This window comes from Aristolochia californica, unplaced genomic scaffold, assembly GCF_029961685.1.
Source record: "Aristolochia californica isolate CCGP_79_NKW_82.1479 unplaced genomic scaffold, dmAriCali1.0.hap1 SCAF_1, whole genome shotgun sequence".
Classification (NCBI taxonomy): domain Eukaryota; kingdom Viridiplantae; phylum Streptophyta; class Magnoliopsida; order Piperales; family Aristolochiaceae; genus Aristolochia; species Aristolochia californica.
Window position 1 is genome coordinate 41022689 of NW_027181770.1, and position 144179 is coordinate 41166867.

At 34.2% G+C, this 144179-nt stretch overlaps 1 protein-coding gene, 23 non-coding genes and 6 pseudogenes across 24 annotated transcripts; 1 reads left to right on the plus strand and 29 right to left on the minus strand.

The window, feature by feature from the left end:
• Positions 1 to 12634: 12634 nt before the first annotated feature.
• LOC137947780 (uncharacterized) lies at positions 12635 to 27557 on the minus strand (annotated as a pseudogene).
• Positions 25463 to 25569, plus strand: LOC137965332 (small nucleolar RNA R71). The gene has a single exon (XR_011116057.1). It is a non-coding gene; the product is annotated as a small nucleolar RNA R71 (small nucleolar RNA).
• An 8419-nt stretch (positions 27558 to 35976) lies between the features above and the next one.
• LOC137964956 (5S ribosomal RNA) lies at positions 35977 to 36095 on the minus strand. The gene has a single exon (XR_011115972.1). It is a non-coding gene; the product is annotated as a 5S ribosomal RNA (ribosomal RNA).
• Positions 36096 to 36505: 410 nt separating this feature from the next.
• Positions 36506 to 36624, minus strand: LOC137965005 (5S ribosomal RNA; annotated as a pseudogene).
• A 440-nt stretch (positions 36625 to 37064) lies between these two features.
• On the minus strand, positions 37065 to 37183 carry LOC137965010 (5S ribosomal RNA; annotated as a pseudogene).
• Positions 37184 to 37596: 413 nt separating this feature from the next.
• On the minus strand, positions 37597 to 37715 carry LOC137965015 (5S ribosomal RNA; annotated as a pseudogene).
• A 439-nt stretch (positions 37716 to 38154) lies between these two features.
• LOC137965033 (5S ribosomal RNA) lies at positions 38155 to 38273 on the minus strand (annotated as a pseudogene).
• Positions 38274 to 38362: 89 nt separating this feature from the next.
• On the minus strand, positions 38363 to 38481 carry LOC137964967 (5S ribosomal RNA). The gene has a single exon (XR_011115983.1). It is a non-coding gene; the product is annotated as a 5S ribosomal RNA (ribosomal RNA).
• Positions 38482 to 38896: 415 nt separating this feature from the next.
• On the minus strand, positions 38897 to 39015 carry LOC137965021 (5S ribosomal RNA; annotated as a pseudogene).
• Positions 39016 to 39446: 431 nt separating this feature from the next.
• Positions 39447 to 39565, minus strand: LOC137964945 (5S ribosomal RNA). The gene has a single exon (XR_011115961.1). It is a non-coding gene; the product is annotated as a 5S ribosomal RNA (ribosomal RNA).
• A 430-nt stretch (positions 39566 to 39995) lies between these two features.
• Positions 39996 to 40114, minus strand: LOC137964721 (5S ribosomal RNA). Its single transcript, XR_011115788.1, has one exon. It is a non-coding gene; the product is annotated as a 5S ribosomal RNA (ribosomal RNA).
• A 434-nt stretch (positions 40115 to 40548) lies between these two features.
• Positions 40549 to 40667, minus strand: LOC137964982 (5S ribosomal RNA). The gene has a single exon (XR_011115991.1). It is a non-coding gene; the product is annotated as a 5S ribosomal RNA (ribosomal RNA).
• A 423-nt stretch (positions 40668 to 41090) lies between these two features.
• LOC137964842 (5S ribosomal RNA) lies at positions 41091 to 41209 on the minus strand. Its single transcript, XR_011115874.1, has one exon. It is a non-coding gene; the product is annotated as a 5S ribosomal RNA (ribosomal RNA).
• A 421-nt stretch (positions 41210 to 41630) lies between these two features.
• LOC137964923 (5S ribosomal RNA) lies at positions 41631 to 41750 on the minus strand. The gene has a single exon (XR_011115939.1). It is a non-coding gene; the product is annotated as a 5S ribosomal RNA (ribosomal RNA).
• A 439-nt stretch (positions 41751 to 42189) lies between these two features.
• Positions 42190 to 42308, minus strand: LOC137965688 (5S ribosomal RNA). The gene has a single exon (XR_011116149.1). It is a non-coding gene; the product is annotated as a 5S ribosomal RNA (ribosomal RNA).
• A 446-nt stretch (positions 42309 to 42754) lies between these two features.
• On the minus strand, positions 42755 to 42873 carry LOC137964851 (5S ribosomal RNA). Its single transcript, XR_011115876.1, has one exon. It is a non-coding gene; the product is annotated as a 5S ribosomal RNA (ribosomal RNA).
• Positions 42874 to 43314: 441 nt separating this feature from the next.
• On the minus strand, positions 43315 to 43433 carry LOC137964911 (5S ribosomal RNA). Its single transcript, XR_011115932.1, has one exon. It is a non-coding gene; the product is annotated as a 5S ribosomal RNA (ribosomal RNA).
• A 434-nt stretch (positions 43434 to 43867) lies between these two features.
• LOC137965598 (5S ribosomal RNA) lies at positions 43868 to 43986 on the minus strand. Its single transcript, XR_011116114.1, has one exon. It is a non-coding gene; the product is annotated as a 5S ribosomal RNA (ribosomal RNA).
• A 411-nt stretch (positions 43987 to 44397) lies between these two features.
• Positions 44398 to 44516, minus strand: LOC137965580 (5S ribosomal RNA). Its single transcript, XR_011116106.1, has one exon. It is a non-coding gene; the product is annotated as a 5S ribosomal RNA (ribosomal RNA).
• A 439-nt stretch (positions 44517 to 44955) lies between these two features.
• Positions 44956 to 45074, minus strand: LOC137965682 (5S ribosomal RNA). Its single transcript, XR_011116148.1, has one exon. It is a non-coding gene; the product is annotated as a 5S ribosomal RNA (ribosomal RNA).
• Positions 45075 to 45512: 438 nt separating this feature from the next.
• LOC137965574 (5S ribosomal RNA) lies at positions 45513 to 45631 on the minus strand. Its single transcript, XR_011116101.1, has one exon. It is a non-coding gene; the product is annotated as a 5S ribosomal RNA (ribosomal RNA).
• Positions 45632 to 46068: 437 nt separating this feature from the next.
• On the minus strand, positions 46069 to 46187 carry LOC137965039 (5S ribosomal RNA). The gene has a single exon (XR_011115994.1). It is a non-coding gene; the product is annotated as a 5S ribosomal RNA (ribosomal RNA).
• A 411-nt stretch (positions 46188 to 46598) lies between these two features.
• LOC137965604 (5S ribosomal RNA) lies at positions 46599 to 46717 on the minus strand. Its single transcript, XR_011116115.1, has one exon. It is a non-coding gene; the product is annotated as a 5S ribosomal RNA (ribosomal RNA).
• A 439-nt stretch (positions 46718 to 47156) lies between these two features.
• On the minus strand, positions 47157 to 47275 carry LOC137964837 (5S ribosomal RNA). Its single transcript, XR_011115873.1, has one exon. It is a non-coding gene; the product is annotated as a 5S ribosomal RNA (ribosomal RNA).
• A 436-nt stretch (positions 47276 to 47711) lies between these two features.
• LOC137964993 (5S ribosomal RNA) lies at positions 47712 to 47830 on the minus strand. Its single transcript, XR_011115992.1, has one exon. It is a non-coding gene; the product is annotated as a 5S ribosomal RNA (ribosomal RNA).
• Positions 47831 to 48267: 437 nt separating this feature from the next.
• Positions 48268 to 48386, minus strand: LOC137965561 (5S ribosomal RNA). Its single transcript, XR_011116098.1, has one exon. It is a non-coding gene; the product is annotated as a 5S ribosomal RNA (ribosomal RNA).
• A 406-nt stretch (positions 48387 to 48792) lies between these two features.
• Positions 48793 to 48911, minus strand: LOC137965270 (5S ribosomal RNA). Its single transcript, XR_011116043.1, has one exon. It is a non-coding gene; the product is annotated as a 5S ribosomal RNA (ribosomal RNA).
• Positions 48912 to 49347: 436 nt separating this feature from the next.
• LOC137964710 (5S ribosomal RNA) lies at positions 49348 to 49466 on the minus strand. Its single transcript, XR_011115777.1, has one exon. It is a non-coding gene; the product is annotated as a 5S ribosomal RNA (ribosomal RNA).
• A 437-nt stretch (positions 49467 to 49903) lies between these two features.
• Positions 49904 to 50022, minus strand: LOC137965457 (5S ribosomal RNA). Its single transcript, XR_011116076.1, has one exon. It is a non-coding gene; the product is annotated as a 5S ribosomal RNA (ribosomal RNA).
• Positions 50023 to 60337: 10315 nt separating this feature from the next.
• On the minus strand, positions 60338 to 62157 carry LOC137947787 (uncharacterized mitochondrial protein AtMg00810-like). Its single transcript, XM_068793558.1, has 5 exons — positions 62130 to 62157; positions 61637 to 61722; positions 61229 to 61442; positions 60718 to 60942; positions 60338 to 60639 (listed from the first exon to the last, which is right to left on the minus strand). The coding sequence occupies exons 1-5, from the start codon at positions 62155 to 62157 to the stop codon at positions 60338 to 60340; spliced, it is 855 nt and encodes a 284-aa protein (XP_068649659.1).
• Between the last annotated feature and the right edge of the window lie 82022 nt (positions 62158 to 144179).

Sequence of the window (144179 nt, forward strand, 5' to 3'; positions counted from 1 at the left end):
TGGCCAAAAGGATCACCTGTCCTTTTGATGCTTCGTAGCAGACCCGATCCCTAACCTCTTTCATGTAGTCCATTTTAAAGAGGGAGATACTTCCTTGGAGACTTCAGATAAAATATAACTCAAGCTTGTGGGAGATTAATTTCAGACAACATGCGAACGAAGAAATTTGTATCTCAAAAACTTGCCAAAGGCCAAAAACAATTTAGAAGACCGAACCAAGTAAGAGAGAGAAAGTTAACAGTAACCATCCATAATTCGCTATTTACTTCTGTTGGAGCATATGGTTTATATATACTTAGGTTGGGGGTATTTTTGTACAGGGATATTTGTGTATTTTATACTCAAATATGTCTAAGGTTTAGTATAAAATATATATGTGACTTGAAAAATATAGTGAAATTTTTTTCGGTCGTCGCTCCGGTGGATGTAAGCATACTACCGAACCACCGTTAAATCCCTTTGTTCTTCGTTCTTGTTTCAATCTTTGTTGATTATGCCATTATAGTTCATAATTACAGCCCAGGTTTAACAACAATTGGTATCAAAGCTTCAGGAAGAAGAAGGGAGACAATGCAGGGAGATTACCAGTCCTTTTCCCGCATCAGGCGGAGCATCTCTGTCCGGAGTTTCTTTTCTGCACAAGGGCATCTGGAGTAGCTCGAAAGGCATCTTTGTTTCTAGAAATAGAGGAGGTTGCCTGGAGCTCCGGTCTTGTCGTCAGAAAATGACCGGCCTGAAAATGACGGACTTGGTTATTAACCTCATCGTCCGAGACCCTTTCTCTGCCAACAACGCGTCGCCGATGACGATGAAATGGCTACTTTGAGAACTTGTCAAAGAAGAAAGCCCGAGATTTCATCCGAAGAGAAGATTTGTTTTAAAACAGCGCTGCTCAATGGTTACAGCATTGTGGGGACGACAACTGTGAAAAAAAAATTATCAGAAGATTAAAATCTCGCGAGGGGTGCCCATTGGTATCTGATGCCTTACGGGACTTTCTGACGCCTAGGCTGTGACACGTCTGGCGCATCCCTCTAGGTCAGGCGCACTCTGTGCACACCTGACCAGGCCTTCTTCTACCATGGTTTCTCTGTGCACACGTCATGCTCAAAATCCAGATTTTTTACATGAAAATCCCAAGTTAGGCTACGATGACTGGGGTTTCTTCTGCAAATTTTGACATGACAAAGTTTGATGAAACTAGGAATTTCGGATTATGGCAAAGGAGGCTGAAGGACATGTTAGTGCAGCAGGGCATGTTGATGACGCTATACGAAAAACCACCGGTGGGAATGGATGACATGGATTGGAAAGAAATGGAAGCCAAGGTTGTGGGGACTATTAGGCTTTGTCTGGCTGATGACGTAATGTATCACGTCATGGATGAGGAATCACCAGCGGAAGTTTGGTTGAAACTGGAAAGTCGACATATGTCAAGTCATTGACGAACAAGCTCTATCTTAAGCAGAAACTATATGGTCTTAAGATATCAGAGGGCTCGGATCTGAGACAACATATCAACGTTTTCAATCAGCTCATTAGTGATTTGAGACAGGTTGATGTGAAGTTTGAAGATGAAGACAAGGCATTAATGTTGCTGAATTCCCTACTGAATTCTCCTACGTACAAAAAATTGGTTACGACTCTGATGTGGTGAAAAGAAAATCTTGAATTGGAGGATATCACAAGTGCTCTATTAGGCTTCCATCAGAGGAAGAAAACCAATGATGAGACTTAACAAGGTGAAGGACTTGTGGTGAAGGGTAACCAGGAACGTGAAAGAAACAAGTCTCAGAGTGGATCGAGTAACAACAAATCTTGGTCTAAATCATGGAAGAGGAAGGACATCACATGTTTTAAGTGCGGAAAAAATGGAGTACATAAAATGGGATTGTCTAGAGAAAAAGAAAGAGAATGCATAGAACAAAGAGGGTCCATCAAAGTCTGCGAATATAGTGGAAGAAGATGACTCGGGTAGTGGTGATGGGGATATGATTTATGTTTCATCCATTTCAGATCATCTTAGAGATTCTTGGATTTTGGATTCAGCATGCTCTTATCACATGACACCCAATAAAGATTAGTTTCATACCTACAGGTTAGTAAACTCTTGTTCTGTCTTGATGGGTAATGATGGTTCATGCAAAGTTATTGGAAAATGGAGTATAAAAATTAAAATGTTTGATTGTGTGGTTAGAACGTTATATGATGTTAGACATATACAGGATTTAAGAAAAAACTCTTATTTCATTTGGCACTTTAGATTGTAATGGGTATAGTTACAAGTCTACAAGTTTAATAATGAAAGTGAGTAAAGATCTCTTCACAGTGATTAAGGGGCAGAAATTATCTGGAAATATTTATACACTGCAAGGTACCACAGTTGTAGGTGGAGTTGCAGCTATAGGGCCTGACTTAGACTGTACAGTGTTGTGGCATATGCAGTTGGGTCATATGGGTGTGCGTGGGATGATAGAGCTTCATAAGAGAAATCTATTGAAGGGTGTAAAAACATGCAAGCTTGATTTTTGCATGTTTTGTACTCTTGGAAAATAGAAAAAGGTGCAGCTCAAGGCAACCACACACAAGACAAGAGGATTCCTGACTATGTTCATTTAAATGTTTGGGGGCCAGTAAGAATAGCATCTTGAGGAGGACACATGTATTTTGTGACCTTTATTGATGACTACTCATGAAAGGTTTCGGTGTACATCATACAAAAAAAGTCAGAAACGTTTGCCAAGTTCAACTTGTGGAAAGCTGAAGTAGAAAACCAGACAAGGAGGAAGATTAAATGCCTCAGGTCAAACAATGGTACTGAGTACACAGATTCAAAGTTCAAGGAGTTGTGTGAGCAACATGGGATTAAGAGACACTTCACAGTATGCAAGACACCACAACAGAACGGTGTGACAGAAATGATGAACAAAACTATAGCTGAAAGAGCTCGATGTCTCAAGTTGAATGCAGGGCTTGCAAAGAACTTCTGGGCAGAAGCAGTGAATATGGCATGTTTCTTGATTAACAGATCACCTAGAGCAACACTAGATGGGAAAGTAACTGAGGAGGTGTGGACAGGTAATGAGGTAGACTACTCTGGTTTGAGAGTGATTGGATGTCCAGCCTATGTACATGTTTCTAGTCAGGAGAAGTCGAAGCTTGATGCAAAGTCTAGATAGTGTATCTTTTTGGGGTATCAGATAGGGGTAGGAGGCTTCAAGATCTGGGATCTGAAGGCAAACAATATGGCCATCAGTAGAGATGTGGTTTTTGATGAAAAAGCCATGTTGCAGCGTAGTCAGAAAGAAGAGATACATGTGCCAGAAAATTGCAGTACTACTACCAGGTATGGTTTTGAACATTTGGTTCTTATGCGCTTATAACTACTAGCGGGAATCCTACTACTTTTCAGGAGGCAATACAAAGCCAAGAGAAAAGTAAATGGATGGGTTCTAAGGTGGAGGAAAATGGAATCTCTGCATAAAAACCAAACATGGGAGTTGGTGGAGCTTCCCGGGGGGAAGCGAGCAATAAGGTGCAAATGGGTGTATAAGAAGAAAGAAGCAATATCATACAAAGAGGGAGAAAATTCAAGGCTCATTTAGTAGCAAAGGGTTACTCACAAAGGAAAGAGGTTAACTGTGATGAGGTCTTCTCCCCTATGGTCAAACACACCTCCATCATGGCAATGTTGGCATTAGTAGCACATTCACACATGCAATTGGAGCAGATGGATGTAAAGAAAATTTTCCTTCATGGTGACTTGGAGGAACATATTTATATGGTGTAGCCAGAAGGGTTTAGTCACGCTGGACATGAACATTTGGTCTATAATTTGAAGAAATCACTTTATGGGCTAAAGCAGTCTCTGAGACAGTGGTACAAGCGATTTGACTCTTACATGATCCAGATTGGCTACAAGAGGTGTGAGTATAATTGTTGTATTTATGTGAAAAGTCTTGATGATGATTCATTTATGTTTCTGTTACTGTATGTGGATGACATGTTGATTGTTGCAAAGAGTATGAGTAAGGTCAATAAGTTAAAAAATTTGTTGAATAGAGAATTTGACATGAAGGATTTGGGTGTGGCCAAGAAGATTATTGGGATGGAGATTCGTAGGGATAGGGCTTCCAGGAGATTATGGTTATCTCAGCATAGCTATGTTGAGAAGGTGTTAGACAGGTTCAGCTGGATATTACAAAACCAGTAAGTACTCCTTTGGCGAATCATTTCAGATTGTCTACCACTTAGTGCCCGAAGACAGATGATGAAGTTCATGTCATGTCAAAGGTCCCATATGCTAGTGCAGTGGGGTGTTTGATGTATGGTATGGTTTGTACAAGACCAGATTTGGCACAAGTTGTCAGCATGGTTAGCAAGTTTCTTTCAAATCCAGGTCGACAACATTGGGATGCAGCCAAGTGGATTTTCAAATACTTGAGGGGTACTATAGACTATGGCATCATGTTTAGTGAACAATAGAGTGACCCTTTAGTTGTAGATATGTGGATGCAGATTATACAGAGGACTTGGATGACAGGAGGTCCACCACAGGTTATGTATTTACTCTTGTGGGAGGACCTATTGTTTGGAAGTCCATGGTACAGTCTATAGTTGCACTATCTACTATCGAGTCAGAATGTATGGCAGTAGCTGAGTTGAGGCTACCAAGGAGGCTTTGTGGCTTATAGAGGGTTGGTCAAGGAACTGAGTGTCTAGCAAGGTGGAGTTCAGTTGCATTGTGACAGTTAGAGTGTCATTTATTTGGCAAAGAACCAAGTGTATCATGCGAGGACCAAGCACATAGATGTGAGGTTTCACAGGATCAAAGAATTGGTTTCATCAGGTGAACTACTACTTGAAAAAGTTCACACTTCTGAGAATACAGCAGACGTGTTGACAAAACTTGTTACTTCAAATAAGTTCTAGCATTGTTTGGACTTGATTAATGTCTCCAGTTGCTAGTTGGGAGACTGTCCCAACCTATTCTTCCAAGTGGAGTCCTAAGTTATGATTTCTTTTTCTTAAGGGGTGGATATTCGCCAAGGTGGAGATTGTTGGAGCATATGGCGTATATATACTTAGGTTGGGGGTATTTTTATATTTTATACACAAATACAGCTAAGGTTTAGTATAAAATATATATGTAACCCTAATTGAAAAATATACTGAAAGTTTTTTCTGGCCATCGGTCCTGTGGATGTAGGCATACTACCGAACCACTGTTAAATCCCTTTGTTCTTCATTCTTGTTTTTATCTTTATTAATTATGCCGTTATAGTTCATAATTACAGCCTCAATTTAAAAAAAACTTCAAACATAATCACCAATACAGCACAAAGGTGCTTCATTTTGAAATTACAGCATATTACCAGACCCTATTTTTTATCCGGGATGTGCTCCAGAAGTAGGCGGCCCTAGTGGAGGTGTTTAAGTAGGGGTGGCATCGAGCTGTGTCGAGCCCGAACCTGCCTATGTTCGAGTCAAGCTTGATTTAAATATTTCGAACTCGAACTCGAGCCTAAAATTGTTATCAAGCTCGAGCCCAATAATTTTAACCGAGTTTGAGCCAAGCTCAAGCTTCAACATTCATTTAAAACTTTTCAAAAAATACATGTCTTGAGTTCGAACACCAACATACATTTAAAAATTTTCAAAAAATACATGCCAAATAAATTTTATATAAAATTATGCATACATTTTACATAAAATTGGACATACATTTTACATAAAATTAGGCATGACCTCTACAAAAATTGGGCATGACCTCTACTTAAAATTGGGCATAAGGGTGGCATCGAATCCAGCTGAGTCAGAACCTCCCTATGTTCTAGCCGAGCTTGATTTAAATATTTCGAACTCGAGCTCAAGCCGATCCTAACCTCAAGCCTAAAATTATAATCGAGCCCGAGCCAAAAAGTTTTAACCGAGTTCGAGCTTGAGCTCTAGCCGAGTTCGAGCTTAACCTACATTTAATACTCTAGATAAAATATATATCAAATAAATTATATATAAAATTATGTATACATTTTAAAAAAAGAATGATAGGGAGGTTCAAGATTGAATCTCGATAATGGATTATAACGCACCAATATTAATCTTTTTTACCCCAAATTTTTTTTAGCTTATTTTTGAATTTTTGAATTTGACCATAAATTTACTATGACCTCTGGTGTGTTGTCGCAGGCAACCAAAAATAAAACATATACTCCTAAAAATATATGTAGTAGTGCGAGTAAGGATCATTCCCACAAAGAGTGATTAGTCTACTTTTATGCTCCATGAACAAGGATGGGGGGCTTTTGAGTATAACTAAAACACTTTTAAAAAAACAACTTAGAAACAATTCAAATTAAAAGAATCGAAACCAATCAAGAGAACAAACCTTGGTCTAAGTCAACATCCACCATCGGAATTCCACAATTGATCATCGATGCAAGCATATATCAATTCACACTTGAATATTAACCATTGGAACTATCTTCCTATCTCTCCTTTCGTAGTTAATTAGAAAACAAGTTATCCAATTAACCCTAACTACTAAACACCCCAAGACAAGCGCTAAAGGTTTAATCTAGCAGCAGCCTTAAGAATTAGAAAGATCGATGAAGCTAAACAACACAAGCACAAGCGGCTGCATTTCATTTAGTCCAACATTCTTCTCAAGATCTAATAATTTTTGACACAGCAAATCATCAAATCTCAATTGCTTCACAGGTTAGAGAGATCAAACAATTACGGATTTGACATCTAACCTAGCAGTAGATTGCAACGAGTAATAAACTAGTAGGCCTCCTAGGAATTAAACGAGACAATCATGAACGAAAATTTCAGAAGAACATCAGATACTCAAAACATAAAGTGAATGATGAAAATAAATCATATCTCATAGTTGTATTGATACCGAGGCTTCAGTTTCCTTTGACCAATTCTGAAAGTTTTGCCATGCAAAGCCATGGAGAAATCTGAAGAAAAAAAACTAGAGAAAAGAAAGGAAAAGTTGGAACAAAGAAATTAAGGTGCAATTTTCTTGACAAAACGAGTCAAGATCTTTGGATGTGTATTTTTTGGAATTATCCGTCCGAAGGACTTTAATTTTCTACCCAAACTGAGTGAGTACCATTGCATGAAAAGATTCAAATATCAATGGTATTTTAGAACGCTCTTTAAACAAAAATAACCAAGTGGTACGAGTGAAGTCATCAATGAATGTAATAAAATATTTCACATGAGAAATGTTGGAGACACTCAAGGGTCCCCATACACCAGTATGAATTAATGAAAAATAAGAGACACTTTTAATTTCTAGATGAGGTGAGTATGTCGACCTCTGATGTTTACTCATTTGACAAACTTCACAATGAAGGTCCAATTACACCTTAGGAAAAAAATGATGAAGACATATGGTGGACGGATGTCCCAACCGGTTGTGCCATAACTTGGTTTCAGTGTCACAGGTGGATGCAATATTTATTTGTGGCACATTCAGGTAGTAGATCCCCCCTTTTTATGGCCTTCACCAATCATCCACTTCATTGAAAGATCCTAAAACACACATGAAGTGGGTGAGAAAGTGAAAGAGCAATTAAATTTTTTAGTGAGTTGATTAACCGATAAAAGATTCAAAGGGAAAGTAGGAACAAAAAGGATATCAGTGATCGGAAGTGATGGTATAATAAAAGTGGATCCTTTCCCTTGAACTTTAGTTTGTGAACCATCAGTAATGGTGACAAATTTATGTGAAAGACATGGAGAAACTGAGTGTAGAAGATGTTTGTTACCTGTAAGATGCTAGGAGGCTCCTACGTCAATTATTCAGGATGAAGAGGAGGCAGAAAACATACCTGAAGCGGTGGTGGCAGCTGTTGGTGAAGAAGTACTTGGGGAGTACCCCATCATGGTCCTCATTTTTTGCAATAGTTCATAGTCTTCATCAGTAAAAGTATGCTTTGGAGTTGCGTGGTAGACTGCTCTACCGTTGTATCTCTCACAAAGACTTGGTTAGCCTTATTCTCATTAGCTTTATAACATCTTTTGAGAGAGTGGCCGAATCTACCACATAAAGAGCAATCTTTAAGGTGAAAGCATGTGCCTCTAGTGAGGTCATATCCCATACAATGGGCCCATTCCTTCCCATTTGTTTGGTCAAAACCAGTCGTTCCACCTCTTCCTCTCCCTCCTGTATAAAACATGTCTCGGTCTTTGCCTCTGTCAGATTGTATTCCCTTATGTCCAGAGTACATAGCAGATGATATTTTAGTAGTAGAAGGAGAAGTGTCTGGAATACAGAGAAGTGTTGCACATACATCATCAAAAGTGGGGACCACCGAAGAGCTAAGAAGGTGAGTCTTAGCAACTTCAAGATGCGGGTTAAAGTTAGCAAGGCATATGGCAGTTATCAAGACCTCTTTCTGTTTATCTTGGACATAAATATCTATAGAGGTTGGTTGGGCAAGTTTCCATTCTTGAAGAAAGCCTAAAAAATGGGCCAAATATTCATGTATATTGTCTCCTTGTTTGGTGGTAAGCATCCGTTGTAAAATATCATATGGCCTTTGTAAGTTGTCGGAGCTTGAATACAACTTGGCGCATGTCTCCAAAATTTGTTTAGCCATCTCTAAATAAATGACATGATTGGAGACATGTTGTTCCATATTGTTGATATGCCAACTAATAACCAATGTATCCTCCTTTAGCCATTTGGTATAGAATATATCATCTTCATCAATATGTGGTCCACGGTTAGTGAGATGACCAACAATATCTTTTGTGATAAGAAATCAATGAACCGATGTGGACCAGTTCATAAAATTTGGTAAGGGTACAATGGTGATTCAGATTATGTCACTCTTGTGACTCATATTATCTTCGGCCATAGAAATAAAATCAAGTAAAATAGTTCTCCAATCAAGTAATCAAAATATGACCAAGTGGAAGGCTTTAACCAACTCAGTTAATGAAGATGCTTAGCATAAATGCTAAGTAATTAATTTTAATGGATAATGACTCATAAAAGGATCAACATCGTCCTTATTTATCCAAGAATCTTGTTACCACAGATTTATAAAAAAATCCAATATGCACTAGTCTTGGTCAAAGTATTGTGCAAAATGACAAAAACTACCTTGATAATCTCTTCTAATCAAAGATAATCAAAGATGCATATATTCTCATAATTTCATAAGATGAAAACATTCAAAAGGACATCTCTAAACCACCTTTTAAGACTAAAAAAAAGTAGCATAAAATTAATAATATTATAAATAAATACTTAGCTCTTGAGCTTCAATCTTACTTCATAAGGAGCCTTCTATGATCAGCTTTTAATCAAATCTTCATAGAGAATAATGGGGATCCTAAATTGGTAGCTCTGATACCATATTGAATTTAGGATCCCATGACTAATACCTCGAGCAAGCGGAGAGAGAAAGAAAAAAAGGAAAATAACAGAGAGTAGAGAGAGAACACTTCACATGAGAGATAAGCAAAAAATATAAGAAATTTTCTTGATGAATTCTGAGTTACAATCACCTCTATTTATAGTTGAGTAAGTGATAGAGTCCATGTACAAGTAATTTTGGGACTCCTAAGTACATTCCAACTAGAACTCTCCAAGATAAGCCTATCATGATAAGTCTATTTAAGAGACTAATTTAACTCAACTACAAACACCTTTTTTAAGGACTTGAATCAAGCTAGAGAGCTAGCTCTTGGTCTTATCTTGTGGGTCCACATGATCTTTCAGCTCATGTAGATAGAGATACTAGCTCGTGGTATCTTTATGGGTCCCACTTGATCTTCAACTCTTTGTGGGTCCCACATGTTCCTCATCTCTTAGCTAGAGCCACTTTTTTTGAGGACTCTTATTGAAATCTTTCGAGCTCATGGTGGGTCCCACCAGCTTGTGGGGTGTTAAATTGGGTCCAAGGCACTATCAAGTTTTTGTCGGTTTGCACAATACTTTGACCGAGACCAGTTCATATTGGATTTTTTTTATAAATCTTTGGGAACAAGATCACTGGATAAAAAAAATGATGTTGAGCCTTTTATGAGTCATTATCCATTAAAATTAATTACATCATTTATTCTAAGCATCTCCATTAACCGAGTTGGTTAAAGCCTTCCACTTGGTCATATTTTGATTACTTGATTGGAGAACTATTTTACTTGATTTGCCTAGTATGGCTGAAGATAATATGAGTTACAAGAGTGACATACTCAGAATCACCACTGTACCCTTATGGGACCACAAATTTTATGAACTGGTCCACATTGATTTGTCGGTTATTAGTTGACTTATCAATAGTATAAAAGAACATGTCTCCAATAATGTCATTCATTTAGAGACGGCTAAACAAATTTGGGAGACATGCTCCAAGTTGTATTCAAGTTGCGACAACTTAAAAAATCCATATGATATTTTACAATGGATGCTTACCACCAAACAAGGAGACAATATACATGAATATTTGGTCTGCTTTCATGGCTTTCTTCAAGAATGGAAACTTGCCCAGCCAACCTCTACAGATATCTCTATCCAAGATAAATATAAAGAGGCATCGATAAATGCCATATGCCTTACTAACATTAAACCGCATCTTGAAGTTGCTAAGACTCACCTTCTTAGCTCGTCCGCAGTTCCCACTTTTGATGATGTATGTACTACACTTCTCAGTATTCCAGACGCTTCTCCCTCTACTAGTGAAATGCCATCCGCTATGTACTTTGAACATAGGGGAACACCATCTGACCAAGGCCAAGGCAGAGGCATATTTTATAGAGGAGGAAGAGGAAGAGGTGGAAGGACTGGTTTTGACCGAACAGATGGGAAGGAATGCACCCATTGTAAGTGATATGGCCACACTAGAGACACATACTTTCACCTGAAAGAATGCTCTATACGTGGTAGATTGGGCGACTCTCGTGAAAGATGTTATAAAGCTAATGAAAATAAGGCGAACCAAGCCTTAGTGAGTGATACAAAGGAAGAGTAATCCACCAAAAAAACTCCAAAGTATACTTTTACTGATGAAGACTATGAACTATTCCAGAAAATTAAGACCATGATGGGGTCCTCCTCAAGTACTTCTTCACCAACCACTGCCACCACCGCTTTAGGTATGTTTTCTTCCTCCTCTTCCTCCTCGATAATTGACTCAGGAGCCTCCAAGCATCTTACAGGTAACAAACATCTTCTATACTCAGTTTCTCCATGTATTTCACATAAATTTGTTACCATTGATGATGGTTCTCAAACTTAAGTGCAAGGGAAAGGATCCACTTCTGTTACACCATCATTTCTACTCACTGATATCCGTTTTGTTCCTACTTTCCCTTTGAATCTTTTATCGATTAGTCAACTCACCAAACATTTTAATTCCTCTATGACTTTCTCACCCACTTCATGTGTGTTTCAGGATCTTACAACGAAGTGAGTGATTGGTGGAGAACGTGAACAAGGGGGCCTCTACTACCTAGATGTGCCACAAATAAATATTGCATCCACCTGTGACACTGAAACTAGGTTATGGCACAACCAGTTGGGACATCCGTTTGTCCAATCTATTCATTATTTTGTCCTAAAGTGTTGGTGTTCTGTCATAGGCAACCAAAAATAAAACCTATACTCCTAAAAATATATGTAGTAGTGCAATTAAGAATCGATCCCACGAAAAGTGATTAATCTACTTTTATGCTCTATGAACAAGGATGGGGGGGAGGGGGGTTGGGGTTGAGTATAACGAAAACACTTTTAAAAAAATAACTTAGAAACAATTCAAATTAAAAGAGTCGAAATCAATCAAAAGAACAAACCTTGGTCTAAGTCAATATCCACCATCGGGATTTAGGGTTTAGGGTAATATTCACCGTTGGAACTATCTTCCTATCTCTCCTTTCGTAGTTAATTAGAAAACAAGCCAGCCAATTAACACTAACTACTAAACAACCCAAGACAAGCGCTAAAGGTTTAATTTAGCAGCAACCTTAAGATTTAGAGAGACCGATCAAGCTAAACAACACAAGCATAAGCGACTGCATTTAATTTAGTCCAGCATTCTTCTCAAGATCTAATAATTTTTTACGCAACAAATCATCAAATCTTGATTGCTTCACAGGTTAGAGAGATCAAACAATTATGGATTTGACATCTAACCTAGCAGTAGATTGCAACGAGTAATAAACTAGTAGGCCTCCTAGGGATTAAACGATACAATCATGAACGAAAATTTCAGAAGAACATCAGATACTCAAAACATAAATTGAACGATGAAAATAAATCAGATCTCACAGTTGTATTGATACCGAGGCTTTAGTTTCCTTTGACCAACTGTGAAAGTTTAGCCACGCAAGGCCATGAAGAAATCTAAATAAAAAAAATAGAGAAAAGAGAGAGGAAAAATTGGAGAAGAGAAAATGAGGACAGGGGTGCCGAATTCCTTTTCTCCTTTTATTCCCCTTCTTTCTCTCGGTTTAGGGTTTTTCTTTTCGTGCATCCAGTCTAGATCATAGTGCACGTCTCGCAACTTAAAGCCAGGTTTCGACCCGGATGTAGCCCGTATTGCTAAAAAAAAAAAAAATTAAAGTTGTAGAATGGTTTCTTGTAATTCCATACCATCTGTAACCATCTCCATCAGAGCTCGGATGAGAGAGTTATGCCCATATTACACATCAATGTCGAAACTGTCCAGAATCGCCCAATTAACTTCGTTTTGCACTTAACGCTTTCATTTGCATCCTAAATAAAAAAACAAAAAATTATAAAATCCTAAGAATTAAGGGATAATAATATGAAATTTTTCATTCTCATCAAATTCCCCCACACTTAGCTTTTGCTCGTCCTCAGGCAAAACTCAAATTCACTTTCCCAAAAATACCAAGGTTGTAACGCCATCAACAAAAAATAACCAAGCTCTTAAAAACTCATCACATATCATGAAAAAAAATTCTTAAACAACTTACAATTACTTAGTAAGCATTTTCATTCAAAGATGGAGTAAACTAAATAAGTAGACCCTCACAGAAATAAACACTCGACTCTCATGTGCTTGAAGGGTATGTGTTTCTCTCAAATTCATTCCAATGACAATGATCTACCATAGGTTTGCATATCTTCTCATTCTCCACCACTCAGATCACATGCATAAAAAAAATCATAAGGACTTTCAAGAGTTGTAACGGGGTTTAGGATCAAGGTGGGAAATATTTGGGAATGTTGCTCAAAAGCCATTGAAACTAGTGGAGCAAAATTGAATCAACTCAAGCTCGAATATATTAGACATGTAAAACCAATCACTCCACTCAGCATCTTCTTCAATTTATATCTATCTCGTATAAATAGACCCCTTTCTTGGAATTTTAGGAAGAATTATGAACACGAACAGTTTGTAACTTTAAAAGCCATTCCCTCCATCACTTCTTCTCTTCTTCTCTTTTTTCTTCACCTTTTTTTTTTTACTAACAATGGAACTCATTAATTTGGTATGAAAACATGTTCCATTTCACCAATCATAGCCATAACACAAATCCAGACACCCCCACACTTATTTCTTGCACACCCATACGAACCATAATGATGAACAATGATGCTCCACTAGCTCTACGGCTTGGGTAAAGGTTTTTTTTTTCATGTTTAAAGCTTGTAACATGGGTTCACCCAAAAAAAAAAAAAACCAAAAAATTTCAAAGGGTTCAACAAAAGGAAAAAAATTTAATTACAAGGTAGGCTGTTTGGCTTATGTAGCTTATAACAAAGAGGGCCTTAATCATGTTTATGAATGCATGTGTCAATGTGACCTCAAAGAGAATCATGGCAAGTTCTAGTGAAACAAATCCATGGAAGATTATCTATCATGAAAAAAAAATTTTGAGACTGATATATGGATGTGTCAATCTAAATGCTCAAAATCTCACTGGCTTTTGTCTACCAAATTTAGTCACTACCATCCTCAAAGAAAATAACTAGACTAATTCATTCTCAGTTGGAAGATTACTTATTCAATCATGTTATGAATCTTTCAAGAGCCTAATTTAATCTTGATCATGACATACACAACCAAAAAATCATTAAAAACCACAAAAAAAAAACAAAGAATTTTTTTTAAACAGAATTGAAACACAACCTAAATCTCCTCCCCCACATTTAGAAGTTACATTGTCCCCAATGTAAGGCAAAATGTAAAGAGAAGGAACAAATAACCAAAATATAAATGCAAAAATAAAGAGAAAAAGGAACGAACTCCCCTTGGGTTGCCTCCCAAACAACACCTTTGTTTATTGTCATTGGCTTGACTCAATGCTTCCATAATTATGGGTCATCCCACACATAGTATTTGGCATCACTCTTGACGTTATCTCTTTGAGCCCTAGACAAACCAAGAGGTAACATATTAGTAACCAAATAATTTACAATATTCACATACCAAGGTAATGTCACACTCACGGAGAGCAATTTCTCATCAAAGAATGTTTCCTGCAAATGAGGTTCATCCTGCACATGCTTTTCTTCTTGCGGTGCACTAAGTTTACTAAAGATGATCACTGGTAACGTTCCTCCATCTTCAAGGAACACGTACTTGAGGTGACTGTGAATAGGCTTCAAATCTGGAGTGGGAGCCTGCAAAACAGAGGGTAAAGGCCTCTCATTAGAAACTGGTAAGGCAATATAAAGAACGTTATCTAACTGTTGTAACTATGGAATATCATTCAATGCGGCAACAATTTCCTACAAATCAGAACTCAAGGCTAACTCCTCATTCTCTTTTTCAAGATGCTTACTAATGGCAACTTCCAATTCATCTTTTCTATCAAGTTCAAAAACTTCTTGTGCGAAAGAATCAATCACATCAATAGAATAAACAGGATTATCATCACCAGGATATTTCAAGGCATCATAAATGTTAAACTTAAAAATTTCACCATCAAATTCCATGGTAAGTGTGCCACTATGAACATCTATCTTAGTCTTGGATGCCTTTAAGAATGGTCTTCCTAACAAAATAGGAGCAATTTGATCATCATTTTCCATATCAAGCACAAAGAAATCAGTAGGGAAAATCAAATCATTAATTTGCACACGAACATCCTCAACTACACCCTTAGGATAGGCATTAGATCTACCAGCCAATTGAATCACAGCACCAGTTTTATTCAAAGGTCCGAATTTCAAAAAAGCATATATAGAATATGGCATGACATTAATCGAAGATCCTAAATCAATCATGGCCTTCTCAAATTTGGTGTTACCAAACGTACAATGTTAAGTATCTAACCAATACTACCCAAAAGACCGGTCTGTTAGGATCGGAAGGCATAGGTACTTAACCCCAAGACCATAACAGTACACCCCACCTTCGCAAGCCGACGTCCATGGCGGCTTAACACTTAGCGATGGGAGCCAGGTCAGGATCCCATAATCCCTTACAACCATCGTGTTCGGGGTCCGCAATCACCCACACCGTGGAACTCCCCTCGGGGAGTCAAACTTGCGATGTGGGAGCCCGCTCTGATGCCATGTTGTTAAGTTCCCTTGCCATGGATCAGACAGGACCACCGTTAGTGATTCTTCTTCTCTATATGATTGTCGCAATCTGTTGGAGGAATTTTGGATTGAAACACAGACTCACTACGCTGCACTCCACACTGATCTTAAGAAGATTAAAAATATTATTCTTCAAATCAGTCTTCGATTTGAACCATATATTGCTCGGACTTCTACTATTCCGGGTAGTGCCACAGAAACGAAATTGGAGAAATCCGTGATGCAAGAAATCAGAGAGCCCTCTGTCTCTTCAGTGGCGGCGACATTCAAAATTGGGGCCTCAACATGTTCAAAATCGGAAGGATCATCCCCACAACCTTCATCGAAAAAAATGGAAGGGGGTTTGCTGTCAAACCCTTTCTCACTGGATGCCATCCGTCCTCCCAAACAGAAGACGCCTGAAATCTGAGAGCTCACTATCTTGGAAAAGCTTTTCAAACATTCGAAATCATACGGCGGGGCAACCTCAAATCCGAAGACCTACTCTGCTCTAGCAACAACAAACCACCTGTTTGTCATTAAGAAACCAGGTTCCACATTTTGGCCACTCCTTCATTATGTTTGTCGTCGGCAACAACTTAGGCTCAACGGGCTCGAAGTTGGCACGAGGTATGAACAATCCAGCCAAGCACCATTGACGGCTTATATGAACCAACAAGCCCAAAAACCCAAAGATTTCGATTTCGAAGTAGATATTGTGGCCCTGGCGGAAGAAGAGAGATTTCTCACAACGGATTTTGAATTCCAAAGGGTTCAACAAGATGAGGCCCTTGCTAGTGGTGTTGTAAACAGACTTTCATTCGTGGTTGCTAGGAAAAACATTAGGTATGCAATGGTCGTTCCATCCTTTCTTACAGTGGAGCGTGCATCCCTCTCTCTTTATGAACCTATTTCTCCATGCTTCAATGTTATGGTCTCGGACCATGGACCTTGTAATCCAATGGAAAGGAGACTCTACGTCCAGCATAGGTTCAGCACCAGTGTGTTGTAATCGTCCAGGTCTGCCTATGATGGGGAAATCTGGGTGAAATGTGTGACGGAAAGGAGAAAAGGGAAGAGCTTGGAAGAGATGGAAGGAAGGAAGGGTAACCCGGCTCTGAGGGAGACCGTAACCTACTGCTTGTGAAGGGAGACAGCAACCTGGTTCGTCAAGAGGGGAACCTCCCTGTTTGTATTCTATTGCTGGGTTAAAATGATTGATAGCTTTTCATTTCCATTTGCCCCTTCTTAAGCTGTTCGAAGAGTAGCCAAAATAATCACATATATTGCCATTATATGGCTTACATAAGCTGCCTTTATATGGCTTACATGCTTAAAGCTGAAACATACAAATTGAGCTAAGTTGCTGCATCAATCAGGATTACAAAAATAGTCATCATGGCTTACACGCTCAGCATGCTGAATCTGCTGAGCTGCTGAAATAGTTGCTGAGAATGCTGAATTAATTCCAATACAAAACACTTCCATAAACACTTCAATTGTGACGCATTTGGATGACTCGTTCGGCTATCGAGTCTATAACATCCCTCCCCCCTTTGAAAGAGAGTTTGTCCTCAAGCTCAAATGAAGGGTACACATGCTGAAACACCTATAAGTCTTCCCACGTGGCCTCAGTGGGATCAGTATGTGACCATTGAACCAAAATCTGGGTGCTGTCCTGGAGGTATCTAGACTGCAGAATTTTGACCAAAGTGAGAGAGACCTTACCGTCTTCAACCGGTGGCAGAGCAGGGATGGACTGAGGTTCTGGTCCCTTGAGAGGCTTGAGCAGTGAAACATGGAAAACATCAAGGATTTGAGACTCCGGTGGCACCTGGAGCTGATATGCAACTTGTCCCACTCGCTGCAGAATTTTGTATGGCCCAAAGTACTTGGGGAATAGCTTGCGGCGTGTCCCAGCAATGGAGTGCTGGCGATATGGCTTGAGGTGGAGCCAAATAAAATTGTCAGGGTGATACTGCACATCCCGGTGGTGCTGATCATACTAAAGCTTCATACGGGCTTGAGCTTGCCGAAGCCGAACAAGGGCATGGTGTGGTTCACGACTTCGGTCTAACCATCTCTTTGCGGGTGGGTGGTATGCCGACGAATATTTGAGTTTAGTGCCGCAGAGCCTGAAGAGTTCTTTCCATAAGTCACTGGTAAAGATCACTCACTATTGACTCAGGAATACCAAGCAAACGAACAATGTTGTCAAAAAAAATTTGGGCGACTGTGACTGCTGTATACGGATGGGCCATGGGCATGAAATGGGCATATTTGGACAGCCGATCAACCACAAAAAAAGGATGGATTTACCCGCTGCTCTCAGTAACCCTTCAATAAAATCCATGGAGAGGTCGGACCATACCTGAGTAGGAAGGTCGAGGGGTTGGAGCACCCCAGCCGGAGACAAATGGTCGGCCTTGTTGCACTGGCAGATCAGGTAGGCAGCAACATATTCAGCAACATGAGACCTGAACCCAGCCCAATAGAAATCGTCGCGTATCCGTTGTCCCATTTTCTGGAGCCCTTCATGTGTGTTGTCATAGTAGGCTGATAAAATTTGCAGCACCAATGGAGATGAAGGCAGGAGGTAAATGCACCGCTTGTACAGGATGACGCGGTCCAGGATAAACCAGTGTGGCGTCATCTGACCTGCTGAAATTTTTTGGGACAACTTCTATAATGCAATTGTGGACTGGTGCTCATGACGTATGGCCTCTAGCAGCAGTGGTGTGGGGTGACTGATGGCGGCAAGTTGCAGTGCGGCGTCTGACCGACGGGAGAGAGCATCCGTTGCTCGGTTCAAGGGCCCTAGTTTGTGTTCCACTGCAAAATCGAAGCCCATGAGCTTGCAAATCCAGTGCTGTTGAGGTGGTGTGGAGATGCGTTGGTCCAGCAAGAACTTGAGGCTGGAGTGATTAGTGTGGATGCGAAAGAAACGGCCCCACAAATAAGGCCTCCAGTGTTGCACGGTCTTTGCTAATCCAATTAATTCTCGCTCGCTGGAAATTGATGATGGTGGAGGGCGAGTTGCCTGCTGAAATATGCAATGGGGTGCTGGGATTGATGAAGGACTGGCCCAATTCCACTTCCAGAGGCATCACATTCCAGCACAAAGTCGTCTTCAAAATTTGGTAGTTGTAGCACTGGTGCTGAAGCGAGAGCCTGTTTGAGCACGTTGAAGGAGTTCTCTGTAGCCTCCGTCCACTGGAAGGAGTTGCGGCGCAGCAGGTTGGACAAGGATGCTGCGAGGTGGTCGTAATTCTGGATGAACTTTCTGTAATACACCGCTAAGCCTAAAAAACCTCGTCAGGCAGCAACATTGCGGGGTGGTGGCCACTGCATGATCGCCTCAATTTTGGTGGGATCCATAGTGACACCGGAGGCTGTAATCACATGCCCCAAATAGGCCACCTGTGGCTGACGAAAAGAGCACTTGGAGTGCTTCAAGTATAAGTGGTGTCCGGAGAAGGTAGAAGACCCTACACCGGTCTTGGAGGTGTTGCACCCAACTCTTGCTGAAAATCAGGATATCGTCAAAGAAAACAAGGACAATTTTTTTGAGAAAGGGGCGAAATACCTCATTCATCAATGTGTGGAAGGTGGATAGCGCATTGGAGAGGCCAAAGGGCATGACAATAAACTTGAAATGGCCATGGTGAGTGCGGAAAGTTGTTTTCTCGATGTTCGGGTGATGCATGCGGACCTTATGATAGCCGGACAGCAAGTCGAGCTTGGTGAAAATTTTTGCCCCGTGGAGTTCATCTAGGAGTTCATCGACCACCAGAATGGGAAACTTGTCCTTAATGGTCTTGGCATTTAATTCCCGGTAATCAACACAAAATCTCCATGTGTGGTCCTTTTTCTTCACCAGCAAGACAGGGAATGAGAATGGAGAGGTGCTCGGCCTTAAGGCGCTGGTCAAGCATGACAGCACATTGCTTTTCAATCTCATCTTTTTGGAGGTGGGAGTATCGATAGGGCCGCACCACCACAACTTCGAAGCCAGCCTTCAAACAGATTTTTTTATCACAGTGGCGCATGGGAGGTAGGCTGTTGGGTGGGTGAAATAGATTAGCAAATGCTTCCATCAGTGAGTCCAACGTGTGGACAGTGGGCTGCTGCTGCTGGATGGTATGCAGTTGTGCTGCACCTTTGGTAGGAGGGCCTTGTAGTGTGACTCTGAGGTGCTGTCATTCAAAGCTCATGGTAAGGGCAGAGAAATCCCAAAAGTTTTGCCCTAATGTTTGGAGCCACCTCACGCCGACGAGATTAAAACCAACGAGTGGTATGATATAAAAATCTGCTGAAAAGTGATGTCCAGCAATGGTGAACCAGACAGACTTGCTGACCCCATAGCTCGGTACCTTGTCCCCATTGGCAACAAACACTGAAGCGGTTGGCTGGGATTGCACCGAAAGTTGTAAATACTTGGCGGCGGTAAGGCTGATGAAATTGTGGGTGCTATCGGAGTCCACTAGAGCCACCAGTGGCTAGGCGTCAACCAGCACACAGAGCTGCATTATGGTGGTAGTCTAAAGGCCTGTAATGGCATGGATGGAGACCTCTGGTTCGTCAGTAGCAACCTCTTCCACTGGCGGTGCTTCCTCTTCTTCTTCTTCTTCCAGTTCCACCCAAAAATGTTTCTTGCAGCGGTGTCCACGGGTATACTATTCATCACAATTGAAGCATAAACCTTGTTCTTTCCAGGCTTCAATTTCTGGTCCGGCGGTACCTCATTTAATCCCGCTGTGAAGAAGCTAACTTGCTGATCTACTTGGACCACATGGCTAGCTCGGGCTAACTTCTCCTGAAAAAATTTCTAGTACTCAGCGACACTGCCGGTCTGTTTTAAGAGGATGAGATCACTCAATGGGTTAGCGTGGGTAGAAGGCCCAAACCGGATAGTACATTGTTCTGTAAATTCGTGCCAACCGATGCCCGGGTGCTCTCTTTCTAGTTGGTGGCCCCAGAGTTGCGCTTCATCGAACATGTGGAAGGCGGCCAACCCCACTCTGTCCACTGTAGCAATACATTGATGGAGAAAAAATTTCTCGCATCTATAGATCCAAATTAAAGGGTCCTCTAACCCGCTAAAGATTGGAAATTCCATTTTGGTGTACCTTGGAATGGTGGTAGGCTCTGGACGTCCTCCATTGGGACTAAAGTTTTCTGTGCGTCCCCCATTTTGGCTGGGTGTCCTTCGAATCAGTGTTCAGAGTTCTTAAACCTACTGAGACAGTTGTTGATTCGCCTGAGCTACTGAACGAGATACTATGTTGTCCAGCATGCTTGCCAGTCGACCCTCTATCTCATGTAGTTCTTCTCTGAACCTTTCGAACCTCTCTTCCTGGCTTGACATCTCTCCCATCGTTCCCCGCTCTGATACCAATGTGTTATGGTCTCGGACCATGGACCTTGTAATCCGACAGAAAGGAGACTCTACGTCCAGCACAGGTTCAACACCAGTGTGCTGTAATCGTCCAAGTCTGCCTATGATGGAAAAATCTGGGTGAAATATGTGATGGAAAGGAGAAAAGGGAAGAGCTTGGAAGGGCTGCAAGGAAGTAAGGGTAACCCGGCTCTGAGGGAGACCGTAACCTACTGCTCATTAAGGGAGACAGCAACCTGTTTCGTCTAGAGGGGAACCTCCTGTTCGTGTTCTGTTTTTGGGTTAAAATGTTTGATAGCTTTTCATTTCCATTTTCCCCTTCTTAAGTTGTTCGAAGAGGAGCCAAAATAATTACATACATTGCCATTATATGGCTTACATAAGCTGCCTTTATATGGCTTACATGCCTAAAGCTGACACATACAAATTGAGCTAAGTTGCTGCATCAATCAGGATTACAAAAATAGCCATCATGGCTTACACGCTCAGCATGCTGAATCTGCTAAGCTGCTGAAATAGTTGCTGAGAAGGCTGAATTAATTCCAATACAAAACATTTCCATAAACACTTCAACTCCGACGCCTTTGGATGACTCGTTCGGCTATCAAGTCTATAACATTCAATGGGGATCCTAATGCTGGGTAGTTGTTCGAATTAATGACTCAACATGATGTAGTGGGTTGGTCGGCAAAGCCAAAGCGGTTAATTAATCTTTCTGGAATCATGGCCATCTTCCAATTTGGGCAGCAGACGGCCTTAGCTATGTTTTCCGTCAACAATTTATTTTCACAGGGGCAGAGGACATATTCTATTCTGGTGAATGACTACAGCAACAGGGTGGCTGTGTTGGGTCATTTTTCCAGGAGTAACAATCCATTTCAACAAGTTGTGTTAATTCTTTTGGATGATATGGATGTTGGTTGGATAGATTATGAGGTGAATTTACTTAATTGGTCATGCTAAACACAATACACAGACGACAGCAAAGTTCCTCCCACAAAAGTCCACCAAAGACTCTGAACTACATCTAGCTGCTTCACCCAACCCATCACCTCAAGATGCTGATGAGAATTTCAGGACAATGAAAGAAATGGGCTCATTCCCAATGTCGTGGCAGTGCTAGAGGGTCGATGCCATGATGGTTTGATTCAAGGAACTATGAATCTATTTGGGTTAATGCATCACCAGGGTACAATCCCTGAAATTGTAATCTATATGGTTGTGGTGGGGACGGTTGCTGCACACCACTAAAATTGAAGATGAAAAAGGGGTTTTCAGGAAAATGAAGAAATTTGTTGTATCTTCCAATGCTTTCAGCAATACAGTTTTTGTTCACGGATGGTGTCAAGGGAAGCAGCCGGGAGAGGTGATTGGGTTTTGCCTTGAGAAGTTAGAGGCTGGGCAGTCACCATTTGTTGCTACTTATATTGGATTGGTTGAAAAGATATCAGAAGAAGCTCCGTGTGTCATCCAGAGTATGAGCGAGAAAGGGCAGCGGGCAGGGGCTCAAGTTCATAGATTGGTCGGATTATCAGTCTAGACTTTAGTTGTTACTGCTGTGACATTGCAGCAATGGGTTCACCAGTTTCAAATTTCTACTGCTGTAGTATTCTTGGGGTGGGCAGGAGAGCCACTTCCAATTTTCCAAATTGCTACTGTGGAGGCAATGCAGCATTCAACTCAACAGAAAAATATAACACCGGTTCAAAATGATGAAGGTGAACAGTACCTACAAAATGTAGAACATGTCAATGTATCACAGGTTGGTTCTATAGCTCATGAGAATCAAGGAGCTACAGAGATTATTGCTGTTCAAATCTATGCAAACAAGTTGACCACCAGAACACCGATCCATCCCTCTTTAGGCCAGCAGCAAAGCAGTGTTTATTGGAAGAATAGAAGTTCTACCTTTTGTTCCAACTCCATCCAATCAATACATAGCGGTAGTGTACAGCGCTATGTTGACACGGCAGAAACCAGAGCTGCCAAAAGTACCACTGCTGCGACCAATGCTGATAATTCTAGGAGTACTCGTAGAAGTAACGTCTTCTGCCCAATTATCTGTTGTGGTGCGCACAACAGATACTCCTCTGCAGTAGGTAGCTCATTCTAGCCGGATAGGGACAGCAACACAAATAATTTTTGTGATGGCTGCATGTCCCATTAGTAGAGCTCTTGAGCCCAAGAGGGTGCTGATATTTCACATTGCTGCTGATATACCTGAAAAATATAATGCAGTTGAGCACCACCTGGGCAATTCTGACTTTGACCAAATCCTCGGTGGTAGAGGGGTTGTCCTTGCTAAAGATTCTCTTCATCCCATTGATTTTGAGACGTTGTTGGCAGATAAAGCATCTATCACTGATGAAGGTTCTCTTCCAGTCAGTGAGCAACAGCTTGTGCTGCCTGGAATGTTGAGAAAGCACAACTGGTTGGATTCCTGGAAAGCTGGGTTTTCGGCTGATGATGGTATTGACGAACAAGTATGCAGTGAGCTTCCTCATGTAGTTCAGTTACCTCATTGCTCATCTGAATTACAGAACACATGTGGCCTGGATAGTTCTACGGGGGAAGCAATCTTCCCAATTGAGGTTGTTGCTGCCTTGCTGGCAGAGCATGGGCCGTGCAACCTTGCCAATGGGGGGGCTGCCATGAAGGGTTGTGTCACACCAGTCCATGCTTGAGGAAGGACATCCATGTTGCTTGAGGCGACGTAGAGACGTTCGGCATGCATCCCTCCAAAAAAAAAAAAAAATCAGAGAAATCGAGCTCTTTCAGTCGTATGCTGCCATCTCCAACTTTTGTGTTGCAGGCTCATCGTATACCTAGTGTGTGGGAGATTTTCATCCAGTGGACGGAGACTGACACTGCTGAAACCTCATGGGAACCGTTACAACCTTCCGTGCTGTCTATCACAACTTTTAGCTTGAGGACAAACACTTTCTCCAGGAGGGGGTGGGGGTGATGTTATGAACCCCATAGCAGGTCGAGTGACTAATAGACACCATGGGTAAATCATGTAATTTTTGGGTTTAAGCACTTGGATGGTTTAGGTGAAATTTTCCTTCTTTTCATGGGCCTTGTTATTGGCCTTTGCTGTGTACTCGAACCCTACTCCTCTCTTATAAGGGGAACGAAGGGTGGAATGAGAATTAAGCAATTGATCAGTAGTGTAAACTAGAGATCGGATTCTCTCTCCAACGAGGTCCAAGGTGCAAGCTTCCTTTTAAAAGCTTGATCTATTTCCATCATTGGTGATTCGAAAAATTCCAGACTTCACCAGAGAGAGGATTACAAATGGAATCAAGAGGAGATCGTCGGGTGACTCGATCCATGGCGAGGGAACTTAACATACAAGGGATAGTAAACATACCTAGATCTTTGCACTTCGTAGGGAGTTTTCTTTGAATAATTGCAAAAACATTCTCCCCTACTCTCACCTTCTCATATCCTTTAAGTTTCTGTTTTCTCTTAATTGCACATAGTTCTTTCAGGAATTTAGCATAACGAGGAACTTGTTTAATAGCATCTAAAACTGAAATATTTACCTCACATCTACGGAAAGTCTCATATAAATCCTTATTTTTCTTATATTTTCTAGAATCTGCCAAAGCCTGAGGAAAAGGAGGAACTGGCTTATAATCAGAAAGTGGTGGAAACTTACGCTTAGGTATGTCATCATCATTGGGAACGTTCCTGTCTGCGATGACATTTTTCTCCTTTTCTTGCTCCGATGATGTAGGGGTTGCCTTTACCGGAATCTCAACCTCTTTACCACTTCTCAAAAAGATTGTATTTGCATTTTCTCTTGGATTTACTATCGTTTGAGAGGGTAATTTACCAAAACTTTGTGCCTCTAGCCGACTAATTGCAGTCGCCATCTAACCCATCTGATTGTCCAAAATTTGAATATTGGCCCTTGTCTCCTGTTGAAATAGCAAATTATTAGTTGCAAGATATTTAACAATATCTTCTAAAGACATACCTGAATTGGAAATTTGGCCCGGTTGTTGTCTAGGGGAATATGGCTGCCTATATTGCTGGTAACTTGGGTGATTTTGAGTCACATGCTGATTAACTTGTGGATTCCCATAGCTAAGGTTGGGATAATCCCTCCATCCCATGTTATAAGTGTTCGAATAGGGATCATACTTCCTTTGTGGTTGTCCAAGAAAACCACCTGCCGCATTCACTTGCTCAGTGGGCTCCTCTTGAAGAGTTGAACACATATCAGTTGGATGCCCTACTACTGAACAAATCCCACAAGCCTTCATTGTTTGCATATTACCTACAACCATTTGACGAATAAGAGAAGTTAGACTCGCAATTTGTTGTTCAAGGGAGGAAATATTTACCTCATTAACATTCTTAGATGGAAGGTCAAGCCCAGTGCCAAATTGTTGAGAATTGGCCGCCATATTTGCAATCAAGTTTCTTGCGGCCTCAGGAGTTTTATCCACCAAAACTCCTCCACTAGCAGCATCAATCATTCTCCTATTAGTGGGTAGAAGGCCCTCATAGAAATACTAGATAAGAAGTTGCTAATCTGATGATGGGGGCAGCTTGTACATAATTTCTTGAAACATTCCCAATATTCGTCTAGGGACTCTCCATTATGCTGCCTTACACCACAAATTTCTTTCCAAATGTTGGCCGCCCTTGAAGCTGAGAAATATTTCTCCAAAAAGCATCTGTTCATCTCGCCCCATGTGGTAATACTCCCGGAGGGTAGATAATAGAGCCAATCCTTAGCCGAATCCTTCAAAGAAAACGGAAAGGCTCGTAATTTAACTTGCTCTTCAGTCACCCCCCGTGTGTTTCATACTCATGTATACCACATGAAACATCTTTAGATGCTTGTGAGGATATTCACCTCCAAGACCATGAAAAGTGGGCAAAAGATGTATTAGTCCAGATTTTAATTCAAATGTAGTATAGCATCTAAAGTGGGGAACGTTATGCATAAGGATTGTTGATTCAAATCAGGGGCTGCAAGCTCTTTCAAAGTTCGATTTCCAGCCATGACTTCTTCCTCCTCTAAATCAGGTTCTTTATCAAATGGGAAATCAAGAGCTAGATCGTTCTCTTCCGAATTCCTCTGAGCTTCTCTCCTTAACCTGCGCAAAGTTCTCTCTATTTCTGGACCGCACTGTAAATCACCTTGATTAGAAGATCGAGATACAGTCATAAACAATCAAGGGAACTCTAATAAAACATGAAAAAAAAATCAGGAATTTTTTTTTCAAGAATGAAATAAGGATCATAAGAAACACAAAAAAAATCAACTAGAATCACTCCTCGGCAACGGCGCCAAAATTTGGTGTGATGTCGCAGGCAACCAAAAATAAAACCTGCACTCCTAAAAATATATGTAGTAGTGCGAGTAAGGATCGATCCCACGAAGACTGATTAGTCTACTTTTATGCTCCATGAACAAGGATGGGGGGGTTTGAGTATAACGAAAACACTTTTAAAAAAAAACAACTTAGAAACAATTCAAATTAAAAGAATCAAAATCAATCAAAAGAACAAACCTTGGTCTAAGTCAACATCCACCATCGGGATTTCACAACTGATCATTGATGGCATATATCAATTCATACTTGAATATTCACCTTTGGAACTATTAATTAGAAAACGAGCCATCCAATTAACCCTAACTACTAAACAACCCAAGACAAGCGCTAAAGGTTTAATCTAACATTAGCCTTAAGATTTAGAGAGATTGATGAAGCTAAATAACACAAGCACAAGCATCTGCATTTAATTTAGTCTAGCATTCATCTCAAGATCTAATAATTTCTGATGCAACAAATCATCAAATCTTGATTTCTTCACAAGTTAGAGAGATCAAACAATTATGGATTTGACATCTAACCTAGCAGTAGATTGCATTGAGTAATAAACTAGCAGGCCTCCTAGGGATTAAACGAGACAATCATGAACGAAAATTTCAGAATCTAACCTAGCAGTAGATTGCATTGAGTAATAAACTAGCAGGCCTCCTAGGGATTAAACGAGACAATCATGAACGAAAATTTCAGAAGAACGATGAAAATAAATTAGTTCTCACAGTTGTATTGATACCGAGGCTTCAGTTTCCTTTGACTAAGTCTGAAAGTTTAGCCATGCAGGGCCATGAAGAAATCTAAAGAAAAAAAACTAGAGAAAAGAGAGGAAAAGCTGGAGAAGAGAAAATGAGGTCAGGGTCACCGAACTCATTTTTTGCTTTTATTCCCCTTCTTTCTCTCGGTTTAAGGTTTTTCTTTTCGTGCATCAGGTCAGGGTCACAGTGCACGTGCAGCGACTTCAAGCCTGGTTTTGACCCGGATTCAGCCCGTATTGCTCAAAACTCAAAACATTAAAGTTGTAGAAATTTTTTCGTGAAATTCCATAGCATCTGTAATCATCTCCATCAGAGCTCGAATGAGAGAGCTATGCCCAGATTATGCAGCAATGTTGAAATTGTCCAGAATCGCCCAATTAACTTCATTTTGCCCTTAACGCTTTCATTTGCATCCTAAATCCAAATATAAGAATAATGAGTATATTTAGGCACCAAATAATTATAAAATCCTAAGAATTAAGGAATAATAATATGACATTTTGCATTCTCATCAAGTGCGGTCGGACCTTCATTGTGAAGCATATAAAATGAGTAAACATCAGAGGTCTACATACTCACCTCATGTAAAAATTAAAAGTGTCTCACCTTTTTCGTTAATTCATAATGTTGTATGGGGACCCTCGAGTGTCTCCAACATTTCTCATATGAAATATTATATTACATTCATTGATGACTTCACTCGTACCACTTGGTTATTTTTGTTTAAAGAGCATTCTGAAATACCATTGGTATTTAAATCTTTTCATGCAAAGGTACTCACTCATTTTTGGCATAAAATTAAAGTCCTTCGGTCGGATAATGCCAAAGAATACACATCCAAAGATCTTTACTCGTTTTGTCAAGAAAATGGCATTATTCATCAGACATCATGTGTATCTGAACGGAAGAACTGTCATATTCTTGAGGTAGCTCGCGGTTTACTATATGCCATGAAAATTCTATATTTTTATTTGAGTTTTTTTATGTCTAAAATTAATAAATATAAGTAAATAAAATTTATTCACACACCACAAATGAACGCCAAGTTTTTGTTTTCCTTGTTTGCGAAATTCCATTAGTACAACTTCTAAGAGCTTCGAATTTTATAAGAAAGAGATTTCTAATTATTCCTAACATGTTGTGAATATGGATGTGCATGCATAAAACATGATTAAGATGCAAATGACTTTAGGATCCAAAACTTTAAGAAGTACAACAAATGCTCATTAAATTCTGAAGTAAATGTGCAGTGGGATATTTATTCGAGCCAATCAAACATTTTTTTTGCCCATTTACAAAAAGTTGACCTAGGAATCATAGATCATTGTAAAGTGCTTGATCGATCGATCATGCGTAATGGACTATGTTTTTGTCAGAAATGACTTATGGATTAGGAGTCAAACACTCAATTAAAAATCCCCCGCTCTCACACTTTTTCGATGATTGAAAAATCTAAAATATAAAAATTAAAAAGAGTTTACAATCCCTAAAAATTATAAAGACTTCTTGGAATCATCTCTCTCTACATTTGTGCACTTCTACTTTATATGTAATTTTGTTTTTAAATCCAAACTCGAGTTTTCACTTTCCCTTTTTCTCGTAAACAAAAAGATAAGGCAAATAGATCACAACAAAATAAAATTTTAAGAATTTATCTTTTCATAAAATTAAAACCAATAATAAATGTAAGTAAACAAAATTTATTTATGCCCCACAAAAGAACTCCATAGTTTTCTTAACAATGTTTGGGAAATTCCACTAGTACAACCCCGATCGCTTGGAATTTTATAAGAAAAAGATTTCTAATTGATCATAATATATTTTAAGTATGGAAGTGCATGCTAGAAAAATGTTAAATATTCAATTGACCTAAGGATTGAAAACTTTTAAAGAGAACAATAAATGTTCATTAAATTTTCGAGTGAACGTCAGGTAGGATATTTCTCGAGAGAAACAAGCAATTTTTTTGCCCATTTACAAAAAAACTAACCTAAAAATCATAGGTCATTGTAAAGTGATTGATCGATCAATCATGCGTAACGGGCTATATTTTTATAAGAAATGACCTATGGATTGGGAGTCAACGCTCAGTTAAAAATCCCCCTGCCTCCCCCTTTTTCGATGATTACAAAACCCAATATATAAAAAACTTAAAGACTTTACAATTCCAGAAAATTACTAGGACTTTTTGGAATAAACTCTCTTTACATTTGTGTATTTCCATTTTAGATGTTCAATTTTGTTTCTAAATCCAAAATTGAGTTTTCACTCACCATTTTTTCTCATAAACAATAAGATAAGCAAAATAGATCACAACAAAATGAAAATTTTAGAGTTTTTGTTTGCTAAGAATTAATAAATATAAGTAAAGATAATTTATTCACAACAACACATTAACGCCAAAGTTTTGTTTTCTATGTTTGGGAAATTCTACAAGTACAACTCCTAATAGCTAGAAATTTTATAAGAAAGAGATGTCTAATTATTCCTAAAATGTTTTAAATATGGATGCGCATGCATGAAACATGATGAAGATGCAAATGACCTTAGGATCCAAAACTTTCAAGGAGTACAACAAACGCTCATTAAATTCTGAAGTGAACATGCGATGGGATATTTACATGAGCCAAACATGCCAATTTTTCCCCATTTACAAAAAGCTAACCTAGGAATCATAAATCATTGTAAAGTGGTTGATTGATCAATCATGCGTAATGGGCTATGTTTTTGTAAAAAATGACGTATTGGTTAGGAGTCAAACACTCAGTTAAAAATCCACCACTACCCCACTTTTCCAATGATTTCTACACCCAATATTAAAAAACTAAAAAGATTTTACAATCCCTAAAAATTATAAAATTCCTAGAATCAACTCTCTCTACATTTGTGCACTTCCATTTTTTAAGTCAATTTTTTTTTTATATCCAAACTCGATTTTTCACTTTCCCTTTTCCTCGTAAACAAAAAGATAAGGCAAATAGATCTCAACAAAATGAAAGTTTTATAATTTATCTTTGCATAAAATTAACAACAATAATAAATATAAGTAAATAAAATTTATTCACTCCCCACAAAAGAACCCAAAAGTTTTGTTATCCATGTTTGGGAAATTCTACTAGTACAACCTCCGATAGCTTGGAATTTTATAAGAAATAGATTTCTTATTGATCCTAACACTTTTTAAATATGGATGTGCATGCTCGAAAAATGCTAAAGATGAAAATTACCAAAGGATCCAAAACTTTTAAAGAGAACAACAAATGCTCATTAAATTCTCGAGTGAATGTGCGGTGGGATATTTACCTAAGAGAAAAATCCATTTTTTGCCCATTTTCAAAAAAGCTGAACTCACAATCATTGATCATTGTGAAGTGATTTATCGATCAATCATGCGTAACGGGCTATATTTTTTTAAGAAATGACCTACAGATTGGGAGTCAACTCTCAGTTAAAAATCCCCCGCCTCCCCATTTTCTGAATATTTCAAAACCTAATATATAAAAAAATTAAAGAGTTTACAATCCCTGACAATTACAGTGACTTTTTGGAATAAACTCTCTCTCTTCATTTGTGCATTTCTATTTTAGATGTTCAATTTTGTTTCTAAATCCAAACATGAGTTTCCACTCACCCTTTTTTCTCGTAAACGAAAAGATAAGGCAAACAGATCACAACAAAATGAAAATTTTGGAGTTTCTATATGCCTAGAATTAATAAATGTAAGTAAAAAAAATTATTCACACACCACAAATGAACGCCAAAGTTTTGTTTTCCATGTTAGGGAAATTCCACTAGTACAACTCCTAATAGCTTGGAAGTTTATAAGAAAGAGATTTCTAATTATTCCTAACATGTTTTAAATATGGATGCACATGCATGAAACATGATGAAGATGCAAATGACCTTAGGATCCAAAACTTTCAAGGAGTACAACAAATGCTCATTAAATTCTGAAGTGAAGGTGGGTTATTTACTCAAGCCAAACAAACATATTTTTGCCCATTTACAAAAAGTTGACCTAGGAATCATAGATCATTGTAAAGTGGTTGATCGATCAATCATGTGTAATGGGCTATGTTTTTTTCAGAAATGACTTAAGGATTAGGAGACAAACACTCAGTTAAAAATCCCCTGCTCCTCCACTTTTCCGATGATTGAAAAACCTAATATATAAAAACTAAAAAGAGTTCACAATCAATAAAAATTACAGAGACTTCTTGGAATCATCTCTCTCTACATTTATGCACTTCCATTTTAGATGTCCATTTTTTTTAAATACAAACATGAGTTTTGACTTTCCGTTTTTATCGAAAAGAAAAAGAAAAGGCAAATAAATCACTACAAAATAAAATTTTTATAATATATCTTTGCATAAAATTAAAAACAATAATAAATGTAAGTAAAAAAAATTTATTCACGCTCCACAAATGAACAACAATGTTTTCTTAACCATGTTTAGTTAATTCCACTAGTACAACCCCCGATATCTTGGAATTTTCTAAGAAAGATATTTCTAATTGATCCTAACACGTTTTAAATATGAAAGTGCATGCTCGAAAAATATTAAAGATGCAAATGACCTAAGGATCCTAAAATTTTAAAGATAACAACAAATGCTCAATAAATTTTCGAGTGAACGTGCAGTGAGATATTTACTCGAGAGAAAAAAAACCATATTTTTGCTCATTTAAAAAAAGCTAACCTACAAATCGTAGATCATTGTAAAGTTATTGATCGATCCAACATGCGTAACGGGCTATATTTTTGTAAGAAATGACTTACGGATTGGGAGTCAACACTCAGTTAAAAATCCCCCGCCTCCCCCTTTTTTGATGATTGCAAAACCTAATATATAAAAAACTTAAAGAGTTTCCAATCCCTAACAATTACAGAGACTTTTTGGTATAATCTCTCTCTGCATTTGTGCATTTCCATTTTAGATGTTCAATTTTTTTTCTAAATCCAAACTTGAGTTTTCACTCACCCTTTTTTCTCGTAAACGAAAAGATAAAGAAAATAAATTACAATAAAATGAAAATTTTGAAGTTTCTGTATGCCTAGAATTAATATATATAAGTAAAGAAAATTTATTCACACACCACAAATGAACACCAAAGTTTTTTTTCCATGTTTGGGAAATTCCACTAGTACAACTCTTAATAGCTTGGAATTTTATAAGAAAGAAATTTCTAATTATTCCTAACATGTTTTAAATAAGGATGCACATGCAAGAAACTTGATGAAGATGCAAATGACCTTAGGATCCCTTCAAGGAGTACTACAAATGCTCATTAAATTCTGAAGTGAACGTGCGGTGGGATATTTACCCGAGCCAAACAAACCAATTTTTGTCTATTTACAAAAAGATAACCTAGGAATCATAGATCATAGTAAAGTGGTAGAACGATCAATCATGCGTAACGGGCTACTTTTTTTTAAGAAATGACTTATGGATTAGGAGTCAAACACTCAGTTAAAAATCCCACGCTCACCACTTTTTCAATGATTGAAAAACCTAATATATAAAAACTAAAAAGAGTTTACAATCCCCAAAAATTAAGAAGACTTCTTGGAATCATCTCTCTCTATATTTGTGCACTTCCATTTTAGATGTCAATTTTTGTTTTTAAATCCAAACACGATTTTTCACTTTCCCTTTTTCTCGTGAACAAAAAGATAAGGCAAATAGATCACAACAAATTAAAAATTTAAGAATTTATCTTTGCATAAAATTAAAAACAATAATAAATGTAAGTAAAGAAAATGAATTCACACCCTCAAATGAACACGAAAGTTTTCTTAACCATGTTTGGGAAATTCCACCAGTACAACCCCCGATAGCTTGGAATTTTTTAAGAAAGAGATTTCTAATTGATCCTAACACATTTTAAATATGGAAGTGCATGCTCAAAAAAAGTTCAAGATGCAAATGACCTAAGGATCCAAAAATTTTAAAGAAAACAACAAATGCTCTTTAAATTCTCGAGTGAATGTGTAGTGGGATATTTACCTGAAAAAAAAAACCCATTTTTTGCCCATTTACAAAAAAACTAACCTAAAAATCATAGATCCTTGTAAAGTGATTCATCGATCCATCTTGCGTAACGGGCTATATTTTTGTAAGAAATAACCTACGAATTGGGAGTAAACACTCAGCTAAAAATCCCCCTCCTCCCCCTTTTCCAATGATTGCAAAACCCAATATATAAAAAACTTAAAGAGTTTACAATCCCTGAAAATTACTGAGACTTTTTTGTATAAACTCTCTCTGCATTTATGCATTTCCATTTTAGATGTTCAATTTTGTTTCTAAATCCAAACTTGAGTTTTCACTCACCTTTTTTTCTTATAAACAAAAAGATAGGGCAAATAGATCACAACAAAATAAAAATTTTGGAGTGTTTGTATGCCTAGAATTAATAAATGTAAGTAAAGAAAATTTATTCACACACCACAAATGAACACACAAGTTTTGTTTTCCATGTTAGGGAAATTCCACTGGTACTACTCCTAATAGCTTGGAATTTTATAAGAAAGAGATTTCTAAATATTCCAAACATGTTTTAAATATGGGTGCGCATGAGTGAAACATGATGCAGATGCAAATGACCTTAGGGTCAAAAACTTTCAAGAAGTTCAACAAATGCTCTTTAAATTCTAAAGTGAATGTGCAAAAGGATATTTACCCGAGCCAAACAAGCCAATTTTTGCCTATTTACAAAAAATGGACCTAGGAATCATAGATCATTGTAAAGAGGTTGATCAATCAATCATGCGTAACAGTCTATGTTTTTGTAATAAATGACTTATGGGTTAGGAGTCAAACTTTGAGTTAAAAATCCACCGTTTCCCCACTTTTCTGATGAATGAAAAACCTAATATATAAAAACTAAAAAGAGTTTACAATTCCTAAAACTTACAGAGACTTCTTGGAATCATCTCTCTCTACATTTGTGTATTTCCATTATAGATGTCAATTTTTGTTTCTAAATCCAAACTTGAGTTTTCACTTTCCCTTTTTTTCATATATAAAAAAAAAAGATAAGGCAAATAGATGACAACAAAATGAAAATTTTAGAATTTATCTTTGTATAAAATTAAAAACAATAATAAATGTTAGTAAAGAAAATTTATTCACTCCCCACAAATGAACACCAAAATTTTGTTATCCATGTTTGGGAAATTTCACTAGTACAACTCCCAATAGCTTGGAATTTATAAGAAAGAGATTTTAAATTGATCCTAACATGTTTAAATTTGGATGTGCTTGCTCGAAAAATGTTAAGGATCCAAAAATTTTAAAGAGAACAATAAATGCCCAATAAATTCTCGAGTTAATGTGCATTGGGATATTTACTCGAGAGAAACAAGCCATTTTTTTGCTCATTTACAAAAGAGCTGACCTAACAATCATAGATCATTGAAAAGTGATTCATCGATCGATCATGCATAACGGGTTATTTTTTTGTAAGAAATGACCTACGGATTGGGAGTCAACACTTAGTTAAAAATCCCCCGCCTCCCCTTTTTCTGAAGATTGCATAGCCTAATATATAAAAAACTAAAAGAGTTTACATTCCCTGAATATTACAAAGACTTTTTGGAATAAACTCTCTCTACATTTGTGCATTTCCATTTTAGATGTTAAATTTTTTTTCTAAATCCAAACTTAAAGTTTTACTCACCCTTTTTTCTCATAAAATAAATGATAAGTCACAACAAAATGAAAATTTTAGAGTTTCTGCATTCCAAGAATTAATAAATGTAAGTAAAAAAAATTTATTCACACACCACAAATGAACGTAAAAGTTTTGTTTTCCATGTTTGGGAAATTTCAGTAGTACAACTCCTAATAGCTTGGAATTTTATAAGAAAGAGATTTCTAATTATACCTAACATGTTTTAAATATGGGTGTGCATGCATGAAACATGATGAAGATGCAAATGACCTTAGGATCCAAAACTTTCAAGGAGTACAAAAAATGCTCATTAACTTCATAAGTGAACGTGCGGTGGGATATTTACCCAAGCAAAACAAGTCAATTTTTGCCTATTAATAAAACACTGAACTTGGAAATCATAGATCATTGTAAAGTGGTTGATCAATCAATCATTCGTAACTAGCTATGTTTTTTGAAAGAAATGACTTATGGATTAGGAGTCAAACACTCACTTAAAAATCCCCCGCCCTCCCACTATTTTGATGATTCAAAAACCAAATATATAAAAAATATAAAGATTTTACAATCCCTAAAAATTACAGTGACTTCTTGGAATCATCTCTCTCCAAATTTGTGCACGTCCATTTTAGATGTCAATTTTTTTTTTTAAATCCAAACTCGAGTTTTCATTTTCCTTTTTTCTCGTAAACTAAAGGATAAGGCAAATAGAACATAACAAAATGTAAATTTTACAATTTATCTTTAGATAAAAATAAAATAATAATAAATGTAAGGACGATCGCAACCATTTGTGTTACATTCGCCCAAGCGCTCTTAACTTCGGAGTTCTTATGGGATCTGGTGCATTAGTGCTGGTATGATCGCACCCGTTTGTGTTACCCTCTCCGTCCTACCAATCCCTTCCCCGGCTTCACTCTCCACCCGTGTTCTTTCAGTCTTTTCATATTCCCTACATCGAATAAAATAAAAAAAATCAAAACCATACTCAAAAATCCAAAAATAAAAATTTGAACATGAGCGCTATGTTCTTCGATTAGATTAAACAATAAAAAAAATGAACCGAACTACATTAATAACGGAAAAAAAAACATAATCTTACTTTTTCTTTCTTCCTTCCTTCCTTTCCCCTCCTCTCATTTACCCGAACGTTTCGAACTGATAAAAAGGAAAAATAAAATAAACTGTATATGCAAATTTGTTTCGCTACCCCTAACTGCAGCATTGCGAGGGAGAAATTAGGTGGTCGCAGAGGAACACGGGGCAAAAGAAAGGGGTGCTACACGAGGACATCCCAGAAGGTCACCCATCCTAGTACTACTCTCGCCCAAGCGCGCTTAACTTCAGAGTTCTGATGAGATCCGGTGCATTAGTGCAGATATAATCGCTCCCATTTGTGTTAACCTCTCCGTGTTACCAATCCCATCCCCGGCTTCACTCTCCCCCCGTGTTCTGTCGGTCTTTCCACATTCCCTACATCAAATAAAAAAAAAAAATCAAAACGTTATGCAAAAAATCAAGATATAATAATTTGAAGAGCGCTATATCGTTCGATTAGTTTAAACAATAAAAAAATGAACTGAACTGCATTAATAATGGAAAACAAAACCAAATCTTACTTTATTTTCTTCCTTCCTTCCTTTCTCCTCCCTCCCTCCCCTCCTCTCTTCTACCCAAATGTTTCAAACCGATAAAAAAGAAAAAAAAACCAAACTGTATATGCAAATTTGTTTGGCCGCCCCTAACTGCAGCATTGCGAGGGAGAAATTAGCTGGTCATAAAGGAACACGGGGCAAAAGAAAGGGGTTCAACACAAGGACTTCCCAGGAGTTCACCCATCCTAGTACTACTCTCGCCCAAGCGCGCTTCAATTCGGAGTTCTGATGGGATCCGGTGCACTAGTGCTAGTATGATCTCACCCGTTTGAGTTACCCTCTCCGTCCTACCAATCCCTTCCCCGGCATCACTCTTCCCCCATGTTCTGTCAGTCTTTCCACATTCCCTACATCAAACAAAATTTTCCACATTTCCTACATCAAATAAAATAAAAAAATAAAAATGTTACACAAAAATCCAGATATACAAATTTGAAAAGGAGCGCTACGTCGTTCGATTAGATTAAACAATAAAAAAATGAACCGAACTGCATTAATAAATGAAAACAAAACCAAATCTTAATTTATTTTTCTTCCATCCTTCCTTTCCCCTCCCCCCTCCCCTCCTCTCTTCTACCCGAACATTTTGAACCGGTAAAAAAGAAAAAAAAAAGAAATTGTATATGCAAATTTATTTTGCCACCCCAAACCACAGCATTGTGAGGGAGAAATTAGCTGGTCGGAGAGGAACCCGGGGAAAATGAAAGGGGTGCAACACGAAGACTTCCCAATAGGTCACCCATCCTAGTACTACTCTTGCCCAAATGTGTTTAACTTCAAAGTTCTGATGGGATACGGTGCATTAGTGCTGGTATGATCACACCCGTTTGTGTTACCCTCTTCGTCCTAGCAATCCTTTCCCCGATGTCACACTCCCCCTGTCTTCTGTCGGTCTTTCCACATTCCCTACATCAAATAAAATAAAAAAATAAAAATGTTACGCAAAAAATCAAGATATAAAAATTTGAAAAGGAGCGCTATGTCGTTCGATTAGATTAAACAATTAAAAAATGACCTGAACTGCATTAATAACGGAAAACAAAACCAAATCTTACTTTGTTTTCTTCCTTCCTTCCTTTCTCCTCCCTCCCTCCCCTCCTCTCTTCTACCCAAATGTTTCAAACCAATAAAAAAGAAAAAAAAACCAAACTGTATATGCAAATTTGTTTGGCCGCCCCTAACCGCAACATTGCGAGGGAGAAATTAGCTGGTCATAAAGGAACACGGGGCAAAAGAAAGGGGTTCAACACAAGGACTTCCCAGGAGTTCACCCATCCTAGTACTACTCTCGCCCAAGCGTGCTTCAATTCGGAGTTCTGATGGGATCCGGTGCACTAGTGCTGGTATGATCTCACCCGTTTGAGTTACCCTCTCCGTCCTACCAATCCCTTCCCCGACATCACTCTTCCCCCATGTTCTGCAGTCTTTCCACATTCCCTACATCAAACAAAATTTTCCAAATTTCCTACATCAAATAAAATAAACAAATCAAAATGTTACACAAAAATCCAGATATACAAATTTGAAAAGGAGCGCTATGTCGTTCGATTAGATTAAACAATAAAAAAAATGAACCAAACTGCATTAATAAATGAAAACAAAACCAAATCATAATTTATTTTTCTTCCATCCTTCCTTTCCCCTCCCCTCTCCCCTCCTCTCTTCTACCCGAACATTTTGAACCGATAAAAAAAAAAAAAAAACAAATTGTATATGCAAATTTATTTTGCCACCCCAAACCGCAGCTTTGCGAGGAAGAAATTAGCTGGTCGGAGAGGAACCCGGGGAAAATGAAAGGGGTGCAACATGAAGACATCCCAATAGGTCACCCATCCTAGTACTACTCTTGCCCAAACGTGCTTAACTTCAGAGTTCTGATGGGATACGGTGCATTAGTGCTGGTATGATCACACCCGTTTGTGTTACCCTCTCCGTCCTAGCAATCCTTTCCCCGATGTCACACTCCCCCTGTCTTCTATCGGTCTTTCCACGGGGCAAAAGAAAGATGTGCAAGACGAGGACTTCCCAGAAGGTCACCCATCCTTGTACTACTCTCGCCCAAGCTCACGTAACTTCGAAGTTCTGATGGGATCCGGTGCCTTAGTGCTGGTATGATCGCACCCGTTTGTGTTACCCTCTCCGTCCTACCAATCCCTTCCACGGCTTTACTCTCCCCCCGTGTTCTGTCGGGCTTTCCACTTTCCTTACATAAAATAAAATAAAAAAATCAAAACATTACGATAAAATCCAGATATAAAAATTCGAAAAGGTGCGCTATGTCGTTCGATTAGATTAAACAATAAAAAAAATGAACCGAACTGCTTTAATAACGGAAAACAAAAATAAATCTTACTTTTTTTTCCTTACTTTCCCCACCCCTCCTCTCTTCTACCCGAACGTTTCCAACCGATAAAAAAGAAGAAGAAGAAAACTAAAAAAAAAAAAAAAAGTGTATATGCAAATTTGTTTTGCCGCCCCTAACCGCAGCACTGCGAGGGAAAAATTAGCTGGTCGCAAAGGAACACAAGGGAAAAGAAATGGGTGCAACACGAGGACTTCCCAGGAGGTCACCAATGCTAGGACTACTCTCGACCACGCGCACTTAACTTCAGAGTTCTGATGGGATCCTGTGCATTAGTGCCGGTGTGATCGCACCCGTTTGTGTTACCCTCTCCGTCCGATCAATCCCTTCCCCGACTTCTCTCTCCCCCCGTGTTCTGTTGGTCTTTCTACTTTCCCTACATCAAATAAAACAAAAAAACTCAAAGCTTACGCAAAAATTCAGATATAAAAATTTGAAAAGGAGCGCTATGTCGTTCGATTAGATTAAACAATAAAAAAAATGAACCGAACTGCTTTAATAACGGAAAACAAAACCAAATCTTACTTTTTTTTTCTTCCTTTCCCCTCCCCTCCTCTCTCCTACCCGAACGTTTCCAACCGATAAAAAGAAGAAGAAGAAGAAGAAGAAAAAATAAAAAACAAAAAAAACAAACAAACTGTATATGCTAATTTGTTTTGCCGCCCCGAACCACTGCATTGCGAGGGAGAAATTAGCTGGTCGCAGAGGAACACAAGGCAAAAGAAAGGGGTGCAACACATGGACTTCCAAGGAGGTCACCCATACTAGTACTACACTCACCCAAGCGCACTTAACTTCAGAGTTCTGATGGGATCCGGTGTATTAGTGCTGGTAAGATCGCACTCGTTTATGTTAACCTCTCCGTCCTACCAATCCCTTCCCCGGCTTCTCTCTCCTACCGTGTTCTGTCGGTCTCTCCACTTTCCCTACATCAAATAAAATAAAAAAAATCAAAACCTTACACAAAAATCCAGATATAAAAATTTGAAAAGGAGTGCTATGTCGTTCGATTAGATTAAACAATAAAAAAATGCACCGAACTGCTTTAATAACGGAAAACAAAACCAAATCTTACTTTTTTTTTCTTCCTTTCCCCTCCCATCCTCTCTCCTACCCGAACATTTCCAACCGATAAAAAAGAAGAAGAAGAAGAAGAAGAAGAAATAAAAAACAAAAAAAAAAACAAACTGTATATGCAAATTTGTTTCGCCGCCCTAACCGTAGCGTTGCGAGGGAGAAATTAGCTGGTCGCAGAGGAACACAGGGCAAAAGAAAGGGGTGCAACACGAAGACTTCCCAGGAGGTCACCCATCCTAGTACTACTCTCGCCCAAGCGCGCTTAACTACGGAGTTCTGATGGGATCCGGCGCATTAGTGCTGGTATGATCACACCCGTTTAGGTTACCATCTCAGTCCTACCAAGCCCTTCCCCGGCTTATCTCTCCCCCCGTGTTCTGTCGGACTTTCCACTTTCCCTACATCAAATAAAATAAAAATAAAAAATCAAAACCTAACACAAAACTCCAGATATAAAAATTTGAAAAGGAGCGCTATGTCGTTCGATTAGATTAAACAATAAAAAAAATGAACCGAACTGCTTCAATAACGGAAAACAAAACCAAATCTTACTTTTTTTTTTTCTTCCTTGCCCCTCCCCTCCTCTCTTCTACCCGAACATCTCCAACCGATAAAAAAAGAAGAAGTAGAAGAAGAAAAAAATAACAAAAAAAACAAACAAACTGTATATGGTAATTTGTTTTGCCGCCCCTAACCGCAGCGTTGCGAGGGAGAAATTAGCTGGTCGTAGAGGAACATGGGGCAAAAGAAAGGGGTCCAACATGAGGACTTCCCAGGAGGTCACCCATCCTAGTACTACTCTCGCCCAAGCGCGTTTAACTTCGGAGTTCTGATGGGATCCGAAGCATTAGTGCTGGTATGAAGGCACCCGTATGTGTTACTCTCTCCATCGTACCAATCCCTTCCCCGGCTTCTCTCTCCCCCCGTGTTCTGTCGGTCTTTCCAATTTCCCTACATAAAATAAAATAAAAATAAAGAATCAAAACCTTACGCAAAAATCCAGATATAAAAATTTGGAAAGGAGCGCTATGTCGTTCGATTAGATTAAACCATAAAAAAAAATGAACCGAACTGCTTCAATAACGGAAAACAAAACCAAATCTTACTTTTTTTTTCCTCTCTGTTCTTCCTTTCCCCTCCCCTCCTCTCTTCTACCCGAACGTCTCCAAACGATAAAAGAAGAAGAAGAAGAGAAAAAAAAAACTGTATATGCTAATTTGTTTTTGCCGCCCCTAACCGCAGTGTTGCGAGGGAGAAATTTGCTGGTCGCAAAAGAAGACGGGGCAAAAGAAAGTGGTGCAACACGAGGACTTCCCAAGAGGTCACCCATCCTAGCACTACTCTCGCCCAAGCGCGCTTAACTTCGGAGTTCTGATGGGATCCGGTGCATTAGTGCTGGTATGATCGCAACCATTTGTGTTACTCTCTCCGTCCTACCAATCCCTTCCCCGGCTTCTCTCTCCCCCATGTTCTGTCGGTCTTTCCACTTTCCCTACATCAAATAAAATAAAAATAAATAATCAAAAAATTACGCAAAAATCCAGATATAAAAATTTGGAAAGGAGTGCTATGTCGTTCGATTAGATTAAACAATAAAAAAAAATGAACCGAACTGCTTCAATAACAGAAAACAAAACCAAATCTTACTTTTTTTTTCCTCTCTGTTCTTCCTTTCCCCTCCCCTCCTCTCTTCTACCCGAACGTCTCCAAACGATAAAAGAAGAAGAAGAAGAGAAAAAAAAAACTGTATATGCTAATTTGTTTTGCCACCCCTAACCGCAGCGTTGCGAGGGAGAAATTAGCTGGTCGCAGAGGAACACGGGGCAAAAGAAAGGGGTGCAACTCAGAGGACTTCCTAGGAGGTCACCCATCCTAGTACTACTCTCGCTCCAGCGCGCTTAACTTCGGAGTTCAGATGGGATCCGGTGCATTAGTGCTAGTATGATCGCACCCGTTTGTGTTACTCTCACCGTCCTACCAATCCCTTCCCCGGCTTCTCTCTCCCCCAGTGTTCTATCGGTCTTTCCACTTTCCCTACATCAAATAAAATAAAAATAAATAATCAAAAAATTACGCAAAAATCCAGATATAAAAATTTGGAAAGGAGCGCTATGTCGTTCGATTAGATTAAACAATAAAAAAAATGAACCGAACTGCTTCAATAACAGAAAACAAAACCAAATCATACTTTTTTTTTCCTCTCTGTTCTTCCTTTCCCCTCCCCTCCTCTCTTCTACCCGAACGTCTCCAACCGATAAAAGAAGAAGAAGAAGAAGAAGACGAAGAAAAAACAAACAAACAAACTGTATATGCTAATTTGTTTTGCCGCCCCTAACCGTAGCGTTGCGAGGGAGAAATTAACAGGTCGCAGAGGAAAACGGGGCAAAAGAAAGGGGTGCAACCCGAGGACTTCCCAGGAGGTCACCCATCCTAGTACTACTCTCGCCCAAGCGCGCTTAACTTCGGAGTTCTGATGGGATCCGGTGCATTAGATCCGGTATGATCGCACCCGTTTGTGTTACTCTCTCTGTCCTACCAATCCCTTCCCCGGCTTCTCTCTCCCCCCGTGTTCTGTCGGTCGGTCTTTCCACTTTCCCTACATCAAATAAAATAAAAATAAATAATCAAAACCTTACGCAAAAATCCAGATATAAAAATTTGGAAAGGAGCGCTAAGTCGTTCGATTAGATTAAACAATAAAAAAAAAATGAACCGAACTGCTTCTATAACGGTAAACAAAACCAAATCTTACTTTTTTTTTTCTCTCTGTTCTTCCTTTCCCCTCCCCTCCTCTCTTCTACCCGAACGTCTCCAACCGATAAAAGAAGAAGAAGAAGAACAAGAAGAAGAAGAAAAAAAACAAACAAACTGTATATGCTAATTTGTTTTGCCTCTCCTAACCGCTGCGTTGCGAGGGAGAAATTAGCTGGTCGCAGAGGAACACGGGGCAAAAGAATGGGGTGCAAGACGAGGATTTCCGAGGAGGTCACCCACCCTAGCACTACTCTCGCCCAAGCGCGCTTAACTTCGGAGTTCTGATGGGATCCGGTGCATTAGTGCTGGTATGATCGCACCCGTTTGTGTTACTCTCTCCGTCCTACCAATCCCTTCCTCGGCTTCTCTCTCCCTCCGTGTTCTATCGGTCTTTCCTCTTTCCCTACATCAAATAAATAAAAATAAATAATCAAAACCTTACGCAAAAATCCAGATATAAAAATGTGGAACGGAGCGCTTTGTCGTTCGATTAGATTAAACAATAAAAAAAAAAATGAACCGAACTGCTTCAATAACGGAAAACAAAACCAAATCTTACTTCTTTTTTTCTCTCTGTTCTTCCTTTCCCCTCCCCTCCTCTCTTCTACCCGAACATCTCCAACCGATAAAAGAAGAAGAAGAAGAAGAAGCAGAAGAAAAAAAAAACAAACAAACTGTATATGCTAATTTGTTTTGCCGCCCCTAACCGTAGCGTTGCGAGGGAGAAATTAGCAGGTCGCAGAGGAACACGGGGCAAAAGAAAGGGGTGCAACACGAGGACTTCCCAGGAGGTCACCCATCCTAGTACTACTCTCGCCCAAGCGCGCTTAACTTCGGAGTTCTGATGGGATCCGGTGCATTAGTGCTGGTATGATCGCACCCGTTTGTGTCACTCTCTCCGTCCTACCAATCCCTTCCCCGACTTCTCTCTCCCCCCGTGTTCTTTCGGTCTTTCCACTTTCCCTACATCAAATAAAATAAAAATAAATAATCAAAACCTTACGCAAAAATCCAGATATAAAAATTTGGAAAGGAGCGCTATGTCGTCCGATTAGATTAAACAATAAAAAAAAAAACGAACCGAACTGCTTCAATGACGGAAAACAAAACCAAATCTTACTCTTTTTTTTTTCTCTCTGTTCTTCCTTTCCCCTGCCCTCCTCTCTTCTACCCGAACGTCTCCAACCGATAAAAGAAGAAGAAAAAAAAAAAACAAAAGCAAACAAACTGTATATGCTAATTTGTTTTGCCGCCCCTGACCGCAGCGTTGCGAGGGAGAAATTAGCTGGTCGCAGAGGAACACGGGGCAAAAGAAAGGGGTGCAACACGAGGACTTCCCAGGAGGTCACCCATCCTAGTACTAATCTCGCCCAAGCGCGCTTAACTTCGGAGTTTTGATGGGATCCGGTGCATTAGTGCTGGTATGATCGCACCCCTTTGTGTCACTCTCTCCGTCCTACCAATCCCTTCCCCGACTTCTCTCTCCCCCCGTGTTCTTTCGGTCTTTCCACTTTCCCTACATCAAATAAAATAAAAATAAATAATCAAAACCTTACGCAAAAATCCAGAAATAAAAATTTGGAAAGGAGCGCTATGTCGTCCGATTAGATTAAGCAATAAAAAAAAAAAACGAGCCGAACTGCTTCAATGACGGAAAACAAAACCAAATCTTACTCTCTCTTTTTTTTCTCTCTGTTCTTCCTTTCCCCTCCCCTCGTCTCTTCTACCCGAACGTCTCCAACCGATAAAAGAAGAAGAAGAAGAAAAAAAAAAAAAAAGCAAACAAACTGTATATGCTAATTTGTTTTGCCGCCCCTGACCGTAGAGGAACACGGGACAAAAAAAAGGGGTGCAACACGAGGACTTCCCAGGAGGTCACCCATCCTAGTACTATTCTCGCCCAAGCGCGCTTAACTTCGGAATTCTGATGGGATCCGGTGCATTAGTGCTGGTATGATCGCACCCCTTTGTGTCACTCTCTCCGTCCTACCAATCCCTTCCCCGACTTCTCTCTCCCCCCGTGTTCTTTCGGTCTTTCCACTTTCCCTACATCAAATAAAATAAAAATAAATAATCAAAACCTTACGCAAAAATCCAGATATAAAAATTTGGAAAGGAGCGCTATGTCGTCCGATTAGATTAAACAATAAAAAAAAAAAACGAACCGAACTGCTTCAATGACGGAAAACAAAACCAAATCTTACTCTTTTTCTTTTTTCTCTCTGTTCTTCCTTTCCCCTCCCCTCCTCTCTTCTACCCGAACGTCTCCAACCGATAAAAGAAGAAGAAGAAGAAAAAAAAAAAAAGCCAACAAACTGTATATGCTAATTTGTTTTGCCGCCCCTGACCGCAGCGTTGCGAGGGAGAAATTAGCTGGTCGCAGAGGAACACGGGGCAAAAAAAAGGGGTGCAACACGAGGACTTCCGAGGAGGTCACCCATCCTAGTACTACTCTCGCCCAAGCGCGCTTAACTTCGGAGTTCTGATAGGATCCGGTGCATTAGTGCTGGTATGATCGCACCCGTTTGTGTCACTCTCTCCGTCCTACCAATCCCTTCCCCGACTTCTCTCTCCTCCCGTGTTCTTTCGGTCTTTCCACTTTCCCTACATCAAATAAAATAAAAATAAATAATCAAAACCTTACGCAAAAATCCAGATATAAAAATTTGGAAAGGAGCGCTATGTCGTCCGATTAGCTTAAACAATAAAAAAAAAAAACGAACCGAACTGCTTCAATGACGGAAAACAAAACCAAATCTTACTGTTTTTTTTTTTTCTCTCTGTTCTTCCTTTCCCCTCCCCTCCTCTCTTCTACCCGCACGTCTCCAACCGATAAAAGAAGAAGAAGAAGAAAAAAAAAAAGGCAAACAAACTGTATATGCTAATTTGTTTTGCCGCCCCTGACCGCAGCGTTGCGAGGGAGAAATTAGCTGGTCGCAGAGGAACACGGGGCAAAAGATAGGGGTGCAACACGAGGACTTCCGAGGAGGTCACCCATCCTAGTACTACTCTCGCCCAAGCGCACTTAACTTCGGAGTTCTGATGGGATCCGGTGCATTAGTGCTGGTATGATCGCACCCGTTTGTGTCACTCTCTCCGTCCTACCAATCCCTTCCCCGACTTCTCTCTCCCCCCGTGTTCTTTCGGTCTTTCCACTTTCCCTACATCAAATAAAATAAAAATAAATAATCAAAACCTTACGTAAAAATCCAGATATAAAAATTTGGAAAGGAGCGCTATGTCGTCCGATTAGATTAAACAATAAAAAAAAAAAGAACCGAACTGCTTCAATGACGGAAAACAAAACCAAATCTTACTCTTTTTTTTTTTTTCTCTCTGTTCTTCCTTTCCCCTCCCCTCCTCTCTTCTACCTGAACGTCTCCAACCGATAAAAGAAGAAGAAGAAGAAAAAAAAAAAAACAAACAAACTGTATATGCTAATTTGTTTTGCCGCCCCTGATCGCAGCGTTGCGAGGGAGAAATTAGCTGGTCGCAGAGGAACACGGGGCAAAAGAAAGGGGTGCAACACGAGGACTTCCCAGGAGGTCACCCATCCTAGTACTACTCTCGCCCAGGCGCGCTTAACTTCGGAGTTCTGATGGGATCCGGTGCATTAGTGCTGGTATGATCGCACCCGTTTGTGTCACTCTCTCCGTCCTACCAATCCCTTCCCCGACTTCTCTCTCCCCCAGTGTTCTTTCGGTCTTTCCACTTTCCCTACATCAAATAAAATAAAAATAAATAATCAAAACCTTACGCAAAAATCCAGATATAAAAATTTTGAAAGGAGCGCTATGTCGTCCGATTAGATTAAACAATAAAAAAAAAAAAAACGAACCGAACTGCTTCAATGACGGAAAACAAAACCAAATCTTACTCTTTTTTTTTTTTTCTCTCTGTTCTTCCTTTCCCCTCCCCTCCTCTCTTCTACCCGAACGTCTCCAACCGATAAAAGAAGAAGAAGAAGAAAAAAAAAAAAGCAAACAAACTGTATATGCTAATTTGTTTTGCCGCCCCTGACCGCAGAGGAACACGGGGCAAAACAAAGGGGTGCAACACGAGGACTTCCCAGGAGGTCACCCATCCTAGTACTACTCTCGCCCAAGCGCGCTTAACTTCGTAGTTCTGATGGGATCCGGTGCATTAGTGCTGGTATGATCGCACCCGTTTGTGTCACTCTCTCCGTCCTACCTATCCCTTCCCCGACTTCTCTCTCCCCCCGTGTTCTTTCGGTCTTTCCACTTTCCCTACATCAAATAAAATAAAAATAAATAATCAAAACCTTACACAAAAATCCAGATATAAAAATTTGGAAAGGAGCGCTATGTCGTCCGATTAGATTAAACAATAAAAAAAAAATACGAACCGAACTGCTTCAATGACGGAAAACAAAACCAAATCTTACTCTTTTTCTTTTTTCTCTCTGTTCTTCCTTTCCCCTCCCCTCCTCTCTTCTACCCGAACGTCTCCAACCGATAAAAGAAGAAGAAGAAGAAGAAAAAAAAAAGCAAACAAACTGTATATGCTAATTTGTTTTGCCGCCCCTGACCGCAGCGTTGCGAGGGAGAAATTAGCTGGTCGCATAGGAACACGGGGCAAAAAAAAGGAGTGCAACACGAGGATTTCCCAGGAGGTCACCCATCCTAGTTCTACTCTCGCCCAAGCGCGCTTAACTTCGGAGTTCTGATGGGATCCAGTGCATTAGTGCTGGTATGATCGCACCCGTTTGTGTCACTCTTTCCGTCCTACCAATCCCTTCCCCGACTTCTCTCTCCCCCCGTGTTCTTTCGGTCTTTCCACTTTCCTACATCAAATAAAATAAAAATAAATAATCAAAACCTTACGCAAAAATCCAGATATAAAAATTTGGAAAGGAGCGCTATGTCGTCCGATTAGATTAAACAATAAAAAAAAAATACGAACCGAACTGCTTGAATGACGGAAAACAAAACCAAATCTTACTCTCTTTTTTTTTTCTCTCAGTTCTTCCTTTCCCCTCCCGTCCTCTCTTCTACCCGAACGTCTCCAACCGATAAAAGAAGAAGAAGAAAAAAAAAAAAAAGCAAACAAACTGTATATGCTAATTTGTTTTGCCGCCCCTGACCGCAGCGTTGCGAGGGAGAAATTAGCTGGTCGCAGAGGAACACGGGGCAAAAGAAAGGGGTGCAACACGAGGACTTCCCAGGAGGTCACCCATCCTAGTACTACTCTCGCCCAAGCGCCCTTAACTTCGGAGTTCTGATGGGATCCGGTGCATTAGTGCTGGTATGATCGCACCCGTTTGTGTCACTCTCTCCGTCCTACCCATCCCTTCCCCGGCTTCTCTCTCCCCCCGTGTTCTGTCGGCCTTTCCACTTTCCCTACATCAAATAAAATAAAAATAAATAATCAAAACCTTACGCAAAAATCCAGATATAAAAATTTGGAAAGGAGCGCGATGTCGTCCGATTAGATTAAACAATAAAAAAAAAAAACGAACCGAACTGCTTCAATGACGGAAAACAAAACCAAATCTTACTCTCTTTTTTTTTTCTCTCAGTTCTTCCTTTCCCCTCCCCTCCTCTCTTCTACCCGAACGTCTTCAACCGATAAAAGAAGAAGAAGAAAAAAAAAAAAAAGCAAACAAACTGTATATGCTAATTTGTTTTGCCGCCCCTGACCGCAGCGTTGCGAGGGAGAAATTAGCTGGTCGCAGAGGAACACGGGGCAAAAGAAAGGGGTGCAACACGAGGACTTCCCAGGAGGTCACCCATCCTAGTACTACTCTCGCCCAAGTATGCTTAACTTCGGAGTTCTGATGGGATCCGGTGCATTAGTGCTGGTATGATCGCACCCGTTTGTGTCACTCTCTCCGTCCTACCAATCCCTTCCCCGACTTCTCTCTCCCCCCGTGTTCTTTCGGTCTTTCCACTTTCCCTACATCAAATAAAATAAAAATAAATAATCAAAACCTTACGCAAAAATCCAGATATAAAAATTTGGAAAGGAGCGCTATGTCGTCCGATTAGATTAAATAATAAAAAAAAAACGAACCGAACTGCTTCAATGACGGAAAACAAAACCAAATCTTACTCTTTTTTTTTTTTCTCTCTGTTCTTCCTTTCCCCTCCCCTCCTCTCTTCTACCCGAACGTCTCCAACCGATAAAAGAAGAAGAAGAAGAAAAAAAAAAAAGCAAACAAACTGTATATGCTAATTTGTTTTGCCGCCCCTGACCGCAGCGGAACACGGGGCCAAAAAAAGGGGTGCAACACGAGGACTTCCTAGGAGGTCACCCATCCTAGTACTACTCTCGCCCAAGCGCGCTTAACTTCGGAGTTCTGATGGGATCCGGTGCATTAGTGCTGGTATGATCGCACCCGTTTGTGTCACTCTCTCCGTCCTACCAATCCCTTCTCCGACTTCTCTCTCCCCCCGTGTTCTGTCGGTCTTTCCACTTTCCCTACATCAAATAAAATAAAAATAAATAATCAAAACCTTACGCAAAAATCCAGATATAAAAATTTGGAAAGGAGCGCTATGTCGTCCGATTAGATTAAACAATAAAAAAAAAAACGAACCGAACTGCTTCAATGACGGAAAACAAAACCAAATCTTACTCTTTTTTTTTTTTTCTCTCTGTTCTTCCTTTCCCCTCCCCTCCTCTCTTCTACCCGAACGTCTCCAACCGATAAAAGAAGAAGAAGAAAAAAAAAAAAAGCAAACAAACTGTATATGCTAATTTGTTTTGCCGCCCCTGACCGCAGCGTTGCGAGGGAGAAATTAGCTGGTCGCAGAGGAACACGGGGCAAAAGAAAGGGGTGCAACACGAGGACTTACTAGGAGGTCACCCATCCTAGTACTACTCTCGCCCAAGCGCGCTTAACTTCGGAGTTCTGATGGGATCCGGTGCATTAGTGCTGGTATGATCGCACCCGTTTGTGTCACTCTCTCCGTCCTACCAATCCCTTCCCCGACTTCTCTCTCCCCCAGTGTTCTTTCGGTCTTTCCACTTTCCCTACATCAAATAAAATAAAAATAAATAATCAAAACCTTACGCAAAAATCCAGATATAAAAATTTGGAAAGGAGCGCTATGTCGTCCGATTAGATTAAACAATAAAAAAAAAAACGAACCGAACTGCTTCAATGATGGAAAACAAAACCAAATCTTACTTTTTTTTTTTTTTCTCTCTGTTCTTCCTTTCCCCTCCCCTCCTCTCTTCTACCCGAACGTCTCCAACCGATAAAAGAAGAAGAAGAAGAAAAAAAAAAAAGCAAACAAACTGTATATGCTAATTTGTTTTGCCGCCCCTGACCGCAGCGTTGCGAGGGAGAAATTAGCTGGTCGCAGAGGAACACCGGGCAAAAAAAAGGGGTGCAACACGAGGACTTCCCAGGAGGTCACCCATCCTAGTACTACTCTCGCCCAAACGCGCTTAACTTCGGAGTTCTGATGGGATCCGGTGCATTAGTGCTGGTATGATCGCACCCGTTTGTGTCACTCTCTCCGTCCTACCAATCCCTTCCCCGGCTTCTCTCTCCCCCCGTGTTCTGTCGGCCTTTCCACTTTCCCTACATCAAATAAAATAAAAATAAATAATCAAAACCTTACACAAAAATCCAGATATAAAAATTTGGAATGGAGCGCTATGTCGTCCGATTAGATTAAACAATAAAAAAAAAAACGAACCGAACTGCTTCAACGCACGCACGCTCTGACCACAAATATTTTAGGTTTATATTTTTGCTTCAAAATTATTTTTAGAAATCTCCTTACACTAATGGTCCATGAAGATGTATTTTCACTAGAATATTTTCCCAACCTTACCTGAAAAAATGCATAAACATGACCTTATAGTTGCAAAAAGACATTTGTTTCAAAAACAATTCTTACTGCAAAATTTTTCGGGTTTGATTTTTCAGCTTCAAAACTATCTTCAAGAAACTAGAAACACTAATGGTCTATGGAGACCTATTTTTATTAAAAATACTTTCCCTACCATATATAAAAAATACATAAACGAGACCCTAGAGTGGTATAAAATTATTTGTTTCAGCTAAAATTGCTGTCCCATAAAATTTTCTTGGTTTAAATTTTCACCGTCAAAACTGTTTTTAGGAAAGATGATACACTAATGGTCCCTGGAGATGTATTTTTACTCAAAATATTTTCCCAACCTTTGCTAAAAAATGCATAAAAATGGCTTTATAGTTGGATAAAATCATTTCTTTCAGCAAAAATTGTCATTCAACCTGGCAGCTAGAGGAGATCGTCGGGTGACTTGATCCATGGCTAGGGAACCCAACATGTCCACACCCTTTGACACCTTTTTGTTTTCACCTTGAATAGTGTCCACTATTTCATCTTTTAAGTTCTCTTGGTGACCATTGCATATGATCCATGTCATAGTGTTCATCATACTTTCTTCTTTTAGACAGGTCTCTGTATTGTTCTCAATCTTTTCAAGTGAGTTGTGCTTCAAGAGATGATCCTCTAACGTATCTTCAATTTGACCGCTATGACAATGCGTCCCAAAAGCAAATGGAATGCTTCTTTCTATTTCCAAATTATGTTCATAGATCTTATCAATAGTATTCACTTTGGCTTTTACATGATTCTCATGATCTATAGATGCATCCTACGATTCCACTTTATTCTCTACATTTCCAAATCCTTTGACATAGACTTTGTTGTAGAGGTTTTCGGTGATTCTTCATTTACTTCTGATTCTGGTCTTGTTTCGAAATCATGAACCTTTAACCAATCATAATTTTTTCCTGTCACAGAATATGCCTTTTCACCACCAAACTCATGAATGTATTCATTAATTTGGCATTGGCATTGATTTGTTTCACCTGTCAGTTTATCTTCAATAATTTGAAATATAGATTCCATTGCCGAGATATCACCACAAACATTGCTAGATTCTTGTTTTTCCATGTTCTGATCAACTTCTTCAAAATCCTTACTATCAATTTTCTTCTTCTGCTATTGTGCATCTTTCTTCACTGCAACATCATCAGCAAATTTAAAATTCGTCACCGTGTCAGTCTTCATGTGTCCTCCTGAAATCTTTTTGAGAGTAATTTCCCTTTCAACAATTCTTGGTTCTGCACTATTGTTAAGGGACACTTCTTCCTCCTCCAGGTCCAAGGGTGGTTCATTTTTGTGAACCAAGGGTATTTCTCCTTCTACATTTGGCCTCACAGAAACAAATTGCTTTCCATTGACATATACACTACCTTCATGGACAGAAGCTTGACAATAGTTTCCAGTAGTGGGAAACATATTGCTTAGAGCAAATATATCTTCTCTCATGGTATCAATTGCTTGCACTCCCAAGTGACTGGCAACTTCACGTCCCCCATGGACAAAACCCTTCACATCAGTCTCCTCATTATGCAAATTATTCAGGGACTTCAAATGAAAAGGATGAGCATCAAAAGCAAACTCCATGCTCTTGTAGATGTTTGTCATGTTTCCAATAAAAGGGGCAGTCCTTACCTCTTGTGATGTATAAGGTAACTTGCAAGTTGGACCTTTCAACAAGAATTCCATGAAGGCAAATGAAGAACTTCACATAACCTGATTACACGGAGGCAAATGAGGGCGGCTCAATAAATCTAAGCCCGTTGGACATTTTAGTTCTAATCCCATTTTCTGCTTGTGAAGGAAACACGGATTCAAAAATCCTTTCTTACCAACCACACTCGGCATTACCTTCTGCAACAGTGATTTCATCTCCTGGACACGTAGAGTACGCATCTCCTTTACACGTAATTCATACTTCAGTTGACTAACATTCCAGAACAGAGTACACACTTCCATAATTCTTTCACGCAGGGCGATTTCATCAACACCACCATCAGGAGCCTCATCCTGTTGTGGCAATTTCAGACTGAAACCCACTGGTGCAAACTTCTCATCTTTCGCCTAGGCAACTATTTCCACTTCGAAATTGAAATCTCTGGATTTTTTTGCTTTCCTATTCGTATAAACCTCTAACGGAAGAAATGGTTAGAAAACTTTTATGATTTATAGTGAAGTAGAACCTGAACTTTTTCAGATAGTGAACAACAACAAGTTGTGGCCGAAATTTATCAGGGGGCTCCTCTGCTCAAAAATTTCTAGTCTCTATTTCTGGAAGAAAGTTAGGTTTCCATGAAAAGAGGAGCTTGATGGGCATATGGACTACCTGGCACTCGTCGATGACCTGTGAACCAAAATCGGTCTGTCCCAAAGAACTCTTTGCACAAAAACCTTCCGACTTTGAATTTCCAAGCTCCACGACTTCGTATTTTTAGGCTCTGGACTTCGGCTATGGATTTACCTACTCGAAGATTTGAGGTCAAATGGCGAACAACAAAATTGTTCATCTAACGAAACGGCACCCTTCACCTCTGCAGCCTTAACGCGATGCTTCTCAATTATGGTCAATCTCTCAACCATGTCGCTGATACAATGACGTATATTAACACGTTCCTCACATATTGCTGAGATTAATTCTGTGTACATTGCTGAAAATTGATCTTGGAGTAGAGCTTGAATTTTGTCTATGATCGAAGAATCGCTCATTATGTTATGCTTTGATACCAAGTTGTTATGGTCCCTGATCTAACACAGTGATTCGTAGGGGAGAAGAAGAGAAGAGAAAAAATCAAGCTGAAGGGAAGTTTGAGACCCTAGGTTTGTTGAGGAGAACACACTCCCCTGAACTCATTTAGGAGAACTCAAAACCCTTAGTTTAATCTAAATTCAGACTTCCTTTTTTCTCATTCCTTTCACCCTAAGGACTGGCGCCAACACGAGTTCAAGATAAATGATTACAATAAAGCCCCTACGGCATATTAACTCTTCACTTGAAATATAAATGAAGTAAAAGCAAATTGAAAGACAAGCGACTAACTGAATAATTAAATAACTCAGCCACAACATCACTGAATTAATCAGCCTGCTATTGAGTTTACAACACCATTCCTAAAAAAATGCATGAACATGACATTATAGTTGTATAAAGTTATTTGTTGTCCAACAACAAAATTTTCCTGGTTTGAATTTTCACCTTCAAAACTATTTGGATGAAACATGAAACACTAGTGGTCTAGGGAGACATATTTTACTTGAAATATTTTCCCAACCATTCCTAAAAAATGCATAAACATGGCCTTCTAGTTGTATAAAGTCATTTGTTTTAGAAAAAATTGTCGTTACACAAAATTTTCTTTGTTTGAATCTTTTGCTTGAAAACTATTTTTAGGAAATAGGAAACACTAATGGTCCCTGGAGACTTAATTTTACAACAAATACTTTCCCAACCATTCATAAAAAAATGCTTAAACAATACCTTATAGTGGTATAAAGTCATTTGTTTCAAAAAAAATTGTCGAACCACAAACTTTTCTTGGTTTATATTTTTTGCTACAAAAATATTTTTAGAAAAGATGAGACACTAACGGTCCTTGGAGACGTATTTTCACTATAAATATTTTCCAAATCTTACCTAAAAAAATTCATAAACATGGCCTTATAGTTGTATAAAATCATTTGTTGTCGAACCACAAAATGGCCTTATACAAGTTGTATAAGGACTCTACCTCTTCCTCTACCATAAATAGAGGAGTTGTATTTCGAAATTAATCAATTAACACATTCAATCCCGAGTTGGTTCTCTCTCTCCCTCTCCTTACTTGACGCAGCTCACCCTTTTCTTTTTTCTTTTTTCTCTTCTCTACCGAGAGCTTTCCTCCCCTTTTCTCGTTTTTATTTCTTCTTTCTCTTGTTCTTGATCAAGGAAAAGGGATCCTAAATTCAACACCATTGCATACAAAAAGGCTCTATACATCTTTTGTAGCAAGCTTGGAGTTCTTGTTGTTCTCTCACCCCCAACTTGAGGGTGAGTTTTGGAAGATAGGCCCAAGCGCACATGGCCAAGGAATGCCGACATATCTAAGAGTATTATAAGATGGGCCACATGACCAAGAAAGGCCCACAAGATGGGCCCAAACATGTAAGAAGTAGGACCCACCATGATTACCACAAGCTGACATCCTTATCTCATAAGTTGGCAGATCAAGAAGGACTCACAAAGGCATCTTTATCTTATGGTCATGTCGTATAAGAGTTCTAGTTTGTGTTATGTTTGTCTTTTATCTATATTGTGTTATTTAATTATGCTAGGACTTATTTTTAAGTGTTAGAGTTTGGGTGTAATTGGGACAAAGGTAGTTTTATTGTAATTGGAGTTTACTACCTTCCTCTATTATAAATAGAGGTTCATGTACTCTGATTATAATAATTAAATGAATTCAATGAAATATTTTTCTTTTCCATAAATTCAATCTTTGGCAGCTAACTCTTCCTGGCAGGTATATCAACTTGATGTGAAAAATGCCTTTCTGAATGGGGACATCAAAGAAGAAATTTATATGCAACAATCACCTGTATATGTAGTTGAGGGGGAGTCAGTATGTCGACTAAAAAAATCTTTGTCTGGTTTAAAAGTGTCCCCTCGTGCATGGTTTGAGAAATTTAGTCAAGCCCTCGTATGGGCAGGATTTTATTGATGCTCTGGAGATCACTCAGTTTTTATTAAAAACACACCTAGAGGCAAGGTAATTCTGGTAGTATTTGTTGATCATATAATTTTAACTAGGAGTGATTCCGAGGGCATCCAGGAAACAAAAGAAAAAATATGTGCTGAATTCAAGATGAAGGATCCTGGACTAAAATATTTTCTGGGTATTGAAGTATTACAATCCAGACATTGGATTGTGCTATCCCAAAGGAAGTATGCCCTAGATCTACTGCAGGAGACAAGAATGCTGGGATACAAACCAACAGACACTCCTATGGATTCAAATACAAAATTATGTGCATGTACTAAAGAAGATGTACATATAAAAAAATATCAAAGACTAGTGGGAAGACTTATTTACCAGTGTGTAACAAGGCCGAATATATCATATGTAGTAAATGTGGTGAGTCAATACATGCACAAACCACAACTTAGTCATTGGCTAACACTTGAACGGATATTACGATATCTGAAAGGAGCTCCACGAAGAGGTTTTCTCAATAAAAATCATGGTCACTTCAATATCGAAGGATTCTCAATACCATGCACAAATGTAGTGAGAGATAATTCATAAGGGCCGGATCGCTGGATGACAGGAAATCTACTTCAGGATTTTGTACGATGGTTAGAGGGAATTTGGTTACATGGAGAAGCAAGAAGCAAAATATAGTAGCACGGTCTAGTACAGAAGCAGAATAAAGAGCCATGGCACACACTGTTAGTGAAATCCTATGGATGGGATCTCTTCTCACTGAATTGTGATTCTACAATGAAGCTCTTATGGATCTATATTGTTATAATCAAGAAGCAAAACACATTACATCGAATCCAGTCTTCCATGAAAGAACAAAGCATATTGAAGTGGACTGCCATTTTAAATGATATAAGTTCTAAGCATATCTCTAAGGCATATATCATCACAAAGTCAAGTTGCAGATCTTCTCATATAGCTGATCACTCACAAGATTATGTCTACCATCTATAGCAACCTTGGCATGTACAATGTTTTATCACCCCCAGCTTGAAGGGAATGTTACAATGTGGTACCCACCAAGGTTCATGAGCTGGTGGGACCCACCATGAGGACGTGGGATGCCAAAAAGAGTCCTCACTCCAGCTAGTACGAGTTAAGAGATAAGAGGCACAAGTTGGAATAAGTTAGAACACTTGAAGATCAAGTGGGACCCATGAAAATACCACGATCTGGTAATCTTATCAATATGAGCTGGAAGATGATGTGGGACCCAAAAAGATAAGACCACGAGCCAACCTCCTCTTTTATGTCCTCGTGATTTAAGAAGAGTTAGAGTTCAAGTTATATTAAACCTCTAGTAGATTGTGTTATCCTTTCATGATAGACTTATCTTAGAGAGTTAAAGTTGGAATGTAATAAGGAGACTTAAAGGTTAATTATATAAGGACTCTATCACTCTACTATAAATAGAGGTACAATAATTTGGAATTAGTCAAGTTCTACAATTCTTTCTTGATTAAATCTTTCTCTCTTTGCTTGGCACACACCTTTCTTCTCTTCTTCTCTTCTCTCTACCCGTGAACTCTCTTCCCCTTTTTCTTCTTCTTCTTTATTTCTTCTCTTTATTGGAATATTGGAAAAGGGATCCTAAATTCAACAAAAACTTTCACAACCATTCCTAAAAAAATGCATAAACATTACCTCTTAGTTGTATAAAGTCATTTGTTTCAACAAATATTGTCGTACCACAAAATTTTCCTGGTACGAATATTCTACTTCAAATTTTTTTCCAAGAAAAATTAAACACTATTGGTTCCTAGAAACGTATTTTTACCTGAAATACTCCCAACCATTACTCCAAAAAGGCATCAACATTTCCTCATAGTTGTACAAAGTCATTTGTTTGAACAAAAATTGTCCAACAACAAAATTTTCTTGGTTGGAATTTTCATCTTCTAAACAATTTTCATGAGATATGAAACACTAATGGTCCTTGGAGACGTATTTATACTTAAAACACTTTCCCAAAAATTCCTAAGAAAATGCATAAACATGGCCTTATAGTTGTATAAAGTCATATGTTTCAACAAAAAATGTCGTAACACAAATTTTCCTTGTATGAATTTTCTGCTTCAAAACAATTTTCAGGAATTAGGAAACACTAATGGTCCCCGAAGAGCTATTTTTAATAGATAAAATTTCGAAACCATTCATAAAAAAATACAAATACCTGACCTTAGAGTGGTATAAAGTCATTGGTTTCAACAAAAATTGTTGAACCAAATATATTTTCTTGGTTTAAATTTTTAGCTTCAAAATCGTTTTCAAGAAAGACGAGACTCTAATGGTCCCTAGAGACGTATTTTTTCTAGAAATATATTCCCAAACGTACCTAAAAAAAAGCATAAACATAATCTTATAGTTGTATAAAGTCATTTGTTTCAGCAAAAATAGTTGTACAACAAAATACTCCCGGTTTGAATTTTTAGCTTCAAAACTATTTTCAAGAAACATGAAACACTAATGGTCCTTGGAGATTTATTTTTACTTTAAATACTTTTGTAACCATTCCAAAAAACAAAAATTCATAAACATGGCCTTAAAGTTGTTTAGCGTCATTTGTTTCAACAAAAAATGTTGTAAAACAAACTTTTCTTGCTACGAATTTTCAGGGTCAAAACTATTTTTAGGTAACAAGAAACACTAATGGTCCCTGAAGACCTATTTTTACTAGCAATTCTTTTCAAACCAATATAAAAAATGCATAAACATGACCTTATAGTGGGATAATGTCATTGATTTAAGCAAAAACTATCGAACTGCATAATTTTCGTGGTTTAAATTTTCAGCTTCGAAATAGTTTAGGGAAAGAAGAGAAAAAAAGGGTCCCTGGAGACATATTATTAGTGGAAAATATTTCCCAACATTACCTATAAAAATGCCTACACATGGCCTTATAGTTGAATAAAGTCATTAGTTTTAGAAAAAAATTGTCGAACCACAAAATTTTCCAGGTATAAATTTTCAACTTGAAAATTATTTTCAGGAAACATGACACACTAATGGTCTCAGTAGACATATTTTTACTTGAAACACTTTCCCAACCATTCCTAAAAAAATTGCATAAACATGGCCTTATAGTTATATGGAGTAATTTGTTTAAGGAAAAATAGTTGTCCCACAAAATTTTCCTTGGATGAATTTTTTGCTTCAAAACTATTTTTAGGAAAGACGAGATTCAAATTGTCCCTAGAGAAATTTTATGTGAAATATTTTCTCAACCTTTTTAAAAAAATGCATAAACATTGCTTTATTTAGGTAACATGAAACACTAATGGTCTCTAAAGACATATTTTAAATAAAAATAATATTTAAAACATTTAAAAAAAATGCATAAAAATGACCTTTAAGTTGTATATAGTCATTTATTTCAACAAAAATTATCGGATCACAAAATTTTCATGGGAAGAATTTTCTGCTTCATGACTGTTTTTAGGCAACATGAAACACTAATGGTCCCTGGTGATGAATTTTAACTAAAAAATACTTTCCAAAATAATAATTAAAAAATGAATAAACATGACCTTTTATTTGTATCAAGTCATTTGTTTAAGCAAATATTGTCGTACCACAAAATTTTACTGGCATGAATATTCAGCTTCAAAACTATTTTCAGGAAACATGAAACACTATTGGTCCCTAGAGACATAATTTTTCAAGAAATACTTTCAACCATTCCAAAAAAAAAGGCATAAACATGGCCTTATGTATAATGTCATTAGTTTCAACAAAAAGTTTCCTAGTTTTATTTTTCAACTTCAAAACTATTTTCAGGAAACATGAAACACTAGTGGTCTAGGGAGACGTATTTTTACTTGAAACACTTTCCTAACCATTCCTAAAAAAATGCATAAACATGGCCTTCTAGTTGTATAAAGTCATTGGTTTCAGAAAAAAATGTCGTAACACATAATTTTCCTTGTTTGAATTTTTTGCTTCAATACTATTTTTAGGAAAAAGGAAACACTAATGGTCCCTGGAGACCTATTTTTACTGCAAATATTTTCCCAACCATTCCTTAGAAATGCTCAAGCAAGACCATATAGTGTTATAAAATGATTTGTTTCAGCAAAAATTGTCGTACCACAAGTTTTTCTTGGTTTATATTTTTTGCTTCAAAACTGTTGTCCCAAAAGACGAGACATTAATAGTCTCAAGAGACGTATTTTCACTAGAAATAATATCCCTATCTTACCTAAAAAAAAGGATAAACATGGCCTTATGGTTGTATAATGTCCTTTGTTTCAAAAAAAGTTCTCGTACCATAAAATTTTCTTGGAATGAATTTTTTCCTTCAAAATTATTTTCAGGAAATAGGACACACTGGTCCCTGAAGACCTATTTTTATTAGAAATACTTTCCTAACCATTCCTAAAAGAAGTTTTGAGTTTAGGCAAGCAAGGGGAGAGAGAAGAGAAAAAGAGAAGAGGGAAAAAGAGCTCTCGGGTAGAGAGAAGAGAAGAAGAAAAAAGTAAAGAGAAGAGAAGACAAGAGAAGACAAGAGAGGAGCTGCACGTGAATGAGAAAAGAGGAGAGAACTCCTTGTTTTTTGATTAATTTTTCTTGAATACAAGCACCTCTATTTATAGTGGAGGAGTGATATAATTTATGTACACTTTCCAACTATAATTCAACTCAATTTAGAACTTACTCACTTTCTAACTTACCCAAATTCTAATTTACCCAAAAAATAACTTTCATAATTCCTTCTTCACGAGTTGGCTAGGCTGAGGATGCCAGCTCATGCTTTATTCTTGTGGGTCCCATTAGTTCTTCCAGCTCATGTAACAAAGATGCCAGCTCGTGGTGTCTTTGTGGGTCCCACTAAATCCTCAATTCTGCCAACTTATTCCATCTCGTCATCCAGCTCATGCCAGCTTGTGTGTTGACTCATTTGGCTTCTCACGTCCTCATGGTGGGTCCCACCAGCTCATGCAACCATGGTGGGTCCCACATTGTAACTCTCCCCCTCAAGCTGGGGTTGAGAAAACATCGTAAATGCCCAACTTGCTGCAGATGGTGGACAAAATTTTTTGAGTGACAGGTTTGGTGAGAATGTCTGCAACTTGGCTCTGTGTAAATATATACTTGAGAGATAATATGTCAGATTAGAAATTTTCTCGTATGAAGTGGTAGTCTACTTCAATATGCTTTGTCCTCTCATGAAGACTGGATTGGATGTGATATGTATGGCTTCCTAATTGTCGCAATATAGGTCCATAGGAGCTTTGTTGTCAAATCCCAGTTCAGTAAGAAGAGATCTGATACATAGAAGTTCACTAACTGTGTGTGATATGGCTCTATATTCTACTTTTGCACTGGACCGTGCAACTATATTCTGTTTCTTGCTTCTCCATGTAACCAAGTTCCCTCCAACCATTGCACAATATCCTGAAGTAGATTTTCTGTCATCTGGGGATCTAGCCCAGTCCGCATTTGAGAATCCTTCAATGTTGAAGAGACCATGATTTTTATAGAGTATCCCTCTTCCTGGTGCTCCTTTTAGATATCACAATATCCTTTCTAGTGCTTGCCAATGACTGAGTTGTGGGGTGTGCATATATTTACTTACCACACTGACTGCATATGAAATATCTAGCCTCATTATGTAGAGGTAAATAAGTTTTCCTACCAATCTTTGATATTTTTTGACATCTACCTCTTCTTCAGTACTAGCACATAATTTTTTATTTGCGTCCAAGGGATTTTCTGTTGGTCTGCATCCCATCATTCCGGTCTCCTCCAATAAGTCAAGGAAATACTTCCTTTGAGATAATATAATTCCATGCTTGTATTGTAGTACTTCAATGCCAATAAAATATTTGAGCAGTCCGAGATCCTTTGTATTGAATTCAACACATATCCTTTCTTTTGTTATCTGGATGCCCTCGGGATCACTACTGGTTATAATGATATCATCAACATATAAGGCCAAAATCACCTTGCCCTTCAGTGTGTCTTTAATAAATATGGAGTGATCTCTAGAGTATCTGTGAAATCCGATATGTATGAGTGCTTGGCTAAAATTTTCAAACCATGCACGAGGAATTTGTTTCAGACCATAAAGAGATTTTTTTAGTCAACATACAGACTCCCTTGTTTTGGTCCCTAGCCATGGATCTAGTAACTCGGTGAGGTAATTGTGAATCCAGCACTGTATTAGGGTTTTTGATCACATAATGAAGAAAAGACTCTGTTTTCTCTTGCTGGGATTGTGATGCTTGCAAAGGAGTTTCCTTTTCTTGATCCTCTACATAAATAAAATAGTTAACTTGTTGTTCTTGATCAGGAAGGGTGAAACCCTTTTTGAGGTTCACGGAAATGAAGGTAGGAACCCTCTAGGATGATTGCTGCTGCCCATGTAAGGAAGATTAGGACTTTCCCAATACTCCTTCACTCGGTTTAAGCGACCGCTCCTCCTTGAAGGTGCTGCTTGAGTATGGGATCAAACCCTATCTTCTCTTGCTTGGAATTAGGGAATTATCTTCCCTCTTACTACTGTATACGTGAAGAGGCTAAAGCCCTCCTTTGAACTCAAAAAAGAGTAATTAAACCCTCTTCCTTCCTTTGATCTCGAATACTCTTAATACAAACAGAATTTAAGATGAAAATAATGCAAGATCAAATCAAGAACATACCTTGGAGATCGTCAAGGAGACCTCCCAACCCTAGAGCTCGTCAAGGAGAACTCCCAATCCTATTTAACCTAATTCCAGACTTGCCTTTCTTCTATTTCCTTACCCTTTAAATAGGGTATTTGACATCATAAGTGTTTTAGGCTAACAATGCCAATTTTACCCCTACGTCCTTGCTCATTACATAATTAATGAAAAAATTAAACTGAAAGCAATATAAATAACGAAAGTTAAAATAGTGAACTCTATGAGTCATTGTCTCTTCCTCTGGGTGACTCGGTGTGCTATTGAGTCCATAACATCTGCCTCCCCTTGGAAAAGGAGCTTGTCCTCAAGCTCGTAAGCTGGGTAGACCTGTTTGAAGTTGTCTAGCTGCTCCCATGTAGCTGCTTCAGGTTCCATATCTTTCCATTGAACGAGAAGCGCGTAACACCGCGGAGGGTGTCAGGATGACGTGTCCATTATCCATTGGAGGAAGGAACGGAGGGGAAGTAGGCGGTGTGTTAGGTTCCCTAACGATGGATCGTGTCACCCGGAGATCTCCTCTAGCTTCCAGATTGGATGATGAGGTTGGGAATGATTTCAAATGCTTAGAACGACCTATGCTATGAGACATTGTGCTTTTGAAGGAGCTCCACCCTTAGGCCTCATGAGAGAGAGTACCTGATCTCATTTATGCTAGTTGAGATTAATGCTTACCTTCTTTTTGATTTCCGTCCTCCTTATAAGAAAAGGGGAAAGGAAAGGATGCTTACAAACATAGCCATAAATTGGCCCACAACTTAACGCAAAATTACATTAGACCCAGCCACTAACTTAACCTGAAATTGACATAAATTAACTCCTACTCCTAGCAGTGACTCTAGATGCTATGGAGTCCATAACATCACTCCCCTCCTGGAGAAATAGCTTGTCCTCAATCTCAAAGTTGGGGTAGAGTGCTTGAAATTCTACCAATGGTTCCCAAGAGGCTTCCACCAGATCCGTTTCTGCCCAATGGACTAAAATTTCCCAAAGATCATTGACTCTGCGAGCCTGGAAGATGTGAGTTGGAGTAAGGAAGTATCAGACCATCCTGCAGTGGTGGTAGAGGAGTGTGCAATATAGGCGAATTGCCCTTGAATGGCTTCAACAGAGAAACATGGAAGACATCATGAATGTGGGCGTCTGGGGTAACTGTAGACGGTAAGCCACACTGCCAATGTGCTCCAAGATCTGGAATGGCCCAAAGTACTTGGGGGAGAGTTTATTTCACTTGGACGTGATGAGGGACAATTGCCGATACTTGTGAAGGCGCAGCCACACATAGTCACCTGGGGCATAAGAGTGGTCACAATGGCCTTTGTCATAAGTATTCTTCATGCCTGAGCCTATAGTAAGTTGTCTTTGACCTGGGCTAGCATGCAGTCCCTTTCCCCCAAAGCCTGGTCTATAGCAGCCACTCGAGAAGAATCAGCAATATAAGAGACAAGTCAAGGGGGTTCCCGATCATAAACCACCTGGAATGGAGTCGTCTTGAGAGCTGTGTGGTAGGATGTATTGTAGCAAAATTCGGCCCACGTGAGCCAATGGACCCAAGTTTTTGGACTATCACCTACAAAGCAATGCAAGTACATCTGAAGAGTCCGGTTGACTACCTCTTTTTGCCCATCTGTCTAGGGGTGGTAATCTGAAGAGAAAGCCAATTTTGTGCCATGTAGCTTGAAAAACTCCTTCAAGAAGGTACTAGTGAATAGTGCATCTTTGTCACTGGTGATGGATTCCGGTAAGCCGTGAAGTCGGACAATATGGTCCATGAAAAGTTGAGCTATGTGAGAAGTTGTATATGGATGTGATAAGGGAATGAAATGACCATACTTCGAGAAACGATCCACCACTACCAATATTACAGATTTACCAGACGACTTCTCAATGAAGTCCATAGAGATATCTACCCAAACCTGAGTAGGGAGCTGTAGGGGTTGCAGCAAGCTTGCCAGGCTTAACGTTTCTATTTTGTTGCATTGGCAGACCTGGCATATCATAAGCCACAAATAATTTGGTACATACTTATATTGAGACTTACTTATTTGTAAGCATACTTGTATTGAGACACATGCAAAATTATTTTTTGTGATCACTGTGAAACTTTATCTAAGACCATACAAAGACTCAATGAAAAAAGATAGTTACTTCAAGAAAAGAACGACTTCCAAAAAGAATATATCTTGGAGACAGAAGAAGAAAATAGACAACTAAAGGCAAGGCTAACAAGTACTTTCTCTACTCAGATACCTACTAGTGCGGGTAATTTACTAGCTAGTCCAGCTCAAACAGTAGCTAGTAAAGACACATCAAATCCGTTGAAGGCTGGATATTTGCCAAAAACATCAAAAGAAAAGAAGAAAGACAAACAAGAGACAGATCCAAAAGATATTAAAAAGATGATGAAAGAATATTTCCAAGAATATCTGAAATAACAAGGTTATGAAAAACAAGACTTAGAAATATCCAGTAAATATGGATCTACTGGTACACAGACTCTTCAGTGTTATTCTCAAGAAGAAGACGAAGACTATGACTTTGACTCAGAAGCTATACACAATTTGACCATTCTGGATGGAAAATAGCACAACAAAAGTAATAAGAAGTTTATCTAGAAAAGAAAATCTAAGATAATGGATACTTAGACAATTATTAAAGATAATGGATACAGAGAAGACTATCTAGAAAAGATATCTGACAAGAATATCAGTCACTTAGAAGAAAATGGATACAGAGAAGACTATCTAGAAAAGACATCTGACAAGACTATCACTGACTCGGAATAAAGATCTTGTTTCAACACATGGTTTTCCAGCACACGGTTTTTAGTACATGGTTTTCAGCCCATGGTTTCATCATGCGGTTTGAGAAGATAAGCTTGCCAGCTCATGGTGGTTTGAAGATTCCCCTAGTTTCCAAGCACCTTGTTTTTTACTTTGTAGCACCTTGTTTTTTACTTTGTAAAAGTTTGTATTTTCTTTTTGGGTTTTGTTTAACCTTAGCCACACACTTGTAATGATTATGGGATAAGTCATTAACGATGGGGTCCAATGAGCACTCGGATTAAAATCTCTATCTATTTAGTGTCGGCAAAGGTTTGTCTATAAATACCCAGTTGTAAATTATAGAACACATGAATGAAAAAACCCGGTTTTGGCAAACCCGGTTCTGGCACACCTTTCTATCTAAACCCATGACTTCTTCCTTTTCCTCCAAATCTCCAGCATAATTCCTACATCAACAGTGTTTCCAAGTATGTTCTTATTTTAAAACGTAATTTTATTTACTTAGGGTTTTTCCTAAAGGGAACTCCTAAACTCTGTGTATTTGAATCCTTAATTTCTTTCTCTAATCTGAAGTCAATCCCCTGCATGACGTAAAAGCATTATGGTGATCCTTTGATGTTTCACGGTCCTATGTCCCATATGCTCGCCTGTTTAGCCAAAGGAGGTGCCGGGGCTTTGTTATTGGGAAAAGAGAGGAGCCTGTGGCAGAAGCAAAATTGTTAGGAAGCCATACAAGTCTTCATGTCTTGGGTTCTCTATACCTGAAGAAAGAAAGATAAGGATTCAAATAGCAAAGGTTTAGGATGTACCTTTACGAAATTTCACATCTACTATTTTCCTCTCTGGTTTTATCTTTATTTATGATATTAATTTGTGTTGTTATCATCATTATTGTTAGTCTTTTAATTCTTACGGCTTTTAATATTTTTTTTTAAAAAAAAGACTAATTTTTCCTTTTATTTAGTATGCCAACATACTTGGTCATGGGAAACAGGCCTTGATAGTAATCCCTATTCCAAATGCAATTGGTACCCTAGAAAAAAAAATAGAGCCAAATATAATTTATGTTTTGCAGAAGCTTGTATACCGTGCCGTAAGATTTTAGGTATAACACCAAAAGATAATACTTTACACAACAAGATCAGTACTAAAAAGATAGAAATTATATCCAGAAAAATAGAAAACTGTGAAGGAGAAATTAGTCTTTTAAAACACATAATAGATACTTTAGAAAAAGACTCCTATGATGGTATTACTGTAGGATTAGAAGCACCAGAGACTTCTTAAGTTTGTAATCAAGACAAGACATTTACCAGTTATTGTAAGAGCCAAAATCATTTTCCCAGATAAATATAATATTACTTTAGACGCTCTTGTATATAAAGGATGTACCAAATGTATTATCCACCAAAGACTTGTTCCCACCAAATATCATAAGCACACAACCATACAAGTTATGAGCCAACAACTAGATGGTACTTATAATCCTTACACCACTTATATAGATACAAACATGATAAAATTTTACAATAATTGCTCTTCCTTTTCAAGTACTTATTCCCTTCCTCTTACCTGGATTAAAGATTTAAAACTTAAAGTAGACTTTATTTTAGGCCTTAACTTTTTTCTTCACAATAATGGTTCTCTTACTATTTCCCGAGACTATCTTCACTTTACTAAGAATAATAGTACCATCCCTGTCTATACATCTTCCTCTCCTATTATCACTTCTACCCATCCTGCTCATGCATATGCGTCAGCGGAGCCTGGTGGATCCCGTCTAACCATAGAAGATAATAACCCAGATTGCAAGAATGAACATTGTAAATGTAAAATTCCAGGTAGTTGCCAAACTTCAGACACACAACAAATAGGAAGTCAAAACAATCCTATCCTCATCGAAGATATTACAAAATTAGATAACAAAATTTTATGTTATGAAGAACTTTCTCTCCAAAATTTTCTCCAGAAAACCTGACTGTACCAACAATTTTCAGCGAGAAGATTTTATGATAGAAGATGAAGAAGATATAGAAGAGTGGATAGAACACATATTAGATTCTGAATCTTCATTATTAGATATAGAAAAACTTTATTTAGAAATAATTAATATTAACCATAAAGATAAATTTAACCTCCAACAAATTATAGATAAATTAGATAAATTAGAATATTTTGGAGATAATCCCCTTAAACATTGCGAAAATAATCATCTTCAGTGTAGAATTGAATTACTTAATCCTAATTACATAGTTAGAACTTCTAATATAGAAGCTATAAACATACATAAGGAAGAATTTAAAAAACACATATCTGAATTATTAAACTTAGGAATAATAAGAAAATCTATAAGCCCCCATAGATCAACAACGTTTATTGTAAGAAAACATAGTGAACAAGTCAGGGGAAAATCTAGAATGGTAACAAATTATAAGAGATTAAACGATAATACAGTTACAAATAGCTATAATATTCCTGATAAAACACAATTAATAAACAGAATCCAAGATAAAAGAATTTTTAGTAAATTTGATTGTAAGTCTGAATTTTGGCAGGTTAAAATGCACTCTGATAGTATAGAATGGACATCCTTTACATGCCCAGAAGGCCATTTTGAATGGTTAGTAATGCCCTTCGGATTAAAAAATGGTCTAGCAATATTTCAAAGAAAAATGGATAACATATTTCAAAGATACGATACATTTTTTGTTAGTTTATATAGATGATATTTTGGTGTTTAGTAAAACAATAGAAGATCATATTGGTCACCTGCAGCTAGTTTTAGCTGAATTTATGAAAAAAGGCATTATTATAAGTAAAGTGAAAGTAGAATTATTTAAAGAATATATAAATTTCCTTGGTGTCAATATAGGACAAGGTCAAATAGAATTACAAGATCATATTTATAAGAAAATCTTAGATATGCTAGATGACCTTTCAGACACAAAACAACCCCAAAGATTCTTAGGATTAGTAAATTATGCCAGACCATTCATTAAAGATATAGGAAAAATCATAGGACCATTATATGGAAAAACTTCCACTAATGGACAAAGATTTTTTAATCAAGAAGTTAAAAACTTAGTCCAAAAACTAAAAGAAAAAATCCAAAATTTAGCTAAATTACAAATGCCCTTAGATTCTGATTACATCTTTATTGAAACTGATGGTAGCAATATTGGCTGGGGTGGTGTAGTTATTGTCAAACCCCACAAATATAGTATTAAAGAAGAAGAATGTATATGTAGTTATGCTAGAGGAAAAATAAAAGAAAAAGGAAATATGAGTAGCATAGATGCATAAATTTTAGCAATTATTTATTCCTTAGAAGTTTTTAGGCTTTTCATTATTTGTATAAAGGAATTTACATTTAGAACTGATTGTGAGACAAATGTAAAATATTTCCAAAGAAGCAAAGAAAATAAGATAAGTAGAAGAAGATGGTTAAATCTTGTAGATATAATTACAGGAAAAGGAAACAAGATAGAATTCAAACATATTAAAGGTAAAAATAATAGCCTAGCAGATACATTAAGTAGGAGATTTTTTGATTCGTCCTTTGTTAATTGAAAAGATGGATCCTCCAAACCAGATGTCCTCAAGACCATCTTCTTCCAGATTCAATAATTATGTACAAGAATTTTTACAATTTGGTAATCAGAAATTAGTAGTTTTTCCTAGGTCAAACATTACTTTGAAGACTTTACCAAGTATTACAGTTACTAAAGAAGAACAATGCTTATTAGATAATCTTTGGTTATCTTATCAAAGAATTCCAAAAGATCAGAAGTATTTTTTAGCAAGTATTAATAGTCTTTCAGAATATTTTTGTCAAAAGAAAAAATGCTTTAATTTTTATGTAGTTTTTCAAGGTAAAACTTCAGGGGTTTTCCATTCCTGGACAGAAGAAGTATAAAGTATTCAAGGTTTTCAAAAACCTATTTATAAAGGATTTAATAATTTACAAGAAGCTTTAGAGGCTGCTAAGCTAGCTATAGGAACAAATTATTACATAGCTCCATCTTTAAGATTTATGAGAGAAGACCACGTGTCTTATGGGGTTGCCATATACACAAGAAGAATTATTTTTTGTGATTACTGGGAATTTTATCCAAGACCATACAAAGACTCAATGAAAAAAGACGGTTACTTCAAGAAAAGAACGACTTCAAAAAAGAATATATCTTGGAGATTGAAGAAGAAAATAGACAACTAAAGGCAAGGCTAACAGGTACTATCACTACTCAAATATCTACTAGTGAGGGTAATTCACTAGCTAGTCCAGCTCAAATGGTAGCTGGTAAAGACACATCAAATCCGTTGAAGGCAGGACATTTTCCAAAAAAGTCAAAAGAAAAGAAGAAAGACAAACAACATACATATCCAGAAGATATTAAAAAGATAATGAAAGAATATTTCCAAGAAGAACTGAAAGAACAAGTTTATGAAAAACGAGACTCAGAAATATCCAGTAAATCTGGATTTACTGGTACACAGACTCTTCAGTGTTATTCTCAAGAAGAAGATGAAGACTATGACTTTGACTCAAAATCTATACACAATTTGACCACTCTGGATGGAAAATAGCACGAAAAAAGTAATAAGAAGTTTATCTAGAAAAGAAAATCTAAGATAATGGATACCTAGACTATTATTAAAGATAATGGATACAGAGAAGACTATCTAGAAAAGACATCTGACAAGAATATCAGTGACTCAAAAGAAAATGGATACAAAGAAGACTATCTAGAAAAGACATTTGACAAGACTATCAGTGACTCAGAATAAAGATCCTATTTCAGCACAAGGTTTTCCAGCACACGGTTTTCAGTACATGGTTTTCAGCCCATGGTTTCATCACACGGTTTGAGAAGATAAGCTTGCCAGCTCATGGTGGTTTGAAGATGCCCCTAGTTTCCAAGCACCTTGTTTTTGACTTTGTAAAAGTATGTATTTTCTTTTAGGGTTTTGTTTAACCTTAGTTGCACACTTGTAAAGAATATGGGATAAGTCATTGACGATGGGGCCCAATGAGCACCCGGATCACAATCTCTATCTATTTAGTGTCGGCAAAGGTTTGTCTATAAATACCCAGTTGAAAGTTATAGATCACATGAATGTAAAAACCCAGTTCGGGCACACCTTGCTCTCTAAACCAATGACTTCTTCCTTTTCCACCAAATCTCCAACATAATTCCTACATCAAATGTGTTTCCAAGTAAGTTCTTATTTTAAAACATAATTTTATTTACTTAGGGGTTTTCCTAAAGGGAACTCCTAAACCTCTGTGTGTTTGAATGCATAACTTCTTTCTCTAATCTGGAGTCAATCCCCTGCATAACGTAAAAGCATTATGGTGATTCTTTGATGTTTCACGGTCCTATGTCCCATATGTTCATCCGTTTAGCCAAAGGCGGCGTTAGGGCTTTGTTGTTGGGAAAAAAGAGGAGCCCGTGGCAGAAGAAAAATTGATAGGAAGCCGTACAAGTCGTCATGTCTTGGGTTCTCTATACCTGAAGAAAGAAAGATAAGGATTCAAAAAGTAAAGGCTTAGATGTACCTTTACGAAATTTCATATCTAGTATTTTCCTCTCTGGTTTTATCTTTATTTATGATATTACTTTGTGTTGTTATCATCATTATTGTTAGTCTTTTAATTCTTACGGATTTATAGTTTGTTCAAAAAAAAAAAGACTAATTATTCCTTTAATTTAGAATGCTAACATACTTGGTCCTGGCAAACAGGCCTTGATAGTAATCCCTGTTTCAAATGTAATTGGTACCATAGCAAGAAAAATAGAGCCGAATGTAATTTATGTTTTTTAGATGCTTGTATACCCTGCCTAAAGATTTTAGGTATAACACCAAAAGATAATACTTTACACAACGAAATCAGTAGTACAAAGATAGAAATTATATCCAGAAAAATATAAAACTATGAAGCAGAAATTAGTCTTTTAAAACATAGAATAGATACTTTAGAAAAAGACTCTTATGATGGCATTACTGTAGGATTAGAAGAACCAGAGACTTCTTATGTTTGTTATCAAGACAAGACATTTACCAATATAATTGTAAGAGCTAAAATCATTTTCCCAGATAAATATAATATTACTTTAGACACTCTTGTAGATAAAGGATGTACCAAATGTATTATCCACCAAAGACTTGATCCCGCCAAATATCATAAGCACACAACCAAACAAGTTATGAGCCAACAACTAGATGGTACTTATAATCTTTACACCACTTATATAGATACCGCCAAGATAAAATTTTAAAATAGTTTCTCTTCCTTTTCCAGTACTTATTCCCTTCCACTTACCTGGATTAGAGATTTAAAACTTATAGACTTTATTTTAGGCCTTAACTTTATTCTTCACAATAATGGTTCTCTTACTATTTCCCGAGACTATCTTCACTTTACTAAGAATAGTAGTACCATCCCTGTCTATACATCTTACTCTCCTACTATCACTTCTACCCATCATGGTCATGCATATGCGTCAGCGGAGCCTACTGGATCCCGTCTAACCATAGAAGATAATAACCCAGATTGCAAGAATAAACATTGTAAATGTAAAATTCCAAGTAGTTGCCAAACTTCAGACACACAACAAATAGGAAGTCAAAACAATCCTATCCTCATCAAAGATATTAGAAAATTAGACAACAAACTTTTATGTTATGAAGAACTTTCTCCAAAATTTTCTCCTAACACTTTAGAAAAACTTTCTCCAGAAAACCTGACTGAATCCAACAATTTTCAGCCAGAAGATTTTATGATAGAAGATGAAGAAGATATAGAAGAGTGAATAGAATGCATATTAAATGCTGAATCTTTGTTCTTAGATACCATAAAGATAAATTTAATCTCCAACAAATTATAGATAAATTAGAATATTTTGGATAAAATCCCCTTAAACATTGGGAAAATAATCATCTTCAATGTAGATTTGAATTACTTAATCCTAATTACATAGTTAGAACTTCTAATATAGAAGCTACAAACATAGAAAAGGAAGAATTTTAAAAAACACATAACTGAATTATTAAACTAAGGAATGATAAGAAAATCTATAAGCCCCCATAGATTAGCAACATTTATTGTAAGGAAACATAGTGAACAAGTTAGAAGAAAATCTAGAATGGTAAAAAATTATCAGAGATTAAACGATAATACAGTTACAGACAACTATAATATTCCTGCTAAAACTCAACTAATAAACAAAATCCAAGATAAAAGAAATTTTAGTAAATTTGATTGTAAGTCAGAATTTTGGCAGGTTAAAATGCACTCTAATAGTATAGAATGGGCAGCCTTTACATGCCCAGAAGGCCATTTTGAATGGTTAATAATGCCATTCGGATTAAAAAATGCACTAGCAATATTTCAAAGAAAAATGGATAACATATTTAAAAAATACAATAAATTTGTTTTAGTTTATATAGATGATATTTTGGTGTTTAGTAAAACAGTAGAAGATCATATTGGTCACCTGTAGCTAGTTTTAGCTGAATTTATGAAAGAATGCATTATTATTAGTAAAGCAAAAGAAAAATGATTTAAAGAATATATAAAGTTTCTTGGTGTCAATATAAGACAAGGTCAAATAGAATTACAAGATCATATTTCTAAGAAAATCTTAGATATGCCAGATGACCTTTCAGACACAAAACAGCTCCAAAGATTCTTAGGATTAGTAAATTATGCCAGACCATTCATTAAAGATATAGGAAAAATCATAGGACCATAATATGGAAAAACTTCCACTAATGGACAAAGATTTTTTAATCAAGAAGATAAAAAGTTAGTCAAAAAAGTAAAAGAAAAAATAAAAAATTTAGCTAAATTACAAATGCCCTTAGATTCTGATTACATCATTATTGAAACTGATGGTAGCAATATTGGCTGGGGCGGTGTACTTATTGCCAAACCCCACAAATATAGTATTAAAGAAGAAGAATGTATTTGTAGTTATGCTAGTGAAAAAATAAAAGAAAAAGGAAATATGAGAATCATAGATGCAGAAATTTTATCTATTATTTATTCCTTAGAAGCTATTAGGCTTTTCATTATTAGTAAAAATGAATTTACATTAAGAACTCATTGTGAGGCAATAGTAAAATATTTCCAAAGAAGCAAAGAAAATAAAATAAGTCGAAGAAGATGGTTAAATCTTGTAGATATAATTACAGGAAATAGATACAAGGTAGAATTTGAACATATTAAAGGTAAAAATAATAGCCTTGTAGATACATTAAGTACGAGTGTTTTTTATTCGTCCTTTGTTAATTGAACAGATGGATCCTCCAGACCAGATGTCCTCAAGACCATCTTCTTCCAGATTCTATAATTATGGACAAGAGTTTTTACAATTTGATAATCAGAAATTAGTAGTTTTTCCTAGGTCAAACATTACTTTGAAGACTTTACCAAGTATTACAGTTGCTAAAGAAGAACAATGCTTATTAGATAATCTTTTGTTATCTTATCAAAGAAATTCCAAAAGATCAGAAGTATTTCATAGCAAGTATTAATAGTCTTTCAGAATATTTTTGTCAAAAGAAAAAATGCTTTAATTTTTATGTAGTTTTTCAAGGTAAAACTTCAGGGGTTTTCCATTCCTGGACAGAAGTATTAGAAAGTATTCAAGGTTTTCAAAAACCTATTTATAAAGGATTTAATAATTTACAAGAAGCTTTAGAAGCTGCTAAGCTAACTATAGGAACAAATTATTACATAGCTCCGTTTTTAAGATTTATGAGAGAAGACCAAGTGTCTTATGGGGTTGCCATAAACACAAGAAGAATTATTTTTCGTGATCACTGTAAAACTTTATCCAAGACCATACAAAGACTCAATGAAAGAAGACGGTTACTACAAGAAAAGAATGACTTCCGGAAAGAATATATCTTGGAGATAGAAGAAGAAAATAGACAACTAAAGGCAAGGCTAACAGGTACTTTCTCTACTTAGATACCTACAAGTGAGGGTAATTCACTAACTAGTCCAGCTCAAATGGTAGCTCGTAAAGACACATCAAATCCGTTGAAGGTTGGACATTTGCCAAAAATGTCAGAAGAAAAGAAGAAAGACAAACAACAATCAGATCCAGAAGATATTAAAAAGATGATGAAAGAATATTTCGAAGAATATCTGAAAGAATAAGGTTATGAAAAAAAAGACTCAGAAATATCCAATAAATCTGGATCTACTGGTACACAGATACTTTAGTGTTATTTGCAAGAAGAAGACGAAGACTATGACTTTGACTCAGAAGCTATAGATAATTTGACCACTCTGGATGGAAAATAGCACGACAAAAATAATAAGAAGTTTATCTAGAAAAGAAAATCTAAGATAATGGATACCTAGACTATTATTAAAGATAACGGATACAAAGAAGACTATGTAGAAAAGACATCTGACAAGAATATCAGTGACTCAGAAGAAAATGGATACAGAGAAGACTATCTAGAAAAGACATCTGATAAGATTATCAGTGACTCAGACTAAAGATCCTGTTTCAGCACATGGTTTTCCAACACACGGTTTTCAGTACATGGTCTTCAACCCACAGTTTCATCACACGGTTTGAGAAGTTAGGCTTGCCAGCTCATGGTGGTTTCAAGATGCCCCTAGTTTCCAAGCACCTTGTTTTTTTAATTTTGTAGCACCATGTTTTTAATTTGTAAAAGTATGTATTTTATTTTTGGGTTTTGTTTAACCTTAGCCGCACACTTGTAAATATTATGGGATAAGTCATTGACGATGGGGCCCAATGAGCACCTGGATGACAATCTCTATCTATTTTGTCGGCAAAGGTTTGTCTATAAATACCCAGTTGTAAGTTATAGAACACATGAATGAAAAAATCCAGTTCTGGCACACCTTGCTGTCTAAACCCATGACTTCTTCCTTTTCCTCCAAATCTCCAGCATAATTCCTACATCAACTGTGTTTCCAAGTAAGTTCTTATTTTAAAACATAATTTTAGTTACTTAGAGGTTTTCCTAAAGGGAACTCCTAAACCTCTGTTTTTTTGAATCCATAATTTCTTTCTCTAATCTGGAGTCAATCCCCTGCATGACGTAAAAGCATTATGGCGATCCTTTGATGTTTCACGGTCCTATGTCCCATATGTTCTCCCGTTTAGCCAAAGGAGGCGTCAGGGCTTTGTTGTTGGGAAAAAAGAGGAGCTCATGGCAGAAGCAAAATTGCTAGGAAGCCATACAAGTCGTCATGTCTTGGGTTCTCTATACCTGAAGAAAGAAAGATAAGGATTCAAATAGTAAAGGTTTAGGATGTACCTTTGGGAAATTTCACATATACTGTTTTCCTCTCTGGTTTTATCTTTATTTATGATATTACTTTGTGTTGTTATCATCATTATTGTTAGTCTTTTAATTTTTTCGGCTTTTATAGTTTGTTAAAAAAAAGATGAAATATTTCATTTTTCTTTCTTATTTCATATTTCTTTGTATTTTTCATTTTACTTTCTATTTTTCATCTTTCTTTCTATATTTCATCTTTCTTTCTATATTTCATTTTACTTTTTACATATCATCTTACTTTGTATATTTCATTTTACTATCTATATTTCATCTTTATTTTTATATTTCATTTTACTTTCTATATTTCATCTTTCTTTCTATATTTAATCTTTTTTTCTATATTTCATTTTTCTTTCAGTATTTCATTTTTCTTTCAATATTTCATTTTACTTTCATTATTTCATCTTTCTTTCTATATTTCATTTTTCTTTCAATAATTCATTTTACTTTCATTATTACATCTTTCTTTCTATATTACATTTTACTTTCTATATTTCATCTTTCTTTAAATATTTCAGTTTACATTCTATATAACATCTTACTTTCTATTTTTCATTTTACTTTCTATATTTCATCTATCTTTCTATATTTCGTTTTACTTTCTACATTCAATCTTTCTTCCTATATTTCATCTTTCATTCTATATTTCATGTAACTTACTATATTTCATATTTCTTTCTATATTTCATTTTACTTTCTATTTTTCATCTTTGTTTTTATATTTCATTTAACTTTCTATATTTCATCTTTCTTTCTGTATTTCATTTGACTTTCTTTCTATTATTCATTGTACATTCCATATTTCATCATTGTTTTTATATTTCATTTTACTTTCTATATTTCATCTTTCTTTCTACATTTCATCTTTCTTTCTATATTTCATTTTTATTTCAATATTTCATTTTACTTTCATTATTTCATCTTTCTTTCTATATTATATTTTACTTCCTATATTTCACCTTTCTTTCTATATTTCATTTTACTTTCTATATAACATCTTACTTTTTATATTTCATTTTACTTTCTACATTCTATCTTTCTTCCTATATTTCATCTTTCTTTCTTTATTTTATTTTACTTTCTATATTTCATCTTTCTTTCTATATTTCATGTTACTTTCTATAGTTCATTTTTCTTTCTATATTTCATTCTACTTTCTATTTTTCATCTTTGTTTCTATATTCCATTTTAGTTTCTATATTTCATCTTTCTTTATGTATTTCATTTGACTTTCTATATTTTATCTTTCTTTCTATTTTTAATGTACATTCTATATTTCATCTGTCTTTCTATAATTCATTTTACTTTTTTTTATTTCAATGATCTTTCTATTTTTTGTTTTACTCTATATATTTTTTCTTTTTTTCTATATTTTTCTTACTCTCTTTATTGTGCCTTTCTTTCTATATTTCACCTCTCTTTCTATCTTTATTTATTTCATTTTACTTTCTTTATTTCATCTTTCTTTCTATATTTCATTTTACTTTCTATATTTCATATTTCTTTCTATATTTCATCTTTCTTTCTGTATTTCATTTTGCATTATACATTTCATCTTTCTTTCTATATTTCATTTTACTTTCAATATTTCATCATTCTTTCCATATTTCGTTTTACTTTCAATATTTCATCATTCTTTCCATATTTCATTTTACTTTCTATATTTCAACTTTCAATCCATATTTCAGTTTAATTTCAATATTTCGTCTTTCTTTCTATATTTCATTTTACTTTCTATATTTCATTTTACATTCTATATTTCATCTTTCATTCTATATTTTATTTTTTTTCTATCTTTCATTTAATTTATATATTTCATCTTTCTTTCTATTTTTCATTTTACTTTCTATATGTCATCTTTCTTTCTAGATTTCATTTTACTTTCTATATTTCATCTTTCTTTCCATATTTCATTTTACTTTCTATATTTAATCTTTCTTTCTATATTTCATTTTAATTTCTATATTTTAAATTTCTTTCCATATTTCATTTTACTTTCTATCTTTAATCTTTCTATCTATATTTCATTTTACTTTCTACATTTTATCTTACTTTCTATATTTCATCTTTCTTTATTTATTTCATTTTACTTTTTTTATTTCATCTTTCTTTCTATATAAAATGTTACTTTATATATTTCATCTTTCATTTTATATTTCATTTTACTTTCTATATTTCAACTTTCTATCCATATTTCTTTTTACTTTCTATATTTCATATTTCTTTCTATATTTCATTTTGCTTTCTATATTTTATCTTTCTTTCTATATTTCATCTTTCTTTCTATAATTCATTTCCTTTCTTTATTTCATCTTTCTTTCTATACTTCATGTTACATTATATATTTCATCTTTCATTATATATTTTATTTTACTTTCTATATTTCATCTTTCTTTCTGTATTTCTTTTAACTTTCTATATTTAATCGTTCTTTTTATATTTATTTTTACTTTCTATATTTCATCTTCCTTTCTATATTTCATTTTACTTTCTATATTTCATCTTTCTTTTTATTTTTTATTTTACTTTCTATATTTCATCTTTCTTTCTATATTTGATCTTTTTTTCTATATTTTGTCTTTCTTTCTATATTTTATTTTACTTTCTATATTTCATCTTTCCTTATATATTTCATTATAATTTATATATTTCATCTTTCTTTCTATATTTATTTTACTTTCTATATTTCATCTTTCTTTCTATATATCATCTTACATTCTATATTTCATTTTAATTTCTGTATTTCATCTTTCTTTCTATATTTCATTTTAGTTTCTATATTTTATTTCTCAATTTATATTTCATCTTTCTTTTTAAATTTCATTCTATTTTCTATATTTCATCTTTCTTTCTATATTTCATGTTACTTTCTATATTTCATCTTTCTTTCCAAATTTCATTTTACTTTCTATATTTGATCTTTTTTTTTGCATTAGATTTTGCTTCTATATTTTATCTTTCATTCTATATTTCATCTTTCTTTTTGTAATTCATTTTACTTTCTTCATTTCATCTTTTTTTTTTTTCTGTATTTCACGTTACATTATATATTTCATCTTTCATTATTATTTTATTTTACTTACTATATTTCATCTTTCATCTGTATTTCTTTTAACTTTCTATATTTAATCGTTCTTTCTTTATTTCATTTTACTCTCTATACTTCACCTTTCTTTCTATATTTCATTTTACTTTATATATTTCATCTTTCTTTTATTTTTCATTTTACTTTCTATATTTCATCTTTCTTTCTATATTTCATTTTTCTTTCTATATTTTGTCTTTATTTCTATATTTTTTTTTAATTTCTATATTTCATCTTTCTTTCTATATTTCATTATACTTTCTATATTTCATTATACTTTCTATATTTAATCTTTCTTTCTATATTTATTTTACTTTCTATATTTCATCTTTCTTCCTATATTTCATTTTACTTTCTATATATCATCTTACTTTCTATATTTCATTCTTCTTTCTATATTTCATCTTTCTTTCTATATTTCATGTTACTTTCTATATTTCATATTTCTTTATATATTTTATTTTACTTTCTATATTTCATCTTTCTTTCAGTATTTCATTTTACTTTCTATATTTCATCTTTCTTTCCGTATTTCATTTTACTTTCTATATTTCATCTTTCTTTCTATATTTTATTTTAATTTCTATATTTGATCCTTCTAATACCTTAGGGACTAAGGTATTCATGATCTTAAATTGAATCCTTGCAATAATTGCAATGGTTTCAGTTCCAGGAATAAAATTGTATCCTTGGGTTAGAATCCTCAATTGCATAGATTCTAAAAAATTCCTATCTGTTAATGATAGGGTAAAGTTAGGATGGATATTGAAATAAACGGGTCCTCTACTGAGACTCATTTCCATAATACCCATTAATGAGGGTTTCCAATCCAAACAACGACCATCTCGAAGAATGACCTACAGACATGTGTTCATCCCTAATAAGGTCAAGGGTTTGAACGCAATCTATATGCACCCAATATGCATATATTTCTTCTCAGTATCTGCTAGATACTTATTGAGATCTATTAACTCTAATAATTTAGGAGTAGAATCTTGATTTTCAAGATTGTTTGTTTGTTCCATGCTTTTAATGCCCATGGTACTCAAAAGGGTGAAAGTCCCATTCTTGTATATTGAAGTTGGTTTTATGGACGAAATTGTCCAATCATTTAATTGTTGTTGAAATTTATATTCAACTAAAGATGCATTCTTAACTGATCTAGTAATCCTACTACTGGATGCCATATTTTGACAAATTAAAAGTTTAAAATAAAATTTAAAATAAAATTAAAGTAAACTAAATTACTCTACACTAAGAGTGGTAAAAAAAAACCAGAAGGAGGATTATCCTAGTATGAAGTAAACTTATTATAAACTGATTATATGGTAATCATGAACCAAGCAAACTATTGTTCATAATATCATAATTAATTTACTGTTCATCATCTTCTTGATCAGATACACGTCTGTCAATGACTTATGAGTAGTGGCCTTCAACGCCTATGCCTATCCATGGCAATGGCAACATGGCCTTGACTCAACGCGACTTGGGTGACGTCGCATATCATAACAAGAAAGATGATGAATAGTAAAATCATTAGGACATGACGAAGGAATTTAACTCCCCTGATGATTAAGATATAAAAAATTAATAATATCTTACTCCATACCTAGATATTCAGGGTTTAGCCTTCCATGGCTCTGATACCAAATACAACAGGAAGTAGGAAAGTAGGAAAATTGACAGAAGGCAATTAAAACAAGAAACGAGCAGAGAATAACTTTAACTCAGTACTATCTAATTCACTATATCATAAAATACTTACAATAAACTCCAAGTAATGCAAACACACAAGTAGGCAACCTTGGAAACAAAGGAGAAAGCTCCGGAACAAGTGATACCTTAACAAAAGAAAACAAATCCTTATATAGAAGGAGGAAACTAAAGTGGATTCTAACGATTTTTGAAATCCACCACTAATAAAGTGATAAGCCTCTATGATTGAGGCGATTGAGCTGAGTCATCTCTATTATTGAGATTGCTTTGTCTGTTGTCTCCATAATTGAGATGAACTTGACTTTGTTGTTCATTATCTCCATGATTGAGATGTGAGAGAGACTTTTGATGGGATTGGTCCCAAAAATTCTTTATTTGTCTAAGAGCTTTAACTCTTATCCGATGGAGGCGACTACAGTCGGCATCCCAAGGTTTTGACTTTAGGGAAAATGGCTGACCAAAGATACTGTAGGTGCCTTGATTGATATGACAAATAGGCCAGTAGTGGGCCAAAGGATAAGATTTCCTCTGTTGCTTTTGGACGGACTTGGCCGACGAATCTAGTACAGACGTGTCTATCATAGTCATATCCTGAAACATATTATTTGCGTTTAGATTTTGCTTCGAACATACGAAACATGGCAGCAATATATTCATCATCTTCCAGAGGTTGACTATCTGGTAGTGACTCATTAGCATTATCATCATGCTCTTCGATATTTGCTTCTTCTTCCTCTTCTTCTTCTACAGTAGACGGTTCTGAGATAGACATATTGTCTTCTGCTGGGTGAGAGGATGTCCCTTTATTGCACTGAGTAAGCATAGAATCCTTAATTGATTCCAGTAATTTTTTCATAATATCGTTCTCCGACATATTCAAAAACAAACTCCTTAATTGAGTTTTGAATGTGCCAAATAAATTAGTGGAGTCATAATGAACTTCCGAGATTCTATGTAATCCAAGATTATTTTCATTCTGAATGATAGCAGACGCAATTTCTGCAACTTTAGTATTAATATTGGAGAAAATTTTCCACCAATGAACATGGAATGTCCGTAATAATACAGGAAGGCCTTTATCATTAAAGCCTGTAGTACAATCCCATCTCCAAATCCATGGTATAAAAAATAGCATAAAGAAGATAAAGATGTTACTATTATTAGGGGGTTTGGTAAAACCCAGAGCTTTAAGCTCAGGACTGGATTGAGTCCATTTTACAAAATGAACCTTGATTGGTTCTAGTAAGATTGAAATGGGTGGCCCAAATTTGTTCCACCATGCAAATACCCAACTGGGTAGAGGTAATGACCTCTGATAGACATTCTTTTCCCATTGGAAAAACCAGGAATGTCGATGGGAGGGATTTTGGTAATAAAAGGTGTTATACCAAGAATCCATATAATCCCAATAGTTAAATTCCTTATCATTAGCCACATTAGACAGTGTATGATGCACTGCTATGGAATTTAAATGAACCAAAATAGATGCAAATGAATACCATCGTTTTCCTGCACGGATGGGACAATAGGCTTCTCCAAGCCATTTCTGTAACATCTCCCAGAAATCCAAGGTACCATCCAAGTCCTCTTTATTGAGGATCAAAATAGTGTCCGTTTTCGGAAGAGTAATATACTCTGGTTCTACTTCAAGTGTCTCTTTATATGACACTGGGGCTTTGCCCTTCTTTTCTATGGAATTTCCTCTTTCTTGATTTTTACGGCCTCGACCTCTAGATTGATTGCCACGTCCTCTGATTGGAGGTGGATTGCTCCTTCCTGGGTTATACATGATCTTGACCCTGGAGAAATTCACGGGTTAGAAAATTAGGTAAGGAGTTTAATTCTCCTTTGATATGTTCAATATCAAAATCAAAGGCGCTTAATTCCGCCTGCCATCTGGCAAAGATTTGTTTGGAAGTAAGATTCTTCACATCCTTCTTAAGAATTGATTTGGCCGCAGAACAATCAACTCTTAAAAGGAATTTCTGATTTAATAAATCATCTTGAAATTTATGAATGCACTTAATTATTGCCAAAATTTCTTGTTTAACAGTGGAATAATTAATCTGTGCATCATGCCAGTTACCAGAGGTAAATCGAACAAATTCTTCTTTACCAACTGGATTAGTTTGTTTTAGGATGCCACCATAGCCTATATGGGAGGCATCTATCTCTACTACCTTCGGATAAGAAGGGTTAGTCAGGTTAAGACAAGGGAGTTGTTTAACCTTGCTTTTGATTAATTGGATGGCCTGGGTATGTTTCTGAGTCCAAGGCTTAGGATTCTTTCTGAGTCTTTTATGCAATATTGCGGAATCTTGTGAAAGATGTGGACAATAGTCAGCAATATAATTGAGACTTCCAAGAAATCTCTGAAGTTGAGTTTTCTCCAGTAATTCATCAGGGAACTTGGAGGCAAACTCAATACTTCAATCAATGGGAACTATTTTTCCCTTATGAATATTGTGACCTAAGAATCGGACAGAGGTCTGAAACAATTTCATTTTCGGTGCCGATATCACCAACCCATGTTTTCGAATAACTGTTTTGAAAACATGCAAATGCTTAAAATGAGCATCAAGAGATTCTGAATAAACAAGGATATCATCAATATAAACAATGGTAAATTCAGAATAAGAAGCAAATATATCATTCATGATATTTTGAAATTCAAATGGAGCATTTTTCATACTAAAAGGCATAACTTTTCATTCAAAGTGACCAAAAGGGACAGTGAATGCAGTCTTATATTACATACGATGTTCTTTAACATTTCTCAATTCTGAAATCTCATTAATGAAACTGATATTAGGTGGAGATTTGAAAGAGAAATATATAGGTTTATTATTAACCTGTCCAAGAATTCCATGACCTTTAATTGGCACAATTTTCTACAGAAAAGGAGTACCTAATATGACTTGTTGAGTCATATTTTTAACTAAAACAAAATCTATAATAATGCACTGATCATTAATGCATATGGAGGCATTATTTAATTTATATTTAATTTTCATTTTGTCTCCATTAGTAATTGCTAAAGTTTGAATGGTTTTCTCAAAATACTGGGTTGGAATTAACCCTTCCTGGATGCAGTTTAAGTCTGCTCCACTATCAATTAGAGCTGTCAGCTTGGGAATGACAAAGTTCTGATCAATAACCAAATTAATCATAGTATGCCATCTTTGATGGATGACTTTGGTAATTTGATTAAGAAAATACTCAGATTTCTTTTCTTGATGAAAGTAAAATGAAATAAAGAAAGAAAGATGAAATATAAAAAGTAAGATAAAATGTAGAAAGTAAAATGAAATATAGATAGAAAGATTAAAGATAGAAACTAAAATGAAATATGGAAAGAAAGTTGAAATATAGAAAGTAAAATGAAATAAAGAAAGAAAGATTAAATATAGAAAGTAAAATGAAATATGGAAAGAAAGATGAAATATGGAAAGTAAAATGAAATATAGAAAGAAAGATGAATTATAGAAAGTAAAATGAAAAATAGAAAGAAAGATGACATATATAAATTAAATGAAATATAGAAAAAATAAAATATAGAATGAAAGATGAAATATAGAATGTAAAATGAAATATAGAAAGTAAAATGAAATATAAAAAGAAAGTCGAAATATTGAAAGAAAACTGAAATATGGATTGAAACTTGAAATATAGAAAGTAAAATGAATATTGAAAGAAAAACGAAATATGGAAAGAATGATGAAATATTGAGAGTAAAATGAAATATGGAAAGAATGATGAAATATTGAAAGTAAAATGAAATATAGAAAGAAAGATGAAATGCATAATGCAAAATGAAATATAGAAAGAAAGATGAAATATAGAAAGAAAGATGAAATATAGAAAGTAAAATGAAATATAGAAAGTAAAATGAAATAAAGAAAGAAAGGCGAAATATAGAAAGAGAGGCGAAATTTAGAAAGAAAGACAAAATAAAGAGAGTAAGAAAAATATAAAAAGAAAGGAAAAATATAGAAAGTAAAATGAATATTGAAAGAAAAACGAAATATGGAAAGAATGATGAAATATTGAGAGTAAAACAAAAAATAGAAAGATAGTTGAAATAAAAAAAGTAAAATGAATTATACAAAGAAAGATGAAATATAGAATGTACATTGAAAAATAGAAAGAAAGATAAAATATAGAAAGTCAAATGAAATACATAAAGAAAGATGAAATATAGAAAGAAAGATGAAATATATAAATAAATAAAATATAGAAAAAAAGAAATATAGAAAGAAAGATGAAATGTAGAAAGTAAAATAAAATATAGAAAGAAAGATGAAATATAGAAAGTAAAATGAAATACTGAAAGAAAGATGAAATATAGAAAGTAAAATGAAATATATAAAGAAAGATGAAATATAGAAATTGTTTTGTCTTTCATCTTTCTTTCAATATTTCATTTTGCTTTCTATATTTTATCTTTCTTTCTATATTTCATTTTTCTTTATATAATTCATTTTACTTTATTTATTTCATCTTTCTTTCTATACTTCATGTTACATTATATGTTTCATCTTTCATTATATATTTTATTTTACTTTCTATATTTCATCTTTCTTTCTGTATTTCTTTTAACTTTCTATATTTAATCGTTCTTTCTATATTTCGTTTTACTTTCTATATTTCATATTCCTTTCTATATTTCATTTTACTTTCTATATTTCATCTTTCTTTTTATTTTTCAGTTTACTTTCTATATTTCATCTTTCTTTCTATATTTGATCTTTCTTTCTATATTTTGTCTTTCTTTCTGTATTTTATTTTACTTTCTATATTTCATCTTTCCTTATATATTTCATTATACTTTATATATTTCATCTTTCTTTCTATATTTATTTTACTTTCTATATTTCATCTTTCTTTCTATACATGAATGTACTTTCTATATATCATCTTACTTTCTATGGAGTTTGTTTTCGAATATGTCGGAGAACAATATTATGAAAAAATTACTGGAATCAATGAAGGATTCTATGATTACTCAGTGCAATGAAGATACATCCTCTCACCTAGCAGAAGACAATATATCTATCTCAGAACTGTCTGCTGCAAAAGAAGAAGAAAAAGAAGAAGGAAATATCGAAGAACATGATGATAATGCTAACGAGTCATTACCAAATAGTCAACCTCTAGAAGATGACAAATATATTGCTGCCATGTTTCCACGAGTCAAAAAAGACATTATTTTACCCATTTATAAAAAATTGACCTAACGATCATAGATGATTCTAAAGTGATTTATCATGCGTAACAAGCTTTATTTTTTTTAGGAATGACTTAAGTATTGGGAGTCAACACTCAGTTAAAACATCCCCCGCCTCCCCTTTTCCTGATGATTGCAGAACCTGATATATAAAAAGTAAAAAGAATTTACAATCCCTAAAAACTACAGAAACTTTTTTGGAATTATCTCTCTCTACATTTGTATGTTCTACATTTCCATTTTAGATGAAAAGTTTTTTCTGAAATAAAAAATTGAGTTTTCTCTTTCCCTTCATCTCGTCAACCAAAAAAGAGATAAAAGGTAAATAGATCACAATAAAATGAAAATTTTAGAGTTTAAGTATGGAAGAAATTTAAAGCAATAACAAATGACAGTAAAGAAAATTTATTCACACGCCAAAAATGAACACAAAAGGTTAGTTATCCAAGTTTGGGAAATTCCACTAGTTCAACCCTAATGGCTCGGAATTTTATAAGAAAGAGATTTTTCTACACATGTTTTAGAAAATGGATATGCATGCTTGAAACATGTTAAAGATGCAAATGACCTATGGATCCAAACCTTTTAAAGAGAATAACATTAAATTCCCAAGTGAACGTGCGGTAGGATATTTACCTGAGTCAAACAAGCCATTATTTTGCCCATTTACAAAAAGCTGACCTAACGATCATAGATGATCATAAAATAATTTATCATACGTAACGGGCTATATTTTTGTAAGGAATGACTTATGGATTGGGAGTCAACATTTAGTTAAAAACCCCTGCCTTCCCCTTTTCCCAACGATTGCAGAACCTGATATATAAAAACTAACAAGAGTTTACAATCCCTAAAAATCACAGAAACATTTTTAAATTATCTCTATCAACATTTGTGCATTGTGCATTTCCATTTTATATGTACACTTTTTTCTTAAATCAAAACATGAGTTTTCACTTTCCCTTCATCTTGTAATAAAAAAAAGAAATAAAAGGCAAATAGATCACATCAAAATGAAAATTTTAGAGATTATATATGGAAAGAATTTAAAGCAATAACAAATGTAAGTAAATAAAATTTATTCACACACCACAAATGAACAAAAAAAAATTTTTATCCAAGTTTGGGAAATTCCACTAGTTCAACCCTAATATCTCGGAATTTTATAAGAAAGAGATTTTTCTTCACATGTTTTAAAAAAATGCATATGCTTGATTGAATCATGTTAAAGATGTAAATGACCTATGGATCCAAACGTTTTAAAGAGATTAACATTATATTCCCAAATGAACGTGCGGTGGGATATTTATCTACGTCAAACAAGCCATTATTTTTCCCATTGACAAAAAGTTGACCTAACGATCATAGATGATTGCAAAGTGATTTATCATGCGTAACGGGCTAAATTTTTGTAAGGAATGACATATGGATTGGGAGTCAACACTCAGTAAAAAATCCCCCGCCTCCCCCTTTTCTTGACGATTGTAGAACCTGATATATAAAAACTAAAAAGAGTTTACTATCCCTAATAATCATAGACACTTTTCAGAATTATATCTCTCTATGTCCGTGCATTGTGTATTTCCATTTTAGATGTGTACTTTTTTCTGAAATAAAAAATTGAGTTTACACTTTCCCTTCGTCTCGTAAACAAAAAAAAATATAAAAGGCAAATAGATCACTATACAATGAAAATTTTAGAGTTTATGTATCGAAATAATTTAAAGCACTAACAAATGTAAGTAAAGAAAATTTATTCACACACCACAAATGAACACAAAAGGTTCGTTATCCAAGTTTTGGAAATTCCACTAGTTCAACCCTAATAGCTCGGAATTTTATAAGAAAAACATGTTTTTAAACATGTTTTAAAAAATGGATTTGCATGCTTGACACATGTTAAAAATAAAAATGACCTATGGATCCAAACCATTTAAAGTGACTAACGTTAAATTTCCCAGTCAACGTGTGGTTGGATATTTACCCGAGTCAAACAAGGCATTATTTTCCCCATTTACAAAAAGCTTACCTAACCATCATAGATGATTCTAAAGTGATTTATCATGCGTAGCGGGTTATATTTTTTTAAGGAATGACTTATGGATTGGGAATCACACTCAGTTAAAAATCCCCTGCCTCTCCCTTTTCCCGATATTGCCAAGCTTGATATATAAAAACTAAAAACAGTTTACAATCCCTAAAAATTACAGGCACTCTTTGGAATTATCTCTCTCTACATTTGTGCATTGTGCATTTCCATTTTAGATGTATACTTTTTTCTTAAATCAAAAGTCCAATTGTCACTTGCCCTTCATTTCGTAAACAAAAAAAGACATAAAAGGCAAATAGATCACTACTAAATGAAAATTTTAGACTTTATGTATGGAAAGAATTTAAACCAATAAAAACTGTAAGAAAAGAAAATTTATTCCCACACCACAAAGGAACACAAAAGTTCTTTGTTATCCAAGTTTGGGAAAATTCCACTAGTTCCACTCTAATAGCTCGGAATTTTATAAGAAAGAGATTTTTCTAGACATTTTAAAAAAATTGATATGCATGCTTGAAACATGTTAAAAATGTAAATGACCTATAGAACAAAACCTTTTAAAGAGAATAACAATAAATTCCCAAGTGAACGTGTGGTGGGAAATTTTCCCGAGTCAAACAAGCCATTATTTTGGCCATTACCAAAAAGCTGACCTAACGATCATAGATGATTGTAAAGTGATTTATCATGCGTAACGTGCTATATTTTTTAATGACTTATGGATTCGGAGTCAACACTCAGTTAAAAATTCTCGGCCTGCCCCTTTTCCTGACGATTGCAGAACCCAATATATAAAAACTAAAAAGAGTTTAAAATCCGTAAAAATTACTGACACTTTTTGGAATTATCTCTCTCTATATTTGTGCATTATGCATTTCCATTTTCGAGGTATACTTTTTTCATAAATCAAAAATTTAGTTTTCACTTTCCCTTCATCTCGTAAACAAAAAAAAAAAAAGAGATAAAAGGCAAATAGATCCCCACAAAAGGAAACTTTTAAAGTTTATGTATGGAAAAAATTTAAATCAACGACAAATGTTAGTAAGAAAATTGATTCACACACCACAAATGAACAAAAAAGTTTTTTTCTCCAAGTTAGGCAATTTTCAACTAGTTCAACCTTAATTGCTCAGAATTTTATAAGAAAGAGAATTTTTTTATCATGTTTAAAAAAATGGTTATGCATGCGTGAAAAATGTTAAAGATGCAACTGAGCTATGGATCCAAACCTTTTCAAGTGAATAACATTAAATTCCCAAGTGAACATGCAGTGGGAAATTTACATGAGTCAAACAAGACATTATTTTGCCAATTTATAAAAAACTGACCTAACGATCATAGATGATTCTAAAGTGATTTATCATGCGTAACGGGCTATATTTTTTTAAGGAATGACTTAAGTATTGGGAGTCAACACTCAGTTAAAAAATCGCCCGCCTCCCCTTTTCCTGACGATTGCAGAACCTGATATATAAAAAGTAACAAGAATTTACAATCCCTAAAAATTAATGAAACTTTTTGGAATTATCTCTCTCCAAATTTGTATGTTGTACATTTCCATTTTAGATGAATACATTTTTCTGAAATAAAAAAATTGAGTTTTCTCTTTCCCTTCATCTCGTCAACCAAAAAAGAGATAAAAGGTAAATAGATCACAAAAATGAAAAATTTAGAGTTTAAGTATGGAAGGAATTTAAAGCAATAACAAATGTAAGTAAAGAAAATTTATTCACACACCAAAAATGAACACAAAAGGTTTGTTATCCAAGTTTGGGAAATTCCACTAGTTCAACCCTAATGGCTCGGAATTTTACAGGAAAGAGATTTTTCTACACATGTTTTAGAAAATGGATATGCATGCTTGAAACATGTTAAAGATCCAAATGACCTATGGATGCAAAGCTTTTAAAGAGAATAACATTAAATTCCCAAGTGAACGTGCGGTGGGATATTTACCTGAGTCAAACAAGCCATTAGTTTGCCCATTTACAAAAAGCTGACCTAACGATCATAGATGATCGTAAAATAATTTATCATGCATAATGGGCTATATTTTTGTAAGGAAAGACTTATGGATTGGGAGTCAATACTCAATTAAAAACCCCCGCCTTCCCCTTTTCGGGACGATTGCAGAACCTGATATATAAAGACTAACAAAAGTTTACGATCCCTAAAAATTACAAAAACATTTTTGAATTATCTTTGTCAACATTTTTGCATTGTGCATTTCCATTTTATATGTATACTTTTCTCTTAAATCAAAACATGAGTTTTCACTTTCCCTTCATCTTGTAATAAAAAAAAGAGATAAAAGGCAAATAGATCACATCAAAATGAAAATTTTAGAGATTATATATGGAAAGAATTTAAAGCAATAACAAATGTAAGTAAAGAAAATTTATTCACACACCACAAATGAACAAAAAAGTTTTGTTATCCAGGTTTGGGAAATTCCACTAGTTCAACCCTAATATCTCGGAATTTTATAAGAAAGAGATTTTTCTTCAGATGTTTTCAAAAATGCATATGCTTGCTTGAATCATGTTAAAGATGCAAATGACCTATGGATCCAAACTTTTTAAAGAGATTAACATTATATTCCCAAGTGAACGTGCGGTGGGATATTTATCCAAGTCAAACAAGCCATTATTTTTCCCATTGACAAAAAGTTGACCTAGCGATCATAGATGATTGCAAAGTGATTTATCATGCGTAACGGGCTAGATTTTTGTAAGGAATGACATATGGATTGGGAGTCAACACTCAATAAAAAATCCCCCTCCGCCCACTTTTCTTGAAGATTGTAGAACCTGATATATAAAAACTAAAAAGAGTTTACTATCCCTAATAATTTTAGACACTTTTCGGAATTATATCTCTCTACGTTAGTGCATTGTGCATTTCCATTTTAGATGTATACTTTTTTCTGAAATCAAAAATTGAGTTTTCACTTTCCCTTCATCTCGTAAACAAAAAAAGAGATAAAAGGCAAATAGATCACTATAAAATAAAAAATTTAGAGTTTATGTAAGTAAAGAATATTTATTCACACACCACAAATCAACACAAAAGGTTCGTTATCCAAGTATGGGAAATTCCACTAGTTCAACCCTAATAGCTTGGAATTTTATAAGAAAATGATTTTTCTAAACATGTTTTAAAAAATGGATATGCATGCTTGAAACATGTTAAAAATACAAATGACCTATGGATCCAAACCATTTAAAGTGACTAAAGTTAAATTTCCAAGTCAACGTGCGGTTGGATATTTACCTGAGTCAAAATAAACATTATTTTCCCCATTTACAAATAGCTGACCTAACCATCATAGATGATTCTAAAGTGATTTATCATGCGTAGCGGGTTATATTTTTTTAAGGAATGACTTATGGATTGGGAATCAACACTCAGTTAAAAATCCCCTGCCTCACCCTTTTCCCGATATTGCCAAACTTGATATATAAAAACAAAAAATAGTTTCCAATCCCTAAAACTTACAGACACTTTTTGGAATTATCTCTCTCTACATTTGTGCATTGTGCATTTCCATTTTAGATGTATACTTTTTTCTTAAATCAAAAGTTTAGTTGTCACTTGCCCTTCATTTCGTAAACAAAAAAAGAAATAAAAGGCAAATAAATAGATTACTACTAAAAGAAAATTTTAGACTTTATGTATGGAAAGAATTTAAACCAATAAAAAATGTAAGTAAATAAAATTTATTCCCACACCACAAAGCAACACAAAAGTTCTTTTTTATCCAAGTTTGGGAAAATTCCACTAGTTCCACCCTAATCGCTCGGAATTTTATAAGAAAGAGATTTTTCTAGAAATTTTTAAAAAATTGATATGCATGCTTGAAACATGTTAAATATGCAAATTACCTATAGAACAAAAACTTTTAAAGAGAATAACATTAAATTCCCAAGTGAACGTGCAGTGGGAAATTTTCCCGAGTCAATCAAGCCATTATTTTTACCATTAACAAAAAGCTGACCTAACGATCATAGATGATTGTAAAGTGATTTATCATGCGTAACGTGCTATATTTTTTAAGGAATGACTTATGGATTCGGAGTCAACACTCAGTTAAAAATCCCCCGCCTGCCCCTTTTCTCGACGATTGCAGAGCCCAATATATAAAAACTAAAAAGAGTTTAAAATCCCTAAAAATTACTGACACTATTTGGAATTATCTCTCTCTATATTTGTGCATTGTGCATTTCAGTTTTTGAGGTATACTTTTTTCTTAAATCAAAACTTTAGTTTTCACTTTCCCTTCATCTCGTAAAAAAAAAAAAGAGATAAAAGGCAAATAGATCACCACAAAATGAAACTTTTAAAGTTTATGTATGGAAAAAATTTAAATCAATAACAAATGTTAGTAAGAAAATTGATTCACACACCACAAATGAACAAAACAGTTTTTTTATCCATGTTAGGTAATTTTCCACTAGTTCAACCTTACTTGCTCGGAATTTTATAAGAAAGAGAATTTTTTTCTCATATTTTAAAAAATGGTTGTGCATGGTTGAAAAATGTTAAAGATTCAAATCACCTATGGATCCAAACCTTTTCAAGAGAATAACATTAAATTCCCAAGTGAAGGTGCAGTGGGAAATTTACCCGAGTCAAACAAGCCATTACTTTGCCCGCTTATAAAAAAATGACCTAACGATCATAGATGATTTTAAAGTGATTTACCATGTTATACGGGCTATATTTTTTTAAGGAATGACTTAAAGATTGGGAGTGAACACTTAGTTAAAAATCCCCCGCTTCCCCTTTTCCTGACGATTGCAGAACCTGATATATAAAAGTAACAACAATTTACAATCCCTAAAAATTACAAAAACTTTTTTGAATTATCTCTCTCTACATTTGTACATTGTGCATTTCCATTTTAGATGAATACTTTTTTCTGAAATCAAAAATTGAGTTTTCACTTTCCCTTCATCTCGTCAACAAAAAAGGAGATAAAAAGGCAAATAGATCACAATAAAATGAAAATTTTAGTGTTTATGTATGGAAAGAATTTAAAGCAATAACAAATGTAAGTAAAGAAAATTTATTCACTCACCAAAAATGAACACAAAAGGTTTGTTATCCAAGTTTGGGAAATTTCATTAGTTCAACCCTAATGACTCGGAATTTTATAAGAAAGAGATTTTTCTACACATGTTTTAGAAAATGGATATGCATGCTTGAAACATGGTAAAGATGCAAATGACATATGGATCCAAATCTTTTAAAGAGAATAACATTAAATTCCCAAGTGAACGTGTGATGGGATATTTACTTGAGTCAAACAAGCCATTATTTTGCCCATTTACAAAAAGCTGACCTAACGATCATAGATGATTGTAAAATTTTTATCATACATAACGGGCTATATTTTTGTAAGGAATGACTTATGGATTGGGAGGCAACACTCAGTTAAAAACCCCTGCCATTCCCTTTTGCCGACGATTGCAGAACCTGATATATAAAAACTAACAAGTGTTTACAATCACTAAAAATTATAGAAACATTTTTGAATTATCTCTCTCAACTTTTGTGCATTGTGCATTTCCATTTTAGATGTATACTTTTTTCTTAAATCAAAACATGAGTTTTCACTTTCCCTTCATCTTGTAAACAAAAAAAGAGATAAAAGGCGAATAGATCACATCAAAATGAAAATTTTAGAGTTTATATATGGTAAGAATTTAAAAAAATAACAAATGTAAGTAAAGAAAATTTATTCACACACTACAAATGAACCCAAAAGTTTTGTTATCCAAGTTTGGGAAATTCCACTTGTTCAACCCTTATAGCTCAGAATTTTACAAGCAAAAGATTTTTCTGCACATGTTTTAAAAAATGCATGGGCATGTTTGATTCAATTTAAAATGCAAATGACCTATGGATCCAAACCTTTTAAAGAGAATAACATTATATTCCCAAGTGAACGTGCGGTGGGATATTTATCCAAGTCAAACAAGCCATTATTTTGCCCATTTACAAAAAGCTGACATAACGATCATTGATGGTTATAAAGTGATTTATCATGCATAACGGGCTATATTTTATTATGGAATGATTTATGGATTGGGAGTCAACAATCAGTAAAAAATCCCCCACCTCCCCATTTTCCTGACGATTGCACAACCTCATATATAAAAAGTAGAAAGAGTTTACTATCCCTAAAAATTACAGACAATTTTCGGAATTATATCTCTCTACGTTCGTGCATTGTGCATTTCCATTTTAGATGTATACTTTTTTCTGAAATAAAAAATTGAGTTTTCACTTTCATTTTAGATGTATACTTTTTTCTGAAATAAAAAATTGAGTTTTCACTTTCCCTTCATCTCGTAGAAAAAAAAAGAGATAAAAGGCCAATAGATCAAAATAAAATGAAAATTTTAGAGTTTATGCGTTGAAAGAACTTAAAGCAATAACAAATGTAAGTAAAGAAAATTTATTCACACACCACAAATGAACACAAAAGGTTTGTTATCCAAGTTTGTGAAATTCCACTAGTTCAACCCTAATAGCTCGGAATTTTATAAGAAAGAGATTTTTCTAGAAATTTTTTAAAAATCGATATGCATGCTTGAAACATGTTAAATATGCAAATGACCTATGGATACAAACCTTTTAAAGAGAATAACATTAAATTCTCTAGTGAACATGCGGTGGGATATTTACACAAGTCAAACAAGCCATTATTTTGCCCATTAACCAAAAGTTGACCTAACGATCATAGATGGTTCTATAGTCATTTATCTTGCGTAACGAGCTATATTTTTTTAAGGAATGACTTATGGATTGGGAGTCAATACTCAGTTAAAAATCCCCCACCTCCCTGTTTTCCCGACGATTGCAGAATCATATATATAAAAACTAAAAAGGGTTTACAATTCCTAAAAATTACAGAAACTTTTGGGAAATATCCCTCTCTACATTTGTGCATTGTGTATTTCCATTTTAGATGTATACTTTTTTCTAAAATATAAACTTGAGTTGTCACTTTCCCTTCATCTCCTACAAAAAAAAGAGATAAAAGCTAAATAGATCACAATAAAATGAAAATTTTAGAGTTGATGTAAGGAAAGAATTTAAAGCAATAAAAAATGTAAGTGAAGAAAATTTATTTGCACAACACATATGAATACAAAAGTTTTGTTATCCAAGTTTGGGAAATTCCACTAGTTCAACCCTAATAGCTCGAAATTTTATAAGAAAGAGATTTTTCTTCACATGTTTTAAAAAATGCATATGCATGCTTGAAACATGTTAAAGATGCAAATGACCTATGGATCCAAACCTTTTGAAGAGAAAAATATTAAATTCCCAAGTGAACGTGCGGTGGGATATTTACCCGAGTCAAACAAGCCATTATTTTGCCCATTTACAAAAAGCTGACCTAACGATCATAGGTTATTGTAGAGTGATTTATCATGCGTAACGGGTTATATTTTTGTAAGGAATGACTTATGGATTGGGAGTCAACACTCAGTTAAAAATCCCTCGCCTGCCCTTTTTCCCGACGATTGCAGAACCTGATATATATAAACTAAAAAGAGTTTAAAATCCCTAAAAATTACTGACACTTTTTGGAATTATCTCTCTCTATCTTTTTGCACTGTGCATTTCCGTTTTCGAGGTATACTTTTTTCTTAAATCAAAACTTTAGTTTTCACCTTCCCTTCATCTCGTAAACAAAAAAAAAGATAAAAGGCAAATAGATCACAACAAAATGAAACTTTTAAAGTTTATGTATGGAAAAAATTTAAATCAATAACAAATGTTAGTAAGAAAATTGATTCACACACCACAAATGAACAAAAAGTTTTTTTATCCATGCTAGGTAAATTTCCACTAGTTCAACCTTAATTGCTCGAAATTTTATAAGAAAGAGAATTTTTTAGTCATGTTTTAAAAAATGGTTGTGCATGCTTGAAAAATGTTAAAGATGCAAATGAGCTATGGATCCAAACCTTTTCAAGAGAATAACATTAAATTCCCAAGTGAACGTGCAGTGGGAAATTTACCCGAATCAAACAAGATATTATTTTGCCCATTTATAAAAAACTGACCTAACGATCATAGATGATTCTAAAGTGATTTATCATGCGTAACGGGCTATATTTTTTTAAGGAATGACTTAAGGATTGGGAGTCATCACTCAGTTAAAAATCCCCCGCCTCCCCTTTTCCTGTTGATAGCAGAACCTGATATGTAAAAAGTAACAAGAATTTACAATCCCTAAAAATTACAGAAACTTTTTGGAATTATCTCTCTCTAAATTTGTACGTTGTGCATTTCCATTTTAGATGAATACTTTTTTCTGAAATAAAAAATTGAGTTTTCACTTTCCCTTCATCTCTCAACAAAAAAAGAGATAAAAGGTAAATAGATCACAATAAAATTAAAATTTTAGAGTTTATGTATGGAAAGAATTTAAAGCAATAACAAATGTAAGTAAAGAACATTTATGCACACACCAAAAATGAACACAAAAGGTTTGTTATCCAAGTTTGGGAAATTCCACTAGTTCAACCCTAATGGCTCGAAATTTTTTAAGAAAGTGATTTTTCTACATATGTTTTAGAAAATGGATATGCATGCTTGAAACATGTTAAAGATGCAAATGACCTATGGATCCAAAGCTTTTAAAAAGAATAACATTAAATTCCCAAGTGAACGTGCGGTGGGATATTTACCTGAGTCAAACAAGCCATTATATTGCCCATTTACAAAAAGGTGACCTAACGATCAGAGATGATTGTAAAAAAATTTATCATGCATAACGGGCTATATTTTTGTAAGAAATGACTAATGGATTGGGAGTCAACACTCAGTTAAAAACCCCCACCTTCCCTTTTTCCCGACGATTGTTGAACTTGATATATAAAAACTAACTAGAGTTTACAATCCCTAAAAATTACAGAAACATTTTTGAATTATCTCTCTCAACATTTGTGCATTGTGCATTTCCATTTTAGATGTATACCTTTTCCTGAAATCAAAACATGAGTTTTTAGTTTCCATTCATCTTGTAAACAAAAAAATGATAAAAGGCAAATAGATCACATCAAAATGAAAATTTAAGAGTTTATATATGGAAAGTATTTAAAGCAATAACAAATGTAAGTAAAGAAAATTTATTCACACACCACAAATAAACACAAAAGTTTTGTCATCCAAGTTTGGGAACTTCCACTAGTTCAACCCTAATTTATAAGAAAGAGATTTTTCTTCCCTTGTTTTAAAAAATGTAAATGCATGCTTGAATCATATTAAAGATGCAAATGACCTATGGATCCAAACCTTTTAAAGAGAATAACATTATATTCCCAAGTGAACGTGCGGTGGGATATTTATCCAAGTCAAACAAGCCATTACTTTGCCCATTTACAAAGAGTTGACCTAACGATCATAGATGATTGCAAGGTGATTTATGATGCGTAACGGACTATATTTTTGTAAGCAATGACATATGGATTGGAAGTCAACACTCAGTAAAAAATCCCCTACCTCCCGCTTTTCTTGATGATTGCAGAACCTGATATATAAAAACTAAAAGGAGTTTACTATCCCTAATAATAACAGACACTTTTTCGGAATTATATCTCTCTACGTTTGTGCATTGTGCATTTCCATTTTAGATGTATACTTCTTTCTAAAATCAAAAATTGAGTTTTCACTTTCCTTTCATCTCGTAAACAAAAAAAGAGATAAAAGCCAAATAGATCACTATAAAATTAAAATTTTAGAGTTTATGTATGGACAGAATTTAAAGCAATAACAAATGTAAATAAATAAAATTTATTCACTGACCACAAATGAACACAAAAGGTTCATTATCCTAGTTGGCGAAATTCCACTAATTCAACCCTAATACCTCGGAATTTTATAAGAAAGAGATTTTTCTACACATGTTTTAAAAAATGGATATCCATGCTTGAAACATGTTAAAAATACAAATGACCTATGGATCCAAACCTTTTAAAGTGAATAACATTAAATTCCCAAGTCAACGTGTTGTTGGATATTTACCCAAGTCAAACAAGACATTATTTTGCCCATTTACAAAAAGCTAACCTAACCATCATAGATGATTCTAAAGTGATTTATCATGCGTAGTGGGCTATATTTTTTTAAGGAATGACTTATTGAATGGGAGTTAACACTCAGTTAAAAATCCCCTGCCTCCCCCTTTTCCCGATATTGCCGAACTTGCTACATAAAAACTAAAAACAATTTACAATCCCTAAAAATTACAGACACTTTTTGGAATAATCTCTCTCTACATTGGTGCATTGTGCATTTCCATTTTAGATGTATACTTTTTTATTAAATAAAAAGTCTAGTTTTCACTTTCCCTTCATTTCGTAAACCAAAAAAAGAGATAAAAGGCAAATAGATCACTACTAAATGAAAATTTTAGATTTATGTATGGAAAGAATTTAAAGCAATTAAAAATATAAGTAAAGAAAATTTATTCACACACCACAAAGGAACACAAAAGTTCTTTGTTATCCAAATTTGGGAAAATTCCACTAGTTCCACCCTAATAGCTCGGAATTTTATAAGAAAGAGATTTTTCTAGACATTTTAAAAAAATTGAGATATATATTCTTTAAACATTTTAAATATGAAAATGACCTATAGAACCAAACCTTTTAAAGAGAATAACATTAAATTCTGATGTGAACGTGCGGTGGGATATTTTCCTGAGTCCAACAAGCCATTATTTTGGTCATTAACAAAAAGCTGACCTAACAATCATAGATGATTATAAAGTGATTTATCATGCATAACGTGCTATATTTTTTTAAGGAATGACTTATGGATTCGGAGACAACACTCCACTGAAAATCCCCCGCTTGCCCCTTTTCCCGAGGATTGAAGAACCCGATATATAAAAACTAAAAAGAGTTTAAAATCCCTAAAAATTATAGACACTTTTTGGAATTATCTCCTTCTGTATTTGTGCATTGCGCATTTCCGTTCTCGAGGTATACTTTTTTCTTAAATCAAAACTTTAGTTTTCACTTTCCCTTCATCTCGTTAACAAAAAAAAAGAGATAAAAGGCAAATAGATCACAACAAAATGAAACTTTTAGAGTTAATGTATAGAAAAAATTTATATCAATAAAAACTGTTAGTAAGAAAATTTATTCACACACCACAAATGAACAAAACAGTTTTTTTATCCATGTGAGGTAAATTTCCACTAGTTCAACCTTAATTGCTCGGAATTTTATAAGAAAGAAAATTTTTTACTCATGTTTTAAAAAATGCTTATGCATGATTGAAAAATGTTCAAGATGCAAATGAGTTATGGATCGAAACCTTTTCAAGAGAATAACATTAAATTCCCAAGTGAATGTACAGTGTGAAATTTACCCGAGTCAAACAAGCCATTATTTTGCCCATTTATAAAAAACTGACCTAACGATCATAGATGATTCTAAAGTGATTTATCATGCGTAACAGGGTATATTTTTTTAAGGAATGACTTCATGATTGGGAGTTAACACTCAGTTAAAAATTCCCCACCTCCCCTATTCCTGAAGATTATAAAACCTGATATATAAAAAGTAACAAGAATTTAAAATCCCTAAAAATTACAGAAACTTTTTGGAATTATCTCTCTCTACATTTGTACGTTGTGCATTTCCATTTTAGATGAATACTTTTTTCTGAAATAAAAAATTGAGTTTTCACTTTCCCTTCATCTCGTCAACAGAAAAAGAGATAAAAGGCAAATAGATCACAATAAAATGTAAATTTTAGAGTTTATGTATGGAAATAATTTAAAGCAATAACAAATGTAGGTAAAAAAAATTTATTCACAAACATAAAATGAACACAAAAGGTTTGATATCCAAGTTTGGGAAATTTCACTAGTTCAACCCTAATGGCTCAGAATTTTATAAGAAAGAGATTTTTCTACACATGTTTTAGAAAATGGATATGCATGCTTGAAACATGTTAAATATGCAAATGACCTATGGATCCAAACCTTTTAAAGAGAATAACATTAAATTCCCAAGTGAACATGCGGAGGGATATTTACCTGAGTCAAACAAGCCATTATTTTGCCCATTTACAAAAAGTTGACCTAACGATCATAGATGATTGTAAAATAATTTATCATGCGTAACGGTCTAAATTTTTTTAAGGAAAGACTTATGGATTAGGAGTCAACCCTCAGTTAAAAACCCCTGTGTTCCCCTTTTCCCGACGATTGCAGAACCTGATATATATAAAAACTAACAAGAGTTTACAATCCCTAAAAATTACAGAAACATTTTTGAATTATCTCTCTCAACATTTGTGCATTGTGCATTTCCATTTTAGATGTATACTTTTTTCTTAAATCAAAACGTCAGTTTTCACTTTCCCTTCATCTTGTAAACAAAAAAAGAGATAAAAGGCAAATAGATCAATATAAAATTAAAATTTTAGAGTTTATGTATGGAAAAAATTTAAAGCAATAAAAAATGTAAGTAAATAAAATTTATTCACTCACCACAAAGGAACACAAAAGGTTCGTTAGCCAAGTTTGGGAAATTCCACTAGTTCAACCCTAATAGCTCGGAATTTTGTAAGAAAGAGATTTTTCTACACATGTTTAAAAAAATGGATATGCATGCTTGAAACATGGTAAAAATACAAATGACCTATGGATCCAAACCTTTTAAAGTGAATAACATTAAATTCCCAAGTCAACGTGTGGTTCGATATTTACCCGAGTCTAACAAGACATTATTTTGCCCATTAACAAAAAGCTGACCTAACAATCATAGTTGATTATAAAGTGATTTATCATGCATAACGTGCTATATTTTTTTAAGGAATGACTTATGGATTCGAAGACAACACTCCGTTGAAAATCCCCCGCCTACCCCTTTTCCCGAGGATTGCAGAACCCGATATATAAAAACTAAAAAGAGTTTAAAATCCCTAAAAATTACTGACACTTTTTGGAATTATCTCCCTCTATATTTGTGCATTGTGCATTTACGTTTTCGAGGTATACTTTTTTCTTAAATCAAAACTTTTGTTTTCACTTTCCCTTCATCTCGTTAACAAAAAAAAGAGATAAAAGGCAAATAGATCACAACAAAATGAAACTTTTAGAGTTTATGTATGGAAAAAATTTATATCAATAAAAAATGTTAGTAAGAAAATTTATTCACACACCACAAATGAACAAAACAGTTTTTTTATCCATGTGAGGTAAATTTCACTAGTTCAACCTTAATTGCTCGGAATTTTATAAGAAAGAGAATTTTTTACTCATGTTTTAAAAAATGCTTCTGCATGATTAAAAAATGTTAAAGATGCAAATGAGCTATGGATCGAAACCTTTTCAAGAGAATAACATTAAATTCCCAAGTGAACGTGCAGTGTAAAATTTACCCGAGTCAAACAAGCCATTATTTTGCCCATTTAAAAAAAAACTGACCTAACGATCATAGATGATTCTAAAGTGATTTATCATGCATAACGGGGTATATTTTCTTAAGGAATGACTTCAGGATTGGGAGTCAACACTCAATTAAAAATCCCCCGCCTCCGCTTTTCGTGACGATTATAAAACCTGATATATAAAAAGTAACAGGAATTTAAAATCCCTAAAAATTACAGAAAATTTTTGGAATTATCTCTCTCTACATTTGTATGTTGTTCATTTCCATTTCAGATAAATACTTTTTACTGAAATAAAAAATTGAGTTTTCACTTTCCCTTCATCTCGTCAACAAAAAAAAGAGATAAAAGACAAATAAATCACAATAAAATGAAAATTTTAGAGTTTATGTATGGAAAGAATTTAAAGCAATAACAAATGTAAGTAAAGAAAATTTATTCACACACCAAAAATGAACACAAAAGGTTTGTTATCCAAGTTTGGGAAATTTCACTAGTTCAACCTTAATGGCTCGAAATTTTATAAGAAAGATTTTTCTACACATGTTTTAGAAAATTGATATGCATGCTTGAAACATGTTAAAAATGCAAATGACCTATGGATCCAAACCTTTTAAAGAGAATAACATTAAATTCCCAAGTGGACGTGCGGTGGGATATTTACCTAAGTCAAACAAACCATTATTTTTCCCATTTACAAAAAGCTGACCTAACGATCATAGATGATTGTAAAATAATTTATCACGCGTAACGGTCTATATTTTTTTAAGGAAAGACTTATGGATTGGGAGTCAACCCTCAGTTAAAAACCCCTGCGTTCACCTTTTCTCAACGATTGCAGAACCTGATATATATAAAAACTAACAAGAGTTTACAATCCCTAAAAATTACAGAAACATTTTTGAATTCTCTCTCAACATTTGTGCATTGTGCATTTGCATTTTAGATGTATACTTTTTTCTTAAATCAAAACATGAGTTTTCACTTTCCCTTCATTTTGTAAACAAAAAAAGAGATAAAAGGCAAATAGATCACATCAAAATAAAAATTTTAGAGTTTATATATGGAAATAATTTAAAGCAATAGCAAATGTTATTAAAGAAAATTTATTCACACACCACAAATGAACACAAAAGGTTCGTTATCCAAGTTTGGGAAATTCCACTAATTCAACCCTAATAGCTCGGAATTTTATAATAAAGAGATTTTTCTAGACATGTTTTAAAAAATGGATATGTATGCTTGAAACATGTTAAAAATACAAATGACCTATGGATCCAAACCTTTTGAAGTGAATAACATTAAATTCCCAAGTCAACGTGCGGTTGGATATTTACCTGAGTCAAACTAGACATTATTTTGCCCATTTACAAATAGCTGACCTAACCATCATAGATGATTCTAAAGTGATTTATCATGCGTAGCGGGCTATATTTTTTTAAGGAATGACTTATGGATTGGGATATAACACTCAGTTAAAAATACCCTGCCTCCCCCTTTTCTCAATATTGCCAAACTTGATATATAAAAACTAAAAACAATTTACAATCCCTAAAAATTACAGACGCTTTTTGGAATAACTCTCTCAACATTTGTGCATTGTGCATTTCTATTTTAGATGTATACTTTTTTATTAAATCAAAAGTCCAGTTTTCACTTTCCCTTCATTTCGTAAACAAAAAAAGACATAAAAGGCAAATAGATAACTACTAAATGAAAATTTTAGAGTTTATTTATGGAAAGAATTTAAAGAAATAAAAAATTTAAGTAAAGAAAATTTATTCACACACCACAAAGGAACACAAAATTTCTTTGTTATCCAAGTATGGGAAAATTCCAGTAATTCCACCCTAATAGCTCGGAATTTTATAAGAAAGAGATTTTTCTAGACATTTTTAAAAAATTGAGATATATATTCTTGAAACATGTTAAATATGCAAATGACCTATAGAACCAAACCTTTTAAAGAGAATAACATTAAATTCCGAAGTGAACGTACGGTGGGATATTTTCTCGAGTCAAACAAGCCATTATTTTGGCCATCAACAAAAAGCTTACCTAACCATCATAGATGATTGTAAACTGATTTATCATGTGTAACGTGCTATATTTTTTTACGGAATGACTTATGGATTCGGAGTCAACACTCAGTTAAAATTGCCCCGCCTGCCCCTTTTCCCAAGGATTAAAGAACCCGATATATAAAAACTAAAAAGAGTTTAAAATCCCTAAAAATTACTGACACTTTTTGGAATTATCTCCCCCTATATTTGTGCATTGTGCATTACCGTTTTCGAGGTATACTTTTTTCTTAAATCAAAACTTTAGTTTTCACTTTCCCTTCATCTCGTAAACAAAAAAAAGAGATAAAAGGCAAATAGATCACCCAAAAATGAAACTTTTAAAGTTTATGTATGGAAAAAATTTAAATCAATAACAAATGTTAGTAAGAAAATTGATTCACACACCACAAATGAACAAAACAGTTTTTTTATCCATGTTAGGTAAATTTCCATTAGTTCAACCTTAATTGCTCGGAATTTTATAAGAAAGAGAATTTTTTACTCATGTTTTAAAAAATGCTTATGCATGTTTGAAAAATGTTAAAGATGCAAATGAGCTATGGATCCAAACCTTTTCAAGAGAATAACATTAAATTCCCAAGCGAACGTGCAATGCGAAATTTACCCGAGTCAAACAAGCCATTATTTTGCCCATTTATAAAAAACTGACCCAACGATCATAGATGTTTTGAAGTGATTTATCATGCATAACGGGGTATATTTTTTTAAGGATTGGGAGTCAACACTCAGTTAAAAATCCCCCGCCTCCCCTTTTCCTGACGATTGTAAAACCTGATATATAAAAAGTAACAAGAATTTACAGTCCCTAAAAATTACAGAAAATTTTTGGAATTATCTCTCTCTACATTTTTACGTTGTGAATTTCCATTTTAGATGAATACTCTTTTCTGAAATAAAAAATTGAGTTTTCACTTTCCCTCATCTCGTCAACAAAAAAAGAGATAAAAGGCAAATAGATCACAATAAAATGAAAATTTTGGAGTTTATGTATGAAATAATTTAAAGCAATAACAAATTTAAGTAAAGAAAATCTATTCACACACCAAAAATGAACACAAAAGGTTTGTTATCCAAGTTTTGGAAATTTCACTAGTTCAACCTTAATGGCTCGAAATTTTTTAAGAAAGAGATTTTTCTACACATGTTTTAGAAAATGGATATGCATGCTTGAAACATGTTAAAGATGCAAATGACCTATGGATCCAAACCTTTTACAGAGAAAAACATTAAATTCCCAAGTGAACGTGCGGTAGGATATTTACCTGAGTCAAACAAGCCATTATTTTGCCCATTTACAAAAAGCTGACCTAACGATCATAGATGATTGTAAGAAAACTTATCATGCATCACGGGCTATATTTTTGTAACGAATGACTTATGGATTGGGAGTCAACCCTCAGTTAAAAACCCCTGTCTTCCCCTTTTCCAGACAATTGCAGAACCTGATATATAAAAACTAACTAGAGTTTACAATCCCTAAAAATTACAGAAACATTTTTGAATTATCTCTCTCAACAATTGTGCATTGTGCATTTGTATTTTAGATGTATACTTTTTTCTTAAATCAAAACATGATTTTTCACTTTCCCTTCATCTTGTAAACAAAAAAAGAGATAAAAGGCAAATAGATCACATCAAAATGAAAATTTTAGAGTTTATATATGAAAAGAATTTAAAGCAAAAACAAATATAAGTAAAGAAAATTTATTCACACACCACAAATGAACACAAAAGTTTTGTTATTCAAGTTTGGGAAATTCCACTAGTTCAACCCTATTAGCTCTGAATTTTATAAGAAAGAGATTTTTCTTCACATGTTTTAAAAAATGCATACGCATGCTTGAATCATGTTAAAGATGCAAATGAACTATGGATCCAAACCTTTTTAAGAGAATAACATTATATTCCTAAGTGAATGTGCGGTGGGAAATTTATCCAAGTCAAACATGCCATTATTTTTCCCATTTACAAAAAGTTGACCTAACGATCATAGATGATTGCAAAGTGATTTATCGTGCGTAACGGGCTATATTTTTGTAAGGAATGACATATGGATTGGCAGTCAACACAGTAAAAAATCCCCCGCCTCCCCCTTTTCTTGACGATTACAGAACCTGATATATAAAAACTAAAAAGAGTTCACTATCCCTAATAATTACAGACACTTTTTGAAATTATATCTCTATACATTTGTGCATTGTGAATTTCCATTTTAGATGTATACTTTTCTCTGAAATCAAAAATTGAGTTTTCACTTTCCCTTCATCTCGTAAACAAAAAAAGAGATAAAGGCAAATAAATCACTATAAAGTGAAAATTTTAGAGTTTATGTATGGAAATAATTTAAAGCAATAACAAATGTAAGTAAAGAAAATTTATTCACACACCACAAATGAACACAAAAGGTTCGTTATCCAAGTTTTGGAAATTCCACTTGTTCAACCCGAATAGCTTGGAATTTTATAAGAAAGAGATTTTTCTACACATGTTTTAAAAATGGATATGCATGCTTGAAACATGTTAAAAATACAAATGACCTATGGATCCAAACCTTTTAAAGTAAATAACATTAAATTCCCAAGTCAACGTGCGGTTGGATATTTACCCGAGTCAAACAAGACATTATTTTGCCCATTTACAAAAAGCTGACCTAACCATCAAAGATGATTTTAAAGTGATTTATCATGCGTATCGGGCTACATTTTTTTAAAGAATGACTTATGGATTGGGAGTCAACACTCAGTTAAAAATCCCTCGCCTCCCCCTTTTCCCGATATTGCCGAACCTACTATATAAAAACTAAAAACAGTTTACAATCCCTAAAAATTACAGACAATATTTGGAATTATCTCTCTCTAAATTTGTGCATTGTGCATTTCCATTTTAGATGTATACTTTTTTCTTAAATCAAAAGTCCAGTTTTCACTTTCCCTTCATTTCGTGAACAAAAAAAGAGATATAAGGCAAATAGATCACAATAAAAGGAAAATTTTAGAGTTTATGTATGGAAAGAATTTAAAGCAATAACAAATTTAAGTAAAGAAAATTTATTCACACACCACAAATGAACCCAAAATTTTTGTTATGCAAATTTGGGAAATTCCTTTAGTTCAACCCTAATATTTCGGAATTTTTTTTGAATGAGATTTTTCTACACATGTTTTAAAAAAAAGATATGCATGCTTGAAAAGTGGTAAAGATGAAAATGTCCTATGGATCCAAACCTTTTAAAGAGAATAACATTAAATTCCCAAGTGAACGTGCGGTGGGATATTTACCCGGGTCAAACAAGACATTATTTTGCCCTTTTACAAAAAGCTGACCTAACGATCATAGATGAGTGTAAAATGCTTTATCATGCATAACAGGCAATATTTTTGTAATGAATGACTTATGGATTGGGAGTCAACACTCAGTTAAAAATCCCCCTCCTCCGCCTTTTTCCTGACGATTGCAGAACCTGTTATATAAAAACAAAAAAGAGTTTACAATCCCTAAAAATTGAAAACACTTTTTGGATTTATCTCTCTCTACATTTGTGCATTGTCCATTTCCATTTCAGATGTATACTTTTTCTGAAATAAACACTTGATTTTTCACTTTCCCTTCATCTCGAAAACAAAAAAAAAAAGACAAAAGGAAAATAGATTGCAATTAAATGAAAATTTTAGAGTTTATGAGTGGAAAGAATTTAAAGCAATAAAAATGGAAAGTAAAGAAAATTTATCCACTCACCACAAATGAACACAAAAGTTTTGCTATCCAAGTTTTGAAAATTCAACTAGTTCAACCCTAATAGCTCGGACTTTTATAAGAAAGAGATTTTTCTACACCTGATTTAAAAAATGGATATGCATGCTTGAAACATGTTAAAGATGCAAATGACCTATGGATCCAAACCTTTTATAGTGAATAACATTAAATTCCCAAATGAACGTGCGGTGGAAAATTTACTCAAGTCAAACAAGCCATTATTTTCCCAATTTAAAAAAAGTGGACCTAACGATAATAGATAAAGTGATTTATCATACATAAAAGGCTATATTTTAGTAAGGAATGACTTATAGATTGGGAGTCAACACTCTGTTAAAAATCCCTCGCCTCCCCCTTTTCCCGACTATTACAGAACCTGATATATAAAAACTAAATAGATTTTATAATCCCAAAAAATTATAGTCACTTTCCGGAATTATATCTCTCTACATTTGTGCAATGTGCATTTCCATTTTACATGTTCAATTTTTTTCTTTAATCAAAACTTGAGTTTTCTCTTTCCCTTCTTCTCATAAACAAAAATAGAGATAAAAGGCAAATAGATCACAACAAAATGAAAATTTTAGAGTTTATGTATGGAAAGAATTTAAAGCAATAACAATTTTAAGTAAAGAAAATTTATTCACACACCACAAATGAACACAAAAGTTTTGTTATCCAAGTTTGGGAAAAGTCAACTAGTTCAACCCTTATATCTCGGAATTTTATAAGAAAGAGACCGTTCTTAACATGTTTTGAAAAATGGATATGCATGCTTGAAATATGTTAAAGATGCAAATGACCTTTGGATCCAAACCTTTTAAAGAGAATAAGATTAAATTCCCAAGTCAACGTGCTATGGGATATTTACCTGAGTCAAACAACGCCATTATTTTTCCCATTTATAGCAAGTTGACCTAACGATCATAGATGATTGTAAAGTGATTTATCATGCGTAACGGGCTATAGTTTTGTAAGGAATGACTTTTGGACAGGGAGTTAAGACTCGGTTTAAAATCCCCCACCTCCCCCTTGTTTCAACGACTATAGAACCTGAATATAAAATCTAAAAAGAGTTTATAATCCCTAAAAATTACTGAGACCTTTAGGAATTATCTCTCTCTAAATTTTTGCATTGTGCATTTACATTTTAGATGTATACTTTTTTTCTTAAATCAAAAGTTGAGTTTTCACTTTCCCTTGATCTCATAAACAAAAAAAGAGATAAAAGGCAAATAGATCACAACAAAATGAAAATTTTAGAGTTTATGTATGGAAAGAATTTAAAGTAATAACCAATGTAAGTAAAGAAAATTTATTCACACACCACAAATGAACACAAAAGTTTTTTGTTATCCAAGTTTGGGAAAATTCCACTAGGTCAACCCTAAGAGCTCAGAATTTTATAAGAAACAAATTTTTCTAGACATTTTAAAAAAAGGGATATGCATGCTTGAAACATGTTAAATATGGAAATGACCTATGGATCCAAACCTTTTAAAGTGAATAACATTAAATTCCCAAGTGAACGTGTGGTGGGATATTTACTCGAGTTGAACAAGCCATTATTTTGCCCATTTGCAAAAAGTTGACCTAACCATCATAGATGATTGTAAAGTGATTTATCATGCGTAACAGCTATATTTTTGTAAGGAATGACTTATGGATTGGGAATCAATAGTCAGTTAAAAACCTCCCGCTTCCCCCTTTTCCCAACAATTGTAGAACCAGATATATAAAAAATAAAAAGAGTTAGAATCCCTATAAATTATGAACACTTTTTGGATTTATCTCTCTCGACATTTGTGCATTGGGCATTTCCATTTTAGATGTATACTTTTTTCTTAAATCAAAAGTTGGAGTTTTCACTTTCCCTTGATCTCATAAACAAAAAAAGAGATAAAAGGCAAATAGATCACAACAAAATGAAAATTTTAGAGTTTATGTATGGAAAGAATTTAAAGTAATAACCAATGTAAGTAAAGAAAATTTATTCACACACCACAAATGAACACAAAAGTTCTTTGTTATCCAAGTTTGGGAAAATTCCACTAGGTCAACCCTAAGAGCTCAGAATTTTATAAGAAACAGATTTTTCTAGACATTTTAAAAAAAGGGATATGCATGCTTGAAACATGTTAAATATGGAAATGACCTATGGATCCAAACCTTTTAAAGTGAATAACATTAAATTCCCAAGTGAACGTGTGGTGGGATATTTACTCGAGTTAAACAAGCCATTATTTTGCCTATTTGAAAAAAGTTGACCTAACCATCATAGATGATTGTAAAGTGATTTATCATGCGTAACAGCTATATTTTTGTAAGGAATGACTTATGGATTGGGAATCAATAGTCAGTTAAAAACCTCCCGCTTCCCCCTTTTCCCAACAATTGTAGAACCAGATATATAAAAAATAAAAAGAGTTAGAATCCCTATAAATTATGAACACTTTTTGGATTTATCTCTCTCGACATTTGTGCATTGGGCATTTCCATTTTAGATGTATACTTTTTTATTAAATAAAAACCTGATTTTTCACTTTTCCTTCATCTCGTAAGAATAAAAAGAGATAAAAGGCAAATAGAACGCAACAAAATGAAAATTTTAGAGTTTATGTAAGGAAAGAATTTAAAGCAATAACAAATGTAAGTAAAGAAAATTTATTCACACACCACAAATCAACACAAAAGTTTTGTTATACAAGTTTGGGAAATTCTACTAGTTAACCCCTAATAGCTCGGAATTTTATAAGAAAGAGATTTTTCTGCACATGTTTTAAAAAATGGATATGCATGCATGAAACAAGTTAAAGATTCTAATGACCTATGGATCTAAACCTTTTAAAGAGAATAACATTAAATTCCCAAGTGAATATGTGGTGGGATATTTACCCGAGCCAAACAGGACATTATTTTTCCCTTTTACAAAAAGCTGACCTAACGATCATAGATTATTGTGAAGTGATTTATCTTGCGTAACGGGATATATTTTTGTTAGCAATGACTTATGGACTGGGAGTCAACACTCAGTTAAAAATCCCCCGCCTCCCCTTTTTCCTGACGATTTCAGAACCTGATATACAAAAACTAAAAAGAGTTTATAATTCCTAAAAATTATTGACACTTTTTGGAATTATCTGTCTCTACATTTGTGCATTATGCATTTCCATATTAGATCTTTACTTTTTTCTTAAATCAAAAATTTACTTTTCACTTTCCCTTCATCTCATTGACAAAAAAAGAGATAAAAGGCAAATAGATCACAACAAAATGAAAATTTTAGAGATTATGTATGGAAAGAATTTAAAGCAATAAAAAATGTAAGTAAAGAAAATTAATTCACACACCACAACTGAACACAAAAAGTATTGTTATCCAGGTTTTGAAAATTCCACTAATTCAACCCCAATATCTCGGAATTTTATAAGAAAGAGATTTTTCTACCCATGTGTTTAAAAAAAGGATATGCATGCTTGAAACAAGTTAAAAATGCAAATGACCTATGGATCCCAACCTTATAAAGAGAATAACATTAAATTCCGAAGTGAACGTGTGGTGGGATATTTACCTGTGTCAAACAAGCCATTATTTTGCCCATTTAAAAAAAGGTGACCTAACGATCATAGAATATTGTAAAGGGATTTATCATGCGTAACGGGCTATACTTTTGTGACGAATGGCTTATGGATTGGGAGTCAACACTTAGTAAAAATCCCTCGCATCCCCTTTTCCCGACTATTGTAGAACCTGAAATATAAAAACTAAAAAGAGTTTACAATCCCTAAAAATGACAGACACTTTTTGGAATTATCTCTCTCGACATTTGTGCATTGTGCATTTCCATTTTAGATGTATACTTCTTTCTTAAATCAAAACTTGAGTTTTCACTTTCCCTTCATCTCGTAAACAAAAAAAAAAAAGATAAAATGCAAATAGATCACAACAAAATGAAACTTTTAGAGTTTATGTATGGAAAGAATATAAAGCAATAAAAATGTAAGTAAAGAAAATTTATTCACACACCACAAATGAAAACAAAAGTTTTGCTATCCAAGTTTGGGAAAATTCCACTAGTTCAACCATAATAGCTAGGAATTTTATAAAAAAGAGAAAATGGATATGCATGCTCTAAAAATGTTAAAGATGCAAATGACCTTTGGATCCAAACCTTTAAAAGGGAATAATATTAAATTCCCAAGTGAACGTGCGGTGGGAAATTTACCCGAGTCAAACAACCCATTATTTTGCCCATTTACAAATAGCTGACCTAACAATCATATATGATTGCAAAGTGATTTATCATGTGTAACGGGCTATATTTTTGTAAGGAATGACTTATGGATTGGGAGTCAACACTCGGTTAAAAATCTCCTGCCTCCCCATTTTCTTGACAATTGCAGAACCTGATATATAAAAACTAAAAAGAGTTCAGAATCCCTAAAAATTATCGACACTTTTTGGAATTATCTCTATCTACATTTGTGCATTGTGAATTTCCATTTAAGATGTATACTTTTTTCTTAAATCAAAACTTGAGTTTTCACTTTCCCTTCATCTCGTAAACAAAAAAAGAGATAAAAGGCAAATAGATCAAAACAAAATGAAAATTTTAGAGTTTTTTTATGGAAAGAATTTAAAGCAATAACAAATGTAAGTAAAGAAAATTTATTCACACACCACAAATGAACACAAAAGTTTTGTGATCCAAATTTGGGAAAATTCCACTAGTTCAACCCTAATAGTTGGGAATTTTATAAGAAAGAGAAAATAGATGTGCATTCTTGAAACATGTTAAATATGCAAATGACCTTTGGATCCAAACCTTTTATAGAGAATAATATTAAATTCCCAAGTGAACGTGCGGTGGGATATTTACCTGAGTCAAATATGCCATTATTTTACATACTTACTTAAAGCTGACCTAACGATCGTAGATGATTGTAAAGTAATTTATCATGCGTAACAGGCTATATTTTTGTAAGTAGTGGGTTATAGATTGGGAGTCAACAATCAGTTAAAAATCCCCTACCTTCCCTTTTTCCCGGCGATTGTAGAACCTGATATATAAATACTAATAAAAGATTAAAAATCCTAAAAATTACAGGCACTTTTTGGAATTAAGTCTTTCTACATTTTTGGATTGTGCATTTCCATTTTAGATGTATACTTTTTTATTAAATCAAAACTTGAGTTTTCACTTCCCTTCATCTCGTAAACCAAAATAGAGATAAAAGGCAAATAGATCACAACAAAAGGAAAATTTTATAGTTTATTTGTGGAAATAATTTAAATCAATAACAAATGTCAGTAAAGAAAATTTATTCACACACCAAAATGAACACGAAATTTTTGTTATCCAAGTTTGGGAAATTCCACTAGTTAACCCGTTAAAGCTCAGAATTTTATAATTTTAAAGAGATTTTTCTACACATGTTTTAAAAAATTTATTTGAAAGCTTGAAACATGTTAAAGATGCTAATGACCTTTGGATTCAAACCTTTTAAAGAGCACACCATTAAATTCCCAAGTGAACGTGGTGTGGGATATTTACCCGAGTCAAACAAGCCTTTATTTTACCCATTAACAAAAATCAGACATAACGATCATAGATGATTGTAAAGTGATTTATCATGCGTAATGGCTTAATTTTTATAAGGATTGACTTATGGATTGGGAGTGTACACTCAAATAAAAATCCCCCACCTCCCCCTTTTCCTGACGATTGCCGAACCTGATATACAAAAATTAACAAGAGTTTACAATCCCTAAAAATTACAGACACTTTTTGGAATTATCTCTCTCCACATTTGTGCATTGTGCATTTCCATTTTAGATCTATACTTTTTTCTCAAATCAAAACTTGATTTTTCACTTTTCCTTCATCTCGTAAACAAAAAAAGAGATAAAAAAATGAAATTTTATAGTTTATATATGAAAAGAATTTAAAGAACTAGCAAATGCAAGTAAAGAAAATTTATTCGTGCACCACAAAAGAACATAAAATTTTTGTTATTCAAGTTTGGTAAATTTCCACTAGTTCAGCGGTAATATCTTGGAAGTTTATGAGAAAGAGATTTTTCTACACATGTTTTAAAAAGGGATATTCATTCTTGAAACGTGTTAAAGATGCAAATGACCTATGGATCGAAACCTTTTAAAGAGAAAATATGAAATTCCCTAGTGAACGTGTGGTGGGATATTTACCTGAGTCAAAAAAGCCATTATTTTGCCCATTTACAAAAAGCTGACCTAACAATCATAGATGATTGTAAAGTGATTTATTATGCGTAACGGGTTATATTTTTGTAAGGAATGATTGATGGATTGGGAGTCAACACTCAATTAAAAATTCCCCGCCTCCCCCTAATCCTGACGATTGCAGAACATAATACATAAAAACTAAAAAGAGTTTAAATTCCCTAAAAATTACAGACACTTTTTGGAATTATCTCTCTCTATATTTTTGCATTGTGCATTTCCATTTTAGATGTATACTTTTTTCCAAAATCAAAACTTGTTTTTTCTCTTTCCCTTCTGCTCGTAAACAAAAAAAAGAGAAAAATGGCAAATAGATCACAACAAAATGTCAATTTTAGAGTTTATGTATGGAAAGAATTTAGAGCAATAACAAATGTATGTAAATAAAATTTATTCACACACCACAAATGAACACAAAAGTTTTGTTATCCAAGTTTGGGAAATACCACTAGTTTTAAAAAATGGATATGCATGTTTGAAACATGTTAAAGATGCAAATGACCTATGGATCCAAACATTTTAAAGAGAATAACATTAAATTCCGAAGTGAATGTACGGTGGGATATTTTCCCGAGTCAAACAAGCCATTATTTTGCCCATTTACAAAAAGCTTAACTAAAAATCTTAGATGATTGTAAAGTTATTTATCATTCGTAATGGGCTATATTTTTGTAAGGAATCACTTATGGGTTGGGAGTCAACACTCAGTTAAAAATCCCCAGCCTCCCTCTTTTCCTGACGATTTGAGAACCTGATATACAAAAACTAAAAGGAGTTTATAATTCCTAAAAATTATAGAAACTTTTTGGGATTATCTCTCTCTACCTTTGTGCATTATGCATTTGGATTTTAGATCTTTACTTTTTTCTTAAATCAAAACTTGAGTTGTCACTTTCCCTTCATCTCGTAAACCAAAATAGAGATAAAAGGCAAATAGATCACAACAAAAGGAAAATTTTATAGTTTATTTGTGGAAATAATTTAAATCAATAACAAATGTCAGTAAAGAAAATTTATTCACACACCAAAATGAACACGAAAGTTTTGCTATCCAAGTTTGGGAAATTCCACTAGTTAACCCCTTAAAGCTCAAAATTTTATAATAAAGAGATTTTTCTACACATGTTTTAAAAAATTTATTTGAAAGCTTGAAACATGTTAAAGATGCTAATGACCTTTGGATTCAAACCTTTTAAAGAGTACACCATTAAATTCCCAAGTGAACGTGGTGTGGGATATTTACCCGAGTCAAACAAGCCTTTATTTTACCCATTTACAAAAATCAGACATAACGATCATAGATGATTGTAAAATGATTTATTATGCTTAATGACTTGATTTTTATAAGGATTGGCTTATGGATTGGGAGTGTACACTCAAATAAAAATCCCCTGTCTCCCCCTTTTCCTGACGATTGCAGAACCTGATATACAAAAACTAACAAGAGTTTACAATTCCTAAAAATTACAGACACTTTTTGGAATTATCTCTCTCCACATTTGTGCATTGTGCATTTCCATTTTAGATCTATACTTTTTTCTAAAATCAAAACTTGATTTTTCACTTTTCCTTCATCTCGTAAACAAAAAAAGAGATAAAAGGCAAATAGATCACAACAAAATAAAATTTTATAGTTTATGTATGAAAAGAATTTAAAGAACTAGCAAATGCAAGTAAAGAAAATTTATTCGTGCACCACAAAAGAACATAAAATTTTTGTTATCCAAGTTTGGTAAATTTCCACTAGTTCAGCGGTAATATCTTGGAAGTTTATGAGAAAGAGATTTTTCTACACATGTTTTAAAAAGGGATATGCATTCTTGAAACATGTTAAAGATGCAAATGACCTATGGATCGAAACCTTTTAAAGAGAAAATATGAAATTCCCAAGTGAACGTGTGGTGGGATATTTACCTGAGTCAAAAAAGCCATTATTTTGCCCATTTACAAAAAGCTGACCTAACGATCATAGATGATTGTAAAGTGATTTATCATGCGTAATGGGTTATATTTTTGTAAGGAATGATTGATGGATTGGGAGTCAACACTCAGTTAAAAATTCCCCGCCTCCCCCTAATCCTGACGATCGCAGAATATGATACATAAAAACTAAAAAGAGTTTAGATTCCCTAAAAATTACAGACAGTTTTTGGAATTATTTCTCTCTATATTTTTGCATTGTGCATTTCCATTTTAGATGTATACTTTTTTCCAAAATCAAAACTTGTTTTTTCATTTTCCCTTCTGCTCGTAAACAAAAAAAGTGAAAAATGGCAAATAGATCACAACAAAATGACAATTTTAGAGTTTATGTATGGAAAGAATTTAGAGCAATAACAAATGTATGTAAAGAAAATTTATTCACACACCACAAATGAACACAAAAGTTTTGTTATCCAAGTTTGGGAAATACCACTAGTTTTAAAAAATGGATATGCATGCTTGAAACATGTTAAAGATGCAAATGACCTATGGATCCAAACATTTTAAAGAGAATAACATTAAATTCCCAAGTGAATGTAAGGTGGGATATTTTCCCGAGTCAAACAAGCCATTATTTTGCCCATTTACAAAAAGTTGACCTAACAATCTTAGATGATTGTAAAGTTATTTATCATTCGTAACGGGCTATATTTTTGTAGGGAATCACTTATGGGTTGGGAGTCAACACTCAGTTAAAAATCCCCCGCCTCCCTCTTTTCCTGACGATTTGAGAACCTGATATACAAAAACTAAAAGGAGTTTATAATTCCTAAAAATTATAGAAACTTTTTGGGATTATCTCTCTCTACATTTGTGCATTATGCATTTCCATTTTAGATCTTTACTTTTTTCTTAAATCAAAACTTGAGTTTTCACTTTCCCTTCATCTCATAAACAAAAAAAGAGATAAAAGGCAAATAAATCACAACAAAATGAAAATTTTAGAGTTTATGAATGAAAAGAATTTAAAGCAACAAAAAAATTAAGTAAGGAAAATTTATACACACACCACAAATGAACACAAAAGTTTTCTTATCCTAGTTTGGGAAAATTCAACTAGTTCAACCCTAATAGCTTGGAATTTTAGATGAAATGATTTTTCTACACATGTTTTAAAAAAAGGATATGCATTCTTGAAACACGTTAAAGATGCAAATGACCTATGGATCCAAACCTTTTAAAGAGAATAACATTAAATGACCAAGTGAACATACGGTACGATATTTACCCGAGTCAAACAAGCCATTATTTTACCCTTTTACAAAAAGCTGATCTAATGATCATAGATGATTGTAAAGTGATTTATCATGCGTAACGGGTTATATTTTTGTAAGGAATGGTTTATGGATTGGGAGTCAACACTAGTCAACACTCAGTTAAAAATCCCCCGCCTACCCCTTTTCCCGACGATTGCAGAACCTCAATTATAAAAACCAGAAAGAGTTTACAATCAATAAAATTAAAGACATTTTTTGGAATTATTTCTCGCTACATTTGTGCATTGTGGATATCCATTTTATGATGTATACATTTTTCTTAAATCAAAACTTGAGTTTTTACTTTCCTTTCATCTCGTAAACAAAAAAAAGAGATAAAAGGCAAATAGATCACAACAAAATGAAAATTTTAGAGTTTATAAATCGAAAGAATTTAAAGCTAAAACAAATGTAAGTAAATAAAATTTATTGACACAGCATAAATGAACACAAAAGTTTTGTTATCCAAATTTGGGAAATTCAACTAGTTCGGACTGATATAAGAAAGAGATTTTTCTACACATGTTTTAAAAAATGGATATGCATGTTTGAAACATGTTAAAGATGCAAATGACCTATTTATCCAAACCTTTTAAAGACAATAACATTAAATTCCTTAGTGAACGTGCGGTGGGATATTTACTCGAGTCAAACAAGCCATTATTTTTACTTTTTACAAAAAGCTGACCTAGCGATCATAGATGATACTAAAGTGATTAATCATGCGTAACGGGCTATATTTTTGTAAGGAATGACATATGAATTGGGAGTCAACACTCAGTTCAAAATTCCCCGCCTCCCCCTAATCCTAATGATTGCAGAACGTGATCCATAAAAACTCAAAAGAGTTTACATCCCCTAAAAATTACAGATACATTTTGGAATTATCTCTCTCTAGATTTGTGCATTGTGCATTTCCATTTTAAATGTATACTTTTTTCTTAATTCAAAACTTGTCTTTTCACTTTCTTTTCTGCTCGTAAACAAAAACTGAGATAAAAGGCAAATAGATCACAACAAAATGAAAATTTTAGAGTTTATGTATGGAAAGAATTTAGAACAATAACAAATGTAAGTAAAGAAAAATTATTCACACACCACAAATGAACACAAAAGTTTTGTTATCCAAGTTTGGGAAATACCACTAGTTCAACCCTAATAGCTCGGAATTTTATAAGAAAGAGATTTTTCTACACATGTCTTAAATTATGGATATGCATGCTTGAAACATGTTAAAGATGCAAATGACCTATGGATCCAAATATTTTAAAGAGAATAACATTAAATTCACAAGTGAATGCGCAGTGGGATATTTACTCGAGTCAAACAAGCTTTTATTTTGCCCATTTACGAAAAGCTGACCTAACGAGCATAGATGATTGTAAAATGATTTATCATGCGTAATGGGATATATTTTTCTAAGTAATGGCTTATGGATTGGGAGTCAATACTCAGTTAAAAATCCCCCGCCTCCCCTTTTTCCCGACTATTGCAGAACCAGATATATATAAGAACCAAAAGGAGTTTACAATCCCTAAAAATTACAGACACTTTTGGAAATTATCTCTCTCTAAATTTGTTCATTGTGCATTTCCATTTTCAATGTATACATTTTTCTTAAATCAAAACTTGAGTTTTTACTTTCCCTTCATCTCGTGAACAAAAAAAGAGATAAAAAGTAAACAGATCACAACAAAATGAAAATTTTAGAGTTTATGTATGGAAAGAATTTAAAGAAAAAACAAATGTAAGTAAATAAAATTTATTGACACACCACAAATGAACACAAAAGTTTTGTTATCCAAGTTTGGGAAATTCCACTAGTTCATCCCTTATAGCTCGGAATTTTATAAGAAAGAGATTTTTCTACACATGTTTTAAAAAATGGATATGCATGCTTGAAACATGTTAAAGATGCAAATGACCTTTTTATCCAAACTTTTTAAAGAGAATAACATTAAATTCCTTAGTGAACGTGTGGTGGTATATTTACGCGAGTCAAACAAGCCATTATTTTTCCCTTTTACAAAAAGCTGACCTAGCGATCATAGATGATACTAAAGTGATTTATCATGCGTAATGGTCTATATTTTTGTAAGGAATGACATATGAATTGGGAGTCAACACTCAGTTAAAAATTTCCCGCCTCCCCCAAATCCTGGCGATTGCAGAACGTGAAAAATTATAGACACTTTTTGGAATTATCTCTCTCTAGATTTAAAAGAGTTTACATTCCCTAAAAATTATAGACACTTTTTGGAATTATCTCTCTCTAGATTTGTGCATTGTGCATTTCCAATTTAGATGTATACTTTTTTCTTAAATCAAAACTTGTGTTTCCAATTTCTCTTCTACTCGTGAACAAAAAATGAGATAAAAGGCAAATAGATCACAACAAAATGAAAATTTTAGATTTTAAGTATGGAAAGAATTTAGAGCAATAAAAAAATTTTGTAAAGAAAATTTATTCACACACCACAAATGAACACAAAAGTTTTGTTATCCAAGTTTTAGAAATAGCACTAGTTGAACCCTAATAGCTCAGAATTTTTTAAGAAAGAGATTTTTCTACACATGCTTTAAAAAATGGATATGCATGCTTAAAACATGTTGAAGATGCCAATGACCTGTGGATCCAAACCTTTTAAAGAGAATAACATTAAATTCACAAGTGAATGCGCAGTGGGATATTTACCCGAGTCAAACAAGCTTTTATTTTGCCCATTTACGAAAAGCTGACCTAACGAGCATAGATGATTGTAAAATGATTTATCATGCGTAATGGGCTATATTTTTCTAAGTAATGGCTTATGGATTGGGAGTCAACACTCAGTTAAAAATCCCCCGCCTCCCCCTTTTCCCGACTATTGTAGAACCAGATATATATAAAAACTAAAAAGAGTTTACAATCCGTAAAAATTATATACACTTTTTGGAATTATCTCTCACTACATTTGTGCATTGAGCATATCCATTTTAGATTTATACTTTTCTCTTAAATCAAAAATTGAGTTTTCACTTTCCCTTCATCTCATAAATAAAAAAAGCGGTAAAAGGCAAATAGATATCAACAAAATGAAAATTTTAGAGTTGATGTATAGAAAGAATTCAAAGCAATAAATAAGGAAAGTAAAGAAAATTTATTCACACTCCACAAATGAACACAAAAGTTTGGTTATCCAAGTTTTGGAAATTCCATTAGATCAACCCTAATAGCTCGGAATTTTGTAAGAAAGAGAATTTTGTACGTGTTTTAAAAAATGGATATGCATGCTTGAAACATGTTGAAGATGCATATGACCTGTGGATCCAAACCATTTAAAGAGAATAATATTAAATTCTCAAGTGAACGTGCGGGGGGATATTTACCCCAGTCAAACAAGCCATTATTTTGCCCATTTACAAAAAGTTGACCAAACGGTCAAGGCTGATTGTAAAGTGATTTATCAAGCATAATGGGCAATATTTTTTACAGGAATGTCTTATGGATTGGAAGTCAACACTCATTTAAAAATCCCTTGCCTCCCCCTTTTCCCGACTATTCCAAAACCTAATATATAAAAAAAAAACAGAGTTTATAATCCCTAAAAATTACATACACTTTTTGGAATTATCTCTCTCAACATTTGTGCATTGTGCATTTCCATTTTACATGTATACTTTCTTTTTAAACCAAAACTTGAGTTTTCACTTTCCCTTCATCTCGTAAACAAAAAAAGAGATAAAAGGCGTATAGATCCCAAAAAAATGAAAATTTTAGAGTGTATGTATGGAAAAAGTTTAACGCAATAACAAATTTAGGAAAAGAAAATTTATTCACACACCTAAATGAACACAAAAGTTTTGTTATCCAAGTTTGGGAAATTCCACTAGTTCAACCATAATAGCTTAGAATTTTATTAGAAAGAGTTTTTTCTATACATGTTTAAAAAAATGGATATGCATGCTTGAAACATGTTAAAGATGCAAATGACCTATGGATCCAAACCTTTTAAAGAGAATAACATTAAATTCCCAAGTGAACGAGCGATGGGATATTTACCCAAGTCAAACGAGCCATTATTTTGCTCATTTACAAAAAGCTGACCTAACAATCATAGATGATTTTAAAGTGATTTATCATGCGTAACGGGATATATTTTTGTAAGGAATAACTTATGGATTTGGAGTCAACACTCAGTTAAAAATCCCCCGCTAACCCCTTTTTTCAATGATTTCAGAACCTGATATATGAAAACTAAAAAGAGTTTACAATCCCAATAAAAATTATAGAAACTTTTTGGAATTATCTCTCTCTAGATTTTTGAATTGAGCATTTCCATTTTTGATGTATACTTTTTCTTAAATCAACACCAGAACCTTCACTTTGCCTTCATCTCGTCAACAAAAAATGAGATTAAAGACAAACAGGTGACAACAAAATTAAAATTTTAGAGTTTATGTATGGAAATAATTTAAAGCAACAACAAATGTAAGTAAAGAAATTTTATTCACACACCACATATGAATAAAAAAGTTTTGATATCCAAGTTTTGGTAATTCCACTAGTTCAACCCTAACAGCTTTGAATTTTATAAGAAAGAGATTTTTCTTCACATGTTTTGAAATATAGATATGCATGTTTGAAACATGTTAAAGATGCAAATGACCTATAGATCCAAACCTTTAAAAGAGAACAACATTAAACTCCCAGGTGAACGTGTGGTCGGATATTTACCCCTTTTTTTTAGGAATGGCTTATGGATAGGGATTCGACACTCAGTTAAAAATCCCCCGCCTCTCCCTTTTCCCAACGATTGCAGAACCTGATATATAAAAACTAAAAAGAGTTTACAATTCGTAAAAATTACAGACACTTTTTGGAATTATATCTCTCAAAATTTTTTCATTGTGCATTTCCATTTAAGATGTATAATTTTTTCATAAATCTAAACTTGAGTTTTCACTTTCCCTTCATCTCATAAATAAAAAAAGAGATAAAAGGCAAACATATCACAATAAAATAAAAATTTTAGAGTTGATGTATGGAAGGAATTTAAAGCAATAAATAATGTAAGTAAAGAATATTTATTCACAGTCCACAAATGAACCCAAAAGTTTCGTTATCCAAGTTTTGGAAAATCCACTAGATCAACCCTAATAGCTCGAACTTTATAAGACGGAGATTTTTCTACACATGTTTTAAAAAATGGATATGCATGCTTGAAACATGTTGAAGATACAACTGACCTATGAATCCAAACCATAAAAAGAAAATAACATTAAATTCCCAAGTGAACTTGCGGTGGAATATTTACTCGAGTCAAACAAGCCATTATTTCTCCCATCTACAAAAAGCTGACCTAACGATCAGAGCTGATTGTAAAGTGATTTATCATGTGTAACGGGCTATATTTATGTAAGAAATGACTTATGGATTGGGAGTCAACACTCATTTAAAAATCCCATGCCTCCCCCTTTGCCCGACGATTGAAGAACCTGATATATAAAAACTAAAAAGATTTTATATTCCCTAAAAATTACAGACACTTTTTGGAATTGTCTCTCTCTACATTTGTGCATTGCATATTTCCATTTTAGATGTATACTTTTTTCTAAAATCAAAAGTTGAGTTTTCACTTTCCCTTCATCTCGTAAAAAAAAAAGAGATAAAAAGGAAAAAGATCACAACAAAAAGAAAATTTTAGAGTTTAAGTATGGAAAGAATTTAAAGAAATAAAAAATGTAAGTAAAGAAAATTTAATCACTTACCACAAATGAACCCAAAAGTTTTGTTATCCAAGTTTGGGAAATTCCACTAGTTCAACCCTAATAGCTCTGAATTTTATTAGAAAAAGATTTTTCTACGCATGTTTTAAAAAATGGATATGCATGCTTGAAACATGTTAAAGATGCAAATGACCTACGGATACAAACCTTATAAAGTGAATAACATTAAATTCCCAAGTGAACGTGTGGTGGGATATTTTCCCGAGTCAAACAAGCCATTATTTTGCCAATTTGCAAAAAGCTGACCTAACGATCAAAAATGATTGTAAAGTGATTTATCATGCGTAATGGGCTTTATTTTTGTAAGGAATGACTTATGGATTGGGAGTTAAAAATCCCCCGCTTCCCTCCTTGCCCAACGATTGGAGAACCTGTTATATAAAAACTAAAAAGAGTTTACAATCCCTAAAAATTATAGAATCGTTTTGGAATGATCTCTCTCTATATTTGTGCATTTTGGTTTTCCATTTTAGATGTATACTTTTGTTATGGACTCAATAGCACACGAGTCACTCAGAGGAGGAGACAACGACTCACCAAGTCACCTAATTTTACTTTTATTACTTATGTTGCTTTTAATTTCGAATTTGATTGATTATGTAATAAGACTTGAAGGAAGGGGTATAGTTGAGATTTATAAACCTAACCCTAACCTATCTTGGCGTGAATGATCCTATTTAAAGGGTAAGGAATGAGAAATAAGGTAAGTTTGGATTTAGAGTAAAATAAAGTAATTAGGTTCTTGCTAGGTTCCCTATCCTAGGGTTCTTGGTGTGAATTATCCTTGGTGGTTTGCTGCATCCATTGGGGAGTATTTGAGGAGATCTTGGAAAGAAAAGGAAGAGGAATCAACCTTCTCTTCCATGCTGCAATAGTCATCCATCTCTTCCACGAACCAGCAGTGAGCGAAGGAGGATTTACATGAGCCTTAGCATCAAGAAAAGGGTTTTCGAGTTGCTGATTGAAGGAGGTCTTCAAGAGGTATTTTTATCTATCTTTTCAGAGTTTAGAAGTGCTAGAGACTGCCCTCTTTACATTCAGAATTGGTAGTTGCATGAATTCAGAAACCCTACTCATTGATGTGAGGTATAAAATGGGGTTTCATAACTGGATCAAAACTTGAGTTTTGACTTTCCCTTCATCTTGTAAAAAAAAAAAAAGATAAAAGGCAAATAGATCACAACAAAATGAAAATTTTAGAGTTTATGTATGGAAAGAATTTAAAGCAATAACAAATGTAATTAAAGAAAATTTATTCACACACCACAAATGAACACAAAAGTTTTGTTATCCTAGTTTGGGAAATTCCACTAGTTCAACCCTAATAGCTCGGAATTTTATAAGAAAGAGATTTTTCTACACATGTTTTAAAAAAGGGATATGCATGCTTGAAACATTTTAAGGATGCAAATGACCTATGGATTTATACATTTTAAAGAGAATAACATTAAATTCTGAAGTGACCGTGCGGTGGGATATTTACCCGAGCCAAACAAGCCATTATTTTTCCCATTTACAAAAGGCTGACCTAACGATCATAGATGATTGTAAAGTGATTTATCATGCATAATGGGCTATATTTTTGTAAGGAATGGCTTATGGATTGGGAGTCAACACTCAGTTAAAAATCCCTCGCCTCCCCCTTTTCCCGACGATTGAAGAACCTGATATATAAAAAATAAAAAGAGATTAAAATCCCTAAAAATTACCGAAACTTTTTGGAATTATCTCTCTCTACATTTGTGCATTGTGCATTTCCATTTTAGATGTATACTTTTTTCTTAAATCATGTAGAATTTAGAATCTCAAGAAAGGAACTTTAGATTAACAAGAAAGAAGAAGAAGAAGAGAGAAGGAGAAGAGAAGAAGAAGAACGTAGAAGGAGAGAGTTTGGATTATGGGAGAAGAGGGTTGCGTCAAAAGAAAAAATGAGGGCTGGACGAACTTGTGGAAAGAGAGGAGAGTGATTCAATGCCCTACCTCTTAGACAATGCCTTTATTTATAATTTTACAATACCCTTAGGGCTACATGTTGATAAAACAACAGACATAAAAGGAACACATATTTAGACTTCTATGCCATCTTTATGGAAAGTACCATATTTTACACATATGCCACTCCTTTGACGTGTGGGCTTCTTGTTTTGAGCTTGTGGGCTTCAGCCCATCTTCCAACACTCCCCCTCAAGCTGAAGGTGAAAAGACATCATAAATACCCAGCTTGCCACATGTAAACGAAAGGATTTTAGATGTAACGGGTTTAGTGAGAATATCAACTATTTGCTCTTGAGATGACACATGTTTGAGAGAGATTATTCCTGCTTGAAACTTCTCCCGTATAAAATGAAAATCCACCTCAATATGTTTAGTTCTTTCATGAAAAACTGGATTTGAAGTGATATGTATGGTTGCTTGATTATCACATTGTAGATTCATGGACCCCCTTTTTTTAAAAACCTAGTTCGGTAAGAAGGGTCCTGATCCATAAAAGTTCACTAACGGTATGGGCCATAGCTCTATATTGTGCTTCGGCGCTAGATCTTCCAATCAAATTTTGCTTCTTACTTTTCCATGTAACCAAATTTCCCCCAACTAGAGTACAATATCCTGATGTAGATTTTCTATCATCAGGAGATCCAGCACAATCTGGAACTGAAAAGCCTTTAATGTGGAAGTGCCCATGTTATTTATACAACAATCCTCTTCCTGAAGCTCCTTTTAGATAACAAAATATTCTTTCTAAAGCCTGCAAGTGGCTATATTTTTGTAAGGAATGACTTATGAATTGGGAGTCAACACTCAGTTAAAAACCCCCGCCTCCCCCTTTAATCCGATGATTGCAGAACATGATACAAAAAAACTAAAAAGAGTTTACAAGCGCTAAAAATTACAAACACTTTTTGGAAGTATCACTCTCTACATTGGTGCATTGTGCATTTCCATTTTAGATGTGTACTTTTTTCATAAATCAAAACTTGTGTTTTCACTTTCCCTTCAACTCGTAATCAAAAAAAGAGATAAAAGGCAAATAGATCACAACAAATTGAAAAGTTTAGAGTTGATGTATGGAAAGAATTTAAAGCAATAAATAATTTAAGTAAAGAAAATTTATTCACACTCCACAAATGAACACAAAAGTTTTGTTTTCCAAGTTTGGGAAATTCCACTTGATCAACCCTAATAGCTCAGAATTTTATAAGAAAGAGATTTTTCCACACAAGTTTTAAAAAATGGATATGCATGCTTGAAACATGTTAAAGAAGAAAATGACCTATGGATCCAAACCTTTTAAAGAGAATACCATTAAATTCACAAGAAAACGTGCGGTGGGATATTTACCCGAGTCAAATAAGGTATTATTTTGCATATTTCCAAAAAAATTGACCTAACGATCATAGCTGATTGTAAAGTGATTTATCATGCGTAACGGGCTATGTTTTTGTAAGTAATGACTTATGGATTGGGAGTCAACACTCATTTAAAAATACCATGCCTCCCCCTTTTCCCGACGATTGCAGAACCTGATAAATAAAAACTAAAAAGAGTTTACAATCCCTAAAAATTACAAACACTTTTTTTGGAATTATCTCTCTCTACATTTGTGCATTGTGTATTTCCATTCTACATGTATACTTTTTTCTTAAATCAAAACTTGAGTTTTCACTTTCCCTTCATCTCGTAGACAAAAAATGTGATAAAAAGCAAATAGATCACAACAAAATCAAAATTTAAGAGTTTTAGTATGGAAAGAATTTAAAGCAATAAAAAAATGTAAGTAAAGAAAATTTATTCACACACCACAAATGAACACAAAAGTTTTGTTATCCAAGTTTGGGAAATTCCACTAGTTCAACCCTAATAGCTTAGAATTTTATTAGAAAGAGTTTTTTCTACGCATGTTTTAAAAAATGGATATGCATTCTTGAAACATGTTAAAGATTCAAATGACCTATGACTCAAATCCTTTTAAAGGGAATAACATTAAATTTCCAAGTGAACGTGCGGTGGGATATTTACCCGAGCCAAACAAGCAATTATTTTGCTCATTTACATAAAGCTGACCGAACGATCATAGATGATTGTAAAGTGATTTATCATGCATAATGGGCTATATTTTTTTAAGTAATGACTTATGGATTGGGAGTAAACACTCAGTTAAAAATCCCTCGCCTCCCCCTTTTCCTGACGATTGCAGAACCTGATATATAAAAATTAAAAAGGGTTTACAATCCCTAAAAATTACAGAAACTTTTTGGAATTATCTCTCTCTACATTTGTGCATTGTGTATTTTAATTTTAGATTTATACTTTTTTCTTAAATCAAAACTTGAGTTTTCATATTCCCTCCATCTCATAAACAAAAAAAGAGATAAAAGGCAAATAAATCACAGCAAAATGAAAATTTTAGAGTTTATGTATGGAAATAATTTAAATCAATAAAAAATGTAAGTGAAGAAAATTTATTCACACGCCACAAATAAACACAAAATATTTTTTATCCAAGTTTGGGAAATTCCACTTGTTCAACCCTAATAGCTCGGAATTTTCTAAGAAAGAGATGTTTCTACAAATGTTTTAAAAAATGGAAATGCATGCTTGAAACGAGTTAAAGATTCAAATGACCTATGCATCCAAACCTTTTAAAGAGAATAACATTAAATTCCCAAGTGAACGTGTGGAGGGATATTTACCCTAATCAAACAAGCCATTATTTTGCCCATTTACAAAAAGCTGACCTAACGGTCAGTGATGATTGTAAAGTGATTTATCATGCGTAACGGGCTATATTTTTTTAAGGACTGACTTATGGATTGGGAGTCAACACTCAGTTAAAAATCTCCAGCCTCCCCCTTTTCTCGATGATTGCAGAACCTGATATATAAAAAATAAAAAGAGTTCACAATCCCTAAAAATTACAGAGACTTTTTGGAATTATCACTCTCTACTTTTCTGCATTGTGCATTTCCATTTTAGATGTATACTTTTTTCTTAAAACAAAATTTGGGTTTTTACTTTTCCTTCATCTCGTAAAAAAAAAGAGATAAAAGGCAAATTGTTCTCAACAAAAACAAAATTTTAGAGTTTAAGTATGGTAAGAATTTAAAGCAACAACAAATGTCTGTAAATAAAATTTATTCACATTGCACAAATGAACACAAATATTTTGTTTTCCAAGTTTGGGAAATTCCACTAGTTCAACCCTAATAGCTCGGAATTTTATTAGAAAGAGATTTTTCTACGCATTTTTTTAAAATTGGATATGCATGCTTGAAACATGTTAAAGATTCAAATGACCTATGGATCCAAACCTTTTAAAGGGAATAACATTAATTTTTCAAGTGAACATGCGGTGGGATAGTTACCCGAGCCAAACAAGTCATTATTTTGCCCATTTACATAAAGCTGACCTAAAAATCATAGATGATTGTAAAGGGATTTATCATGCATAACGGGCTATATTTTGGAAAGGAATGACTAATGGATTGGGTGTAAACACTCAGGAAAAAATCCCCCACCTCAGCCTTTTCCCGACGATTGCAGAACCTAATATATAAAAACTAAAATGAGTTTACAATCCCTAAAAATTATAGACACTTTTTTTAATTAACTCTATCTATATATGTGCATTGTGCATTTTAATTTTAGATGTATACTTTTTCTAAAATCAAAACATGAGTTTTCACTTTCCCTCCATCTTGTAAACAAAAAAAGAAATAAAAGGCAAATAAATCCCAACAAAAAGAAAATTTTAGAGTTTATGTGTGGAAAGAATTTAAAGCAATAACAAATGTAAGTAAAGAAATTTTATTCACACACCACAAATGAACACAAAAGTTTTGTTGTACAAGTTTGGGAAATTCCACTTGTTTACCCTAATAGCTCGGATTTTTATATGAAAGAGATTTTTCTACACATGTTTTAAAAAATGGAAATGCATGCTTGAAACACATTAAAAATTCAAATGACCTACGGATCCAAACCTTTTAAAGAGAATAACATTAAATTCCCAAGTGAACGTGTGAAGGGATATTTACCCGAGTCAATCAAGCCATTATTTTGCCCATTTACAAAAAGCAAACGTAGCGATCATAGATGATTGTAAAGTGATTTATCTTGCGTAACGGGCTATATTTTTGTAAATACTAACTTATGGATTAGTAGTCAACACTCAGTAAAAAATCTCCAACCTCCCCCTTTTTCCCGACGATTGCAGACCCTGATATATAAAAACTAAAAAGTGTTTACAATCCCTAAAAATTAATGACACTTTTTCGAATTATCTCTCTTCGCATTTGTGCATTGTGCATTTCCATTTTAGATGTATACTTTTTTCTTAAATCAAAACTTGAGTTTTCACTTTCCCTTCATCGCGTAAACAAATAAAGAGATAAAAGGCAAATAGATCACAACAACATGAAAAATTTAGAGTTTATGTATGGAAAGAATTTAAAGCAATAAAAAACATAAGTAAAGAAAATTTATTCACACACCACAATTGAACACAAAAGTTTTGTTACCAAGTTTAGGAAATTCCACTAGTTCAACCCTAATACCTCAGAATTTTATAAGAAAGATATTTTTTCTACACATGTATTAAAAAATGGATATGCATTTTTGAAACATGTGAAAGATGCAAATGACCTATGGATCCAAACCTTTTAAAGAGAATAAAATTAAATTCCCAAGTGAAAGTGCGGTGGTATATTTACCCGAGTCAAACAAGCCATTATTTTGGCCATTTACAAAAAGCTGACCTAAAGATTATAGATGATTGTAAAGTGATTTATCAAGCGTAACGGGCAATATTTTTGTATTGAATGACTTATGGATTGGAAGTCAACACTCAGTTAAAAATCCCCCGTCTCCCTTTTTTCCCGACGATTGCTGAACCTGATATATAAAAACAAAAGAAAGTTAACAATCCCTAAAAATTACTGACACTTTTTGGAATTATCTCTCTCTACATTTGTGCATTGTGCATTTCCATTTTAGATGTATACTTTTTTCTTAAATCAAAACTTGTGTTTTCACTTACCCTTCAACTTGTATGGAAAAAAAGAGATAAATGGCAAATAGATCACAACAGAATGAAAAATTTAGATTTTAAGTATGGAAAGAATTTAAAGCAATAAAAAATGCAAGTAAATAAAATTTATTCACACACCACAAATGAACACAAAATTTTTGTTATCCAAGTTTGGGAAATTCCACTTGTTCAACCCTAATAGCTTGGAATTTTATAAGAAAGATAGTTTGCAACATATGTTTTAAAATATGGATATGCTTGTTTGAAACATGTTAAAGATGCAAATGACTATGGATCCAAACCTTTTAAAGAGAACAACATTAAATTCCCAAGTGAACGTGCGGTGGGATATTTACCCGAGTGGAACAAGCCATTATTTTGCCCATTTACAAAAGCTGACCCAACGATCATAGATGATTGTAAAGTGATTTATCATGCGTAACAAGCTATATTTTTGTTAGGAATGACTCATGGATTGGGAGTCAGCACTCAGTTAAAAATCTCATGCTTCCCCCTTTTCCAGACTATTGCAGAACTTGATATATAAAAACTAAAAAGAGTTTACAATCCCTAAAAATTATAGACATTATCTCTCTTTACATTTGTGCATGGTGCATTTCCATTTTAGATGTATACTTTTTTATTAAATCGACATTTGAGTTTTCACTTTCCCTTCTTCTCGTCAACAAAAAATAAGATAAAAGGCAACTAGGTCACAACAAAATGAAAATTTTAGAGTTATGTATGGAAAGAATTTAAAGCAATAACAAATTTAAGTAAAGAAAATTTATTCACACACCACAAATGAACACAAAAGTTTTGTTATCCAAGTTTATGAAATTTCACTAGTTCAACCCTAATAGCTCTGAATTTTACAAGAAAGAGATTTTTCTACACTTATTTTAAAAAATGGAAATGCATGCTTGAAACATGTTAAAGATGCAAATGACCTATGGATCCAAACCTATTAAAGAGAATAACAAAAAATTCACAAATAAACGTGCGGTGGGGAATTTACCAGAGTCAAACATGCCATTATTTTGCCCATTTACATCAAGCTGACCTAACGATCATAGCTGATTGTAAAGTGATTTGTCATTCGTAATGGGCAATATTTTTGTAAGGAATGACTTATGGATTGAGATTCAACACTCAGCTAAAAATCCCCCGCCTCCCCCTTTTCTCGACGATTGCAGAACCTGATCTAAAAAAACTAACAAGAGTTTTCAATCCCTAAAAATTACAAACACTTTTTGGAATTATCTCTTTCTACATTTTTACATTCCGCATTTCCATTTTAGATGTATACTTTTTTCTTAAATCAAAACTTGTGTCTTCACTTTCCCTTCAACTCGTAAAAAAAAAAAAGAGATAAAAGGCAAATAGATCACAACAAAATGAAAAATTTAGAGTTTAAGTATGGAAATAATTTAAAAGCAATAACAAATGTAAGTAAAAAAAATTTGTTCACAATCCACAAATGAACACAAAAGTTTTGTTATCCAAGTTTGGGAAATTCCACTAGATCAACCCTAAAAGCTCAAAATTTTATAAGAAATAGATTTTGTACACATGTTTTAAAAAATGGATATGCATGCTTGAAACATGTTAAAGATGTAAATGACCTATGGATCCAAACATTTTAAAGTGAATAACATTAAATTCTCAAGTGAATGTGCGGTGGGATATTTACCCAAGTCAAACAAGTCATTATTTTGCCCATTTAAAAAATGTTGATCAAACGATCATAGCTGATTGTAAGTGATTTATCATGCGTAACGGGCTATATTTTGGTAAGGAAACGTCTTATGAATTGGGAGTCAACACTCAATTAAAAATCCCCTACCTCCCCCATGTCCTGACGATTGCAGAACCTGATATATAAAAACTAATAAGAGTTTACAATCCCTAAACTTACAGACACATTTTGGAATTATCTCTCTCTACATTTGTGCATTGTGCATTTCCATTTCAAATGTACACTTTTTTTCTTAAATCAAAACTTGAGTTTTCACTTTCCCTTCAACTCGTAAACAAAAAAAGAGATAAAAGGCAAATAGATCACAACAAAATAAAAATTTTAGAGTTTAAGTATGGAAAGAATTTGAAGCAATAACAAATGTAAGTAATGAAAATTTATTCACACACCACAAATGAACACAAAAGTTTTGTTATCCAAGTTTGGAAAATTCCACTAGTTCAACCCTAATAGCTCAGAATTTTATAAGAAAGAGATTTTTATACACATGTTTTAAAAAATGGATATGCATATTTGTAATATGTCAAAGATGCAAATGACCTATGGATCCAAACCTTTTAAAGAGAACAACAATAAATTCCCTAGAGAACGTTCGGTGGGATATTTATCCGAGTCGAACAAGCCATTATTTTTCCATTGACAAAAAGTTGACCTAATGATCATAGATGATTCAAAATTGATTTATCATGCGTAACGGGCTATACTTTATTAACGAATGACTTATGGATTGGGAGTCAACACTTAGTTGAAAATCCCCCGCATCCCCTTTTCCCGACTATTGCAGAACCTGATATATAGAAACTAAAAAGAGTTTACAATCCCTAAAAATTATAGACACTTTTTGGAATTATCTCTCTCTACATTTGTGCATTGTGCATTTCAATTTTAGATGTATACTTTTTTCTTAAATCAAAACTTGAGTTTTCACTTTCCCTTAATCTCGTAAATAAAAAAAGAAATAAAAGGCAAATAGATCAGAAAAAAAAATGAAACTTTTAGAGTTGATGTAAGCAAATAATTTAAAGAAATAAATAATGTAAGTATAGAAAATATATTCACACTCGACAAATGAACACAAAAGTTTTGTTATCCAAGTTTGGGAAATTCCAATAGATCAACCCTAATAGCTCAGAATTTTATAAGAAAGTGATGTTTCTACACATGTTTTAAAAAATGGAAATGCATGTTTGAAACATGTTAAAGATGCAAATGACCTATGGATCCTAACATTTTAAAGAGAATGACATTAAATTCCCAAGTGAACGTGCAGTGGGATATTCACCCGAGTCAAATAAGCCATTATTTGCCCATTTACAGAAAGCTGACCTAACGGTCTTAACTGATTGTAATGTGATTTATCATGCGTAACGGGGTATATTTTAATAAGGAATGACTTATGAATTGGGAGTCAATACTCATTTAAAAATCCCTCGCCTCCCCCTTCTCCCGACTATTGTAGAACCGGAAATATAAAATCTAAAAAGAGTTTACAATCGCTAAAAATTACTCACTTTTTGGAATTATCTCTCTGTACATTTGTGCATTAAGCATTTCCATTTTAGATGTATACTTTTTTCTTAAATAAAAACTTAAATTTTCACTTTCCCTTCATCTTGTAGAAAAAACTGAGATAAAATGCAAATAGATCACAACAAAATTAAAATTTTAGAGTTTAAGTATGAAAAGAATTAAAAAAAATAACAAATGTAAGTTAAGAAAATTTATTCACACACCACAAATGAACACAAAAGTTTTGTTATCCAAGTTTGGGAAATTTCACAAGTTCAACCCTAATAGCTAGAAATTTTATTTGAAAGAGATTTTTCTACGCATGTTTTAAGAAATGGATATGCATGCTTGAAACATGTTATAGATTCAAATGACCTAAGGATCCAAACCTTTTAAAGAGAATAACATTAAATTCCCAATTGAACGTGCGGTGGGATATTTACCAGAGTCAAACAAGCCATTATTTTGCCAGTTTATATAAAGCTGACCTAACGATCATTGATGATTGTAAAGTGATTTGTCATATGTAATGGGCTATATTTTTGCAAGGAATGACTTATGGATTGGGAGTAAACACTCAGTTAAACATCACCCACTTCCTGCTTTTCCTGACGATTGCAGAACCTGATATATAAAAACCAAAAAGAGTTTACATTCCCTAAAAGTTACAAACACTTTTTTGAATTATCTCTCTCTACATTTGTGCATTGTGCATTTTACATCGAGATGTATACTTTTTTCTTAGATCAAAACTTGAGTTTTCACTTTCCCTTCATCTCGAAAATAAAAAAAGAGATAAAAGGCAAATAGATCACAACAAAAAGAAACTTTTAGAATTTATGTAGGGAAGGAATTCTAAGCAATGACAAATGTAAGTGAAGAAAATTTATTCACACACCACAAATGAACACAAAATTTTTGTTATCCAAGTTTGGGAAATTTCACTAGTTCAACCCTTATAGCTCGGAATTTTATAAGAAAGAGATTTCTCTACACATGTTTTAAAAAATGGAAGTGCATGTTTGAAACATGTTAAAGATGCAAATGACCTATGGATCCAGATATTTTACAGAGAACAACATTAAATTCCCAAGTGAACGTGCAGTGGGATATTTACCCGAGTCAAACAAGCCATTATTTTGCCCATTTACAAAAAGTTGAGCTAACGATCATAGATGATTGTAAAGTGATTTATCATGCATAACGGCCTAAATTTTTATAAGAAATGGCTTATGGATTGGGAGTCAACACTCAGTTAAAAATCTCCTGCCTCCCCCTTCTCCAGAATATTACAGAACCTGATATATAAAAACTAAAAAGATTTTACAATCCGATAAAATTAAAAATACTTTTTGGAATTATCTCTCTCTACATTTCTGTATTATGCACTTCCATTTTAGATGTATACATTTTTCTTACATAAAAACTTGAGTTTTCACTTTCCTTTCATCTCGTAAATAAAAAAAGAGATAAAAGGCAAATAGATCACAATAAAATGAAAATTTTAGAGTTTATGTATGGAAAGAATTTAAAGTAATAAACAAATGTAAGTAAAGAAAATTTATTTACACACCACAAATGAACACAAAAGTTTTGTTATCTAAGTTTGCGAAATTCCAGTAGATCAACCCTAATAGCTCGGAATTTTATAAGAAAGAAATTTTTCTACCTATGTTTTAAAAAATGGATGTGCATGCTTGAAACATGTTAAAGATGTAAATGACCTATGGATCCAAACATTTTAAGGAGAATAACATTAAATTGCCAAGTGAATGTGTGGCGGGATATTTACCCGAGTCAAACAAACCATTATTTTGTCCATTTACAAAAACCTGACCAACGCTGATTGTAAAATGATTGATCATGTGTAACGGGCTATATTTTTGTAAGGAATGACTTATGGATTGGGAGTCAACACTCAGTTAACAATCCCCCTCCGCCCCCTTTTCTCGACATTTGCTGAACCAGATATATAAAAACTAAAAAGGGTTTGCTATCCCTAAAAATTACAGATAGTTTTTGGAATTTTTTTTCTCTAAATTTGTGCATTTAGCTCTTCCATTTTAGTTGTATACATTTTTCTTAAATCAAAACTTGAGCTTTTACTTTCCCTTCATCTCGTAAATAAAAAAAGAGATAAAAGGAAAATAGATCACAACAAAAAGAAAATTTTAGAGTTTATGTATGGAAGAAATTTTAAGCAATGAAAAATGTAAGTGAAGAAAATTTATCCACACACCACAAATGAACACAAAAGTTTTGTTATCCAAGTTTGGGAAATTCCATTAGTTCAACTCAAATATCTCGGAATTTTATAAGAAAGAGATTTCTCTACACATGTTTTAAAAAATGGATATGCATGTTTGAAACATGTTAAAGATGCAAATGACCTGTGGATCAAAATATTTTGAAGAGAACAACATTAAATTCCGAAGTGAACGTGCAATGAGATATTTACCCGAGAAAAACAAGTCATTATTTTGCCCATTTACAAAAAGCTGACCTATCGATCATAGATAATTGGAAAGGTATTTATCATGCGTAGCGGGCTACATTTTTGTAAGGAATCGCTTATGGATTGGGAGTCAACACTCAGTTAAAAATCCACTGCCTCCCCCTTTTCCTGAATATTGTAGAACCTGATATAAAAAAACTTAAAAGATTTTACAATCCGTAAAAATTAATGACACTTTTTGGAATTATCTCTCTCTAAATTTGTGTATTGTGCACTTCCATTTTAGATGTATACTTTTTTCTTACAAAAAAACTTGAGTTTTCACTTTTCCTTCATCTCGTAAATAAAATATTAAAGGCAAATAGATCACAACAAAATGAAAATTTTAGAGTTTATGTATGAAAAGAATTTAAAGCAATGAAAAAATGTAAGTTAAAAAAATTTATTCACACTCCAAAAATGAACACAAAAGTTTTGTTATCCAATCTCGAGAAATTCCACAAGTTCAACCGTAATAGCTCAGAATTTTATTCGAAAGAGATTTTACTACGCATGTTTTAAAAAATGGATATGCATGTTTGAAACATGTTATAGATTCAAATGACCTATGGATCCAAACCTTTTAAAGAGAATAACATTAAATTCCAAGGTGAACGTGTAGTGGGATATTTACTAGAGTCAAACAAACCATTATTTTGCCCATTTATATAAAGCTAACCTAAAAATCATTGATGATTGTAAAGTGATTTATCATAGGTAACGGGTTATATTTTTGTAAGGAATGACATATGGATTGGGAGTAAACACTCAGTTAAAAATCCCCCGCCTCCCCCTTTTCCCGACGATTGCAGTACCTGATATATAAAAACTAAAAAGAGTTTACAATCCCTAAAAATTACAAATACTTTTTGGAATTATCTCTCTCTACATTTGTGCATTGTACATTTTACATGTAGATGTATAACTTTTTCTTAAATCAAAACTTGAGTTTTCACTTTCCCTTCATCTCGTAAATAAAAAAAGAGATAAAAGGCAAATAGATCACAAGAAAATGAAAATTTTAGAGTTTATGTATCGAAAGAATTTAAAGCAATAAACTAATGTACGTCAAGAAAATTTATTCACACAACACAAATGCACACAAAAGTTTTGTTATCCAAGTTTGGGAAATTCCACTAGATCAACCCTAATAGCTCGGAATTTTTTAAGAAAGAGATTTTTCTATACATGTTTTAAAACCTTTTAAAGAGAATAACATTAAATTCCCAAGTGACCGTGCGGTGGGATATTTACCCGAGTCAAACAAGCCATTATTTTGCCCATTTACAAAAAACTGACCTAATGATCAAAGATGATTGTAAAGTGATTTATCATGCGTAACGGGTTATATTTTTGTAAGGAATGGGTTACGGATTGGGAGTCAACATTTTGTTAAAAATCCTCCACCTCCCCCTTTTCCCAAATATTGCAAAACCTGATATATAAAAACTAAAATGATTTTACAATCCTTAAAAATTAAAGACACTTTTTTTAATTATCTATCTCTACATTTGGGTATTGTGCACTTCCATTTTAGATGTATACATTTTTCTTACAAAAATACTTGAGTTTTCACTTTCCCTTCATCTCGTAAATAAAAAAAGAGATTAGAGACAAATAGATCACAACAAAATGAAAATTTTAAAGTTTATGTATGGAAAGAATTTAAAGCAATAAACAAATGTAAGTGAAGAAAATTTATTCACACACCACAAATGAGCACAAAAGTTTTGTTATCCAAAATTGGGAAATTTCACATGATCAACCCTAATTGCTCGGAATTTTATTAGAAAGAGATTTTTCTACGCATGTTTTAAAAAATGGGTAAGCATGCTTGAAACATGTTATAGATTCAAATGACCTATGTATCCAAACCCTTTAAAGAGAATAACATGAAATTCCCAAGTGAACGTGCGGTGGGATACTTAATAGAGTCAAACAAGCCATTATTTTGCCCATTTATATAAAGCTGACCTAACGATCATTGATGATTGTAAAGTGATTTATCATACGTAAGGGGCTATATTTTTGTAAGGAATGACTTATGGATTGGGAGTAAACACTCAGTTAAAAATCCCCCGCCTCCCCCTTTTCCCGACGATTGCAGAACCTGATATATAAAAACTAAAAAGAGTTTAAAATCCCTAAAAATTACAAACACTTTTTGGAATTATCTCTCTCTACAATTGTGCATTTTGCATTTTACATCAAGATGTATACTTTTTAATTAAATCAAAACTTTAGTTTTCACTCTTCCTTCATCTCGTAAATAAAAAAAGAGATAAAAGGCAAATAGATCACAACAAAAAGAAAATTTTAGAGTTTATGTATGGAACAAGTTTTAAGCAATGACAAATGTAAGTGAAGAAAATTTATTCACACACCACAAATGAACACAAAGTTTTGTGTTCAAGTTTTTTGAAATTCCACTAGTTCAACCCTAATAGCTCGGAATTTTATAAGAAAGAGATTTCTCTACACATGTTTTAAAAAATGGATATGCATGTTTGAAACATGTTAAAGATTCAAATGACCTATGGATCAAATTCTTTTAAAGAGAACAACATTAAATTCCCAACTGAACGTGTAGTGGGATATTTACCCGAGTCAAACAACCCATTATTTTGTCCATTTACAAAAAGCTGACCAAACGATTATTGATGATTGTGAAGTGATTTCTCATTCATGACGGGCTTTATTTTTGTATGGAATGGCTTATTGATTGGGAATCAAAACTCAGTTAAAATCCCCCGCCTCCTTTTTTCCCGAATATTGCTGAACCTAATATATAAAAACTCAAAAGATTTTTCAATCCGTAAAAATTAAAGACACTTTTTGGAATTATCTCTCTGTACATTTTTGTATTGAGCACTTCCATTTTAGATGTATACTTTTTTCTTACATAAAAACTTGAGTTTTCACATTCCCTTCATCTCGTATATAAAAAAAGAGATAAAAGGCAAATAGATCACAACAAAATGAAAATTTTAGAGTATATGTATGGAAAGAATTTAAAGCAATAAACAAATGTAAGTAATGAAAATTTATTCACACACCACAAATGAACACAAAAGTTTTGTTATCCAAGTTTGGGAAATTCCACAAGATCAACCCTAATAGCTCGAAATTTTATAAGAAAGAGATTTTTCTACACATGTTTTAAAAAATGGATGTGCATGCTTGAAACATGTTAAAGATAAATGACCTATGGATCCAAACCTTTTAAAGAGAATAACATTAAATTCCCAAGTGAATGTGTGTTGGGATATTTACCCGAGTCAAAAAAGCCATTAGTTTGCCCATTTACAAAAAGCAGACCAAACGCTGATTGTAAAGTGATTGATCATGTGTAACGGCTTATATTTTTGTAAGGAATGACTTATGGATTGGGAGTCAACACTCAGTTCACAATCCCCCGCCACCCCCTTTTCCTGACGATTGCAGAACCAGATATATAAAAACTAAAAAGGGTTTGCAATCCCTAAAAATTACAGACACTTTTTGGAATTATTTCTCTCTACATTTGTGCATTGTGCACTTCCATTTTAGATGTATATTTTTTTTAAATCAAAACTTGAGTTTTCGCTTTCCCTTCCTCTAGTAAATAAAAAAAGAGATAAAAGGCAAATAGATCACAACAAAATGAAAATTTTAGAGTTTATGTATGGAAAGAATATAAATCAATAAAAATATGTAAGTAAATAAAATTTATTCACACACCCTAGTAGCTCTGAATTTTATAAGAAAGAGATTTTTCTACACATGTTTTAAAAAATGGATATGCATGTTTAAAATATGTTCAAGATGCAAATGAGCTATGGATCCAAACCTTTTAAAAAGAATATCATTAAATTCTCAAGTGAACATGCGGTGGGATATTTACCGGAGTCTAACAAACCATTATTTTGACCATTTTCAAAAAGTTGACCTAACGATCATAGATGATTGTAAAATGATTTATCATGTGTAACGGGCTATATTTTTTTAAAGAATAACTGATGGATTGAGAGTCAACACTCAGTTAAAAATCCCCCGACTCCCCCTTTTCCCGGCGATTGCAGAACCTGATAAATAAAAAGAGATTTTGGGAAATTCCACTAGTTCAACCCTAATAGCTCGTAATTTTATAAGAAAGAGATTTTTCTACACATGTTTTAAAAAATGGATATGCAAGCTTGAAACATGTTAAAGACGAAAATGACCTATGGATCTAAACCTTTAAAAAGAATAACATTAAATTCTCAAGTGAACGTGCGATGGGATATTTACCCGAGTCAAACAAGCCATTATTTTGCCCATTTACAAAAAACTGACTTAACGATCATAGATGATTTTAAAGTGATTTATCAAGCGTAACGAGCAATATTTTTGTAGGGAATGACTTATGTATTGGGAGTCAACACTCAGTTAAAAACCCCTGCCTCCCCCTTTTCCTGACAATTGTAGAACCTGATATATAAAAACATAAAAGCATTTAAAATCCCTAAAAGATACAGACTCTTTTTGGAATTATCTCTCCCTACATTTGTGCAATGTGCATTTTCATTTTAGATGTAAAATTTTTTCTTAAATCAAAACTTGAGCTTTAACTTTCCCTTCTTCTTATAAACAAAAAAAAGTGATAAAGGCCAAGTAGATCACAACAAAATAAAAATTTTAGAGAACAACATTAAATTCCCAAGTGAACGTGTAGGGATATTTACCCAAGTCAAACAACCCATTATTTTGTCCATTTACAAAAAGCTGACCAAATGATTATTGATGATTGTGAAGTGATTTCTCATTCATAACGGGCTCTATTTTTGTAAGGAATGGCTTATTGATTGGGAATCAACACTCAGTTAAAAATCCCCCGCCTCCTTTTTCCCCAAATATTGCAGAACCTGATATATAAAAACTAAAAAGATTTTTCAATCCGTAAAAATTAAAGACACTTTTTGGAATTATCTCTCTGTACATTTTTGTATTGAGCACTTCCATTTTAGATGTATACTTTTTTCTTACATAAAAACTTGAGTTTCCACATTCCCTTCATCTCGTAAATAAAAAAAATAGATAAAAGGCAAATAGATCACAACAAAATGAAAATTTTAGAGTATATGTATGGAAAGAATTTAAAACAATAAACAAATGTAAGTAACAAAAATTTATTCACACACCACAAATGAACACAAAAGTTTTGTTATCCAAGTCTGGGAAATTCCACAAGATCAACCTAATAGCTCGAAATTTTATAAGAAAGAGATTTTTTTACACATGTTTTAAAAAATGGATGTGCATGTTTGAAACATGTGAAAGATAAATGACCTATGGATCCAAACCTTTTAAAGAGAATAACATTAAATTCCCAAGTGAATGTGTGTTGGGATATTTACCCGAGTAAAAAAAGCCATTATTTTGCCCACTTACAAAAAGCAGACCTAACGCTGATTGTAAAGTGATTGATCATGTGTAACGGGCTATATTTTTGTAAGGAATGACTTATGGATTGGGAGTCAACACTCAGTTCACAATCCCTCGCCGCCCCCTTTTCCCGACGATTGCAGAACCAGATATATAAAAACTAAAAAGGGTTTGCAATCCCTAAAAATTACAGACACTTTTTGGAATTATCTCTCTCTACATTTGTGCATTGTGCATTTCCATTTTAGATGTATAATTTTTTCTTGAATCAAAACTTGAGTTTTCGATTTCCCTTCCTCTGATAAATAAAAAAAGAGATAAAAGGCAAATAGATCACAAAAAAATGAAAATTTTAGAGTTTATGTATGGAAAGAATATAAATCAATAAAAATATGTAAGTAAATAAAATTTATTCACACACCCTATTAGTTCTGAATTTTATAAGAAAGAGATTTTTCTACACATGTTTTAAAAAATGGATATGCATGTTTAAAATATGTTCATGATGCAAATGAGCTATGGATCCAAACCTTTTAAAAAGAATATCATTAAATTCTCAAGTGAACGTGCGGTGGGATATTTACCAGAGTCTAACAAACCATTATTTTGACCATTTTCAAAAAGTCGACCTAACGATCATAGATGACTGTAAAGTGATTTATCATGAGTAACGGGCTATATTTTTTTAAAGAATAACTGATGGATTGGGAGTCAACACTCAGTTAAAAATCTCCCGACTCCCCCTTTTCCTGGCGATTGCAGAACCTGATAAATAAAAAGAGATTTTGGAAAATTCCACTAGTTCAACCCTAATAGCTCGAAATTTTATAAGAAAGAGATTTCTCTACACATGTTTTAAAAAATGGATATGCAAGCTTGAAACATGTTAAAGATGCAAATGACCTATGGATCTAAACCTTTAAAAAGAATAACAATAAATTCTCAAGTAAACGTGCGATGGGATATTTACCCGAGTCAAACAAGCCATTATTTTGCCCATTTACAAAAAACTGACCTAACGATCATATATGATTTTAAAGTGATTTATCAAGCGTAACGAGCAATATTTTTGTAGGGAATGACTTATGTATTGGGAGTCAACACTCAATTAAAAATCCCTGCCTCCCCCTTTTCCCGACGATTGTAGAACCTGATATATAAAAACTTAAACGCGTTTAAAATCCCTAAAAATTACAGACTCTTTTTGGAATTATCTCTCTCTACATTTGTGCAATGTGCATTTTCATTTTAGATGTAAATTTTTTTCTAAAATCAAAACTTGAGCTTTAACTTTCCCTTCTTCTCATAAACAAAAAAAAGAGATAAAAGACAAGTAGATCACAACAAAATAAAAATTTTAGAGTTTATGTATGGAAAAATTTAAAGCAATAAACAGATGTAAGTAAATAAAATTTATTCACACACCACAAATGAACACAAAAGTTTTGTTGTCCAATTTTTGGAAATTCCACTAGTTCAACCCTAGTAGCTCAGAATTTTATAAGAAAGAGATTTTTCTACACGTGTTAAAGATGCATATAAATTTTGGATCCAATCATTTTAAAGAGAATAACATTAAATTCTATAGTGAATGTGCGGTGGGATATTTGCCCGAGTCAAACAAGCCATTATTTTGCCCATTTACAAAAACCTCACCTAACAATCATAGATGATTGTAAAGTGATTTATCATGCGTAAGGGGCAATATTTTTGTGAAGAATAATTGATGGATTGGGAGTCAACACTCCATTAAAAATTCCTCGCCTCCCCCTTTTCCCGACGATTGCAAACCCTGATATATAAAAAATAAAAAGAGTTTACAGTCCCTAAAAATTACAGACAATTTTCTGAATTATCTCTCTCTACATTTGTGCATTGTAAATTTCAATTTTTGATGTACACAATTTTCTTAAATCGAAACTTGAGTTTTCAGTTTCCCATCATCTCATAAACAAAAAAAGAGATAAAAGGCAAATAGATCACACCAAAATGAAAATTTTAGAGTTTATGTATGGAAAGAATTTAAAGCAATAAAGAAATATAAGTAAAGAAAATTTTTTCACACACCACAAATGAACACAAAAGTATTGTTATCCAAGTTTGGAATATTCCACTTCTTCAACCCTAATAGCTCAGAATTTTATAAGAAAGAGATTTTCCTACACATGTTTCAAGAAATGGATATGCAAGCTTGAAACATGTTAAAGATGCAAATGACCTATGGATCCAAACCGTTTAATGAAAATAACATTAAATTCTCAAGTGAACGTGCGGTGGGATATTTACCCGAGTCAGATAAGCCTTTATTTTGCCCATTTACAAAAAGCTTATTCAACGATCCTAGATGATTGTAAAGTGATTTATCATGCGTAACGGGCCATATTTTTGTAAGGAATCACTTATGGATTGGGAGTGAACACTCAGTTAAAAATGCCCTGCCTCCCCATTTTCCTGACGATTGCAGAACCCGATATATAAAAACAAAAAAGAGTTTACAATCTTTAAAAATTACTGACACCATTTGGAATTATCTCTCTCTACATTTGTGCATTGTGCATTTCCATATTAGATGTACACTTTTTTCTTAAATCAAAACTTCAGTTTTCACATTCCCTTCATCTTGTAAACAAAAAACGGGAAAAAAGGCAAATAGATCACAACAAAATAAAAATTTTAGAGCTGATGTATGGAAAGAATTTAAAGAAATAACAAATGTAAGTAAAAAAAATTTATTCACACACCACAAATGAATACAAAAGTTTTTTATCCAAGTTTGGGAAATTCCACTAGTTCAACCCTAATAGCTCGTAATTTTATAAGAAATGGATTTTTCTACACATGTATTTTAAAAATGGATATGCGTGCTTGAAACATGATAAAGATGCAAATGACATATGGATCCAAACCTTTCAAAGAGAATAACATTAAATTCCCAAGTGAACATGCAGTGGGATATTTACCCGAGTCAAACAGACCATTATTTTGCCTATTTACAAAAACAAGACCTAATGATCATAGATGATTGTACAGTGATTTATCTTGCATAACGGACTATATACTACCCCCTTTTCCTAACGATAGCTGAACCTGATCTGTAAAAACTAATAAGAGTTTACAATCCCTATAACTTACAGACACTTTTTGGAATTATCTCTCTCTACATTTATATATTGTGCATTTCTATTTCGGATGTTTACTTTTTTCTTAAACCAAAACTTGAGTTTTCACTTTTCCTTCATCTCCTAAACAAAAAAAGAGATAAAAGGCAAATAGATCACAAAAAAATAAAAATTTTAGAGTTGAAGTGGGGAAAGAATTTCAAGAAATATCAAATGAAAGTAAAGAAAATTTATTCACATGCCACAAATGAACACAAAAGTTTTGTTATCTAAGTTTGGGAAATTCCACTTGTTCAAACCTAATAGTTCAGAATTTTATAAGAAATAGATTTTTCTACACATGTTTTAAAAAATGGTTATGCATGCTTGAAACATGTTAAAGATGCAAATGACCTATGTGTCCAAACCTTTTAAAGAGAATAACATTAAATTCCCAAGTGAACGTGCAGTGGGATATTTACCCAAGTCAAACAAGCCATTATTTTGCCCATTTACAAAAAGCTGACCTACCGATCTTAGATGATTGTAAAATTATTTATCATTCGTAATGGGCTAAATTTTTTTAAGGAATGACTTATGGATTGGGAGTCAATAATCAGTTAAAAATCCCCCGCCTCCCCCTTTTCCTGACAATTTCAGAGCCTGATGTACAAAAACTAAAAAGAGTTTATAATTCCTAAAAATTATAGACACTTTTTGGAATTATCTCTCTCTACATTTGTGCATTATGCATTTCCATTTTAGATCTTTACTTTTTTCTTAAATCAAAACTTTAGTTTTCACTTTCCCTTCATCTCATATACAAAAAAAGAGATAAAAGGCAAATAAATCACAGCAAAATGAAAATTTTAGAGTTTATGTATGGAAAGAATTTAAAGCAATAAAAAATTTAAGTATGGAAAATTTATTCACACACCACAAATGAACACAAAAGTTTTGTTATCCTAGTTTTGGAAAATTCAACTAGTTCAACCCTAATAGCTTGGAATTTTATATGAAAGAGTTTTTTCTTCACATGTTTTAAAAAATGGATATGCATTCTTGAAACATGTGAAAGATGCAAAAGACCTATGGATCCAAACATTTTAAAGAAAATAACATTAAATGACCAAGTGAACATGCGGTGCGATATTTACCCGAGTCAAACAAGCCATTATTTTACCCATTTATAAAAAGCTGATCTAACGATCTTAGAGGATTGTAAAGTGATTTATCTTGTGTAACAGGCTATATTTTTGTAAGGAAATGCTTATGGATTGGGAGTCAAAACTCAGTTAAAAATCCCATGCGTAACCCTTTTCCCGACGATTGCAGAACCTCATTTATA

Bases quoted from the DNA above. Each gene is read 5' to 3' on its own strand.
- LOC137947787 (XM_068793558.1), bottom strand. From the start codon at position 62,157: ATGGGAGCAGCTAGACAACTTCAAACAG. The intron at 61,443-61,636 runs GTAAGAGGGAAG...AACCTCAAAAAG, and splicing joins GCCTCTTCACGTATACAGTA to GGTTTCACCCTTCCTGATCA. The intron at 60,640-60,717 runs GTGTGGTAAGTA...GATATCTAAAAG, and splicing joins AGATATTTCATATGCAGTCA to GAGCACCAGGAAGAGGGATA.